Raw genomic sequence first — 144,179 nt, 5'->3', positions numbered from 1 at the left:
ATTAGGGAAAACTTTCTCAAAATTTGATAATGGTCATTATAATCTCATTTCAAAGTACAATAGTAGTCTAAAATCGCTGATTGCTAATAGTATTGCTTATCCCGAGTTTTATGGTGATGTTTTAAAGAAAATTCGTAAAATTGAAATGTGTCCAGCAGGTAGTTGGGCAGATAGACTTAATGAACTACTTGGATTTTATTTAAACCATGGATATAAATGGCAATATATTGAAGAGCACTTGCCTTCTAGTTTTTGAAGATGAATACCTGAAACAAAATATAGGGTTGAATATGGCATCCTTTCATAACTAAGCTTTCAGTCCTTTGTTTTTATTGAAGATTTTGCTTATTCATGTTATCTTTAAAACCGTATTTGGCTGACTCTGAGTGTTTTGGCATGTGACTTCATTTTCTTCAAATATTTTACATTTTCAAATCATTTGAAAGGAAAGATTAGCGAATTCATGTCGCTTTTAATTTTTATAATGTTTTCCTTATTTGTTCCCAGTTTTAGTACAATGATGCTTTTTATTATGAAACTCTATGATCACACAGTTTTAAACCTTTTTTATAAGGCAGACTGTGTGGGATGTTTACAATTTCAAACAATGACTGCATCGTATCTTTGAAAAGATTTTGCATTAGGTGCTCTGAATTGTATCCCTTCGTTTGCAGATAGAGTTGGGATCTTTAATCATAGAAGTACTTGGGGTTTACCTATACGTATATTATTATTATTTGTTTTATTGATAAGTTTCCTCAAGTTAATGCATACTTTGATAAGATTTACCTTTTGCGTTTTATCTTTATTAAGGATTGTTGGGATTATAGTGAGGTTTGTGCACATAAACTGGTTTAAACCCCCAGTAAATTTACCTATATATATATAGTATGTATGCACTGTGCTGTTTGTGGAGTTTTGTTATGTTATTCTATGTTTCTTGTTTGTGATTTTGTGTTCTAAGTCTTTGGCGTTTGTCCAGTGCCACTAAACCGGGTTTATGTTAAAACTTTTTGCTACTGAGCTTGTTTCTGTAGCTTTTTGCATAACTATTGTACACTGGTGGACAATGCTAGAATATCCCTTTGTCTCCGAACCCAGGTTTTGGGTCTAGTTATGCTTCTTTGTAAGAATCCGGCCAAATTTTAAACCCGCTTACCAGCTTGCTGCCCCTTCCTATGAGATCAACTGTGTTCTATGATAAGATCGAGTTTGTGCATTCAAGGTATTACTATACACCGAAAAAGGCTATCTGTCGATATACCCTATACCCCTTAAATGACGTATGTTGAGAACACCCTCTCCAGAGATCAACCTATTCCCCAAGGAGCCTGTCCGTATAACTGACCTATTGGTCACCCAGTGGAAATGAGTTGTGCGGTCGGGTAGCCCTTTGAATCACATAACCTATGCAAGAAACCTATTTATTATATGTTATAACTTGTTTCCCATCACGTTTATTTTGCTGTATGACACATGTTTTAAAACTAATATAACAGTATCACTCCACATATTTGTTAACAATTTAATCCAATTCAGTAGGACATCTACAGCTTGTTAATGACTAACGTCAGGGTGATATTATCATTAAATGCACCGAAGTGTATCAAAGACAGAATTATAATACCCATGCTTAATATTGACGCCATGTTATCACGCGTAATTGACGTATTCAAATTTCCGTGCAACACAAGCAAATCTTTCAGCAGTGTAACGCCGCATTTCAGCATCGCCGCATAAACGTGTTTTTTTTTTCTTTTATGCGGTAATTTTCAACGCATAAACGTTTATGCTGCGACGCTTAACGCAAGAAGCAGAAATTGCTTATATGGGGCGCAACTGTGCCTTTTGCGACATAAAGAGGATTAACTTAACCATTTATTATAAAGCTAAAAAATATTTCAACAAAAACCATGGTGATGACGTTGTTGTTGATGATGATGATGATGATGGTTGTGGGGATGGTGATGGTGGTTGTGATTGTGGTGATGATGATGGTGGTTGTGATGATGTTGTTGATTATAGTGATGATTAAGATTAGGGCGTTGCATATTAATTTATTTAAAGAAAATATGGTAAAAGTTGGCAGACAAGTTGAGCCAAAATGGAAGTTGAAAATAAACCCTTGGAGTGTTCAAATGACTAGTGCATAATAACACAATCAATGAAAGAAAGAAGTCCATGATGACCCTATTATCAGTTTGAAATGACGTTGAAAGTATGTAGTTATTAAAGTTAGCGGCCTAGCGGCCCAGCAGCGTGAAGTTAGCGGCCTAGCGTCCTAGCGGCCAGCGGCCTGGCGGCCTAAAATGCTATCCTATTTCAAAGCATGTATACATGCATTTTCTTATAAAACAAAGAAAAATTAACTGATTTTTTAAGCACACACTATCATTCTGAGGCGATTATCAACATTTTTTTTCAAAAAGTCGAACAAGCAGTCAGCTTTTCAAAGCATGTGAACATGCCTCTCCTTCTAATTTTTTTTTTATATATTTTCTGTTCTTATGCCCAAATTATCACTCTTAAGCAATTATAAACATTTTTTTCAAAAAAAGTCGATCGAGCACCTCAGCGGCCTAGCGGCGTGAAGTAAGCGGCCTGGCGGCCTAGCGGCCTAGCGGCCTAGCGGCCTAAAATGGTTTCCTATTTCAAAGTATGTATACATGCGTTTTCTTCCAAAACAATGATAAATCTATGGTTTAACAATTTTGCTAAATGCAAAAAATGAAAATGCTGATATTCGCTATAATTGACTTTTTAGGCAGCTTGGTCGAGTTTTGGGCGAAATGCAGACATTCGCTAAAGGATGGTGGTCTGTGAATAGAAACCATAAAAAAATTTAAGAAGAAAAGGCATGTATAAATGGTTTATAATAGAAACCATTTTTAGGCCGCCAGGCCGCTAATTTCACGCCGCTGGGCCGCTAGGCCGCTGAACTGCTTGATCGACTATTTTGAAGAAAAAAAGAAGATAGTTGCTTAAGAGTGATAATTTGTGCATAAAAACAGTAAATTTATCATTGTTTTAGAAGAACAGGCATGTTTACTGCTTTGAAATAGCTGACTGCTTTCTCGACGTTTTTGAAAATATAATGTTGATCATAGCTTCAATGTGTTAATTTGTGCATAAAAACAGTTAATATGTCATTGTTTTAGAAGAACAGGCATGTATACATGTTTGAAATAGGATTCAATTTTAGGCCGATAGGCCGCCAACTTCACGCCGCTAGGCCGTCAGGCCGCTAGGCCGCTAACTTTAAGCCGTTAGGCCGCTAACTTCACGCCGCTAGGTCGCTAGGCCGCTTTCTTCACGTACATGTTGAAAGTGCGCATTGTCAAGGGTACATGTCCGTCAGTCTGACAATAAGGCGAGAATATATTTTACGTCATACGACGATTCAGTTTTCTGATTGTCCCAAATGACGGTGTTGTGCTTTGTCGTAACATTTATTCCAGCCTTAAGTAGGGTTAAACTTCATTTCAAACGTTTTCGCAGAAAGATCAATTGTTTTGGTTCACATTTAAACCGATCTTACCAAATCTTTGTCAGAATATACGTCTCTAAAAGTCTTGTTCAAAGCTTGGTCTAGTGGACACAAAAAAACTAAGACCGATCTTGATGAAACTTTATCAACCACTATTGTACTAGTATGTGTTTTAATTGCTTTTTATGCGGCGAAAGTGTGCCTTTTTGCCACATAAAAAAATCCCTTTTTATGCGTTGAAAATCACCGCATAAACGAAAAAAAAAACACGTTTATGCGGCGACGCTGTTATGCGGCGTTACAGAGCAGTACATAATGCTAATAGGCGATTTAAAGGAAAAGCGCGCAGTTATCAAACTTTGTGCTTTGCTTAAGAAAATAAAACCACCGGAAACAATGCAGATGTTAGAGGATGTCGAGTTCAAACGGATCTCAAATCCACATATGCATATCCGACTTAAGGCAAGGGTCAGCATTTATGAATTTGTTTAGCGTAATGTGTAGACATCCATTTGCTGTAACACAGCAGGGTCCATTTACTATAATATTCAAATTGCGAGTCTCTGTAAAGGTTCATGTTATTTTGCCACGTCGGGTTTTATTGTAGCTGCTTTTGTTTGCATACACTTGTGCTATAAACCCTATACTTGAACTTTAAAATAATAAAATCTCCATCATTCTGAAGGTTCTCTAATGGATTTTGTTTCGCTTATAAATCCAAACCGCGTCACACGTGAATTCTAGAAAAAATCATTTTTGGAAACATTTATTTCTTTTAATAAATAGACATTCTAACCTAATGGAATTTCTTTTTTACGCTAAAGTTACATTTAGTTTCCATTTGCGAATTGATTGCTTTTGTATTTCTCGGGTCCTGTGTTCAGGTTTTTGAAAGAGAGAAATACTTCGGTGCGAGATGCCTATATATATTCTCCAGGCAAAAACAAGTAGGACGGCAAGTTCACAAAACACAACTATAGTTATCACGCTGACAAATATATAGTTATCACGCTAAAATTAAAGTATACTAGTAAAACAATGGTTTGGGTGGGAGACATGTCTAATTCTTTATAACGCTTTATAGATATCACGCTTTACTCGTGTAAGACATGTCCACGAATCAAACCATAGCAATACAAGAATACTAAATAATGACAGGGTAAATATTGTTGAATTTTCTCAACTTTGTTGTTTATTGACATTTGAGCCATATATTGTTAGAAAGTTATGGTGGCTCTAGAACAGGAGTTTATGTCGTATTGACAGATGTGTCATCTGATTCGTAATTTGCCTTTTATTTCTCTTAACATCTCCTGATATTTTAATAAATGGTGTCAACAATTTACCCGGGGTGAGAATACTGCCGTACATTCATGTTTATATGAACTGAACATTTCTAAGGGTCTTACCTTATTTATAACTGAAGGTATAGTGTCACCGGAAAACATTGTTTATTTATGGTTTTCTTGCCAATGTTTACCAGTCTCTCCTTAATCTATTAATTACATGTGCCTAGTTCATTTGCTGGGTTTAGGTATTCCTCGAAACTGAATGGACTTTGAAGAAGAAACGTATTGAAACGTATTGGCGGTAAGATATTATAGTAGGAAAAGAAAGAAATGTGCAATTTTATCCATACCGTTTGTGAACAGGACGCAAATATACTCTATAATCATATACCATACAATCAAAGGAGTACGTAGGATACAACGAAAAATACATTATTGGTAATATTTCTGTCAACTTACAAACATTATAAGCGTGTTATTTCAAATATTCGTTTGCATTGTATAAATTAGGGCTTGTTTTGAACTTTCTACAACATATTATTTTTATTACAAATCTACCATTGGTAAATCAAAATGTCATTTCTTCAGTGACATTTCTGGTTACATTCTACATTTTGGCTTGATAATGAATTATACATATACTGATAAGATAAGTCGATCAACAAAACGGTATTTTATTATTTGAGAGATGTTGTTTCTTATTTGTTTGCCATACCCACAGAACAGTTTCATTACCTTTTCGCTAGGTTATTACTAGTATATTGTATTTTGTTGCACGGAAATGCCAGTTCCTTATCAATGTGCAAAATATTCAGAGACACAAGGTCATCGTTGAGGTGGCTCTACAATTTGAAGAAAAGACTAGGTCATTCTTCAAAATGTAAAAAGTCATTTCGAGGAATACGCATTTAATGTAGTTGTAAATAGATCAGTCATTCAAAATGTTCAAATGTATGTGACGTTCACACTTCCACAACGTTTGATTGAATATGCATTGTTGACATTTTAGAAGATCATTGAACAGATGACACATTAACATAAAATGTCAATCGCCCTCGATAGTTTAGGCCGTGTTGTTAAACCCTAGAATGCATTCTCTATATCTCTATTTATATTTTTATGTCTACTCTTTTCCGTTGCATGACAAGAGCTTCGGAAGTATGATAAAAAACTATTTTATTTTAGAGACGCTTTTACTTGTCTTTGCAGACTTCGTAATACACCCCCCCCCCTTAGTCTTGTATTGAACAATGTCAAAGACATGGGATATTTCAGCACCACCATCTATCCAGGCATATCTAAATATATAGCATGTGTTGCCCAAGTTGTTATATTAGCCTCATATAAACATTTTAGCATTTATTAGCATTGCTTTTGGTATCTGTTGATTTCCATTCTGGTACGTTCACGCTAGTACTGCGCTGATTTGCTCATGTAAAATGCAAAACGCTAACATCGCTTCTATTAAGATATGTTTACAGAACTGAATAAGAACATTTCCGATAATTTTGGATGAGAACAAACCCCACAGTTCCGCGGAAAATACCAGATATGTTGCAATATAGCATCAATAATTTGAATGCTTCTCTGTGAGTTAAATAACCAAATCGGTTTGCATTCTAAGTATATTCAAACTTGCTTGTTGAGTCTGCCAGCCAAGACCATCTTGTGTTCTGGTCCATGAGAGTGTGGGTGTAAAGAACTTTTCATGATATTTGTAATAAAACACTTGCTTTATTTTAACATTATTATATTAGAATAAAGTTCTTTGTACCGTATATCTGCATGTTTGTCGGGATTTCCGAACACTGAAGAAGAGTACGGAATTTTGCAAAACATAAGCTTTTATTATCTGCGAGAAACACTCACGATGGTATCTACAAGAAATATTTCTCTGCTGACAAAATAGTTCGCGATTGACTTGCAACATGCTATGTTTGCACCCTTTTAACTTTCATGTAGTTTGTTGAATATTTTTATATATGTTACATTCCTATGATTATGTAGTCTTGCAGATGCTTCTGGTGTGACTTTTGAAATTTAAGTGTTTATAAATTGGATAAACAATGTTGTCACTTATTTAAGTAATTGCTACATCGGTCCATTTGTCATGTCACTATATGTATTCCATTGTGACGCGAATATGTTCTATAGCAAGGAGAAATGTAAATCAAATTTATTTGAAAGAATAATATCACTGCATTGGTCAGTGTCATGAAAGTCAAAAATACACTCAACTGTTTGATTGTTATTTATGTTAGCCTCGGCTTGCGTTCATCAGCTCACCGTCCATTCAATATTGCAATGGTAACTAATGAGATAGGATGGGATTGTATCGAAGCCAAAGTTTGACTTTTCTTTTTCTTAGTACAGTTCTTTTTTGTACAGCCCGGCTAATGTCTAAAACGCCTATGCACTTGGCAAGATTAACGAAAGCCGAAAATGTTGTCCTATATTTTTTTTGCTGCCTGGTATATCGCTTATAAGTACAGTAATGTGCGAAGGGCGTTTTGGTTCTTATTGCAGCGTGCGATCCCGCAATGTTAGAGGGAATTGAAAGACATTTATCAAGATAATGACAGAAATGAACATACAATAATACCTGGGCTGTACTCAATAAACACCTTAGATTTAACTTGGAATTAAAAGTGAAATATGGCTGTTTTAATCGCTAATATATAAACGAAACCCCTGCCGATTCACATGTTTATCCTCAAAGTATAACGAAAACAAAGCGATATAAAACATTTATCGAGAACACGATAAAATCGACCTTGCCGACTGAAAGCAGCGTTATGCAGTTGAACGATATATCCGTCCTTCGGTGTCCTGAAATTGAATTTCTTTATAACCAATTGGCCCTACATTTTGCTGTATGTAATATATTTTTGCAATACATTTCACTGTCTCGATAGGAAATTCCATTATCCAAGTTCTTACACGATTCCATGACCGCTAATGCAGATGGAGTTGACAGAAATTGTATGTTGTCAAACAAATGAATCGGGCTTCTTGCTTAATCAAGCGAAATGCCAATAGTGATTATTTGAAAAAGAATGAATGTCTAGTTAACTTGATATGTGTGCGCATGCTTACATTATATCAACTACGTTACTCACCGTAACCGCCAAGTTAGTTAGAACCATAGTCATTTTGTACCCTCTAATTTTCAGCAATTTTGTAACCTACGGTTGGTCACTTTGTGCCATATCGATCGGTCAAGGGATAGTTCGGACAATGTGCAGTTTCAAGGCAAATAGTATAATTGAGCTTGCACAGGAATGTACCTCTTTATTTGATCTGCATATGTACAAACTTCGAACAGAAGGCTTAAACCTAACATTAATTTTCTATATTTTTATTATATACCGCATCATAAAACTTGTCAGACGGTGATGAATTGGATATTTATCAAACCGATCAGCTTGAATACAACATGAATCAAAACGGTACAGACAGAAGTTTGCGAAAGTTTTTACATACTTTACCGATGCAAGTAAAATGACACCGGCAAATCAGATGGCAGGAATGTAATGAAGTATGTAAGAATAGTAAAAACTGTCAACACTGACATTATAATAGATGAAGCCAACAATAGAGACAATGATTATTTCTGACCAATTACCCAGATATTTGAGTCAATAATAACGTGTATTGGTCTGGTAAAAAGAGTTTTAACGTATTGTTAAAGGATGCAAATGGGCCTTGGTTTGCAATAAAGCTTTTAAACTATCCTTGAAGATCGACAAGTGAGATATCAGACTCTGAGGAAGAATTATGTTTTATTTCTCCTGCATTCCCAGAACAGCATACAATTGTTCGATTTCTTACGATTGTAAAAACCATACCGATCTCTTTTGAATTTCACCTACAGAAACTTCCAATGGAAATTCTAATGACGTTGTCAGGGTTAGATATATACCTATTTAGATAATATGCAAATTTATTCGGCCCATTAATTATCTAAGAGATATCATTCTGCTCGAATTCACTCATTCTGGGCCACTGGACGGTAGCTTCCATGTTTACCTCAGTTTAATCTCTAAGTTATTCAAAAGAGGCAACACAAGACACATCGTTTGTCAAAGTAGAACATTAAATTTATTTCTTATGTCAACCGTCTCCGTGGCCAAGTGGTTAAGCGTCCGCCTACGGAGCGGGAGGTCGTGGGTTCGATCCCTGGCCGCGTCATACCAAAAGACGTTAAAAATTGGTACAAGTAGCTCCCTTGCCTGGCGCTCGGCATTAAAAGGGTAGTGCTTGGAAAAGTGGTGTACTCAGTACTGGTTTAACCCAGAAAAGTTGTACCCCGTGTATCGGTGCTTTACACCGAGCACGTAAAAGAACCAAGGGGTCTCTTCGAAAAAGAGCTAGGGTATCGCACCCGGACTTCCTTGTGTCCCACCACAGTCTCTTCAGCAAATACAAAGGACCCCGTTTGAAATAAGTGCTTGCACTTTCACGAGTTATCCTTGACCGCAAGGTCTAAAGCAATACATACATACATTAAATCAACGATTTCGGTGTTATTAATACATACCATCATAAGTGAATAAAAGTAAATTCCACCAGCATGGTTCTCAGGCAATTTAATATATACTTTAATTTGTTACGGCAAGGAATGCTCCAACTTGCTATTGTGCGTGCAGATATATTGAATAATAATAATAATACGGAACTTTCTGTCAAATGGTAAGCGGATTGGGACAACATTGATATACTTAAATTTGTAATATTAGTCTGTAGGATATCAATATGAGCATGTCCCCTGGGCCCATTAGTAAACCTTTTAGAGCTTAAGGTGATATGGGTAATCTGTACGTCTGGGTATGTCTGGCTTCCTGCGTAATTTGACACATAGCTATGCTTATACCACTTAAAACAAATAAAGCACGAGTGTTGCATACATGGTCACTTATATGACAGACAGTCAGGAAAAACCTGACGAATTGATATACATAATAAGATTTTATTAGTACTTCAATCCGCCTGAGACGGATTTTAATCAACATTGTTTACACGAATTGCTTGCTGAAGATAATGACACACAATGTACAATAACTACAAATGTTATATGAATGCAAGCCAACGTTTTTCATGAACATGGATGCCAATTTCATAAGATTACTATTCTGGAAATGTTAGTGAAAACACTTCATTAATAAATTTACGCCAAAGTGGCCATGTTATCTAGGTTATTGCCATTTTTAGGTCGGTGAGCGCAGAAGCATGAGGGGTCTGACTGTTTACGTTACAGTGTCTATCACTTTAATTGGCTGGAAGGTCATTATTACGAGGTAGTATATTCACTGTCTATTTTTTGAGTAGGGCTTCTTTTCTTTTCTTTGAATGTATACATTCCATACATAACAAGAGTATATTGATACTTTAATTTTGAAATATGATAATCCGATTGAGTATATCATTACATTTTCTTATTGTAATGCATAAAACAATTTATTTTATTTGCTATCCAATGTCACAATACGAAGAAACAACTTATCATTATTTTAGTAATTCAGTATTCCTTTAATAACCCGGAAGACTGATTTCGTCTTGTCTGAAATCCTCACTGAAAATACTAATTCTGTGATGCTATACTGAGGAAATCTGTCAGGTAACACCCAAATTTTGTACGATCTTCAGTACTTCGCAGTGGCCGTCTTGAACATTAAACGTACTGGAGCAGAAGGCATCCAGGAAGTCCGGTTCAGTGTTACATATTTGCAGACAAGTTTAATATTGTCTTACGTAAATACGCATAGTTAATATTTATTTTCAAATAATATTCCGCATCTTTTAATTTGAAAGCGAGGTGACTGAAAACATTGATGTTAATGGTAAAACAATAAGGAACATTTACATACAAGCAATGGCGAATAAGCTATTCAATAATCCAAAATATATGTCATTTTACCCATCGGTTACTACTAAAACAGTCTGACTTGGTATATCAGCGCGGGATCAAGACGAATTTAGTTTAAGTACTGTCCTTCAGAGCCGTTATATGATAACCCAGGGCTTTATTTGCAGATTGCAATAAACTTGCCCCACAAGAGTCAGATATCAGACAGAATAATGAAGCGATCTTTTATACTTGGTGCTTTTGGACGTGAGAGGAACAGACACAAATGTTAATTATTTCTGGGCTTAGAATATAGTTAACTGTCTGGTGCGCATTACTGTGACAAATAACATTTCGTAAGTTGGTGACATTTGTAATGCACCATCATGCCCTAAGGCCACATCGTTTCCTGTCAACAATCTCTTATCAGAAAGGAAACGACGAGATATTGAGGCGAAATAACAATTTGATGATTAACCTGTTTTCAGGGTCGATATTCGCTTAATATTAATCCTACCAAAATATACTTTATTGTATATAAGAAATAGTTCGCAATGGGTTATAAAAAATAGTATTATCATTATTATTATTATTATTATTATTATTATTATTATTATTATTATTATTATTATTATTGTTATTATTATGATTATTATTATGATTATTATTATTATTATTATTATTATTATTATTATTATTATTATTATTATTATTATTATTATTTTTATTATTATTATAATTCTGTGTACATTATACGAAAAAATACCATATATGAGTTCAACATACTATCATCTGGTCATTGTTATGTCATGTATGTCCAACTCTATGCACGATTAATGCAATTCTATGTAACATGAAAATAAATATAGTTTTGTTGAAAGTCAATTATTAAGAAATATAACACACCACTGAGGGTCATCTGACATTATAAGGACCGGCCAGTCAACCCTTGAAAGTAGATCCTTTCACCTTTTGGGGCTGACTGACCGGTCCTTAAAATACCACATGGCCGAAGTGGTGTGTTATTTGTCTCATATTATACCAAAAATGTTTTTGAAACAATTTCCTTAGCGCTTTTAAAGTGTTTTATAAGTGATGCAAATAATGTTTACTTGCGCCTTTCACCTTTATAAAATCACAAGCCACACTCAACAGCTTTATGATGCCCCGGTCAATATTATACTTTACCTGCCACACATATTATATGGAATTCAGTGATATACGGACTGATCGATGTTATATACTCAAAGAAGGGACTCATTTATGTAAGGTATACTATTTCTCAGTATTATTATGTACTTGCAATATTATATCGTGGTTATAGCCAGACGGAAAACAAAATAATGACGTCATGTCTGATAAATCGTAAAACTAATTCTCAACGATTAAGCACGCGAGGTACTTATTGATAGTCGATAGGCGTTTCATTGACAGAAGATATAGGTTATACTCTTAACGTTAGACTGCATGGTCAGTGATTATGGAAGAAAACTTTCCTTTTCTTGATGTTTCTAAATGACATAGAAACTATTTTGAAGCATTTAAGTTCAGATGGGATTGATGTCGATATGTTTAAGCTATTCCATATCTTATATGCTGATGAAAATGTTATATTTGCAAACTTAGCAAATGAGCTGCAGTTAGGATTAGATGCTCTGCTTGAATATTGCAACAAATGAAAATTAGTTGTAAATAAAGATAAAACAAATATGAGGATATTTAGTAACGCAGGGAGATTGAGAAATGTACCTGGGTCATTTACTCAATATGTTCTAGCATTCTGTAAAATAAGAGGGCTTTATCGAACTTAGCAAAAAACCCAATTTGACCCATGTCCTGCCGTCTTTAAAAATGTGTGACGAATTCGTACGAACAATATTTCTACAAATATTTTATCCTTTTTTGACATGTGCCGTAATATTCATAAAAACAATGACATGTATTTACTTGTGGTTATCGTTTCCTAGTTTAAATACACGGAAAGTAACTTGATCTTACATTTTCCATACTTAAGCGTATTGAAATGTCGAGCAAAATAGTCAAAATGCTTAATAAATTTGTCAAAGGTCTGGAATGTTAAGTCAAAATTTCCAGTCAATAAATCGAAAATGTTACATACATGTTTCAGTTTTATAAATCTGCACTAAAACGCTTCCGTAGTTAATAGCATTACTGCTGAGTAGTGACTTATGCATGGTTTTCCTGTCAACAAAGATAATTCAACGTTTGAATATACAAACTAATAAAACGTTTAAAAACGTTTATGACATATTTTCCTTACAGTTAACGGCGTGTTGCCCTACACTGGAACTTATCTCAAACGTTTAAAATCGTCTATTTTCAAATATTCAGTTATGAAAAGGCCTGTGTACAACTGTTTCCTTTAATTGGTGTTGTTTCCTCGTTTATATAGACAACTGCATCAATATCAACACACACACACTTTACTACCTTATTGTTTAGACTTCATCAGTCTATGGCCTAGAAGATGTTTTTTATTGTAGGCAATTTGACTATAATATTTAATACCTATCAATTCTTCACTGGCAATCCCAATGATAAAAAGAAAAATGTGTTGGTACTATGCGACTACAGTTGTTCTCAGTGAAGCGTCAGAATGAAAATGAAAATATACGATCTATGTTTCTCTATTATCAGCACAGTGAGGATATGTGGTAATCCAGATCATCACTTAAAGGAGAATGTAACAGCCATTCAATCTTAACAAGCTACACATAGACGATAAATGTATGAAAGCCGGCGTTCTAAAATCAAGAACGATCAAAACAGTGATATTTGTTTTTCTAAGGTTTAATAATCTTCTATTAAAGTTGTCCTTTCCAATATCTTGATTCTCCTATTTGTATACAAACGATCACGTAAACGCAAGAAATATCCGCAGTAATCCGTTTAAAAATATTTTAAGGACCATCAGAGTGAATGAAACAGTCAGATACATGGAAATCTGGTTGATATACCTTCACACTGTTTAAATAGAACTGAGTTCATTAACTGAATTGATAATCAATCGGGCACATATACTACTGGCGTTTGCAGTTGTGGCGTTTGCATTTGTGATCATGTGGCTTTTTGTTCATCACCCGTGTTAACGTGCCCGATGCATACCAGTAATGCTAGGAAGACAATGCTCATGGGTTTAACCAGGGCTGAATATATTTAATAAAAAAGCGTATGTTGTAGTTGTTTCTTTTTTGAGATGCTCCGAATGGTCATTGACTTTAATAAACGTAAAGTATTATTTGAGCGCGGGGCGACAGAGTCACTGGTTCCTGTTTGTCTAGTCGTATACTTTAGTTAAGACCACATGAATCTAAGATATTTATTACACATTTTATGTTGCACTGTTGATTTGTTTCCTTCCATATATATATATACACACACAATTCAAATGTCTAAGCCAACAATTAAATTCTAAATGAGGGAAGCGAAACATACGTCTTTATAACTTGAGCGTTTTTCAATGACACGATTACGTTTGGGAGTGTCGTCAATGTCAACGCCATTCTCCTATTATTCACAGGAGGATTCTGGATTTTATGATGGCTATGTTCTCAATTTACAGTTATTTACGCTGTATGAAGTATTTCCTTGTGGTGTTTGTGTTATATGTGACACTTTTAATTGCATATAAACAATCCACAATTCGAACAAATATGTTTTGCAAATAAAGCATACGTTATTGTGACGCAACTGTCATTTTGATTCTTTCTCTTAATGCATTGAACAATTTTCGCAGACCAGGAACTCATCTTTTCTTTTATAAGTTCTGTACCTTGTATTTCTTAAACAAACACTTCTCAAAAACTTAAAACATGCTGGATATCCAATCCACTCCAACATAATTAATTTTCGTCCATACTGGAATTATCCAACAAAGTAAATAAGTAATCTTTAGCCGAATGACCAATTATTTCTTTATAACAATCTAAGGGCATATGTAGGCATCATTGCAAAGGTCTAAATTGTAGTATTTTCTATATTAATCAGTTCTATGATACTCCAGTGTTAGTCAATCAAGGGAAAACGCAAAGTTAACTATTAATTAATTGTAAATTTCTTCATAATGAAGAAATAAACGAGGCTAACGAGGTAACGCATTTGCACGATCATTAAACACTTTTAGTAGAAACTCCGTATAATAAATCATAGTAACTTGTACCTCGACCCACCCTTGTTTGTGTGTATGACAAAGCGGAATTATTAAGCCCATCTCACTTTCATACGGACTAACGGTACATTTTGATTAACCTCTCTATAATGCATTGTTTGACGAGTACACAGGCTCTTTAAATCTAACTTGAAAAATTTAGGGGCCCTTCCAGTTTTAAGGAGTCCTGAGAAATTGCAATAAAATTTTACAACACGTCAATTTTTCAATATATTGTGTTCATTATCATTCAGGTAACAATCCATAGCATGTATAAAATGCTTACATGACTTCTTTTCAAGTTCTGTCAAGTCTTTCAGACGAATTAAGATCAAGCAAAATCATTTACTTCCTGTGTTAAAGAATAATGGTCCGTTCCTTGGTCTGTACCGTGATCTCTATTTCTGGAGTATCTAACTCACTATCTTCAGTAAGTTAAAGATTCTCATCTGTGGCTGTGTACTATAGAAAAAAAACAAGTTCACATACGTATTAAATGGAGTGAATCCATGGTTATAATTGATTATCCAAGTCTAGTAGTATTCATAATGAATTACAATACACCGGGAAAACAATTGTTACAAGTTAAGCTGCTTTCAACATTGAAATGACCAACATCTGTGTTGAAATATGACAAATACATTTAGTTCATCCATGTTATTTTGGTTTTCCGCATCCTCAGCTCTGGTTTACCACAAGCGGACAACAGGGTCGAACTGGTGGTGATACTAGATACAAGCGAGGTAGGTCTGACAAGTTTTTGCCTTATAGACGAGACCGCTAGTCTGTCTTGATCGTCGTAATGCAACGTTTGTTTCTTCGACATAACGAGGTATTGTTTGTTTGAATAGTTTGACCGTCAGTTGAATTCGATATTTGCTATTAGATGATAACGGTTACTAGATGAAATAGGTTATAGAATGACCGGGTAGCATTTACCCATAGTCTAGTTTTACACTTGAGCTTTAACGAATTGGTGATTAAACGAATCTGCTTATGGCGTCTAGATAATAGAAATCTGTAAAACAAAATATTCGGAACATTAAGAAGTCCGTCGAAATGCTGAATTACATTTTAAGTCCAAAGGCTGTCTCGGATTGTTGGACCCCGTCATATTTAAATCAGTACATTATACTTTGACAGAGGAATCTACACTTTCGAGGCTACTGTCATACTAAGTAATTTGCACCTTAGTACACTTAATATCAAAGGTTGCTTGATTAAACCATGCAGACGTCGGAGTCATTTCAATTTTGCGAGCCTTTTATGAGATTTGCTTACCAACAATGTTCAGGGGGAACCAGATTAAAAAGGACTCGGCGAAGCATATTCAATGCTCAAAATTATATACTATAAGGAACAACCAATTCAGTTTCCTTGAATTCGGCCGGGCATTTGGAAAATACAGGAGTCAATAGTAAATTCGTTTTCCAATAGTTCACAAGAGTCGCTGACCGCCAATGCAAATGAAAATGACATACAATGTATGCTGTCAAAATCTTTGCCTAATCTGCCGCTTTTCCAAGGTGTGCGTGAATTAACATTGGTCCAACTCTAACCTACCATAACCTTTGTGCAGTAATCTAGTTACGTAGTAAATTGAATTTATTCAATTCAGTATATAGTTGACTCTGTTTTCTGAATGAACCTAATGAAGCAAATTATTTTTGTTTGGAGAGCGCTTTTAAAAAATCCGGTATTCCCAAAAACATGTCTTTTTACGCTACGAAATGTGTTCAACATGCACAAATCCTTATATCGAATACACTTTAGTTTATACATAGTTTTTATAGTTTATATATATATATTTATATAACATATACAACACATATGCCATAATAATATATTGGCCTACCATTTGAAGACGTTGAATCAATTAAAACCAAATTTGAAGTACATGCGCAATATTGGGGTTATGAACAGTACGAGAATATATAATATTCGCAACTCGTGGTGCTCTGGCACGAACAGTTTCTCGTTCGGTGTTTTTAGTTGTTATTTATTATATTCAAAATCGTAATGCATTTACATGAAATGTGTAAAATATCCATTGGTGCTGAAAATTGCCTTCATGTATTTGCTTAACGATTAGCTGATTATTTCAACCCTATTGACACGAAAGCAAAGAAACAATTCTACACACTGCCAAGAGGACCAAGATGTTTACACAATTGTGATAATTTCGTGGATCGTAGATTTTGCCATGATTTTACAAGGTCGTGTTAAAGCAAAATGAATATGACTCCATCTCTAAAATGTCTGTTTGATGTGTAACATATATCTTCTGCCTTTTTATCCTGCATATAGCATTCGCTTCGAAAATTGGCACATTAAGATGGAGAGACACACTCTAGAAACTGTTTAATAGTTTGCAATATCATGTTCTGTTAAACACGTAAAACTACGTAATAGTGCAGTGGTTTTGCTCTTCTTCCCAAAACAATATCAACAAATGGATTGAAAATAAACTTGGCCCTTGACGTTTAAGCCTTTCGAATAACCGAACAAAATATCATATAATATATTATAGGGAATGAATCCATGTTACCTTGTGATAATAATTGAAAATATATGATTTTCAATAAATGTACATTTACGTAGAAATGGTGGCAAACACAATAGAAATTATATAGAAATTATCTCTTTTTTAGCAGGTACCACCGAATTTATTCACCAGACCAGTAGCATTGATAGAAAAGGTCGGTCATTCTTCACAAATGTTCTTCCTTGCCCAAAATTATTTGTCTATCATGGACCACTGTTATCAATACCAGTAGTTTGCTTGATATTTAAGGGTAAGTTTCAGTATCCACACCTATTCACAACGCCGTACTGCCGTGGTGATTAGTATTTTCACAATAGCCGTGCAACTGTCGTGTTTGCATCAAAAGGTCATTGCTGCCTTCATAATGTGTGCTATCAACTTGAAAAGGTCCGACCACGCCTGTTCCAGTTCCGGAGTCCACTCGTCGTCCAAAACAGGCTGAATCGCCAGGATAAACTGCGGTCCGATCAACTGAAATGCCAAAAGAGTTCGACTTAGTGCAAACATTAAATCCATATTAGATCACGGGCAACATAATTTAAATGAAGATAAGTTACACAAACAAACTGCATATGTTAATGTGGTTTTAATATACCATAGTATAGATACATAATATACTTGTATAGTAATATTTGGTAATATTAATGACGATTAAAAAAATGCTTTCAGTTCATGACTTTTAATTTCGTAGTTTTTCAGGGAAATGATAACAGAAGAATGTTGGAAATGGTTTACTGTTATCTCTGTTTATCCTATTATGATATATGCACAAAATCTAGTTTGTTTTACAATGAAGAACTCTCATTAAATACATCATTAAATTATATTATATGGTCTACGCACAAGTTTCTGTAGTTGCCCAATATCATTCGAAATTAAATGAAAATATTTTCCCTCCACATTCTTTCTACCTGCTTCCAGTCGCAGACATTTTTACTTGAATTTAAGCGACTTACGTCCATATAGTCGACCTTTGCCGTGTACATCACGTGTCTTGAGCCGAGTTCCTGGAGGATTTTTACGACTTTATCTGACTCGTATATACAGCTCAGGCACTTGTCCACAGTACCCATCACCCGCATGGCATGGGAGCGAAGCTGGTTACTCTGGCTGAGGTCCTCCGGACTCATACCTCTAAATGGCGCAAAAACGTCCTGTACGTCCGGATGACTTGCAAACAGTCTATTAAACAAAGCAAACAATTCATTCAAAAGAAAATTTCATTTACGATCAAATGATGCGAAATGAGGTATCGGTCGTTTGTGTAGAACAGTCGTTATATTGTAATTTATTGCATTAACGAATCTATATTTATATATTTACAGAGTCTGGGATGACATTTTATTCCCCAAACTTTTTTTCAATCATTCATTGCTGCAGTTTTGTTTTGTTCGTGTATTTAAATGTTTTTGACTAGCGTCATTTAATGACAAATTCAGTTGAACTGATGCTCATTAAGTTCGTACAAATGAATCAAATTAACTTGTATATGTCAATTAACTAGGTTAATGTAAAGGCCTTTACAGGCTACTGATGTGTATTTGCGAACATTAGACCCGAAAAACATACATTTAACAGCAAATGGAGTTTGATAGCTAATCGGTAGCCACCTCTATTGCTTTATTTGTTATTTTCAACTATATACTTCAACAGATACTAAAGAACCTGATATTACTTGCATACGCGAATATCTGAATACAGGTCATCGTTAAATACATCGCGAATGAAATGGATATCCAATTTTGCTAGTTATAGAAATAAGTGTTATGTTATCACTTAAGTTACTGTTATGTTGCATTTGTTCTTTCATTTTATATACATGTAGCAAAAGAGTTTGCATCCCCTTTAATAATAATGCATAAAAGCGTATTGGTATAATTTGTTAACAAAAGTTTTGTTTAAGGATTTTTGCAAAACATATTATTGATAAAAGTACATGGTTTGGGTATGGATCGATTCTTAGATGTTCTGTTTTGCAGTAAAGACAGTTACCTCTGAGCCAAATCAATATTTGTACCCTTGGTTGGCGTTTGAAGCAAAACTATTAAAACAATATATAAATCCAAGCTAAATTTAGGTTAATTAACTACTTGTATCATTTTAAACAAAGCAATATTAACGGAAATGACGTCAGCATGTGACCTTCTATGTCCCGACGTCATATCCTTATCCAGAGCCTACTCAGATAAATTTTCGTAATATTGATATTAAACCGTTTCGTGACAACACCTCTATTAGTGTTATAAACTCATTATTACTCAATCTGAATTAATAAATAGTAAAAAAGAATCTGCATTTTGTCTTAAAATGTAACCACGTGATCTGCATATATGTTACACGTGGTTCTCATCACAAATTTCACTTCAAAGTAGGTCTATGCAAAAATTAAAATATTGATTTCAAAATTTTCTAAAGGAACAAAGGTTTTTCAGTCAAAAGATAATTGAAATTTTACATTAAATGCACACTTCAAAAACTATAAACATTGACATTTTAATGTACATGTAATGTTATTTAATGTGACATCGTGTATCTGTCTGTTTTAATCTGTTTGGTCTTTATCCTTGTAACTCTAAAAGAATCATCGTGAATTATTGGGACAATGAGTTGTCCACGTAGTTTCCATTGCATTATAAAGTATAATCTCATTAAATATATATTTTAAATATATAACATACTCTGTTTAGTTTTATTCTTAACATTTTTGCTATGCAAACTAATGTTACATAAAATATTTTCTCGCATATTATGCTTTTCTGTAGTGATGACAGTGAATGTCAGACTTCTTATGTCATTTTGACATAATGTTGGCATCGGTGTCATACTTGCATGGATGCATTAATACTGTATTACATAAAGCCTTCATTCTTATCATCGTGGTTAAAATTTGGGCTACCGGACTTATCACCATAGTTTCCATTGTTATTGAAATATTTAGTAATATATTAAAAGAATGTATGTTTCGGTTACTTGATGGATAAAATATAAATTATTCTTCATAGTCATTTTTTATTCGCGGAAGGGATTGCAAAGAATATTGTTCTCTGTTAAAAAACCTTAAACGTTATTTATTGTGTTGCGGAGTGGTACAAACAACACCATACATAATACAAATAACTATATCGTATTTTAACGAATTCAATTTGATTTCATATTTCATCTGTAATATAGTAAAGACCGCCTTTTTACATATAATTTGGTTCAGGTCACTGAGTTTATCGAATTCATTGACCGATCATTACCATTATATATTAAACAATTATACAACCCCACCCACCTACAAAAACAACCTTTGTAAATAAATTATTTATCATTTGCCTTAACCTTGCTACCTCTCCATCATGTTCTTAAAATAGATTAAACGCACATAAAAGCGGTCTTTATGGACATAAATTTAATGCTATCATCTATGTTACGTCATTTCAACATGTCCTCAATAAAACCTACATTGTACATTTGAAGGAAACCGTTTTTGGATGGCATTAACGGAAAGGTTAATTAGGTTTTATTTATAGAAAACGATCCTTATCGATCCGTATCTTTGATTCGTCCATGCATTGTTCTTTAAGATGTGTTTTTGTTCTGGGTATTTGAAGGAAAACGGTTTTTGGTCCGTTTGCATCAATTTTATTTTACTTATGGTAAACGATATTTATGGATTCACTCATGCATTATTCTTCTAGATTTGTGTTTTTTTCTGATTTTCGTCTCAATTTTAAGCATCTTCTTTAATACGCTAACTCTACACCATGATATATGTGAGGCGGAGATGAACTGAAATTTTAGCCAGCGATCAGTTTGAGTACCATGTACATCAAACAACCTTGTAAAGGGGGGAAATAAATCAACTGTTTATTAAATGCTTAATGAATACAAATGAATCGAATCAGTATACACACATACTTGCGACGGTATATATAACTGTTTACCGATGCAAATAAAATGACATAATATTTCAAGTGTGCCATGGAGTGGGTTAGAATTGTAATTAATGGTCAAGATGTATTGGTCGCTTTACATTGTTAGCAATCAAACGAAAGCTTGATAGTGAACTAGATAAAGCAAACACTGGGAACAGTGATTAATTCCAATCAATCACAAGAAGTTTCGAGTCAATAAAAGTGTTTAATTGTCTTATAAATAGAGACTTTACGTGTTGTTAACGGATAGATATGGACCTTGCTTTGCGAAAAACCTTTTCAACTATCTTTGTAGATCGAAAAGTCAGATATCAGGTACAATAATAAAGCATTCTGTTGTAGCTTTGCTACAATGCCAGGGAATCCGACTCTTATGGTAATTTCTTACATTTGAAACATGCTAAATCTTTTCAATGAAAAATTCTAATTACATGTATGTTATAATGTAAAGAGATATATTTGTATTACTATGAAATTAAAGATATCAAGTTCTTCCGAAGAAAGTATTTTGCCCAGTAGTTTCTATTGTATTATATACCTCATTCATCACGTATAAACGATTATGTAAGAAAATCTCCAAACCCGTTCGCATTCAAAGGACACCCTGGATGGGACGCAGTCATTACACGTGCAATTTCATCTCTTAGATTTAAATAAGTGGCAATACAACAACCATCAATTTATTACTTTAACTATATCAATTCAAGGAATTTAAGACTTTGGATTGGTCTAGAGTTAAAGGAGAAGATAATATCATAATTGAGACAAAGATTTTTTGAAACCGCACGTTTCTTTAAAAGTTGAGATATACATTTTGTTTGAGTTCAATATAATTTGTTAGGCCAAGGAATGCTCCAAATCAATAGTGTGCCTGAAACTATATTGCATAACCATGTAAAGACACTTCCGTCACATCGTAAGTGAATTCGAGCAAATATTATCACAGAATCGTTTTACAATAATTAGTATTGCTAATCAGTAAAGGGCAATGTTAGCACTTGACATTAAACCCATTAGCAAATCTGATGACATTGGATCATTCTTCGTCACTGATATTTAAAGCGTACCGTGATTTGGCACATTTGTATAGTAAAAAGTAAAGTAAAGTAAAATGTTTGTTTATTATAGTGTCACCCCTCTTAGTTAAGGGCCAGCCCGTTGGGCTTATGAGACACCTACATTCGTGAACATTTTTACCCCGATTCCTATCCCAAATGCCAGGCGCCTGGCAGGAAGGCAATCGGTACCCCTTGATTTAACTAGCTGCTGGGTCGGCAACCGGCCATGTCAGAACAATCTCCTTGTGAGACTCGAACCTTCGACCTCCCGCTCCGTATACGGACGCCTTAACCACAAGGCCACGGAGACGGTTTGTGTATATTTATATGAAAAACTACAGAAACAAGCACAGTAGCCTAAAGTGTGAGTATGAGTATATATAAGTTACTTGAATTTATAGTTTGCGTTCGCATACATGGCACCAAATATGAAAAGCAGTCACAAGAAAGTCATTTTTTAACAAATTCATAATAGAATATAAAATGTTAAAGGGATTGTACACCAGACTTTCAGTTTTTTTTCTGTAACGAATCTCAGGACAAATATTAAACAAAATGTTATACTCTTTGATATTAAAATATAGAAAAATACCAAAATGAAAAATAAAATCGAGTCGGAGACCGGGTTTGAACCGGTATTGCCAAAAATTGTAGTTCAGTGTTGTATCCACTGTGCTACGAAGGCTTACCCTAATCGGTTGGAATATTTAAGGTATATACCTAACTTGGTAATATCATGTGATAACATGGACTAGCCAATCACGCATAAGGAATGAATTCTACGTATACATATCTAGTTATCTTTTTTGATGGAAAAATACGAAAAAACTACGAAAAATATATTAATTGTAAACTATGTGGAACTTCAGTTAGTAAGTTTAAACGCATTGTACACATCGATACCAAGTTAATGTCTGTTTTCGACAACTTTTTTTCGCTATTTTATCATACGGAGTATAGCCCCTTTAATAGTTTATGCCGCCTCGGACGGTTTGTTTTATCAGCAACAACAGTGAGAATCATCTTCTTTACAGAACAGCAGCAACATATTTGACTAAATAAACCTTTCTTTTCATAATGCAAATAATATTGTCATAACAATACGGCAATGATATGTACAAGCAAGTATGCCATAAACACACTTTGCATGCATGTACTTGCTCTACAAGGAAAATTGGCAATGTTTGTGTTAATTCTATTCTAATCTAATAATTTCATGAATATAATGATGCCAACTTGGTAGGATAACTACTATACATTGTGAATTATAGTCTACGTACTTCATAAATATATTGATGCCTAGTTGGTCCATGTCATCTTTAACAATTGTCCACGACTTGGTCACCAGGTCTTTTTGACAGTCGGTAAACTCAGGAAGGGTCGGGATCTGGCTATTCCCGTTAGTGTCTCCATCCCCTGTGTTGGTAGGCAGGTACTTTTTACGTGCTTGTGTATTGACGGTCTTATTCTTCCGAAGGGCTTCTTTTCTTTTCTTTGAATATATACATCCCATGCTTTACAAGCGTTTTGTAAAGTTTAACTTTGACTTTAAAATGTCATTATCCGTATAATCATACGATTATAATATTGTATTGTAATGCGTAAGAGCATGTTATTTAAGATGCTATCCAATATTAATACAATGAAAAGAAAAACACCTCCTCACTACTTCGGTTTTTCTACATTAAGTGCACCCTCCGAAAGACTGATTCCAACTTGTTCGAAAACCGCACTGAATCTAAACAACCTGGCATTTTTTTCTCGCGTAGGTAATCGCAACGATCTGCCCACTGTTATGTGTTCAGAACGAGTTTTGTTAAGTCATAAATAAGAAGGAACTTGGTAATACCGCACGATAAGAATCAACCAATGCACTATATGCCATTTATTGGATTCTTTTGTGATGGACAATGTGAAGCGGTATTTTCATTATAAACAGAATTTTCGTTTCCAAATATGCTCGAAACAACAACAGCAATGGCTGTTTGTTTGCTATTCTATCTTTAAGATGGGGGCTTCTTAACCTTCCCCGTTAATGCTCACTTATGAAATAATATTGAGCCCAAAAGACGCCCATTAGAACATAGCTGAATTGGTACAATGTGGCAATGTTTGTTTTTTATTTTATTTTTGCAAAGATCGTTTGATTTGAAATAAAACTGCAAAAGCATTTCCAGTAAATAGACCTTCAATTTATCAAAAATCGGTTTCCAGTCTGTGGTCTTTCGGTTGATTACAGAACATCCGTGTTTCATCGTGTAAATAAAATAGTACTGAGGACTTGTTTCTTCAATAGAACATATTCGTCCACGGGTTATATATATTCCTAAGTTCAAACGCTGAGAAAATATTTATTTAAAAACGATATTCAGCATTTCCTTGGATATAAATACACGGTAACTTGAAACATTGGCGTTGTTCGGCATACACGACATATCAAAATGCATACATGTTGGGATTAATATGCTGTTTATAGATCGAAGATACACGTCATTTTACTCATAAAACGAAACAGAACGAACTTATTATAATTACTATCCTCAGAGTCATCTAACGATACATAAGGTGTTACGTTTCACGTTTGTAATAACCTTGTCCGACAACAGTCAGATATCAGACATAATAATGAGGCGATCTTTCATACTTGCTGCTTTTGAACACCAGAGAAACAGACACGAATGTTAATTTTTTCTGGGCTTAGACAATATTTCACTGTCTGATGCGCAAGAGACCGGTGATAAATAACTTTTGTTTAGCTGGTAACATTTTTAATGCACCATTCTCCACAAAACTCGCAGCGTTCCGTATTTACTTTATTTAATTCAAGAAAACCTTACGGTAATTCTTTTTCACTAATTATGTTCATATAACGACCCGACTGTAACCACACAAAGTTTCTCATATTACGTCAAAATTCTGTGGGAAACATTTAATCATTTCATAGTTGATACGTTAATTCACTTTTAAAAGTAAATTGGAAACGCTAACAACAATACATTGAACACATAAACTAACACTTTCCAACAAGTTGATAAAAGTTCACACTACAAACAATAACTATAAACAATAATGCTACATGTTTCAATCTATATATACAAGGATTTGCGATTTGAAAAATCAAGTTTCTTTGGAAAGAGAAGTATTTTTAAAAACTTTCACCAGTGTTTAAACAATTCCAAAATATTTGATTTAGTTGAATAATTATACTACGATCCAAGTCAACCTTCTGTGGGATTAATTCTGAAAGTATTGATGGATTTAAATAGAACACTTAAAGTGTGTTCAATATTTCATGTGGATTTAGTGATGTTAACATTTAAAACTTCAGTATTTGTTTATACATTTTATGAACATTTGGACATATTTCTTACCCTAGGTATTTAAACATTTACACAACGTAATTACAACTAATTGTGAAAAAACTGTTCAAGGTTGGGGACGCCAGCTTTCAAATATCCATCCTCGATGTTTGTTCAAAAAGTGACTGCGGTATTCGATTCTCGCATATCTTCCATGTACTGGTATGACCTGGTATGAGAGCAAAATAGAAGGAATGCTTCTGAGCACAAATGGCTCATAAATGACAGCAAGTTTTATCGAGATCAACTAAGTGGAGCCGCGTATTAACATTTCCTATATCAGTGGGGATGCCAGTGAGAAATTTTCGGCAGAAATAACAAAGACCTTTTGGCTACACTCAAAACTCTAGGTCATAGACTGATCTTGTGTAAAATTAAGAAATTGAATAAAACGGTTAAAATGACTCTGTTTAAATGACTAAAATACACAAGTTAGGAAGAGAGTTGCACAACCAAGTATTTTTTTATACCTGAACATTTGAAAGTGAATTATAATCAGCTTTGAGATGCGGTTCAAGAATAAGAAGTCGTTTTTATGTATAAGAATGTTTTGTATATATAAGCCATTACACTCATTGAGGATAATCATCCTTGGTTTATTCAATAAAAATCTCGTTTCTGTACAATAATCAAAACGAGAGACACCCATCTTCTATTCTAGTCCATAAATACACAACAATAATCCAGTTTAAAGCATTGATGCTTTTGAAAAAAGTATATGCATATCAATCGTATTCAATTTCTTTTATCAAAACGAGAGCGTGATAATGTTTTATACATTATAATAAAATAATAATAAATGACCTATTGGTGTTTATCTGCTAGTAGCTGGTTGCTACATTATCTACACGATCATAAGTATGGCTTACAACATTACTGCCCATGTGTTAAAGCTAAACGTTAGATAACCAGGAGTAATATTGAAATTATAACGAATGGGCGGAGGGCACGTAGTGAATTCATAATAATAAAGCATATTATTTTATGATTGGCTATCTGCAATACTATTGGCTGCAAATGTAGGTTATTTCTAACATTTATTTTATACCGACGATGCAATTTAATAACGTTTCACCAACACATTTCCTACTTTACTTATTAGTGTTACAATTCTCGTATGGAATACAATCAATATCTACAATGTCAATGTCGCTTGATTAAACAAAATCCCGAAATCATTAATATTTGAAAGCACATACCCTTTCCTAGCGGGCAGAGACTTTGTGGAATCTGTCTATCATCATTGTTTGGAAGATACCAATATAAAAACTACTTACTGAAGCCTAATTGTGTCCAAGAATAAATTTTGAAGTACCACTCATATGCTGTAATTCTGCCCACGGCAGGCGTTTGACAGTAAAAGAGGCTTTTCTTTTGAAACTTCAGGGGCTAGGCAAAAGTCAATTCTTTACTGTGATAGTGTTGAATACACACATACCAAAACAAAAGCAAGTAAAACGGACAAGTAAAAAAACAACAACAAAACACGCACCATAGCACACAAAAAGAAAAAAAGGAAAGGATCTGAATTCTGATTGTTTTGAATTTTGGTTCTCTAAAAATAAAATAATCATCAATATTCTAAAACGACGACGGTTCCAATTACCAATGACGATATTATGTTTGATTCATTTTAGATTTGTGTATTTTGCCCGTTGTTTTTTTTACCTTGATCATTGTGCCTTTAATATTCATCTTGCACAGTTGTACTGCTACTGAGCTCGTCCCTGTGGTTACCATTGTTTATCTTTTTTGATATTCAAAATGGTAATTAACCAGGTGTAATAAAGATACAACTCACAATCTATTGGCAAATATCTGAATTATATGATTTGCTCTTACAATAATTATCAACAGAAATATAAATGAGAGAATGCAATATTTAAATCAAAATATGCTGCTATGGAGTATAATGAGTAGAGATTGAGATGGTAAAATGACATTCATTTAACGCTGCAGGTACGATATTTTTGCCCCCATTTTACACTGAATTTCTCCCCAATCATTTAAGATCACTGTGCTAATGTTGAATTATAGAACCCCTCTTTTGCAAACCTTACATGAAATGTAAGCGAAACATGTAATCTTAACTTTGAATGGATGGCTGATATTCTTATTCAAACAATTATCCAAGTATTCCTGCTAAATATTATTAATCAGGCAAAAAAGCTGTTTGGAATCATTGCTTTCAAATAAATGGGATTTCAGTTGAGAGTAAGACACTTCTAGGCGAAATGAAATGTCATTTGAATTCATGAAACCGCCTTTTATTTGTTATGCATGAGTTGTTATTTTCTTGACATGAATGATTATATCTTTGAACAAATGGTTTTACATCTGTGGAATTTTGCAAAACATCATCTGTAAGTATCCGGTCGGAACAGATAAAGCTGAAAAACATGATAATATCTGCACGAATTATTGCCTTGCTGACAAACGAACTCGAGTTTGCCTGGCATCATCTTATGTTAACATCCTATCAACTTTAAGTAAAGTTATTTTTATAGCTACTTGGTACCATTCCAAACGCATATGTTAGGTTGCAGATTCGCACATACCTTGTCCTTTTAGTTTAATGACTTCTTTTTTGACATACCAGTCATACAGTGAAAGCTACAGGGACAAGCAGAATTTACTAAACCTTAAGAAAAAGTAGTTTTTATGCCAACTTAACTTTATACTAAAATATATTAAAACTAAACAATGCATACTAAATATATATTACGAGCAATATCTTAACCCAATGTTAAGCAATTTTCAAACAAAAGATCGTCTTCAGTGTGTATCGTATGAAATTTGGTTCATACTGTTGTTGTTTTTCTAAAGTAGCAATAATGAAATTTTCATACGTCCGTAGTGAAAAGTTAAATCTTCAGGGACCTAATAGATATTGTGCAAAACGTGTTTTAAAGTGCGCTCTCACAGATTGACCGTTTTGACATGTTTTAACTTTAGCGTAAATATCCCGAAACTAGTTATATATGAATGCCGACAAAAGATCAGATGGCAAATTGTGCAAAACGTGTTTTAAAGTGCGCTCTCACAGATTGACCGTTTTGACATTTTTTTTAACTTTTGCGTAAATATCCCGAAACTAGTTATATATGAATGCCGACAAAAGATCAGATGGCAGTTTTTTAAATTTATGTTCGAAAATATATTGTATGGCTAACATCGTTACAAACTGTTTCAAAAAATGTTTTTTCGGCTGTTTTCTAAACAATTGAATTTGTTCTATTGTTATTCTATTTATTCTATCGTATTACTCAATTGAAGGCGTTTGTGTGAAAATCAGCTAAGACAAAAATAAAAGAAAGGTAAAAAAAAACTGTCTATATGTTAAACATAAGCTTTAAGGTGATGAAAAGCATGTTTTAGATTCAGACATATCTTATTAAATGAATTGATCACTCAGTTTCTTAGAGTATGGCTATATGATCTTTTGTGACTGAAACTCTATAACACGACATAAAATGAAATTTTGAGAATCAATACAATTATAACAATATGAAAATAAAGTACAAAAAGAATAATGCTGCACCTGTCATCAAATGAATTCCCTTTATTACCAATATTTATTAATCAAAAGTGAACAACTCACGTGTTGCGCCCATCGATTTTTTCAGGTTTGATTAATTTAAGCAATTCAAGGGTCAATACTACGAGATGAATGAGTCGACATAGCGTTTCTTTCGTACTTCGTCGATAAATCACGTAAATAAACATGGTGCCCAAGTCAAACCTGCAGCCATCGTAAATTAATCCAGCGGTGTGTAGCAAATAATTGGTCACGGACCTGTCGGCGAACAACATTTTCAGAATCTAACAATGATCCGGACGGCTTCTTTGTTAAGCATATAATAAAAGTACATTGTCAAAAACACAGTTCGATAATTAATTGAAAAACACTTACAACATATATCAATCAATAGAAACTGTGAAACCCAATACAATTCCCTCAACCGAAGATTTAGTACAAATTATTACCGTGTTTATTTCAAAAGCGGTCGCTTTGTGAGAAAAGAAAATGACGAAATAAGTACAGAATTGTAACATTTTTGAAATTTAGATGAACGATGATTGGATATATCTAAATGATATATGTATGACAATAACAATTAAAAACAACAGTTAAGTTGATCATGAATAGTTTAGTGCAATTATGATAACATCTCTTGCCAAATCACAATCACAATAGCCTTGAATTATTGTCCTGTTGTTTGATTTGATTTTGTAAATACCATTATTTTTGCTGGACTGATCATTACTCTATCCCCTTTTCAATGCTTTTGCTTCACTTTTTTGCTAAACGCGTAACACATTCGTTATTGAAAAAATGCCTTTGCTTTTAACAAATAGACGATCTACACTAATGGAATCCCTTCATAACACAATATTTGGATTTACTTCTCATTTGCGACTCTATTGTTTTTGTATTGTTTGAACATTTATCGTTATTAATCTATGGAAACTTCAGGGACGAATCCTGTAGTCATAGTTTTCCCAATTACAGTTTTACTCACAAAGATATAGGAATACTCAGCACAAGAGACACAACGCTACAAGACAATTCACATTACACATCTTTCCAATTATTGTCATTGGTAATTATTGGGGTTAACCATGTGTCTGGTTTGTTATTCTTTGTTGTTGTATTCTATGTCTTTGGCGTTTACCCGGTGCCATTAAATGGTTCTTATCTGAAAACTTTCGGCTACTGAGCTTGTTTCTGCATACGTAGTGTTTTCATATAAATATTAATTTCTTAGAAGGATCAAGGAAAACAAAGTAGTGACTAGTAGTGACTTGCTTTAACATTTAAAAAAATAAGTGTAAAATAAACAAGTAAACTTTATGAATCACTCCAAGACCAATATGAACTGTCGACTCAATTGATTTAAATAGACTACAAATATTTAATATTGTTGAACTGATTTGGCGCAATTCTAATGTACCTACGTGACTTAATTAATCAGTAATTCATGTACAATAAAAACTACACAGACTATTCCAGTACATTTAATTCAAACCATTTTTAGAGGCAGAGGGTAAGGGGTCAAACGACATTGAAGAAGACACACAAACATAACAAATCCACAACAGACCCCGAACGTCATTTAATGTCAATTGGAGCTCATTCCTTGCCCAGATTGTGTAGATCAATATAGATCTTCCATTCGTCAGTTCAATTTTCGTCTCTATTAAGAAAAAAGGACTAATGAGGAAAACATCATCGCTAATACTAATATACAATTACGTAATTCACTTCACTTTAAATTAAAGAGACAATAAATTTAACAAATAAATAATTTGATTAGCAATATATTCATTCTGATATTCATTCTTAGGAATTTCTAAAATAGAATCTAACAAGTTCTCGTAGGACGGAAAATAACAGAATTTTTTTTGAAAAATTACATTACATTACATGACATTATTAATTTACCTACAATCTAGGTTTTGTGAACGAGAATGCAAAACGTTGCAGCATATTTTATTTATAATTAAATAGTTTGCTTCTAATTCAACAATGCTTTCTTGATATATGTCCTCGACCAATTTGGGCCATAGTAAGAAAATCACATTTTCAAGCAAGTAAGTCTTGCCCTTTGATTGAATCATTACGCTTGATTAAATAATATTTGGCCGTACACACTCTATGATATTTCCATTTTACAAACGGCAAGTGACTCGAGCTAGATCCGCTTTCCTACATTAGAAGCAATCTGTTTGTAAAGGACTCACTGAAACCTAACACAATGCAGGAAATTACATACAGCGAAAACCACTCCGTTAGCCTAGTTATGAGTGCTGACATTTGGTAACAAAAAGATATTGGTATTTCCCATAACGGCAGATGTATTCGAAAAATATATGAATATTTAGATATCGTCAATATCTATATAACAAAAATAAATGGACTCGTACAAATAAGCTCAAAAGCCAGCAACTTACTGTAATAGTTTTTAATGCACGCAGATCAAAAAGCAAATAATAAATAAAATGAAAAGCAAAATGATCGCACGACACCCCAGAAAGAAAAGAGTGAATGCCTATAGTACTAACGGCTTGGATATGCAATAAGATACCATTTGCTTTCATGAAACGCAATGCTTAAAAATTTCGAATGAACTGCTTCGACCCGCAATATAAACTATATGTGGACTTTGCTATTGTTATCATGCCGCAACAGACTTGGCTTAACAAAGTCGTGGCTTCGCAAAAGAAATTGCTACGACTCAAGTTTGACCCGCAACAAATTATCATTGTGCTATTTTAACGATGCTTTTGTGCCATTCCACTGTATTTGTTAAAGGCGTGGTACATGTTTAAATCGGTTTACAAAAAATGTGAACAATGCTGGTCAACCATAATTAATGTTGCTCAGTCAGTAATTGTTATATATCAATTTGGGGGTTTAATAAAAACCGTGATGTACATTCAAGTTCAGTTTATTTACATCGAATATAGTGTACTAGCAGCTACAGAAATACCTAGACAAAAGCCCCGACAATGCATTTAACCATAGCCTATTAAGTTAGAACGGCTGTGCTTAAACAAGGTTTACAACAGTTATAAATTAATAACTAGAGAAACATGAAGTTAATGTATTTGTAAAATGCACTTTTATGTACATGCCGAAATCAAACGATGTAAATCGTAAGGAGTGCTAAAACTAAGATAATAAAAGTTGGAACCCTTCTGCAAATGTTGATATTTGCTCAATATCGTCTTTGAAGACCAAAATTTTCATGTTTTTTGCTGTGTAAATGGTTTATTTATTTTATCACCTGATAGAATGAATATATGCTCAAGAGTATAAAATATGGCCAATATCGTTCGAAGTCCTAAATAGAATTTTAGGCATACAGAAATTCGCATGATATACAAATTTCGCAATGGCGCTGTGCGCGCTAAATTTAGATTACATTTGCATTATATTTTCCGTCTTGTTGCATTTCGTAATTGCATTTTGTATCATACCGGAGGTTAAAAAGTCAAAAAGGTGAGGAGAAGCCATTTGGATTACATTCTTAATGAGTTTTTGCCAAGTGTCCACGGCACAACTAGCTTACAACGTGTCGCATGCAAACTGAAAGTTATTGTGTGCATTACAATTAAGCTTGCAGATGACCCGACAAGTCGCATCCTGGGAAATACATTGAGTTCGTGGCTTTGATAGATTGACACCTACCACGATTGTCGATGAACAGTCCAGCTCAATCAGAGACTGCTATTTTAATTAAACTGTTGATATACTGTATGCTGAAGTAACACTCGTTCGCACTTATGAATTCCTGCAGTTAAATTTGAAAATTATGATAACATAATTATGAATACTTCAACTTGTTTGTAATTTGTAGCTTACTTGAATTACTGATGCTTAATTTAACTCTTCCGTAATATTAAGCTTGGTTTTTAACACGTTTAAAAACAACTGGTAACTTCATTACACATACTATGGAACAAAAGGAATCACTGTCCGTTGAATTTATTTGTATATCTGTACAGATAACCAGACTGCAGTTTATTTTTATAAAATCATAACACACATTCAGGTCATAGATGACGCCGTTTTTAATCGAGGCGTTTTCGCGACGTTATTGTCTATTGCTTTAGTTTTGGGAACTTGCTTTGCTTACATTCGCGATTCCATAACTTCTATCGCCTTGCATTTTCACGCGCTTATGATCCTCTGTTACGGCTTTAGGTCGATATTGTCAAAGGGTAAAGTAGAGCTAATTTTGTCATGACAAAACAAAAAGAACAACCATACAACAGTCAAAGATTTCACGTGTGCTTTTGTGTCACGGATATGAGGGAAAGTTACTAACATATTTGAGTCGATCCGTATTTAAGTCTAAGCACGATTGACGGAAACGGTTGACGTTTATTCAATTTCTATACGAAATGAGTTTATATTTCCACGTATTAATTAAAGCATATGACTCCGATACAAACAATATGGAAAACAAGTGTAAACGTTTTGATGTGTAACGCAAAAGTATCATAACTTACAATTGAGTTTGAACGCTCATCAGGGAGACGTTTAACCAAGAGTCCTACTGATGCGTCATCTTTTCGACATCGCCTTGTCGATCAAACAGACAAAAACAACAATTTAGCATTAAGTTTCTACTACTCGTCTTATCAGATTATCAGATTGTCAGAAAAAGTAGAAATGCTGAAGTTTGGAGTCGATGAACATCGCACAATTGTCTACTGTTTGACCCGTGATCAAGAATGCAGAATTGAACGTTTAACTGAATTATTTCGGCTTGTCGCACATGGAAATTACAAGGACAACTGGAACAATTGAAATATTTAGTCGAGTATATTAGCGCAGTTGTCATTCTGTCGAGTTTATGGCTTGGTACGAAAACTTACCATTTAGAGCCCTAATTTCGATTTGTCGCGAACCAGAGATCTTTACAGATCTTGACAATATATCTAAGACATTAAGCTTTTGACAGCAATATATAACCATTAACTAACATGTTCTGTTTAAATTACAACTGTGTTAATGAATTATGAAAACAACGAAATCAATGTGAAAAAAGTATTTTTATCTAGTTTCGAGGTTCAATATATTTAGCAAGCATAATTCATACAGCCTTTTCAACATGTGTATGTGCATCTAGAAGGTGAGCAAATTTTATTAAATAATAGTTTACCATTTACATTTTTTCGAAAATGTCTTTAAACAAAAGGAGTTTTTTTGTAAGTAAATAGTAAAAACTACCCAATAAAGCTCTTTGTAGCTTTGAGATGATTTAAAGAAAGGTATTCGATTTTTGTCACCAAAAATGAATTTTATTCAGTTATTTTCTTTATTTTCTCTTACTTGAAAATATATAGTCGAGAACCTCCATCACATTGTTGATTGGGTAGTCATGAGCATTTTGACACAAAAACATAGCTGTGTTGTCGACAGTTTTCAAAAATGCAAATGCATTTTGATCCAAAATCTGATCAAATCTTCTTTCGTCAAATTTGGTCAACTCCTACTTACGCTTAATCACGTAGCAAGGGATGTATGTTTTACTCATGATTGTTCATAAAAAACAATAAAACATGAAGTTTGGAGACCTATTCATGTTTGGCTTCCCCAAAACAATTTTGCACTGTGTAAATCACAAACACAATTGGCGAAAAATCATTTAAATGTAATAGTGACCTGCCAAACGATTCATCTCACTTCAATGATAAATATACGAATTCTAATCTGTAAGTTGTCATAGATATAGTTGGTATTACACCCTGTTTTACACACGGTTGTCTATTGGATCTACTTTATATTGCACTGTGGTGCCTGCTTTCATCAATCAGATTTCACATAAATGAACTACTCCCTATCAAAGCATAACCTGTGCAGTCCTTTTTCCTTAACCAATAAACAATCCACAGTTTATTGTATGCACTGCTGTTGCACCCGGTCAATAAACAGGGGGTGCATATTATGGGATAAGCAAGCCAGACATGTTTTTGGATTCTACCACGGCGTCTAAAGAAGCGAGTGTTTATGCTGTCCTACTTTGGTATTTAGGTATTGTGTCCTCTTTGATCTGATATATATTCGCAAGCTGCTTTAAACAAGTTATCTTATCATGAACATATGGACAAGATTAATATGGTTCGGAAAACCATAAACATAATCATAATGATAAACAATATGATACCGAATAAAATGTAATGAAGAAAGTCATACTTCATTACACAAAAGAGTCCGACAATAATTAAAAACGGGATTGTTACAATACAGTAAAATGGGTAATACAGTGTTTAATGCTACTAAAACATAATTGGAACAAATAAAAAACATTTTACCAAATTCTGTGAACTTTTATATTCTAAACTGTTTACTACAATCAACAAAGATAATTTTAATTTTCATTTATATTTGCCGTTAATTACTATTACATATGGACACATTCATTGACTGTTGCAATCCCTTTAAACTTGAGATAATTATCGATTAAATTGTATTCTGTATTCCAAAGAAAGAAACCTTTTTTGCCCATCGACTATCTGCTTTGGCAACCCATGCAAGGTGAACGTACACTTTTTATTATGTCATAAAGAGACAGGACTGTTCACCAAAGATACTCTTTGTTAATACAATGCCATCTACAGGAACAATTCCTGCAGCCGACAGATCATTTATTTATCTCATTTAAAGACACAAAGGTTGACATTCAACGTGACATACACAAAGTCCCAAGACAACAAAAAGAGACTTTGATCAACATTTGTTGTATCACAAACAAGACGTTAGCAACACTGGATCTAAGAACGTATTAACCTTTTGGTAAACTGATTTGGAAGTACGAGTCGTGGCTTCATTCTAATGATCGATGGTGAAGAAAAAACTTTAATAACAGTATAAACAGGTATAATATTGATCCAGAATAAAAAGCGCTCACCGACATATCCGCGCCACATGTGAAGCTATACTCGATCATCAATGAGAAAACAACAACATAACAACTGATAGGTAAAGTAATTTATTTTTTACTACAAATTTCGACACACTTTTTGTACGTTTGATAAAAAACAGTTATTAACCATAGGTGTTTAATGCTATTAACCTTAAGATAATTCAATAATTGATTGATATACATTTATATTAAGCAATTTATTAAAATATGTATTTTGTTTCGCTGAAAGTTTTATAATTACAGATACAATTTTTCAAAATGATCGGTATTAGATATAAATAACATTGTATCTCTATAATTTAAAATTATTTTAGTTACTTAACTAAATGTGTTGGCTGTATTTATCAAGTATAGAAGGCAACGTTCGCTCGCTCGTCTTTAACCAGTACCGACTATGATTCCGAAACCCGAAACTCTATCAACCAAAAGCCTTTATGCAGAGAATCTACCGAAACCCTCTTAAATATATGACTTGTCAAGGCGACAGTGGTTCTGTCACGAATTCCATCCATTGGGGAAACCCTTCCGTATACACTGCAACGATTAAAATCCTCGACAAACAACCCGAGAAAAATGTTTGATTCCAAGGCCATATCGACCCGCGAATGGCATAAGATATTAAGCAGTAATAAAGGTTCTTCCACGTCCTCAAGTCTCACATAACTCAATTTGTTGAATGAAATTGGCGATAGTCTTTTTTGTATAAATTTCATATAAATTCCAGTATGTCTGTAGTAAATTTGCTTTTCCCCGATTTCCCAAGATTCTATGACCGCTAATGCAAATGGAATTGACATTAATTGTATGTTGTCAAACACAAAAGAATCAGACATCTTGCCTAATCAGCCGATATGCCAATAGTGATTATTTGGAAACGTAGATCACGCCAAGGTAACGGAAACGATGTGCGTATACTTACATTAGAACAACAACCTTACTCCACATAGACTTTTAGCAAAAACTGTTAAGTGAGCAATCAAATTTAGGCAAGTGAATGAATAATGGACCCCGTGTCTGAATTAGCCAAATGAGGCAGATTCATTTAGTTAGAAAAGTTCTTGCAAGAAACGTCATTATACGACAGAAATCGTTAAGCATGTTACAGTCGGCCAGGATTACAATATCGGTTCCATACGCTTAATTGGTTGGTTGGATAGTCCAGCAGGCGGTTGTATTGGCGATCTGTTCCTTTGTTTAATAGGGAATGTTTGAGCAGTTCACAGTATCACCGTGAAGATACTGGTTCCAAAATTTGTATTCAGTGCGAATTAGTTTTATTTGTTAAAAGTGCCGAATGTAGAATGGTTTTAGAATATATGCATTCAACATTGGCTGGGCGAATACGTTGTCGAAACTTGGTTATTACTTATATATAAAGTATGTACAACGATAACTAATAAACATCAACTTATAAACTTCCTTCTGTTGGCAATGCCGAGAATATAGACACCTCTTTGCTGATTTACATCTGCTTTTCCATTTTCCAAAGTCTTTGAAAATTTCTTACATTTTTCGAATCATGATCTTTCCCACACTTAACTTGCTGAAATATAAATTGTGGTATAATATTGGTCTTTGGGTGTGGAAAGTCCTGGGTTCAAAAAACAAGCACGTCATACCAAAACACGGTAACATATTTGGTACCAGTAGCCCCCTTGCATGGCACAAGGCATTAATAGGGTACTATTGGGATAAAAAGTGAACCAAATGTGAGAGAATGCGCTTAAAACCAGTTAAACACTGTTAGGTCGTGTTCTAATGTTTCCGAGTTTGCTTGACCTTCCCAAGGGTGGTAACCCAATCATTTATTCATAAAGCTATTTTGATGTACGTGTGGCCTGTTTGTTATACTTGTACGTTTTGCGTCTCTGGGTCAGTGTGCTTCAGCCCTTGAATTACACGTGTGGTATTGCTTCTATAAGCTAACATACAGTCTCAACTATTGGAATGAAGCCGAGATAAGTTTTCAGTTGCCGATTAATTGCTTTTGTAATTCTCGATTCTTTTGTATTATGTATCTCGATTCAAAAAGAGAAAATAATCACTGATGTTTCTGGAACAAAAACTGTTTTCATTATTAATCACATGACAGTTATGAACTCTGTCGACTTCAACAGTGAAATTCAGCTTAGCATGTGAAAGTGTTTAATATTGTTGAACTTATGTGTTTTATTCCTTCTTAGATCTAGTACAAGGAAGATTGAAAGTACTCCCTTGAAACAAGTGAGCAAATGATTCTAGTCAAACAAGAATACTTATTGTTGTTATTGAAATCTAATAATCTTTTTGATTTAAATTCCAGTGCTGGACCTTTCATGCAGGCGGTTTTTACACTGGTGGACAAGGCAAGAATAGCCCTTTGTCTCCGAGCCCAGGTTGCGGGTATAGTAATGTCCCTTTGTAAGAGTCCGGCCAACTTTGACCCCGCGTACCGACTTGCTGCGACCCATTTATCCCTGCATCGGGACTGCCAACCGTCTTATAACATTCCGAATGAGCTCAAAAAAAACGATAGAAGGTGTGTTTGGTTTTCCCCTGCCTGTGAGATCAACTGTGTTTAATAATAAGGTCGCGATTACTGGGTACTAGTTAACACTGTTGAGGCTAAATTAGTCGATATACCCGATACCCCTGATATGAAGTATCTGGAGAACACCCTCTCACTGTATGGAAACGGCCAAAAAGGCTCAAGCTGCTTCTGCTAGCGGATGATTTGACCAACGATGCAGTTGCGCAATTTCGAATAAGATCAAGGTAAATCGAATGTACTCGTTTACAATGTTGCGGTAAGTCTACTTCACAAACGATTAAGAGTAAGATAAATCGTTCTTATCTCCCAGTTCGTTATCAGGCGTTCTGAACATTTCCAAGTAGTTTTTCTAAAGCTTGCTTTGCTCAAGGTTTACGAAAATGTAACTTCAGCCCAAGAAATCACCATTCCCGCTGCGATCCATACCCGGGATCACGCTGTGGTCACATGATCCAAATTCTACCATTTTTGAACATGCGTTTGCTTCGTTCCTCAAAAAGGATCTATTCCGTCTGTGCTTTGTATTGTGATAATGCGTCCGTGCTGGACAATAAGGTGTATGCATGTAAACTGTCGCGATTGTATGTTTTTTCGGCGGTGTCCACACTTAGCTATAATACTCAGTTACGGAGACATTCCTGGCGTGTAGCAGTCGTCGGGCGGCTTTGTCTCTACCAATCACATACAAAAGGGGTGAGGGGCTAAACTCCACTTTGACAGCTGGATTGGGGTTAACAAAAAATGACGTTAATATGTTGTTACCGTGCGTAAACTTCGTCTCAATTTCAACAACTGGCAACGGGAGTGAGTCTTAATCGGCTTCGACATCTTGGAGAGGGTGGCAAATAATGTCACATGTAGCAGCCATTTGTCAGCTTTGTCTCCGAAAATAACTGACAGTGCTGAAACTTTCAAAGCGTGGGTCGGGTAGCAAACATTGTAAGGTACACACAATTTTTGAAAAGCTTTACTTTGTCACAGGCAATGCTACTCCGGGGCCACTCATAGCAAACATCCAATTCAACTGGAAACTCTACATCTTGTTAATGACTAACATCCGGGTGATGTTATCATTTAAAGCATATCAAAAACAGCATTATACTGTCCATGCTTAATATAGATAACATGTTATGACGCGTAATTGACATATTTCAGTGCAACACAGGCAAATCTTTGAGCAGTACATAATGCTAATGTGCGATTTCATGGAGAAGCACACAGTTATCAAATTAAGCGCTTCGCTTAAGAAAATAACACCAACGAAAACAATGCAGATGTTAGAGGATGTCGAGTTCAAACTTTGCCACATCGGGTTTCATTGGAGCTGATTTCGTTTGCATACACTTGTGCTATAAACACTAGACTTGAATTTTAAATACACAAAAACTCTTTGATTCTGAAGAATCTCTAATGGATTTTGCTTCGCTTATAATTCCAAACCGCGTAACACGTGAATTCTAGTTTTATTTTTGTTTGAAAACGTATTCCTTTTAACAAAAAGACATTCTTACTAATGGAATCTCTTCATTACGCTTAAGTTACATTTAGTTTCCATTTGCGATTTGATTGATTTTGTATTTCTCGGATCTTGTGTTCAGGTTTTTATAAGAGAGACACTCTTTGGATGCGAGATACAATGATAGACTAAATTCTTAGGCAAAAGGAGGTAGGACGGCAAGTTAACATACATACAACCATAGCTTGCAGGTTGATATCAAACTAAACGATTCATGCAGTGTTAATATTATATCTTTTATCATTGACTTTTTTAAAACATTCTCTTAAAAGAATAAGACGAAAAGCAGCACGACATGTCTCCGATTTAAAACTTAGCTTTATTAGTATATTTAATAATGACGACGGAGCAAAAACTGTTTAACTTTTTCTGTTCATAGAGACGTTAAAGCCAGATATTGTCAGGAAATGATTGGGGGATTTTTAAACTCGCAATTAATAATTAAAAAATTAGTTCTCTTTCACATCTGCTTACAACTTAACACATGTTGTCAACAATTTATCCGGGTTCATATATACCGCCGTCCATTCATGTGTATAATTATTGAGCATTTCTAAGAGCCTTTATTTATAACTCACGGTATGGTGTCGTCATATCTAGTAAAAACAATGTTAATTTATGGTTGGTTTACCTTGCCTATGCTAACCGGTGTTTCATAAACCTTTTTATGGCATATCCTTAGTGTATTTGCTTAAGATTTCATCGAACCTGAATGAGCTTTGAAAGTAGAAGCGTATTGAATAAAGGTGGCTTATCAAGATTCGATTATGATTACAAACTACTATCAAAGGTTGTAAAGCTGGTCTTGAGCAAAGGACCTTTCGGGAGAAGATTGCAGAACAACAAACAGTTATTGACAAACTTCAGAAAACAATAACAGGTAAGATATGTTGAAAATAAATGCAAACGGACACATATAAACGTTTACAAATGATTTGATTAAAAACCAAATCTTCGTGCAATATTGAATTACCAGAGCGTGCAGTATTGTCTACTCTCAATTACATTGCCTTTGACAGAAATGTTTGTGTTTTAGGCTCTAAGTCAATATAAGTCGAAACGGCTTACACTCGGTGGGAGAAATGTACATGTCCTGGTAACGGCACAGAGACTATTTATCTGGACTTGTTGCAGGGTCACACGAAACTCATCAAGGTGCAGCTGCCAACTACCTGTGCTTAACACAGCAATCATCTTGGAAAGTACAATGACGAAGAACAAGGTGGCGGACTTGTCTATTGGGCTGAATACGAGTTTGATCCTCGAAGCCGGTCATATTTCTTTAGTCGAGAAATAACTGATTGGGATCCGCCATGCGCTGTCTGTCGAACTAAACGGACAACCGTAATTATGATTCCTGGCATTCGACAATGCCTCGATGGCTGGACAATGGAATACCACGGCTATTTAATCAGTGGGAGTTACGATCATCCTGCAGCTACTGAGTTTGTTTGTCTAGATGTCGACCCGGAAGTTGTTTCTGCCGGAACATCTAATAATGACGGCAAGCTATTCTATCTTACGGAAATCCGATGCGGTTCCTGCTCGCTGTGTCCGCCTTATGCGAATGGACGAGATCTTTCCTGTGTTGTGTGCTCCAAATGAATTGCTTTAAATTCAACCGTTCAAGGCCGAGTCTTGTATAGTATATATATACATAGTATATAACATTGAAACGTGGTCATGGTATATGTCCAGTTTTCACAACATTTTTACTGGGCCTTTGTTACGGAATGGATTTTTCTAAAACACTTATTTGTTGGAAACTTATTGTGTGTGACGTACTATTTACTTCTCATAAATTGACCAATTGTGATCTATAATAGCCATAAAGGATTACATTTGTTTTGTTTCATGCAATCTCCTGTCGTATAAAGAATGTTATATTATCTTAAATATTATAATATAATATATTTTATATATGACTTCTATTGCTGTTTTTCCATATGATTTCGAGAAATATTGCATTTAAACGTACATCAATTATGAGTTCATCTTAGATCTCTTCTTAAACACAATTGAAGAATTCATGGCGTTCTATGGAGCATGACTCCTCCAACTCATTCATAAATTAGTTTTAAACAAATCAAAACAAAAACTGTAACAAATGTTAATAATCAATTTGGAAATTTCTGCGCAATGTTTTTAATAAGATATTTATTCACAAATAACCATTTACTTGTTTACTTTATTCGGGATTGTCGGGATAAGAGTGAGGTTGTGCACACAAACTAGTTTTAAACCCCCAGTAAATTGACATTTAACTGACCGTTCCAAGGTGGTTACAATTCGTTATAGACACCTCTACTTTTATATATTATATATGTAGTGTGTTGTTTGTGGATTTATTTTTTATTTTTTTTCATGTTTCTGGTATGTGATTGTTAGTTTTTGTGTTCTATGTCATTGGCATTGACACTGAGCCATTAAACGGGGAAATGTTTTAACTTTCGACGGACGGACTTGTTTTGTTACTTTTTCATATAAATATTGAATCGCGTAACATGTAGTTAATGGACACTCGCGTTATAAATGAAGCCATTTTTTGCTATGGTTATATTTAACAAGGTTGTTTTAACCGTAAGGTTGACTCGATCTGAACTTTGTATTTACTGACACAAGTAACAAATGCGGACGCATATCTATTAGAGAACTAGTTCTGAATGGCTACATTCTTGCATAGCAAACACGATAGACGTGGCAACTTAAACTTAAATCTTATTTAATCCTTATATATGTTATGGTTGCATGCGATGAAGCTTATTTTATGCGAGTAAGAAAACGGACACTGTGCTATGATTGAATATGAAGATCCCCTTCCATTTACTCAATATATATTCAAAGCCATTTTTACCAGTGAGCACTTATGGCGTCAAGCAGTCTTGTGAACGCATAGTGGGGTTAACAGATACTTTTTCCCCTTATTGTCTACGTGATATAATTATATTGATGAAATTAAATGCATATCCAACCATATAAAATACAAATAAACTTTACATCGAAACGAAACAGAACAGTGCATATACGTGTTACTCATTATTGTTTAAGATTTCATTTGGCATTTAAAGCATTAAGACAAGAGATATATTACTAGGTGTTGGCGTTTATACAAGTGCATTTAATCTCCCTTTTATTTTGGGACCGTTCGTTTTTGTTTTTATTCAAGTTAATACCGTCCGACGATGTTCTGGATGAGCAACAATGAAAGCAGTCTCTGGCTAAGATGCGGCGGTACCATCTTCTTTCTTTAGTTTCCATTATTTTATGGTATAGAATATCGAGGTCTTATGGAATATCACCTGCCTTCCGAATGTATTCTTATTGTTCTATAGATAGTTTGGTATAGTTAACCTTTTTCGGTTAGGTTTGAAAAGTAGTGTTTTAAATATAGTACTCTTTGAAGTGATTGACCAACATTAGATTCATTAACTGTTTGATTATCTTTGGCAGTGGATATCAAGTATCAAGTATTGTTAAAAGCACTCCTGTAGAATTTCGGTTTTTTTCAATGGAGGGTGTATATTGACAGCACATGGATCAACACAGCATTCACATTGAACGTTTCTCCGATTTCAAGTTGCTTTGTCTGACCGCCTGATAAAAAGATCGATTTTATTTCCGTTTGTTAGACGTTGTATATCGTTGTATAAAATCAACCCACTAACCATTGTATGAATGAAATTAAGAACACGAGGTGGCTTTACATTTCAACAAAATAGGCTAGGTAGTTTACAAACAGCTTTGGGTGTTTCTTTCACAATTCTCTTTAGAATGTATGTAATGATCGCAACTATTTACAGTATAATTTAAAGGTTTTACTATAAACAATTTAGAAAAATGTCGTTTAGTGAAGACAGGACCTAAACTATTATCTTTTTCTACAGATAATTAGTAATTGTTTTGTTACTTATTAATTGATAATGAGTCAATGAGATCGTGTTCCAGTAAACCCGGGTTTCATTAGCCAGTCAAAGGCGGTAATCTCATCATTTATTGGTAAAGATATGTTGATGCGGTTGTGGTCTGTTTGAGGTGTTTGTAAGTGTGTATATGATGTTTGCACGCTTGTGTCTCTAGTTCAGTGCCGTTTTGGATCTTACCTTGTGCCTCTAAATAGGGTGTGTATTGGAATTATTGACAGCATGGCTAGTCCCTTAAGTTTTTATTGTATCACCGTTAGCGCCATTTGAACAGTTCAGGTCACCTAAATTAAAAATCGAACCATTATCTAATTCTAAGGTGGTCTTATCAAGAACAAATTCATCATTTTTTTCGTTCGCATTTGTATAAAAATATCACTTCTTTGTCAGATTTGTTACATGACATTTTATGTTTACAGTATATGTATGCATTGTACACAGAAAATCAGATAAACCCTTTAAAGAATTACACTTTAGAGTGTCTAATTATTCTGAATGCATTATTATTTGTTATTAAGTATGGGAGATAACTACTACTTTGAAAAGAGCGCTCTTCATGCCGAGTAATTGATCATGTTTAAGTGGTTGTTTTTGGTATTTGTACGTGTATAATACGTAATGCTGTCGCTTTAATCAAACGTTTACTGTTGTGACAACAGAATATTAGTGTGTCAAAAGTATGAATTCGAAAGGCAAACAACTCAAGACAAACAATTACTAATTAATAAGATGACAAAAAGAAAACGAAAGAAGACTACAGATATCTCGGTATTCATAAATTTAAAGAGAACACGGAGGAAATAAACCTGACAGATAAATGTTTTGGTTACGCTGTAATGTTCACCGTTAAGTAAACAGGAAAGGAAATTGCTCGATTGTGAAATAAGAGATTTCACTTCGGTGTGTTTCCGATCCGAATTTATTTACATTAGAGAGATTTTCATGTAAATAAGAATGGTGGGTAAGGGGGTGTAAATGTGGGAAAAATTAATTAGTTTTAATGGGAAACCTGAAAAGAAAAAGTTTCTGCTGGATGGACTCCTTGCCAAATGATGCATTCATGTGCATGATCATATTTGACACCAGTCGGAACAGGCTGCATCACATTGACGAGAAATGTCGTCAATTTAAAGGGGCTCGCTCATGTTTTTGACCAAATATTAGTTTTACGGATAATGCATCTAAAAACACTGGTATCAACTTTTTACTATATCATATCAAAATTGCAGAAAAACATTGAATTAAATTTAAAAAATGTTAGTGGGGAGCGAACTCACGCCGGTAGAGTCAGGAAAAATCACAATATATATGCAAAAAGCTACAGAAACATGCTCAGTAGCAAAATGTTTAAACATAAACCCGGTTTAGTGGCAATGGACAAACGCCAAAGACATAGAACACAAATTCACAAAAAAGAAACATAAAACAGCACACAACTCTACAATCAGCACAGTGCATAAATACTATATATATATATATATATATATATATATATATATATATATATATATATATATATATATATATATATATATATATAATTGGTATGTTTATCAAGAATTGTTAGGTACCGCCTTGAAACGGTCAGATAAATGTAAATTTTACCGACGACCGATGATTGGCCACACTTTATTTCGTAATAAAGGAAAAGACGTGCATTTCACAAACCATGAGCGAGTCCCATTAAGGAATCGTCGATGTATTTGCTGTTTTCAAACCTATGATGTATTGTCGAAGGTTTTGATAAAATATGAAAGAAAACGCCATCAAAGATATGGTGCGATAGTCATCTCCGTAGAACCAGTAAGTATTTGAATGACTTACCTCAGTATACATATGGTATCCTCGTCATCTGGAGGTTCTACCAGGGAAATTTATCCCATGCGAAAGAAAAAAAAACGGTCCATGTGACAACACAAGAAAAGAAATCCTCAGCCATCTGAAGCTGGATTCTTCTAGGGCATTTAACGAATTGATCGTTCGTTTTCTATGGCATTAATTTGTTCAAATGAAATTGGGTACGACCAATTAAAATCATAGTACTAATGTGTACTAAAGCCATTGAGAGAGGATCGACTGAAAACCATCAGACGTAGGCGTGAGGGTTTTGCATGAAACATTGGCGTATTGCTTCAAGTTATGCCATTGCCTGTTTCATTTGACTGCTATTAAAAGGTTTAAAATGTTTTTTAATAGCATAAACTATCTGGTTAGCAGTTTCTATAGCCCGTTAAACCATTTTAATTCAGAAGTCCGTATTGAAAAAATCTATGTCAATGATCAGACTGCAGTTTTGCGATTCGTAAACCATTATAAGTTTATAACATGTGTAAGCAGGTGTTAATGTATACACCAGCTTCAGCGTTCTGTATATTTATTGTCTATAATAGTTATTGCACACAACTGAAACAGAACTATCACTTCAATTAGTGTAATCTTTAAATGACACTAAGAGTGAACTTACGACCGTTAATATTTCACAAATACTATTAAACGATACACGGAATTACTCTGATGACGTTGAAAACTATAAAATAATCATAATAATCGACGTGTGCAGTTTGTGATATTAATAAGATACACGGCAAACAGAAATTTAGGTCATACAAAAATCGTCCTATCTGCGCGCGTTAGAAAAAGTACTGTACACTATTTTTGGAGATTTGAGGTCTATATAGTAAACTTTTCTCTCTTTGTGCCAAAATATGTCTCACATTAAATGGTTTCAAACACGTACGTCAAAGCTCTGTTCTATTGTAAATATCATACAAACGATACACGATACATTGACTCACTTTTTGTTAACCCGTAGTATATGTCCACCGTACAATAATGATTTTTGGTAATCCTACTTTTCATCATCAGATTGGTCCACCATTGTTATATGTGTAAACTACTTAAATTATTTTTTATATCTTCACCTGAAACACTTTTTGAGACTAAGTAATAGGAACAACGAATAAGAAAACAGACATTCAAGCCCAATTGCAGAAACAGTAAATAAAGAGTACTCCAAGATGTTTCTTATGATAATATTCAGCACAGCCTTACGCAGCAAGCGCTCAGAACTCATTTTCAGCACATCGCTTATCCTGCAGGACAAAGCGTCACCCCACAAAAGTAAAATTGTAAAGGAGCTACTGGAGGGATACGGCTGGGAGGTGCTTGATCATCTTCCGTACTCGCCAGATCTTTCAGTCCCTGATTTCGATATGTTTCCAAAATTGAAAGAACCACTTCGAGGAATCCGTTATGATAGTTTAGATGAACTAGAGTGTGCCGTGAACGGGGTTGTCCGACGAATCAACTTCAGTTGCCTAGCAACCGGTATCCTGGCGTTACCAATGTGATGTAATTATAAACAAGTAAGTTTACTGTTTATCTAATATAAAAAATGTGAGGTATAGCTCAGTCATGTTTTACCCTCGTATCTACAAATTATGATTAACGTCAAAAATTACGCTCCTTATATATTAGTTACCTTTTCATAAACGTGTTTCGATTATATCGACAATGTATTTCTTAATGACTGCAAGTGCCTTCTTCAAAGCACAGTGCAGACATTCACCAGTTTTTATAGTAAATACATATTGGTGAATTATTTGTCTACATACACTAGAATATTTCGTAGCCGCGTGATTTGATGTAGAAATAAAAAAAAATGTCATTCAATTTTGTAGTGATAATACTTTTTTCGAGTAAATGGCAATTTTCAGTCTGGGAAATCACTTTTAACACAACTTCCAAGTACCCTCGTAAAAATAGAGCGAACTATTATGTGGTCGAAGGTACCAACAGTCTTCAGTTTCGCATCAAAATAGCTTTACTGATAACTGATGGAATTACCGCTATGGAGCGGTCGGTGATACACCAGTTTACTACAACATTAGTATACTGGGGGATTAAACTAGTTTGATTAGACATAAACTCTACTTACAAACAAAGAATTAAAGCGGGGCAACCGTGTTAGGTCTTAAAAATACGATGAAGTCATTCAAGTACAACAGTCTAACTTTACCATTATTACAAATTTTAAAGAAGACTTGAAGAGCTGGAAATGGACTGCAATTTATCAATTTGATGGGAAAAGTAACAGAGCCACAGAGAGTAATGGACAGACTTGTGTACACAAAAGTGTAAGGTTCATCTCAACCTGAGCGTAGGGTGTTTTGCGGAAACGAGGTTTACCGAGTTTCCGCAGAACACCATGCGCGAGGGTTGGGATGAATCTATCTTACAAAAGCGGCTGAGGAAGATGCTTTTTCTTCCACCTCAGCTAATCAAAATAAAGTAAAAATGTATTTTTACGCTGGAATCTTTAGTGCTTAGTGAAAATAAATGCGTATGTATATGTAATAATTCGTAGTTGTCATGGATATGCGCGAAGTGATTCAGATAATGTTAATAGTCAAATCGTCCTTTAAATAGCTCTGCGGTGTATGCAGCAATACATTCTACAATATATTATTTTTTGAATGGAGCCTGAAAAAAATACGGTACCATTTGAAGCGAGAAATGAATAATTACGATTCTAAATATTGCCGAAAGACAAGGTGTCCATGATGCTACAGACGTGTGCAAAAAGGAATTTACAGCATGGTCAATTTTTTGGATCTCCTGTTTCGAAAATCATATTCCCATTTACCATAAAGGTTACTCTATTTTTGTGCGCACTTTAATGAATAAATCATATGTATGTAACTATCGTCTTTGAATGGTCAGGGAGTATCAGGATACTATTATCAAGCTATAAAGTAAATTGTAAATAAAACTTGTTGTTGCCCGTACAGCAGTTAGGAAGAAATGGCCACCGCTTAATAAAACCTAATGTCACTTTCCCGTGCTAAGCAACGCCCCATTTCAACTTACCAAAGCAGTTTTGATCATGCTATTACGGTGTAACGCGAAAAGCTATATTTGTTCACACCAGGTCAAGCTGGTCAAGCCATATGTCTAAAAATGTACACTCTCGCGCAACATCGTGCCAACGAGAGTGACTTAGTATAAGCTATCATAGCTTCCTTCACAGTCGTTGTAAAATATATAATGTTTAAAGTAAAAACGTACGCCCTATATTAGCTGAGGCATAGTTATTACTTTGGGTGTAAAACAAGGTAACGGGATCGATTTGTATATTCCCGTGTTTTGTGATAAAAGAATACACACTGCTTCCAATACATGCATCTGCGACGTTTAATGAACGCCTACGGGAAAACTCTTTAAAAAACGTGTAAGCTACGTGTTCAAACATCGGCCATCAGCGATCTAAAGGAGCAGATAAAAAGTAAGTTGTATTTTTTGCTTTCACACTAATATCACGCAAGGCTCCCACTACGAAACAAGTATTAAACATCTAATTCAACATCATAAAGCATTACATTTTCTATAAAGTGATTCAAACGTGTACAAAAAGGATATGTTTAATAATGTTTTTCGTTGTTGATATCGGTATACAATGTTTAGCATATAACCGCAAAAATATCCAATAGTCATGAAAAAATGGCAAAATAAACAGTTATAAACATGTCACTATAAACATTTTAGTTTCGGTACAGTTATTAAGACATATTAATACGTTTAAACATGTTACGGAGCGTGTTAAAAACTGAAATCATCTGTTTAAACCTGAATTTATAAAGCATGCATTATATTATTATTTCAATTACATTGCATTTGACCGTCATGTTTGATTTTTAGAAGCTCAATCAACAGAAGATGGTTCAGCTTATACTAGGTGGGGTAAATCTTCATGTCCTGGTAACGGCACAGAGACTATATATACTGAACTTGTTGCGGGGGCACACTATACACACAAAGGTGGAGCTGCCAACTACCTGTGTTTAACACAGCAACCATCTTGGAACAAGTATAACGACGAAGAACAAGCCGGCGGACTTGTCTACGGCGCTGAATACGAAATTAATTTTCGAAGCCGACAGCATTTCTTTGGTCGTGAAATAACTGATGAGGATCCACCCTGTGCTGTTTGCCGAACTGAACGGCCAACCGTAATAATGATTCCTGGCAGTCGACAATGCCTCGATGGCTGGACAATGGAATACCATGGCTACTTAAGCAGTGGGTTTTACGGTCATGATGCAGCTTCCGAATATGTGTGTCTAGATGTCGATCCGGAAGCAATTTTGGGCGGAACATCTGATAATGATGGCAAGCTGTTCTACCTGACGGAAGTCCGATGCGGTGCCTCCTCGCTTTGTCCGCCTTATGTGAACGGTCGAGAGCTTACGTGTGTTGTGTGCTCCAAATAAAAAAAATGTTTTGAAATCATTCAGTCAAGACCGTGTTAGTAATCAACATTGATAGTGTTTTGGGTTTACAAAAGAGTATTAGACCAAGCTATTAAGTATTTGTTGTTGATCCTTTAATAGTATTAAAGGTCATATTTATCCATTTCTATTTGTAAAAACGAATGTTAATGTTTTAATTGTAATACAAATGATCTCCTATGACCCGCTTCCTCCCATCTAAGGCCAACTGAACATATTCAATATTGGTCCTAGCCACCCTATGTTTTTTTTTTCAAATGTAAGGAAAGACAATCGTGTGGACACTTAGTTGTTGGAAAGTTATTGCGAGTGACGTCCTATTTACTTCTCATTGATTAACCAATTGTGATCTATAATAATCATAAAGGATTACATATATTTCGTTTATTCAATATGTCGTATAAAGAATGTTATATTATTTTTATTATATGCCAGGGGCGGGCCCATGACTTTTTAAATGGGGGGGGGGCACAACTTATTATAAACATATTAAACTTTTTTTTAATGCATTATTTTAATCATATAATGACATGGAATTAACATTTTTCTTCACTGTCTATGATGTTTGGCATAACAAATGAATTAAAAATATAGCATTAACCTTTCAAAAAACAACAAAGATATGTAGCCGGTTTGGGGAATCGAAACAGGGCCGACGGATTAACAGGTTATGTCGTTAACCAGTCGTTCACCTGGGACACACATATATGCAGTAGAATCTAAATGCTATATAAACCTACAGTATATTGATTGCACTCAACGCTACTCTAGGTACCTCTCGGATGTCATTGTTATTTAAGTTAACTGAAGTAAAAACAACTTGACAACAAATTCAAAGGGTTCCAAAAAAATGTTATGTATTAATTTACAAAGGCTCTAGCATAATTCCGAGAACTAGACGATAATAAAGGCTGAAATGAAAAGTTTCAAGGCGGCAACGTTTTGAATTTTAAACTTTTGTGAAATGCACGTCATGCACACACATATCTTGTTGGCACACAATGACATTATTAAAAGCAATGACGAACATATAATGTGCACATGTTAACAATTTAAAACAACTTATATTTCTGGTATATGATATATTCCGAAAATAGTTAACTTATGTGTATAACTGCAGCCATATTTGTCTACTTTTCATCAGCTGTCTGTGTAAAATGCGGCGCCGATTTTTTTTATCGAATGTTCGGGCTCCGATGTCATTTTCAAGAGACTTTTTCGTTTCGTATACTATATTATACTCGATAATCAGGTTCAATTGTTTACTTGCTCAAATGCTTATACATGTATAAAAATTTAATTGTGACAAAACAACTTATTTGTACAGTTAAATCAATAAAGATGTGCCCCCAAAAACATAACTTGCCGGCCCGCTGGGGGGGCACGGGCCCTCTTTCCCCTCCCCCCGGTAGGTCCGCCACTGTATGCCTATCACATTCCTTTTTAATATCCAACAGTGAAAATACAGCACGCCGTATTGAAAAATCCGTATCACCATACTATCGTTTTCGGAATCCGTATCATGCCAGTACCGTGTGTAATCTCGGAACTACTTTCGCGTTGCTAAAAATAGCGCGACCAAAAAAACAGGTAAATTTTTTAAATATATTAAATCATCTAACTTTATTCTTGCGTCAGAAGCATGTAAATATTCAGGAACATGGTTCTCATGTTCTCCAAAGAACCAGGAGGATAAGCACGATGCAGTAAACATTTCCAATCTATCTAGACAGCTACTTCAGTTAACTAGTTGTTTACCATTTCGAAGTTCATAAATTGTTGCATTATCATAAAAATATGAGCAGCTCGCCAATACAAAGAAGAAGGCGAATTCGCGTCATCGATAGAAATAGCGATTGGCTCACGAACTTCCTTCAATTCTGCATGTTATGATCGTCAAAATATCCAACGAATATTTACTTTGTTAAAAATGGCCGCTTTACCTCTACGTATATCCATTAGAGAACCAGTTCTGAATGGTTGCATGCGATGAAGCTTATTCCATGCAAGTAAGAACACGGACACTGCACTATGATCGAATATGATGATTCTCTTCCATTTACTCAATATGAAATCAACGCCTTTTATACCAGTGATTTAATATATTAGCGCAGAGTGGGGTTAACAGGTTCTTTTTTTCCCTTATTGTCCACGTGATATAATTATATTGATTAAATGTAAAATATATACGAATGAACTATACATTGAAACAAAACAGAACAGTGCATATACGTGTTACTCATTGTTGTTATAGATTTCTTTTGGCATTTAAAGCATAAACACACGAGATATTTCGGTAGGTAAGACAAGAGATATATTACTAGGTGTTGACGTTAACACAAGTGTATTTATTATCCTTGTTATTTTGCGACGAATCGCTTTTGTTTTTATTCATGTTAATACCGTCCGACGGTGTTCTGGATGAGCAACAATGAAAGCAGTCTCTGGCTAAGATGCGGCGGTAAAATCGAGGTCTTATGGAATATCACCTGCCTTCCGAATGTATTTTTATTGTTCAATATATAGTTTGGTATAATTAACCCTTTTCGGTTAGGTTTGAAAAGTAATTGTGTTTTAAATATAGTACTCTTTGCAGAGATTGACTAACATTAGATTTTTGAACTGTCTGATTATCTTTAGCAGGGGATATCAATTATCGAAGTTGCTTGTTAAAATCATTCCTGTAGAAATTCGGTTTTTTTAATCACTGATGGGGAATGGACACCGGATATAGCTCAAAAATTGATAAATCGATAAGCGTTTGATTTTGACACATGGAAGTTTTCTATCATTTCTTTGTATTTTATGGTTATATATTTATTAAATTCGAAGAGTTCCGAATAACTTGACCATGTGCAATATACGACTATGATGGAAATGTGTCTCCTCTTTTGTATAATAGCCCAATTCTCGCCAAAAGTTGCATGATCGCTCACAAATGTTCATTTATGTGGTACAATTTCAAACATAAAAAAAACAAATTGAAAATCAAAATAAAAACTGAATCGAGCGATTTCTTCGTAATACCATTATCTAGTAATGTGTAAGATATCAATACGATATGTTTTGTTGTTACGGAGATATTCATACCTTTTGATGCCCTGGCGGTGTACTGGGGATATATGAAGCAAATAAATAACTGTAAGGGGGATAACTATTAAGAGGACTGGGGATAGTAACGATATATTTAGAATAAAGAGACTGTGATAATGATTACGGCCATTTCCCTATACGCGAGCTCGAGGGAAATTGTTCGATGTTGTCCAAATCGAGGGATGACAGCAAAAAAATGTTGCTGTTTTCTTTGTATCTGTATGCACTTAAAACTGTTTCATTCATACAGATTAGTTAACCATGATGTGTTTTTCACAAGCATCAACGTTCGAGTCGCAAATATCTAAATATTTGAAATATGCCAGTAATCTGATTTATTGAGGAACACAAAACATATGGCCGTATAATTTATGTGGTGTTTGCTATTCATATATATAGTATTGTTTTGTAAATCAAGTAGGTGCGTTTTTGCACACAGAAAGTCTTCAGTAGGAAATGAGATATTGTGATTAAATTTAGAACACGTAAAGCTTTTTTCTAAGCTTGGATCGATGTTGCTATTACTAAGAACAGAATAATGGTCTCTGCTCGTTCACTTCAGTGAGAAAGAATGTATTGTGACCAACCCTGATAATTAAGCAGCTTGTATATATATACGTTCATTTAGGAGAGCATGGATCAAACTCATCGTTAACTAAAGTTTGCTAAATAATTTCTTTTCAAATTGTACTCCCACTTTTTGCAAATTATTTGACATGTTATCACCAGGCCACATTTGAAACTATCCTCAATACATAATACGGCTATCCCCAGTACAGTACTGTGAACATTTCTAAGGGCATATCTTTAACAGTTTAAAAGTTACATTTCCAGTTCTAACAATACAAATAGTCGAGCTTATGCTTGTATAATCCTTCGATTTAGATTTTTTATTTATTCGATATATTTCCTAAAAATAACAATACTTGTCGAAATTCTGTAAGTTTCGAGGTGATCATATCAGATTTGAAGAAACATTTTCCGAGGTCTGCTAAATCGGAATCACTTTAAAGTATACCATAGGCCAAATTTGGCATTCAGCTATTAGTTCAAACACTTGTTTAATTTGTGGATACGGTAGATATGCATAAGCACAGCAAGATCTTACCTCTGGTAAAGAAAAACAACTGCATAATTGTCTGTTTACTTATCAATTTTTGAGCTATATCCGGTGTCCGTTCCCACACAGTGGTAATGTAGGATGTATATTTACAGAACAATTGGATCGACACAGCATTCACTGAGCTAGGAGAAAAACATTAAACGTTTCTCCAATTTCTAGTTGCTTTTTCTGACCGCCTGATAAAAAAGAACAATTTTATTTCTGTTTGTTAGACACTATCTATCGTTCTATAAAATCAACCCACTTACCATTGTACGAACAAAATTAAGGACACCAGATGGCTTTGTATTTAACTGAAATAGGCTAGGTCGTTTACAAACAGCTTTGAGTGTTCCTTTAACAGTCCTGTGGAGAATTTATGTCATGATCGCAACTATTTACAGTGTATTTTAAACGTTTAACAATAAACTATAGTATAATAATGTCATTAAGTCAAGAGATTATTAATTGATAATAAGTCAATGAGATCGTGTTCCAGTAAACTCGGGTTTCACTAGCCAGTCAAAGGCGGTAATCCCATGACTTATTGGTAAAGATATGTTGATGCGATGTTGTGGTCTGTTCAAGGTGTTTGTATGTGATGTTTGCACGTTTGTGTCTCTAGTTCAGGGTCGTTTTAGATCTTGCCTTGCACCTCGGGGTGTGTATTTGAATTGTCGACAACATGGCTAGTTTTAATTGTATCGTCATTAGCGCCATTACCTTTAACAGTTTGGGTAACTTGAAATAAAGAATTGAACCATTTTCTAATTCTAAGGTGGTCTTATCAAGAAAAAATCATCATTCATTCGCATTTGTAATAAAGATTTTATAATTTTATATCTCTTATTTTGTTAGATTTGTTCCATGACATTTTATTTTTACAGTATATGTATGCATTGTAACTACACAGAAATTTAGATAAACCCTTCAAAGAAGGAGATTTATATACATTCGGAGGAGAAAGACGAACGATACTACTGTAAAACTAGCTTTTCGTATTATTATATTTTTCAGATATTTAGAATACGTGTCTAATTATTCTGAATGCATTGCATTATATTGCGTAAGTATGGGAGATAACTACTCCTTTGAAAAGAGCGCTCTTTATGCCGAGTTAGTTATCATGTTTAAGTCGTTGTTTTGGTATTAAGCAACCAATCTAACAACAGTACGTGTATAATACGTAATGCTATCGTTTTAATCAAACGTTTACTGATGTTACAATAGAATATTTGTGTGTCAAAAAAGTATTAATTTGGAACGTAAACAAGACAAACAATTACTGCATTAGAGAGATTTTCATGTAAATAAGAATGTTAAGGGGGTGTAAATGTGAGGATAATTAATAAGTTTTAATGAGAAATCTTAATATACAAAGTTTCGGCTGGATGGACTCCTTACCAAATGATGCATGCATGTGCATGCTCAGGTAGCTCATACCTGGCACCAGTCGAAAACAGGCTGCATCATTTTGAACGGGAAACGTCGTGAATTTAAAGGGGCTCGCTCATGTTGTTACCAAATATTATTTGTCACAGTGATGCATCTAAACCACTTGTATCATTATTTTACTATTTTTTATCTAACTTGCAGAAAAAACATACAATAAAGTATAAAAAATGTTGGTTGGGAGCGAACCCATGCCGGTAGAGTCAGGAAAAAACATAAACCGACATCTTATCCATTAGGCCATGAAACTTTCTACAACAGGACATGGATATTTTGATCTTTTATTACCTTTTTTGACATTGATAACAACACGTAATAATGTCAAGCAACCAATCACGCAACAATGAAATCACTCATTGCCGTTAATAACCCGATTGAAATTGTGGTCTTCGAAAGAAGATGAGCCAATATCAACATTTGCTGAAGTGTCCCAGCTGCCAATATCTTATTTTTAACACTCTGAATGATTTGCCACACTTTATTTCGTAATAAAAGAAAAGAAGTGCATTTCACAAACCATGAGCGAGTCCCTTTAAGGAATCGTCGATGTATTTGCTGTTTTCAAACCTATGATGTATTGTCGAAGGTTTTGATAAAATATTAAAGAAAATGCCATGAAAGATATGGTTCGATAGTCATCTCCGTAGAACCAGTTAATTGTTGAATGACTTACGGCAGTATACATATGGTATCCTCGTCATCTGGCGGTTCTCAAAGGGGAATTTATTCCATGCGAAAGAAAACAAAATCCGGGTCCATGTGACAACATAAGCAAATAAATCCTCGGGCCATCTGAAGCTGGATTCTTCCTGGGAATGTGACGAGTGGAATCGTTCGTTTTTTATGGCATAAATTTTTTCAAATGAAATTGGGTACGACCAAATAAAGGAATCGTACTAAAGTGTTCTAAAGCCATTGGGTGAGAATCGGCTTAAAACCATCAAACGTAGGCGTAAGTATTTTGCATAAAACATTGGCGGATTGGTACAAGTTATGCAATTGCCTGATTCATTTGACTGCTATTTAAAAGCAAAGGTTCAAAATGTTTTTTATACCATAAATTATTTGGTTAGCAATTTCTATAGCCCGTTGAACCATCTTAATTAATTTAGGTCCGTATTGACAAATCTATGTCAAATATCAGACTGCAGTTTTGCGATTCGTAAACCATTTCAAGTTGATAACTTGTGTAAGCAGATGTTTATGTACACAGCAGCTACAGCTTTCGGTAAATTATATTGTGTATAATAATTATTGCATACAGTGGAAAAGAACTATTCCTTCCCTTTTTGTAATCTTTCAATGACACTAAGTTTGTTAATACATACTTAAACTTACACTTGTGAATATTCCACACATTCTATTAAACGATACACCCAATTCCTCTGATGACGTTCATTACAATTAAATAATCATAATGATCGGGCTAGAGCGGCTGGTGATATAAAAAATATACACGTCGAACGATGATTTAGGTCATATAAAAACGTCTTGCCTGCGCGCGTTAGAAAAGAACTGTACATTATAACTGAAGAATCGAGATCTATTGCAGAAACTATTCTCTCTTTGTGCCAAAACATGTCTCACATGAAATGTTTTCAAACTACGAGGGTACGTACGTCAAACGTGTTTTTATGTTTTATGGTTAATATCATACAAACGATACACGATACATTGAATCACTTTTTTGTTAACCAGTAGCATATGTCCACCGTACAATAACGATTTTTGGTAATCCTACTTTTCATCGACAGAGTGGTCTGCCTTTGGTATATGTGTAAGCTACTTAAAAAGTATTGTTATTATATCTTCGAATGAAACACTTTTTAAGACTAAGTAATAGGAACAACGAATGAGAAAACAGGCATTCAAGCCTAATTTCAGAAACAGTAAATAAAGAGTACTCTAAGATATTTCTTAGGATAACATTCAGCCCAGCATTACGCAGCAAGCGCTCAGAACACATTTACAGTACCCTCATAAAATAGAGCGAAATATTATGTGGTCGGAGGTACCAACAGTCTTCAGTTTCGCATCAAAATAGGTTTACTGACAACTGATGGAATTACCGCCAAGGAGCGGTCAGTGCAACACCAGTTTGCTACAACATTAGTATACTGGGGGCTTAAACCAGTTTGTTTGGATATAAACTCTACCTACAAACAAAGAATCAACACAGAGCAACCGTGTTAGGTCTTAAAGGTACGATGAAGTCATTCAAGTACAGCAGTCTGACTTTACAATAAGTACAAATTTTGAAGAGCTGAAAATGGAATATTATTCATGATTTTTATAGGAAAAGTAACAGAGCCACAGACAGTAATGGACAAACTTAAAAATATTATAACAGGTAATATAAACAGTTATTGGTTTGGTAAATTGCAATCGCCCTCAATAAAACAAAGTGGCATAGGAGACTATAAGTATATTCCATGGCCGAGTGTGTAAGGTTCATCCCAACCTGATTTTAGTGTGTTTTGCGGAAATGCGGTTTAACGAGTTTCGGCAGAACACTCTGCGCGAGGGTTGGGATAAATCTTCCTTACAAAAGCGGCTGCGGAATATGCTTTTTCTTCCAACCCAGCTAATCAAAATAAAGTAAAAATGTATTTTTTCGCTGGACTCTTTAGTGCGTAGTAAAAATTGATGCGTATAGATATGAAAGAATTCGTAGTTGCCATGGATATTCGCGAAGTGATTGAGATTATGTTATTAGTCAAATCGTCCTTTAAATAGTTATGCGGTGTGTGCAGCATTGTTTCTTGAATGGAGCATGAAAAAAATACGGTGCCGTTTGAAGCGAGAAATAAATAATTACGGTTCTAAATATTGCCAAAAGACAAGGTTTCCATGATGCTACAGACGACAGTCTTCAACAAGGGAGGTAATCGTGTGATGACAATTAAACAGGAGTTCCATACGGGTACTTGTGTTCTTCTTTGCCCGTGTACAAAATAAGAATTTCTAGCATGGTCAATATTTTGGATCTCCTGTTTCGAACATCATATTCCCATTTACCTTTACGGTAACTCTATTTTAAAAACGTACGCCCTATATGAGCTGAAGCATTGTTATTAATATGCCGCAAACTAGATTATGGGATCGATCTGTATATTCCCGTGTTTTGTGATTAAAGAATACACACTGCTTCCAATACATGCATCTGCGAGGTTTAATGAACTTCTACGGGAAAACTCTTTAAAAAGAACGTGTAAAAGGCGTGTCCAAGCCCAACAGTTAGAATCATGTCAGTATAAAAACTATTTAAGGTACAGTTATTTGAAAAAGGACATATAAATACGTATTAACATGGAGCGTGATATTATTTTCTTTTTAAAAATCGTCAAATCTTTTTCTTAACCTGAATTTCTAGAGCATGCATTATTTTCTGTTTTCAATAACATTGAATTTGACCGCCATGTTTGTGTTTTAGAATCTAAATCAACAGAAGATGGTTCAACTTATACTAGGTGGGGAAAATCTTCATTTCCTGGTAATGGCACAGAGACTATATATACTGGACTTGTTGCGGGATCACACTATACTCAAAAAGGTACATCGGTCAACTACCTGTGTTTAACACAGCAACCATCGTAGACAATGACGAAGAACAAGGTGGCGCAATTATCTACGGAGCTGAATACGAGTTTGACCATCACAGCCGGTCATATTTCTTTGGTCGAGAAATAACTGATCAGGATCCACCCTGTGCTGTTTGCCGAACTGAACGGCCAACCGTAATAATGATTCCTGGCAGTCGACAATGCCTCGATGGCTGGACAATGGAATACAACGGCTATTTAAGCAGTAGGTATTACGATCATCCTGCAGCTACCGAGTTTGTTTGTCTAGATGTCGACCCGGAAGTTATTTCTGGCGGAACTTCTAATAATGACAGCAAGCTTTTTTACCTAACGGAACTCCGATGCCTTTCCTCCTCGCTTTGTCCGCCATATGTGAATGGTCGAGAGCTTTCGTGTGTTGTGTGCTCCAAATGAATTGCTTTAAAATCAACCGTTCAAGACTGAGTTAGTATATAAACTTGAAACATGGTCATGGTATATGTCCAGTTTTTACAACAGTATTTAATGTGTTGGAAATTTATTAAATAGTAAAAGTTATATAAATTGTATGTGACGTCCTATGTACAGCTCATGGATTGACCAATTGTGATCTATAATAAGAGTTAAGGATTACATGTTTTGTTTTATTCAACCTCCTGTCGTATAAAGAATGTTATATTATTTTGAATTTTGTAAATAACCTATATTGCTCTATTTCGATATGATTTTGAGAAATTTTGCATTAAAACGTACATCAATTATGATTTCTGTAAGATCTGTTCATAAACACATTTTAAGATCCATGCCATCCAAGGAAACATGACTCATCCAACTCATACATCAATTATTTAAAAACATCCAAAAAAATGTTAATCATCCTCAGCACCCCAGCGTATCATAACCTATACGATACCCTGGGCTCGGGAAACTTCGTAAATCTTAAATATTCATTAGCAGTTTCCGACCAATGAAGTAGCCGATAACAAAAAGGAAAGAATCACCTTTGTGAATAGTTATCGGCATTTTCAACAATATCCTGCCCAAAACGATTTGTAAGCCGTGATCTCATTGGATTATTTCGAACCGAGATTACATCCGTAACATCCCGGCCATTTCCCCATCGCATGAGGTGTTTCTCATGCGACCTATCAAGCGGCTGTATTTCACCTGATAAATTATTCATGAGTACGATATTTTTACAGCTGATTTGCCCAGGGTATCATATAGGTTATGATACGCTGAGGTGCCGAGGATGATGTTACTAAGCAATTTGGAATTTCTGCGCAATGTTTGTAATAAGATAATAATTAACAAATTAAATAACCATTTACGTTTTTACTTTACTCGGGATTTTTGGATTCCTTGTGATTGTTTGTTTTTGTGTTCTATGTCATCGGTGTTGACCCTGTGCAATTAAACGAGGTTTATGTTTAAACTTTCGACTACTGAATTGTTCATATACATATTGAATCGCGTAACGTGTAGTTGATGAACATTCGCGTTATAAAAGAATCCACGTTGGCTTTGATGATATTAAACAAGGTTGCTTTTAACCGCGAGTTTGAATCGACCTGAAGGTTGTATTTACTGACACAAGTAACAAATGCGAGCGTGTATCCTTTATAGAACTAGTTCTGAATGGCTACATTCTTGCATAGTGAAAAGGATAGACGTGGCACTAACTTAACTTAAACTTAAATCCTATTTAATACTAATATAGGTTATGGTTGCATGCGATGAAGCTTATTTCATGCAAGTAGGAATACATGACTGCACTCTGATCGAATATGAAGATTCCCTTCCATGTACTCAATATGTATTCAAAGCCTTTATTACCAGTGATCTAATATTATTGCGCATAGTGGGGTTGACAGGCTCTTTTTTTCCTTATTGTCCACGTGATATAATTATATTGATAAAATTAAATGGATATCCAACCATTTATAAATACGAATGAACTATATATCGAAACGAAACAGAACACAGCATGTACATGTTTGTTACGCATTGTAAGATTTATATCTATTTTGGCATTTAAAGCATTAAGACACGATATAAATTAGAAGGTGTTGAGATTCCTCGTTTATACAAGTGCATTTATTCTCCTCGTCCGTTTGCGATGGTTCGGTTTTGTTTGTATTAATGTTAAAACGATCCGACGGTGTTCTGGATGAGCGAGAATAAAAGCAGTCTCTGGCTAAGATGCGACGGTTCCATCTTCTTTCTTCAGTTTCCATTTAAGGAATGAGTTGCGGGCTTGATGTCATTATCGGGGTATGAACGCAATTGGGCTGGTCAATGTGTGTGGAGTCCGAAGTCCAATGTTTGATTAACATTGAGTCATGAACTGTCTGAATCTCTGTGTTGGGGGATATCAAGTATCGAAGTTGCTTGTTAAAAGAAATCCTGGAGATATTCGGCTTTTTTCGATGGAGGGTGTATATTTTATTCAGTTTCTAGTTGCTTTGTCTGACCGCCCGATAAAGAACGATTTTATTTCCGTTTGTTAGACATTGTCTATTGTTGCTTAAAATCAACCTACTAACCATTGTAGGAAAAAAGACACGAGATAGCTATATATTTCACTTAATAGGCTAGGGTGTTTTTCGTAAGAAACATAATTGTTCTCAAGCTTACAAACAGCTTTGATTGCTTTGTAACAATTCTCTCTAGCATATATGTAGTTATTGCAATTATTTACAGTATAATTGAAACGTGTTACTACGAACTATAATAGAATAATGTCATTTGGTCAAAAGAGGATCTAAACTATTTAGCAAAAACTGTCTATTTTCAACAGATAATTATTAATTGTCTAGTTACTCTAAAACTATAGCGCACATATTTTAATCATGCTTTCGTCATATTAAATATCAGTTTTGTTTTGAAACCTTTCCTTGTCTTTCAACAGGGTCTATATGTACATTGTCGACAACAAGACTTATCCATGAAATGTTTATTTCTTCATCGTTAGCGCCCTCTTCTTGCCGGGTTACCTAAATAAATTCGAACATCATTTATTTTCATTTGTATCAGATGTTATAGTTGAATATCTCTTTTTATGTAAGATTCGTTACTAGACATTTTATGTCTAGAGTATACATGCATTGTTACTACACAGAAATTCAGATAAAGCCTTAAAAGTAGCGTAACTATATGCCTTTGAAAGAGAAAATCGAACGATGCAAAACTAGTTCTCGAATATCGTTTGTTTTTCAGATATCCAGAGAGTCAAATTTAATTAAATTCATTATTTTGTGTAACTATGGGAGATACTTCTACTTTGCAAAGAGCGCTCTTCATGCCGGGTGATTTATCATGTTTAAGTCGATGTAATTGTATCGAAACAAATGACCTTACAAATATTCCTGTATAATACGTAATGTTTTTGTTTAAATCATACGTTTTCCGATGTGGCAATGGAATATTAGTAAGTCAAATTAATATTAATCCGGAAAGTAAACAACCCTAAACAAACACTTATTAATTGGTAAGTTAACTAAATGTTTGAAGACGTGATGGATATGAGTTTACTAAGCCTATATTTACGACGGATCCTTGTATCAAAAGCGGCCTCGGTATAATGTTGATAGTGATAATGTTGCTAATTACGTCCTGGGTAGATGCTCTTAACCTCGAAACCATTAAATTAGCAGCATATATGAGGCCTTAAAGCAATTAATTGTGGCCAGGTCTGTTGTGACAACGGCGATTGACGTCTCACCTTATAAGGATGGTGTGATAGTTTCTCTAAAGAACAAGTCTATTTATTTCAAGAACGCGCGTGGCATACCCCTGATGGACGAAGTACTCTACCCGAAGGAAAGACGGCAAATACGAAACGAAAACGAAAACAATACAGATATCTCGGTATTCATAGTTTAAAGAGAACACTGGGGGTGGGGCGGAAAAACTGACTTTCGGCTTACGCTAAAAAAATGTTCACCGTTGAATAAACAGGAAAGGCAATTGTAAGATCGTCAAACAATGGGATTCCACTTCGGTGTGTTTCTGATCGGAATTTGCTTCACATAAGTTTTCGTGTGCAAAGTCTTCATTCGAAGCAAAATGATGCCATCCAACGTAGCATTTATGACGCAATTTATCACATGGTATATACACACTGTTAGATAAACATTGTTTTTCGCAATTGAAAATTGTGGTAATCAAAGACGATATTTAAGCAATTATCAACAGTTGCTGAAGGTTTCTACCTTTCAATATCTTGATTTTAACAAAGAAGTGTATTTCACAAACCGTGAGCAATTCCCTATGATGTATTGTCCAAGGTTTTGATCAAAAATGAAAGAAATGGTGCGATTGTCATCTCCGTAGAGCCACGTTAGTTTTGAACGACTTACAGCTGTATACATTTAGTATCCTTTGTTATTTGTCGGTTCTCCGAGGGGAATTCATTCCATGCGAAAGAAAATTTCATGGTCCATGTGACTACACAAGCAGAAAAAAATCGGCCTTCTTAATCTGGACTTTTCAGGGGAATTGGACTATTGGAATCGTTCGTTTTCTATGGCATTCATTTGTTGGAATGCAATTCGGCACGACCAATTAAAAGCATCGTACTAAAGTGTACTAAAGCCATTGGGTGGGGATCGACTGAAAACCATCAGATATAGGCTTTAGTATTTTGCATGAACTATGATGGGTGCTGCTTTACTAAGATTGGGTCAAGCTATGCAATTGCCTGTTTCATTTGCCTGTTATCAAAAAAAGGAAAGGTTCAAAACGTATAAGTTATAACTGTGTAAATATATGTTTGTGTACATACCATAACCTCCTAATCAAACGTGTAACAATGTTATGGTCTCTAAGTGCACATGCACAAGCTCGTGATTAAACGCTTAACACTGTTAATGTCTCTTAATTCGCAAGCTCAAGATCAAACGTATAACACTGTTCATGTCTCTTAGTGCACAAGCTCAACCTCGTGATCAAACGTATAACTCTTTAATCGTCTCTTAGTGAACAAGCTCAACCTCGTGATCAAAGTAGTAATGCTGTTAACGTCTCTTAGTGGCCAAGCTCCAGATCATACGTATGACGCTGTAATCGTCTCTTAGTGCACAATCTCAATCTCGTGATCAAACTAATAACATTGTTAAAGTCTATTAGAGCCCAAGCTCCAGATCAAACGTATGACACTGTTAACTTCTGTTTATGCTCAAGCTCGTGAAGAAACGTATTACAATGTTAACGTCTCATAGTGCTCAAGGTCGTGATCAAACCTATAACATTGTGAACGTCTCTTAATGCTTAAGCTCGTGAACAAACGTGTAACGCTGTAAACGTATTTTAGTGCACAAGCTCGTGATCAAACGTATTACACTGATTACGCCTCTTAGTGCACAAGCTCGTGATCAAACGTATAACACTGTTAACGTCTCTTAGTGCATAAGCTCAAGCTTGTGATCAAAGTATAACACTGTTAACGTCTCTTTGTGAACAAGCTCATCCTCGTGATCAAATGTGTAACACTGTTAACGTTTGTTAGTGCACAAGCTCGTGATCAAACGTATAACACTATTAACGTCTCCTAGTTCACAAGCTCGAGACCTAACATATAACACTGTTAACTTCATCTTGTCCGATTGATGGGCAAACGGCCCGCAGATTTGGTATAGAGGATGGGCATGACCAGCAAATGGCCCTTATTGATTCAAAGACCAGAATGTCAATGATCACGGCTGAGGTGACGTTGAACACAAAAAGCTTTTATAACTTGTGTAACCTTGTGCCTAAGGTTCTTATAGTTGGTCGAGAGGTTGGTCATTACATGTATATTACTATGGTAGAACCATATTGATTTTAAAATAAACGAATCAAAACTCAAGAAAACCAGTTGTTCCACATGCATTTCAATTCAAAACTGGTATATTTTTTAAAAGGTACAATAATTAGTAATTTAACTGCTTTCTTTACAGTTGCATGAAATTGACTATTGTAGTATTATTCAAAAAATGATTTTATATCAGATGTACACCACCTCATTGAAGTATTTTCTTATAGTGTTGTTGTTGTTATTATTGTTCTTGTTATTGTTGTTGTTGTTGTTGTTGTTGATTTGCCAAATGTATTTTTCCTATGAATGCCGTGTTTTGAGCTTTTGAATATCTTTAGGAAGAACCACTTGATAAGTCAACGTATGGACTATGAACGACTGTGTTCGAAGCATATTATATCTAGACCAACTCACAGATTATAACCTATGTCACTTCTGTTCTGAATACATAAAGACGATTTGACAACTTTTCTGGGATTGTAGAATCGCACAAGAGTTTGAATCTTTTCCTTTCTACGGACATACATATGTGTCTTAACTTGGGGACCATAAGTTTTTGCAATTTACGAAAATCCAATTTTAGACATTAGACCAATTAATTTCCTGGTTGTGTTGAAATACCCCATATTCTGCATGAAGTTCAGATATATTACTCTTACGTCTGCAACTTTTGTAACGCACGAAGGCTAACGATATAAAATTGAAAATGAAAGTGCCTTCATTAATGACAAGTTAAAAGTTCATGAACAAAAAGACATATGTTAAAAGAAGATGAAAACAAACCCTTCTTTTTCTGTTCTATGTATTATGTGATTTAGTTATAATGACTATATATCACCGTTGAGATTTTATAGTATATATAATATTGTTGTATATTATGAATTTCCGTGTGACAACAAAGTTCTACGCTTTATATAGTTACCGAACTGTCATTTGGTTATTCATATAGATTTTGCACACATCCGTTAAAGGGTAAATTACATATATTGAATGTTTGACCTTTTCTGTGAGTTTTTGTTTTTGCATTTATAGAATATATTTTCAATTTATTATCAATATAACATATTCATTGCTGCCAGGATGATGTAATCATGATTGTAATTGGAATTTTAAATAACCAACTCTTTTATCAACATTCAGAACTGATAAATAACTATACATATCATCCTCAAACTTTGAAGGAGTATTGCTAATAACATTTAATTGCCCCACATATATTGAATGCCAGATGACTTAATGATTGCCAAAAGACGAATGGGTTAAACATATTTCACAAACCTCTTAAGTCTTCAATGTTTCGCAACATGTGCCCTTCTTAGTGCCTCAATAAGGAAGAATAATATTTGTTTCACATCTTCACCTGACAATAAACTGAATTATTTGCAACTTGTTTACCACCGGTAAAACTATTCACAGTCCACAACAAAAGCATCGCTTTAAAACAAGGCATGCTTGGTTGAGATGAACTTTTGAAAGGCCAATCCCAAGGAAATCTAAATTTCTATTTGCGTGTCCAAGTGTTTTAAACTTATTCAAAAATAGTACTTTCATGTTGTTCACAATTTGTCATTACTTTTGTTTCCTTCTTCCTAATAATACAGGATATGTTTGTAAACAGTATTCTGAACCTATCCTTATAAGGAAATATTACAAAAGAGGATGTGTGTGAAATGTATAAAAACGGCCGTTCCTGTCGCACTAGTAGACATAAACATGGCATTCCTTACCTGGATAACTCTGATATTGGCAACGCTACCACCCGCCCTGTGCGCGGAGATCGGACCTTCGTTTGACAAGTTCGAGTACGAGTTTGGCGTGCTGAAAAAGCTTGAGCAACTTGAAAGAGAGACGAAGCGTTTACTTGAGGAAAACAACCTTCAAACATCGGCCATCAGCGATCTAAAGGAGCAAATAAAAAGTTAGTTTATTTGTTGCTTTCACACTTATATCACGTAATGCTAACACTACGAAACAAGTGTTAAACATCGGATTAAATTTCATAAATTATTAAATTTCCTATAAAGTGATTTAAACCTGTGTTTCATAAGTTCATATATTTCATTGTTGATATCGGTATACAATGTTTAGCATATAACCGCAAAATATTCAATCGCCATGAAATTTGGCCCAACAGTTAGAATCATGTCAGTATAAAAAATATTTTAGGTACAGTTATTTGAAAAAGGACATATAAATACGTATTCACATGAAGGGTGATATTATTTTCTTTTTAAAAATCGTCAAATCTTTGTCTAAACCTGAATTTCTAGAGAATGCAGTATTTTCCTTTCTCAATATCATTGAATTTGACCGCCATGTTTGTATTTTAGAATCTAAATCAACAGAAGATGGTTCAACTTATACTAGGTTGGGGTAAATCTTCATGTGCTGGTAACGGCACAGAGACTATATATTCTGGGCTTGTTGCGGGGTCACACTATCAACACACAGGTGCAGCTGCCAATTACCTGTGCCTAACACAGCAACCATCGTGGAACAAGTATGACGACGAAGAACAAGATGGCGGACTTGTTTACGGAGCTGAATACGAGTTTGATCTTCGCAGTCGGCCATATTTCTTTGGTCGTGAAATAACTGATGAGGATCCACCCTGTGCTGTTTGCCGAACTGAACGGCCAACCGTAATAATGATTCCTGGCAGTCGACAATGCCTCGATGGCTGGACAATGGAATACCATGGTTACTTAAGCAGTGGGAGGAACGGTCATAATGCAGCTACCGAGTTTGTTTGTCTAGATGTCGACCCGGAAGTTATTACTGGCGGAGCATCTAGTAATAATGGCAAGCTGTTCTACCTGACGGAAGTCCGATGCGGTGCCTCCTCGCTTTGTCCGCCTTATGTGAATGGTCGAGAGCTTTCGTGTGTTGTGTGCTCTAAATGAATTGCTTTAAAATCAACCGTTCAAGACCGAGTTAGTATATAACATTGATATGTGGTCTTGTTATAAGTCCAGTTTTTACAACATTATATCTGTGCCTGTGTAACGGAACGGAATTTTCTATAACACTTAGTTGTTTGAAAATTATTGCATATTAAAAATTATATAAATTGTATGTGACGTCCAGCTCGTACAGCTCATGGGTTGACCAATTGTGATCTATAGTAAAAGTAAATGATTACATATATATGTTTTGTTTTATTCAATCCCCTGTTGTATAAAGAAATTATATTTTTTTAGATATTGTAAATGACCTACCTAATGATCGCAAGCTGTTCTACCTGACCGAAGTCCGATGCTGTGCCTCCTCGCTTTGTCCGCCTTATGTGAACGGTCGAGAGCTTTTATGTGTTGTGTGCTCCAAATAAAACAATGTCTTGACATCATCCAGGCAAGACCGTGTTAGTAATCAACCAAGACCAAGCTATTTAGTATTTGCTGTTGATCCTGTTGATGCGAACTAAAGTTTGTTCAAAGCCAAATATTAGTTTTACAGCTGTTAATTTTAACCAAAACGGAACAACATTTTTTATTTGTAAGCATTTATTACTGGCCATTTTTGTTTGCGTGTGAGGAGTAGAAAGGTATAATAGCAGTTTAAGTTATATATCCTCTCTCTCTGAAATAGGCGTCAACTAAAACAGTTTATCATATGCCTTTTAATTCCGTTTCCCTATCCAAAAGTTAAAATACAGAACAGAACAGAACAGATAATTTATTAAGACTTGTACAAAGTACATCATCTTCTTAACCATATACATATAATAATTGAACACATGGTGAGAACACAGGTAATACAATAATGAGTAAATTAGAATACAGATGTATGGACATATTCAAATTAGGTGAGGATGAACAAAAATTAAAACAAAAAAATGAATCATTGTTATAATTCAATATTAAGAGTTGTTCGTCTTATACATAACGCTTCTTAGACAAATAAAGATAGTTTTATAAGTTCTTGTCTATTTGTTGAATACAGCACTACGTATTGAACAAGTCCGCACCAAACGCTAAAGTCGTTTTCAATAACCCGAATTAGCATAGTAGCCTGTGTTGAATGCTACCTTTTACACACGTGTTTTACACTTTTATCTACTATTCAGTTTTAGGCAATTTCTATATTCCCTAAAGAGTTTATTTCGAACGTATTCGATTGCTGATTTGAGTTTATATTTCAAAACAATGCACTAAATAATTAATGCGTCATTTTCGGATTTAAAATTCCGAAAAATTGCATTTTCTTTGGTTTAAGTAGTGCGTCTAACGTAAAGATTATCAAAGAATACAAACAATAAAAGCAACATTTCGATATGATGCTCTTCTGACTACCTGTATAACGTCGTGTTCGGTCTACAACATATATCGCTTCTACTCTTAGCGCATTGCTGTTGACGACATAAATGCGCCCCTGTCCAGTGCGTTAAGGATTTGGTCCGTTGTTGTAGAGATGTATGTTTCCTTTGATAACGTATTAAAAGTCCATGTTATTCGTTCTTTGAATTTGAATATGTAAAATGTTTTAATTGTAATACAAACGATCTCCTGTGACCCGCTTCCTCCCATCTAGGACCAACATATTCAATATTGGTCCTAGCCTGCCTATGGTTATTTTCAAATGTAAGGAAAGATCATCGTGTTGACAACAAAGGAACAGGAGCGTAGTCAGAAACTTAATCCTTTTACTCAGACCAAGAATGCGATTATATGAATTGTGTAGTATTTTCACCAATGTAACAAAACTCAATTTTCTCAAAAGCCGTATCTCTGCCCTCTTGGATGGGATGTATATTAAGTTATTATTTACAGTGTCCTATTTAGAGTTTATCTAAATGTTCGTTTCCTCTGTCTGACCTCCCGCCGAAGAACGGTTTCATTTCCGTGTGTATTCTCATTGTCTAACGTCAAAGCAGCCCTCGTATCATTGTAAGGCATATTCAGAGACAAGAAGGAATTTTAAGGAATATACTAGGTTGTTTTCATATCACACACAAAAAATCGAACTGTTTTGAGTAAACAGTTCATTTTGACAAGTACGCACTCATTTGCACTTTTACGAACCAAACTAGCAAATGGTCAAGACATAGTCCATCGTGGACAACCACTGGACGTTCTTTCGTTACTCTCATACATATCGTGGGAAAATCGACTGTAGAAATCTCGTTCATATGAAAATGTATGAGGCATGGGAGACAATTTGTTTTCCAATGAAATCGCATGTTACGCTAAAATACTCGACAATTACCCTGTATTATCAGTTGTCTCAGCAGGCGAATGGTCTAAGTAAATGGTTTTAATTATTTAGTCATCTGGCAGTACCGAGTTGCTCCAGCTTTCGCCATAATACTTTTGTTTTCTACGGGAAAACAGAAAACATTATTATAAGTGTCTGTGCATATTAGGGAGTCAGAACTTTCCTTTCTTAACTAATCAAACTGCCTCATTACTTATTTATTATTACGAGATTTTCTTAGCTACAAAACGAACCATAGTGCAGTAGTGTATTGTGGGTATCCGACGAAGGACATAGACATTCTATTCAAGATCAACAGATTAATATTCGTAATATATCACAAAATGAAATCCAGGCTTAGCCTAAACAAGTAAAAATTAGTGATGTTGGATTTGTTATGTGTGTGTAAACGGAGGCTCCATAACATAATAAATATTGATTCATTTAAATTTATAATACTCATTCATGTTAATTATTTCTTTCACAGGAACAAGTCGAGGGGTTAAAGCGAAAAGGTTCTATCTGCTTCTTTATTGAATGTCACTTAGAACCTAATCGCTTTCATCCCTCGAAGTGGATCCATGGCTTATACCTGATGATCAAACCACGCAGTGGTTGAGAAGTTTCTCGCCAAGCTTTTCCACTTTTTATCAAGATATGCTTGTTTTAGGGAACATTTGTCAGTCCCATGTCTCTCTTACGCTCGCACAAATGTAAAAAGTAGCGTACAAATTGCCAGTGCGTCAGGCTCCGGAGTATAAATAGCTTCAGTGTTTTATATGAACGAAAGCGAAACGGTGCCTGAAGACAAATACCAGCAATTATCAGCAACGCTAGCAGTATTTATAGGTTGCACATGGATGCGGCGTCAGTAATACCGGTACCATGTTCAAGAGAAATCTACCCACAACAACATCTCTTTGCACTACTGCTTTCAATAAACTCAACTACATTTAAGAACAAGTCATTGCATTTCATTTTATTGTGGTTGATATTTTGGATGTAAATATTAAGGTAGTTGTTAAAGTATTGTTTGCTATCTTTCGAGTGCAAGTATTCTGGAATATCATTTACGGTACTACTTTACATTTTATTTCATGCATATCGGTAAAAGAATGAAAAAGATATTGGTGAATTATAACTTGACCATTTCACTCTGGCTGAAGTGAAATGATAACATTTGATCATTTTCACTTTGCAGACAACTCGGGACTACTTAGTCCATCTTTAATACGATTTGCTTTCCTTGACTTGACAAAGTACACGTACATAACAAGTGGTATATCGTAGTGTCAAATTATTTAAAAAGAATTTATGACAAATCTCGGCTGAATAAGTCTCTCACCTTTTGACTAAAGATATGAACGCAAAGCACACATCCATGTCATTTCCTTAGCGCCGTGCCAGCTAGTTAAAAGGATGGAATTATGACCAGGAGCAGTAATGCCATCCGACGAGAAAGAGAAAATTAAATTCGAAGTAATTGTTAGATAACAAAAAGATGACATCGTAGTTTCCCCTTACAGCGTTGAAACGATGGTCATGCTTATTACATACGTCCCGTGCGCGTAGAACCGGGTGGACATGGGAGAATACGGACTTCTTATCTCTTCGTTATTTGTATGTCGTCCTGCGGATATGATGAAAGAAAATAACGTCAAGGAACCTGATAACAGCACATGTACAGACATGCAGTTTCTCCAGTAAATTTCCCGGCATTCTGCTCCGGTTTAGCTTGCCGTCATAGGGTTTGAACGTTTGGAACAGGTACACTTTGTATCTGAAATAGTTCCAATGGTACTTACATACGCAAATGGACCCTAGCCAATGAGTATGATGAATTTGGGAAGAAGAAAATGCACAAGTGTATATCAAAGTGCGTAGCTGGAGTCAAGATAATACCATTGTATGCTTATTGTTTCAATACCGATGCAAAGGACAAGCACTTTAAACTTCTTGTTTAAACTATGAGACATAAACATGTACCAGTTTTCATGAAAATACAGATTCGTGCTCCTTTATCAAGTTTCTTTCAACTATTATAATACATAAATAGGCAAAATATGCTCAACGAAAGCAAACTTTTCTTAAGACCTAGAGTAAAAGTTATTTTTAGAGCATCCGCTTGCATACAACATTTGCCACATTATGCCACTATCCACTGAAATGACGCTGACCATGACTGCTACTTGTTTTGTTGGCAATCTTATTTTTCTAAATCGTGTTAATAATGCTAGTTTTTTATCCTTCTATTATGCTCCTAGTTTTGCGAATATTTATAGATTAATATTATTTTTTATCAAGAGAAACAGTAATAGTCCTGCCATTATTCGCTCAAAAAACACACTCTAAGGTATTAAATACATCACATTTCTCTGATGACGTGGATTTATTATAATGAAAAAATAAGTATGGTTGGGATGCTGCTAATGCTGCTTTTGATGTCATATACAAGATGCCAACAGCGGATACATAGAAAGAGGTTTTTTTTTCTAATTTGCGCACGGTAGAATGGTACATACCAAATTCCAAAACTCATAAACCCATGTGCCAAGAACATGTCTGAGAATGTTTTCTCTGGAGCTTGAACGAACTTTTACTAGTCACAGATTTCCTGGAATAAACGTTTGCGAAAATAAGCAGTGAATCTTAAAAGCGGGATTTGAACTTATTGTGAAGTTGAGATTCAGGAAGCAAAGATGATATTCGTCTGGATGATTGTTGCCCAGTTTGTTCTATCGGGAGCGGACACTGAGCCACTGTGTTTATCAAGATTCGATTATGATTATAAACTATTATCAAAACTTGTAGAGCTGGAAACTGGCCAAAAGAGACTTCATGAAACAATTACGGAACAACAGACAGTAATCAACGAACTTCAAACAACAATAACAGGTGCGTTTTGTGCACAGTAAATGTGCTTATTAAAGGCTCCACCTTAAACCAAAAGTAGGTCGGAAAGATAAACAAAATATTGTTTTAATAATAATGTTTTATTTATATTCCCGAAACAATAAATGTACACGTGAAACAAATACATCGGTTTAATGATGTTGCACATAGTTTTAAGATAAAGTTTTGACGTTGGTTCAAAGGTAAAAAGAGAACTGGGTTAGATAACCCGCTCATTTACCTAATTCAGATATATTGAATTCATCGAAATGTTTGTATTTCCCAGGCTCTAGATCAAAAGAAGTTGGGTCTGTTTATACACGTTGGGGTAAATCTTCATGCCCTGGAAACGGCACAGAGACTATATATGCTGGACTTGTTGCGGGGTCACACTATCAACACAAAGGTGCAGCTGCTAACTACCTGTGTTTAACACAGCAGCCATCTTGGAACAAGTATAACGATAAAGAACAAGCCGGCGGACTTGTCTACGGGGCTGAATACGAGTTTGATTTTCGAAGCCGACAGCAATTCTTTGGTCGAGAAATAACTAATGAGGATCCACCCTGTGCTGTTTGCCGAACTGAACGGCCAACCGTCATAATGATTCCTGGCAGTCGACAATGCCTCGATGGCTGGACCATGGAATACCACGGTTACTTAAGCAGTGGGCATTACGGTCATGATGCAGCTTCCGAATATGTGTGTCTAGATGTCGATCCGGAAGTAATTTTGGGCGGAACATCTAATAATGATGGCAAGCTTTTCTACTTAACGGAAGTGCGATGCGGTTCCTCATCGCTTTGCCCTCCTTATGTGAATGGTCGAGAGCTTTCGTGCGTCGTGTGCTCCAAATAGAATGTATTGAATCAACCGTTCAAGACGAGCTAATATCCAACATGTATGAAAAAGCAATATTTGAAAAAACAGTACTGTATCAATAGTATTTTGTATTTACGTACTGTTGATTCTGGAGAATTCAATCATTACAAATTTACTGTGCTTTTAGTGTCAAATGGCCATTGTTTCTCCACTTTGGTTATGGAGGTTTTGTTAAGGAGTACTTTAATGCCCTACTAAATTATCATTAAGTAGTGTTTGAGAATGTATCTGGCCTTTAAAGCACCAGCTATGCATGCCCTTTTCTTTGTCCTGGTATCATAGCATGTTGACAAATTGTCTGTGTCTTGTTTATTATTGGCTTATTGTAATTTGAGTGGATTCAAAGAAATATAGCTCTACCGGTTATGCTTTGACAGATCGATATTCATTGATCAGAGATCGACGATAACCAAGGTTTGAACTAGGCCTTTGAGTGATTTTGTTTGATTATGTTTCCATTTGTACAAATAATGTCGTATGCGTGATTTCTGCAATCTAGAAACGTGACAGTAATAAGCATCTGACTTTCGGTTAGGTACGCAATTGTAATCACAAAACAGGTGTTGTAGCACTATATTTTTATGAAAAACAAAATCCACATGAATCTTATTCATTTTTAATTCCAATTCAAACAAGTTATTGGGAAATATCAATCCTCAATATGCGAGTTAAGTTTCAAAATCAAAATGTATAGAAAAGATTCCGATATATATTAACAGATACGTGCTCACTATTCGATATCGGTTCAAAATACAACAGTTTAATAGATTTTACTTATTTTCTGTTATGCAAATCCATGGATTTGTGCGAGAAGTGCCTCACAACCCGGGCATCTAACGGAATTATAATGTCAAAATATTTGCTCCAGTTTTAATCGATAGATTTCTACAAGAAGTGGCGTGCTGATATTATCAATGGTGCGAAACTTAAAAGTATATACTTGCATATGCATAGTACGTTTTGTATGGCTGAATATCTATATATGTCATGTAACAAAAACAACAGAAATTACCTTACTCAATTGCGTGTATCAGCGCATTGGTTACGTATCAAAACTGGTAGGTACGGATATAATAGACTGCCAAGAATTGAAACAGTATGTTTATTTTGCCATAACAGAAAATTGAGGATGAATATTATTTTGATGTAGATGTAGTTGTTTCGATACCTCCGATCAAATTGTATTAAAAAGTATTCTTTATGTAAAACCTATCATGTTAAAATTTACTCAACTAATTAGTAGTAATAGCAAACCGACTAATGTAAATTTATGTTAATTCTCGGTAAAGGCAAATAATAGAAGAAACTTATTAATCAATGTTATTGTTTAAGTTGTTGATCGTATATAATCACTGCTGTAACCATTTGCCACCTGCAATACCATAATATATCTAATTAATTAGCTGTACAGTTTATTATTATTATTATTATTATTATTATTATTATTATTATTATTATTATTGTTGTTGTTGTTGTTGTTGTTGTTGTTGTTGTTGTTGTTGTTGTTGTTATTCACAATATTGCTACACGTGACCATTCTCCATATTTCGTAAGCTATACTTGAATTGTTTCTGATATTGGCTACCTTGTCACGATGCAAACATGCATGATTATTGTGTAAACTTGTATATATTTGTTTGATGAAATGCTTTGTTGTATATGTCCGAATGAACTTCTGTTCTGCTCTGTTCTATTACTTAATATCGCTGTTACCCCTTTTGAACGGGCAGGTCAAACGTAAGACCTCGACCATTACACATGTCCAAATAGTTATCAAAATGAATAAAATTATGGCGATAATCTAACATCATTACCAATATTAAAACGACGGACGATTATTGACGACCATAGGGCTTCTACTACAAAAACAACAAAGCATTATAGCATGTAAGTCTACCACAAGTTTGTATAAGTGGTTGTGGAAGGCAAAATATTAAACCTGGTCATTTTTTAATTTAAATAATAGGTACACTTTTTCAAATAGTAAAACATAAATCCGTTTTAAGACTGTTTGGCGTAAAAAAGAGTTTAGCAAAATTTACGAAAGAATCAGAAATTATCACAGATTTGTTATGATTTCGTTCGCTTTATAACGGAATAGAATAACGACAATATAAATGTTTTCGTGTGCCAGAATGTTGCAGACTACCTTTTCATCATATTTGGCTTCTTGATTATATCCCGAAATAAAATAGTAAAATAATAGTGACTTATTCATTTCCTGTAAAATGAAAATATCTTTATTTAAATAGAAGCAAAAACCACAAAACCACAAGTCATTGATGATTGCAGTCGAACATTTTTGTTATAAAATGCAAATTATTTGTAAGCCAAACTCTTTAGCTATCAACACTTTCATAATTATGTATAAAAGGACGCGTGTTATTCTTGCTGCGTATTTAACTTAAAGAGATGTAACATTGACATTTTGAAGAATATGTTTTGGTCTTTTGGTCTTTTGATTCTTGGTGTTGCACATTTTAAAGCAGCACTCTCACATATTATAATTTTTGACATTGTTTTATTCCTGTCTCAGAAGCAGATGATTCTGGTATCAATTTCTTTAGTTTAGTTATATGAGATAACTCACAATAGAGCACATCTCAATTGTTTGGGAAACTGCCGAAAAAATATTTTTTCTTAAAACGTTAGTAACGCTTTAAACCATAAAATATCAATTTTGGAACGTATATATGAAAAACGTCTTGTTCCACATTTTAGACATTTACACAAACAAATAACTCAAGCGAAGACCTACCTGCACAACTGCACATCAATATTCATTCAACAGTTACAATGTTTCCTAATTTTGTCATCATTAAAACGCAATTAAACTGGTAAAACTGACCCTAACCCATAGTCCTTGTGAAAGTTGAGAGCACACCAACTCACTATATAGTATTTCCGTGCACTTTAAAGGCACTATTTATTGATTCGTATAGCTATTGTACAAGTAAATTAACTCATTCTGCAAAATTTGAAATAATGTTAGAGCAACCAATATGCTCAGCTTTAATGGAGACAAGGCACCCCTATGTAAACGTTTGTCGTGCACAGTCAAACGTTAATGTATTTCAGATCAAATGGAACATTTTGGTATACGGACATTTACAATCGAAACTTACACATCCCTTCGGTCTCTACATTGAATATATTACGATCCCTACCCATTCGGACTCTTCTTCCCCTTCACTGAATATTTAGTTTTAATTAAAAATGCGTTTTATTGGTTTCAGACAAATGTGTGTTAGAAAAAGTATGGCTTTATTTATTTTCGAAACGAAAGACCTTTGTATCGGCGACTTTATGATTTTACTTCTAGAGTCGATAAGGTAACTGACCGAAATGTTATTGATTTTAGTACCAATATATGTATACGAGAAAAAGTTTACCATGAACAGTAATATATGTCTGTTGAATGAATGTTGAATTAATATAATGAATTGTCCGGGTTTTATGGTAAAAGAGTATTCTGTCGGAGACTATATTATTTTTATCAATATGATTTGGACTTGTTTTCGTATTTGAATATCATTATTAAAAGTATTGATTCGGTTTCGCAAAAGTGCTTCTATGAATGACAGTTTGGCTTTTTCCCTACCCATCAACAGCGGACAGTTATACAAGCGATTAGTGTGGTATTAACCTGTTTTACTGTTAACTATGTATTAACCGTGCGCATGCTGTGATTGGGTGTCTGCACAAGAGGATGGTGGTGCCACTAAACTTTAAGCTAAATGCTTGTCTTAACTACACTCCGCTCCGACATCATCACATACATTCTGCCAAAGCAGTGTCCGCAGATTGGTGGCCCTGAAGACCATGTTCTGATATTTATTACGGAGATACATATATACTTCGAAGAACAATAACACTGAAGGCACCATACACAACGCATGAGAGGCATGTACCTAAAGAGGAGTTGTTATGAAAGCACATCGTCCGAGTGCAACTTTTAATAAACTCCACTATACGAAAATCTACACCTGATTAGTGATTTTATGTTAGTTTGAAAAATGATATCAATATTACGAATTCTTTGTTTAGATCAGAACGAAAATATCGAAAATCAGATGATTATTGTTGATTAATGCTATAATTGCGCTCTAAACTGAAAGATATGATGTAGTCTAAACTCTGTTTTAAAAACAGTACTTGGGGATTCGTTTTGTAATTTTTAAAAAAAGTTGGTAAGTTGTGGTGAACTTAGGTGATTATCTATAGCTATTGGCACGGTCAATATGATGAAACACGAGCCGGTGGATGTGTGATGAACATGGAATACATTTAGCCTACTAAACAGTCATTGTGGGGCTAAACAAGGCTAATTGGGGTGTGAAATTGGAATATATCTAGCCTATGCAACGGTAAGTGTGATGCAGAACAAGCTCGGTGTAGGTGTGGCGAACTTCAGTTATCTCTGCCGTATGCAACAGTCAATGTGATGTAGAGCAGGGTTGGTTGAGGTGTGATTAACTTGTCATGAAATACTTTTAGCCTATTGGACAGTCAATGTGGGCAAAATAAGGTTGGTCTAGATGTGATGACCAGGAAATATATCAAGCCTGATGCAGAACAAGCTTGGTTGAACTGTGAAGAATTTCGAGTTTCTCTAGCCTTTGAGACAGTCAATGTGATGCAAAACCAGCTAAATTGAGGTCCGATAAACTGGGAATATCTCAAGACTGTTGACCAGCCAATTTGAAGCGGAACCAATTGCTCGAGGTGTGACGAACTGGGAATATATCTAGCTTATGGAACAGGCATTGTGATGCAGAACAATCTTGGTTGAGGCGTGCTGAACTTGTAATTTCTCTTGCCTATGGAACAGTTAGCGTTAGAAAAGAACTGTACATTATAACTGAAGATTCGAGATCTATTGCAGAAACTATTCTCTCCCTGTGCCAAAACATGTCTCACATGAAATGTATTCAAACTACGAGGGTACGTACATCAAACATGTTTTATGTTTTATGGTAAATATCATACAAACGATACACAATACATTGAATCACTTTTTTGTTAACCAGTAGCATATGTCCACCGTACAATAACGATTTTTGGTAATCCTACTTTTCATCGACAGAGTGGTCTGCCTTTTGTTTATGTGTAAGCTACTTAAAAAGTATTGTAATTATATCTTCGACTGAAACTCGTTTTGAGACTAAGTAATAGGAACAATGAATAAGAAAACAGACATTCAAGCTTAATTTCAGAAAAAGTAAATAAATAGTACTCCAAGATGTTTCTTAGGATACTATTCAGCACAGCATTACGCCGCAAGCGCTCAGAACTCCTTTACAGCATATCGCTATTTTTTGCAGGACAAAGCGTCACCTCACAAAAGTAAAATTGTAAAGAAGGGATACGGCTGGGAGGTGCTTGATCATCTTCCGTACTCGCCAGATCTTTCAGTCCCTGATTTCGATATGTTTCCAAAATTGAAAGAACCACTTCGAGGAATCCGTTATGATAGTTTAGATGAACTAGAGTGGGCCGTTTTAAAGAAGACTTGAAGAGCTGGAAATGGACTGCAATTTATCAATTTGATGGGAAAAGTAACGGAGCCACAGACAGTAATGGACAAACTTCAAAATATAATAACAGGTAATATTTACCCGAATGTTGACAATATGTACTGTCACACTGGAAGCCATGCAATATTTATTTTATTATACCGAACACAGTCACATTTATATACATATATATATAGAGAGAGAGAGGGCTTTTTTACCATTACACAACTATTAAGTTTAATCAATTCATTCTGTAATTATTGTTTGTTTGCATTAGCTGTCATTTTGCTGCAAATGTCGTTTAGAAATAATGCAAACACCGAAAGTGACCAGATTTACAACACATTTTAATAAGCGCTTACCACCTCAGACTTGGGAAACCAAAACATGTATATTTTTAGACGCGCGTGCTATGTGACAGTATCATATCAACTGGTCAAAACCGTACTGTCAGTGTGTGGCAGAACGAAAATACCCATGATGGATATATGATAATTTAACATGGGCAGGTCACGTGAGGTATAATAAAAACAGTTTTTGGTTTAGTTAATTGCAATCGCCCTCAATAAAACAAAGTGGCATAGGAGACAAACGGATCCTGTTTCGAACATCATAATTTATTCACATTTACCTTTAAGGTAATTCTATTTTGGTGCACACTTAAATAAATAAACGATATGTATACATGTATCTATCGTCTTTGAATAGTCAAGGAGTATCAGGATACTATTATCTAGCTTTAAAGTAAATTGTAAATCAAACTTCTTGTTGCCCGTACAGCAGTTTGGTAGAAATTGCCAACGCTTAATAAAACCTGCTAAATTATGTCACTTTCCCGCGCTAAACAACACCCCCTACCAACTGACCAAACCAGTTTTGATCATGCTATTACGGTGTTACGCGAAAAGCTATATTTGTTCACACCTGGTTAAGCCATGAATCTAAAAACGTACGCCCTATTTTAGCTCAGGCATAGTTAGTAATGTGTGTGTAAAACTAGGTAATGAGATCGATCTGTATATTCCCGTGTTTTGTGATAAAATAAAACACACTGCTTCCAATACGTGCATCTGCGACGTTGAAGGAACGCCTATGGGATTTTTTTTTAAAAAACATAGCTCCTAGAAGGCACCGTACCCTGCATCACTGCCATTAATACCATCTTGACCAACACAAAATTATCAAAACTTGCAAGACTTTTCATGCCCCATGCAAAGGATGCCATGTAAAATACGTATAACGCTGTCAACGTCTCCTAGTTCACCAGCATGTGGTCAAACGTATTACACTGTTAACGCTTCTTAATGTACAACCACAAGCTCGTGATCAAACGTGTAACACTGCTGACGTCTCTTAGAGTACAAGCTCAAGCTCGTGATCACACGTGTAACGCTGTAGACCTCTCTTAGTGCACAAGCTCCTGATAAAACGTATAACACTGTTAAAATCTCTTAGTGCACAAGCTCAATCTCGTGGTCAAACATGTAACACCGTTGACATCTCTTAGTTTAAAAGCTCGTGATCAAACATGTCACACTGATAAAGTCTCTTAGTTCAAAAGCTCGTGATTAAATGATAATACTGTTAACGTCTCTTAGTGCACAAGCTCGTGACCAATCGTATAACACAGTTAACGTCTCTTAGATTATAAGCTCGTGATCAAACGTGTAACATTGTTAACGTCTCTTAATTCATAAGCTCGTGATCAAACGTGTAACACTGTTAATGTCTCTTAATTCATAAGCTCGTGATCAAACGTGTAACACTGTTAACGTGTCTTAGTGCACAAACTCGTGATCAAACGTATAACACTGTTTACGTCTCTTAGTTCACAAATTCGTGATCAAACGTATAACACTGTTAACTTCTCTTAGCGAACAAGCTCGTGAACAAACGTGTAACACTGTTAACGTCTCTTTGTGCTCAAGCTCGTGACTAAACGTGTAACACTGTTAACGTCTCTTAGTGCACAAGCACGTGATCAAACGTGTAACACTGTTAACGTCTCTTAGTGCACAAGCTCGTGATCAAACGTGTAACACTGTTAACGTCTCTTAGTGCATAACCTCGTGGTCAAACGTGTAACACAGTTGACGTCTCATAGTGCACAACCTCGTGGTCAAACGTGTAACACTGTTAACGTCTCTTAGTGCACAACCTCGTGATCAAACGTGTAACATTGTTAACGTCTCTTAGTTCACAAACTAAAGCTCGTAATCAAACGTTTAACACTGTTGACATCTCCTAATACACAAGCTCAAGCTCGTGACCAAACGTATAACACTGCTAACTACACCTTGTCCATTGATAACTTGGGCAAACGACCCTCAGACTTGGTAGAGAGGATGGGCATTATCAACATATGACCCTTATTGATTCAAAGACCAGAAGGTCAATGATCACGGTTGAGGTGACGTTGAACACAAAAAGCTTTGATAACTTGTGTAACCTTGGGCCTTTGATCCTTATAGTTGGTCGAGAGGTTGGTCATATTATGTGTATTCCCTTTGTAGAACCCTATTGATTTTAAAATCAGCGGATCAAAACTCAAGAATACCAGATGGACCACGTGCACAACCTCTTGCCAAAGCACCTACCTCAGAACTGAAATTAAAATAGGTTTAAATGTCGGCCGGTTGGTTTCGGAATACTCCCCCTAGAAACATAATAGTTCGAAATACTGCATTTTGAGCGTATTCAACTTATTCTTTTCTCCAAAATTGACACTGAAATGAAATTTGGGTGATTTAGAGGAGGCGCGCGCCGGGTGAAGCTCCCTGAATCCTCTAGCGTAAAGTACTTAATCACTGCAAATAAGAACCGTTCCATACAAATGTATATACATACTATAACCGACAACCAAATACTTGTATCAATACCATATCAAAAACTCTAACCTATGTCACTTTTGTTCTGTATAAATAGCGACGATTCGACAACTGTTCTGGGATTGTAGAATCGCACAAGACTTTGAATCTTTTTTCTTTCTACGGCATTCATATATGTCTTAACTTGAAGACTTTAACTTTTTGCAATTCACGAAATTGAATTTTAGTTATCCAAATAATTATTTCCTGGTTGTGTTGAAATACCCAATATTCTGCATGAAGTTCAGATATATTACTCTCACGTCTGAAGCTTTTGTAACGCACGAAGGCTAACGATATAAAATTGAAAATGAAAGTGCCTTCATTAATGACAAGTTAGAAGTTCATGAACAAAAAGACATATGTTAAAAGAAGAAAAAAAACCCTTCTTTTTTCTGTTTCTATGTATAATGTGATTTAGTAATAATGACGATATATCACCGTTGAGATTTTATCGTATATCTATTATTGTTGTGTATTATGCAATTTCGTGTGACAACAAAGTTCTACGCTTTATATAGTTACCGAACTGTCATTTGGTTATTCATATAGACTTTGCACACATCCGTAAAAGCGTATATTACATATATTGAAGGTTTGACCTTTTTTGTGAGTTTTTTTTGCATTGATAGAATATATTTTCAACTTTTGTTATCAATTTAACATATTTATTGCTGCCAAAAGGATGCATACATTATTTGTATTGAAATTATAACTATCCAACTCCTATATCAACATTTTGAACTGTTAAATGACTATACATATCATCCTCAAACCTTAAAGGAAAATTGGCCCACATATATTAAATGCGAGATAAACACGTTTCACAAGCCTCTCAAGTCTTCAATGTTTCGCAACATGTGCCCTTCCTAGTGCCTCAAGAAGGAAACATAATACTTTGTTTCACATCTTCACCTGACAATAAACTGAATTATTTGCAACGTGTTTACCACCGGTAAAACTATTCACAGTCGACAACAAAAGCATCGCTTTAAACAAAGCAGGCTTAGTAGAGATGAACTTTTGAAAGTCTAATATCAAGGAAATCTAAATTTCTTTTTGCGTTTAAGTATTTTCATGTTGTTTACAATTTGTCATTGCATTTGTTTCCCTCTTTCCAATACCAGAAGACATACTTGTACACAACATTCTAAACCTATTCTTATATGGAAATATTACAGAAAAAGGTGTGTGTAAAATGTATAAAAACGGCCGTTCCTGTCGCACAAGTAGATATTAACATGGCATTCCTTACCTGGATAACTCTGGGATTGGCAACGCTACCGCCCGCCCTGTGCGCGGAGATCGGACCTTCGTTTGACAAGTTCGAGTACGAGTTTGGCGTGCTGAAAAAGCTTGAGCAACTTGAAAGAGAGACGAAGCGTTTACTTGAGGAAAACAACCTTCAAACATCGGCCATCAGTGATCTAAAGGAGCAGATAAAAAGTTAGTTTATTTGTTGCTTTCACACTAATATCACGCAAGGCTAACTACGAAACAAGTATTAAACATCGGATTAAATTTCATAAATTATTACATTTCCTATAAAGTGATTTAAACCTGTGTTTCATAAATTTCATATATTTCGTTGTTGATATCGGTATACAATGTTTAGCATATAGCCGCAAAACTATTCAATCGTCATGAAAAAATATGCATGTATACTTAACACATAGCCCAACAGTTAGAATCATGTCAGTATAAAAAATAATCTAGATACAGTTATTTGAAAAAGGACATATAAATACGTATTAACATGGAGCATGATATTATTTTCTTTTTAAAAATCGTTAAATCTTTGTCTAAACCTGACTTTCTAGAGCATGCATTATTTTCCTTTTTCAATAACATTGAATTTGACCGCCATGTTTGTGTTTTAGAATCTAAATCAATAGAAGATGGTTCAACTTATACTAGGTGGGAAGTTCTTCATTTCCTGGTAACGGCACAGAGACTATATATACTTGACTTGTTGCGGGGTCACACTATAAACACACAGGTGGAGCTGCCAACTACCTGTGTTTAACACAGCAACCATCTTGGAACAAGTATAACGACGAAGAACAAGCCGGCGGACTTGTCTACGGAGCTGAATACGAGTTTTACCATCGAAGTCGACAACATTTCTGTGGTCGAGAATTACTTGATGAGGATCCGCCATGCGCTGTTTGTCGAACTGAACGGCCTACCATCATAATGATTCCTGGCAGTCGACATTGTCTCGATGGCTGGACTATGGAATACCATGGTTACTTAAGCAGTGGGAGTTACGATCATACTGTAGCTACCGAATATGTGTGTCTAGATGTTGATCCGGAAGCAGTTTTGGGCGGAAAATCTGGTAATGATGCCAAGCTGTTCTACCTGACGGAAGTCCGATGCGGTGCCTCCTCACTTTGTCCGCCTTATGTGAATGGTCGAGAGCTTACGTGTGTAGTGTGCTCCAAATAAATTGTTTTGAAATCATACAGTCCAGTCCGTCTTCGTAATCAACATTGATAGAGTGTTTTTGGTTTGCAAAAGAGTATTAGACCAAGCCTATAAGTATTTGTTGTTGATCCTATAATAGTATTAAAGACCCTACTTATCATTTCCATTTGTTCGAAACCGATGTTGAATTTATTGATATATGTTGTTGGTTTATATTGTTGTAGCATTTCATTTTTAATGACAGATGATTTATGACGTTCAGTAAGCCAAAATAAAAGGCATCCATGTAATTGATCTATGCTAACTAAAGTTTGTTCTAAAGCAAAACTTAGGTTTACAATTGTTAATATTAACTATATTTACAACATTGCTTTTTTAAGCGTTTATTACTGATCATATTTGTTGGCGTGTAGTGGAGTAGAAAGGTACCATTACAGTCTAAGTTATATTTCCTCTGTCTACAATAGGCGTTAAATAAAACAGTTTATCATATGCCTATTTATTCTGTTTCCCTATTGAAGAGTAACATCCGCACCAAACGCTGCAGTCGTTTTCCATACCCGAATAAGCATAGAACCTTGTGTTGTATGCTACCTTTTACACGTGTTTCTTTACTTTTCTATCTACTTTTCAGTAACCAAAACACATTATTCTTTTCTGACAACGTTTGTTTCGTTATTAAGTATGTTTATCTATTAGAAGAACAACAATGTCAGAAATTTCTTGGTATTTATTAAATTTCACCAATGTAACAAAACTCAATTTTCTCATAAGCCGTTACTCTGCCCTTTTGGAATGGGACGTATATTAAGTTATTATTTACAGTTTGTTTTTAGAGTTTATCTAAATGTTAATTGTTTCTTCTGTCTGACCACCGATTAAAGAATGGTTTCATTTCCGTGTGTATTCTCATTGTCTTCTGTCGAAGCAGCCCTCGTATCATTATAAGGACTATTCAGAGACATGAAGGACTTTTAAGGAATATATTAGGTTGTTTTCATATCACACAAAAAATCGAACTGTTTTGAGATAACAATATTTATGCAAAAAAGCTACAGAAACAAGCTCAGTAGCAAAAAGTTTAAACATAAACCCGGTTAAGTGGCACTGGGCAAACGCCAAAGACATAGATCACAGAATCACAAACAAGAAACATAGAAGAACAGCACAAAACTCCACAAACAGCACAGTGCATACATACTATATTTATAAAAATAGGTATGTTTTTCAAGAATTGTTAGGTACTGCCTTGGAACGGTCAATAAAATGTAAATATACTGGGGGTTTAAACCAGTTTATGTGCACAAGCCTCACTCTTATCCCAACAATCCTTAATAAAGATAAAACGCAAAAGGTAAATCTTATCAAAGTATGCATTAACTTGAGGAAACTTATCAATAAAACAAATAATGATAAACGTATAGGTAAACCCCAAGTACTTCTATGATTAGAGATCCCAAGTCTATCTGCAGACGGAGAATTGAATTCATTTTGACTGACAATTACGCACTCAGTTGCACTTTAACAAACCGTGGGGAAAATCGACTGAAGAAATCTCGTTCATATGAAAATGTATGGGACATGGGAGACAACTCTTTTTCCAACGAAAATGCATATTAAGCTTAAATAGTCGTCAATTACCCTGTATTGTCAGTTTTCTCAAAAGGGGAATGGTCTAAGTGAATTACTTTAATTATTTAGTGATCAGGCAGTACCGATCTGCCCCAGCTTTTGCAATAATACTTTTGTTTTCTACGGTCCGTGCATATGTGGAAGTCAGATTTTCGGAGAGCTTTCCTTGTGAAACGAATTAAACTGCCTCATTAATTATTCGTTATTAAGAGATTTTCCTAGCTAAAAAAACGAAGCATAGCGCAGTAGGGAAGTGTGGGTATCCGACTATGGACAGTCACATATACATTCTATTCAAGATAAATAAATTATAATTTATCACAAATTAAAATTCAGACTACCTAAACAAGTAGGAATTAATGATGTTGGATTTGTCATGTGTGTGTAATCGAAGGCCCCATAATATAATAAAAAATATTTGATTCATTTAAATTTATAATATTCATTCATGTTCATTATTTCTTTCACAAGCACACATAGAGCAAGGTTAAAAGTTAAAAGTTAAAAATTAACGTAAAAATGCCACTTTGTCAGGCTCTGGTGTATTAGTAACTTCATTGTTTTATATGAACGAAGGCGAAACGCTGCCTGGAAGACAGATACCAGCAATTATCATCCGCAACGCTAGTAGTATTTGTGTGGTGCACATTGATGCGGTGTCAGTGATACCGGTAGTATGTTCAAGAGAAAGCTATCCACAATAACATTTGTTTTGCACTACTGATTTCAATAAACTCAACAACATTAAACTTACAGTCATTGCATTTAATCTGATTGTGGTTGATACCATGGATGTAATCGTAATAAGGTAGTTGTGAAAGTATTGTTTGCTATCTTTCGAGTGCAAGAATTCAAGAATATCATTGTCGGTACTATTTTACATATATTGCATGCATAATTATCGGTAAAAGAATGAAAAACATATTGGTGAAATATAACTTGACAATTACTCTCTGGCTCGAGTGAAATGATATCATTCGATCATTTTAATTTGCAGACAACTCGGGGCTACTTTTTCCAACTTTATACGATTTGTTTCCATTGACTTTAGAAAGTACATGTATGTAACAAGCAAAGTATTCATGTTTGCTGTCGTATGTTGTGCAGTTATAGACACATTGGCCGAATCGCATAGAATTGTCGATATCAAATTGTGCAATACCTTTAATAAAACAATCATTTTTGCGATTGATAATAACTATTAAAAAACTATGTATGAACTATTTCATTGAACATCTGTTACAATTAAACCGCTTGGTAGCTATGGGTTGGATATTTACTTGGCAACACCTGCTAGTTATAGAGTTGTATATCATTTCTACCTACACACATTACCGCGTACGTGTATGCACAAGCAATTTGAATTTGACTAATTTCCTTGAACTGTTTATCTTTATCAGTTCATCAATTCAGTTTTCTTTTTAAAAAATAATGCTCGGAAAAGGCTTGTCCACAAAAGGCTTATAGAATAATTCAGATCGGCCATATAAACGTGAACAATTATAGCAGATTAAAAAACCAAGGCCAAGGTGATTTCCGATATATTGTCGAGAAAACATCCGAAGTCTGCGCTCCATTCTTCGCTAAAGCATTTTCGGTCACATCCTCGACGCTCCCTCTGGGCTTTTCGTAAGCCTTAATTCTAACAGAAACGTGACATTCGAGCTTAATGTATATGAAACTAATTCGCTATTTCAACAACAAAACACTCTTTGGCTACACAGCATGAACCCCCTCACCACCCACCCCCGCCCAAAACTAAAAAATACCGTAAGATACAGAGTCTGAGAGCGACAGTGAATAGATATACACTACGAAAACACTAAACACAAAATGCCATTGATTTTACGCATACACACTATCATAACACCATATTTGTTAATTAAAATCTGTTGAAATTATTCTTGAATGTTCAAAAAATGCCACATGCTCCAGTGTCATTCAGTTGAATTTCTACGTGATATATTTTTTTTTATATCCGAAATGCTTTTGATTGAATACTTGTTTTGTATCTGAATAAATGTTAAAAATCATAGGTTTCGTTGATGGTAGTAGAGTTTTATTGCAACAGCCATTTCGATATTGGGTGGAACTATTTTTAGTGTATTGACTGCTCACGCGAGTAGAAGTAACAATAGCACAGCGGTTATGCCGCAAGTACTTCCCATCGCAAAGAGGCTACGGAAAGGATCTGTCGTCAAACCAAACTTACTCCAGCGGGGAAATATATTGGTAAAAAAACGATAAATACATGAAATAAAAAGAAACTTTGTTGAATTCAGCGTTACATCGTAATTTATTTCACTCGTGGTCACAGAAAAATAATATGTTCACAGAATTCAACAAATATCCCCCATTCCCTTTCCTAAAAATAAAGGAAAACCCTTTTCAAATAATAACAAAATAATACGGGTTCACCAGTCATCAAACAGACAAATATTGTAGTGTCGAATTATTTAAAAAGAATTTATGACAAGTCTCGGCTGAATAGGTTCCTCACCTTTTGACTAAAGTTATGAACGCAAAGCACACATCCGTGTCGTTTCCTTAGCGCCGTGCCAGCTAGTTAAAGGGATGGAATTATGACCAGGAGCAGTAATGCCATCCGACGAGAAAGAGAAAATTAAATTCGAAGTAATTGTTAGATAACAAAGAGATGACATCGTAGTTTCCCCTTACAGCGTTGAAACGATGGACATGCTTATTACCTACGTCCCGTGCGCGTAGAACCGGGTGGACATGCGGAGAATACGGACTTCTTATCTCCTCGTTATTTGTATGTCGTCCTGTAGACATGATGAAAAAAAAATAACATAGAGAAATAGTCCTGCCATTATTCGCTCAAAAAGAAAGACTCTAAGGTATTAAATACATCACATTTCGCTGATGATGTAGATTTATTATAATGAAACAATAAGTATGGCTGGGCTGCTGCTGCTGCTTTTGATGTCATATACCAGATGCCAACAACGGATACATAGAAAGTGGGTTTTTTTAATTTGCGCACGGTAGAATGGTACAGATGGAGTATGTCTGAACTAATCATTCACATTTCCAAAACTCATAAACCCATGTGCCAAGAACATGTCTAGGAATGTTTTCTCTGGGGCTTGTACAAACTTTTATTAGTCCAGGTTTCCTGGAATAAACGTTTGCGAAAATAAGTAGTAGATCCTAAAAGCGTGATTTGAACTTATTGTGAAGTTGAGATTCAGGAAGCAAAGATGATATTCGTCTGGATTATGGTTGCCCAGTTTGCCCTATCGGGAGCGGACACTGAGCCACTGTGTTTATCAAGATTCGATTATGATTATAAACTATTATCAAAACTTGTAGAGCTGGAAACTGGACAAAAGAGACTTCATGAAACAATTACGGAACAACAGACGGTAATCAACGAACTTCAAACAATAATTACAGGTACGTTATGTGCACAGTTAATGTGCTTATTAAAGGCTCCGCCTTATACAAAAAGTAGGTCGGAAAGGTAAACAAAGTCTTGTTTTAATAAAAATGTATAATTTATATTTCCGAAACAATAAATGTGCAAGTGAAACAAATACATTGATTTAATCATGTTTCAGTTAACATAGTTTTAAGATATAGTTTTGACGTTGGCTCAAAGGTAAAAAGAGAACTGGGTTAGATAGCGCGCTCGGTTACCTAATTCAGATACATTGAATTCATCGAAATGTTTGTATTTCCCAGGCTCTAAATCAAAAGAAGTTGGGTCTGTTTATACACGTTGGGGAAAATCTTCATGCCCTTGTAACGGCACAGAGACTATATATGCTGGACTTGTTGCGGGGTCACACTATTCCCACAGAGGTGCAGCTGCTAACTACCTGTGTTTAACACAGCAACCCTCTTGGAATAAGTATGACGACAAAGAACAAGATGGCGGACTTGTTCACGGGGCTGAATACGAGTTTGATCTTCGAAGCCGAAAGCATTTCTTTGGTCGTGAAATAACTGATGAGGATCCTCCCTGTGCTGTTTGCCGAACTGAACGGCCAACCGTAATAATGATTCCTGGCAGTCGACAATGTCTCGATGGCTGGACCATGGAATACCACGGTTACTTAAGCACTGGGCATTACGATCATGATGCAGCTTCCGAATATGTGTGTCTAGATGTCGATCCGGAAGCAATTTTGGGAGGAACATCTAATAATGATGGCAAGCTTTTCTACTTTACGGAAGTGCGATGCGGTTCCTCATCGCTTTGCCCTCCTTATGTGAATGGTCGAGAGCTTTCGTGCGTCGTGTGCTCCAAATAGAATGTATTGAATCAACCGTTCAAGACGAGCTAATATCCAACATGTATGAAAAAGCAATAGTTGAAAAAACAGTACTGTATCAATAGTATTTTGTATTTACGTACTGTTGATTCTGGAGAATTCAATCATTACAAATTTACTGTGCTTTTAGTGTCAAATGGCCATTGTTTCTCCACTTTGGTTATGGAGGTTTTGTTAAGGAGTACTTTAATGCCCTACTAAATTATCATTAAGTAGTGTTTGAGAATGTATCTGGCCTTTAAAGCACCAGCTATGCATGCCCTTTTCTTTGTCCTGGTATCATAGCATGTTGACAAATTGTCTGTGTCTTGTTTATTATTGGCTTATTGTAATTTGAGTGGATTCAAAGAAATATAGCTCTACCGGTTATGCTTTGACAGATCAATATTCATTGATCAAAGATCGACGATAACCAAGGTTTGAACTAGGCCTTTGAGTGATTTTGTTTGATTATGTTTCTATTTGTACAAATAATGTCGTATGCGTGATTTCTGCAATCTAGAAACGTGACAGTTATAAGCATCTGACTTTCAATAAAGTACGCAATTGAAACCACAAGGACAAGCGTAGTAGCCTTAAATGTGACCACTGTCCTGTTAAATGAAAAAACATGCACTATATTTTCATGAATAGCAAAATCCAGATGAATCTGATTCATTTTTAATACCAATTTAAACACGTAATCGGGAAATATCAATCCTCAATTATGAGAGTTCAGTTTCGGGGGTTTCAAAATCAAAATGCATAGAAAAGATTCCTATAAAAACATACATTAACAGATACGTGCTCACTATTCGATATTGGTTAAAAGTACAACAGTTTAATAGTTTTTATTTATTTCTTTTGTAACGTAAATCCATGGATTTATGCGAGGAGGGCCTCACAACTTGGGCATCTAACGGAATTATTATGTCAAAATATTTGCTCCAGTTTTAGTTGATAGATTTCTTAGTGGCGTGCTGATATTATCAACGGTGCGAAACTTAATATTATTTACTTGTATATGCATAGTACGTTTTGCAGGCTGAATATCTAAATATTTTATGTAACAAAAACAACAGAAATTACCTTACTCAATTGCGTGTATCAGCGCACTGGTTACGTATCGAAACGTAGGGTCGGATATAAATGTATTAAAAAGTATTCTTTATGTAAAACCTATCATGTTAAAATTTACTCAACTAATTAGTAGAAATAGCAAACCGACTAATGTACATTTATGTTAATTCTTGGTACAGGCAAATAATAGAAGACACTTATTAATCAATGTTATTGTTTTTTAAGTTTTGATCAAATATATTCACTGTTGTAACCATTTACCACCCGCATTTCCATAATATATCTAATTAACTAGCTGTACAGTTTATTATTATTATTATTATTATTATTATTATTATTATTATTATTATTATTATTATTATTATTATTTTTGTTATTCACAATACTTGAATTGTTATTATATTGGCTACTGCTTTTCTGTAATGTTTTGTTGAATAAGTCCGAATAAACTTCTGATCTGCCTTGTTCTATCAATTAATCTCGCTGTTACCTCTTTTGAATGGGCCGGTCAAACGTATGACCTCGACCACCACATATGTCCCAATAATTATCAAAATGAACAAAATGAAGGCGATAATCTAACATCATTACCAATATTAAAAAGACGGACGATTATTGACGACCATAGCGCCTCTACTACAAAAACAACTACGAATTATAGCATGTAAGAGTCTACCACAAGGTTGTATAAGTGGTTCTGGAAGGCAAAATATTAAAACTGGTCATTTTTTAATTTAGAGAAGAGGTAGACTTTTTCAAAGAGTAATACATACATCCTTTGTAAGACTGTTTGGTGTAATAAGGAGTGCAAAATTTACGAAGGAATCAGAGATTTGTAATGATTTCGTTCGCCTTATAACGGAATAGAATTACGACAATATAAATGTGTTTGTGGGTCAGAATGTTGCAGACTATCCTTAACATCATGTTTGGCTTCGCGATGATATCCGTAGATAAAATAGTAAAATATTAGTGACTTTATTCATTTCTAAAAATATCTGTATTTAAATAGAAGCAATCACCACAAAGCTACAAGACATTGTTGATTGCTGTCAAACATGTTTGTGCTAAAATGAAAATATTTTTAAGCCAAAATCTTTCGTTCTAAACACATATGTATAAAAGGACGCGTGTTATTCTTGCTGTATATACAACTTTAAAGAGATATACCATTGAACTTTTAAAGAGTTTATATTTTGGTCTTTTGGTCTTTCGATCCTTGGTGTTGCACATTTTAAAGCTGCACTCTCGCAGATTAACAGTTTTGATATTATTTTTAAATCCTGTCTCAGAATCAGCTGATTCTGTTATCAATTTCTTTATTTTGGCCATATGACTTAATTCACAATAGAGCACATCTCAATTGTTTGGGCACCTGCCAGATTTTTTTTTCTTAAAACGTTAGTAACGCTTTAAACCATAAAATATCAATTCTCGGACGTATATATGAAAAAATGTCTTGTTTCACAGTGTAGACATTTAAACAAACAAATAACTCAAGCAAAAAAAAAAAAAGTTCACAAAATGGTCAATTTGTAAGAATGCAGCAATCTGGAGAATTAATGAAATCATTCTGCAGTAAAATTAGTATCAATGTTATAAAACAAAAATAAGTAATCACGTTATAAAAGATAAACGCTTAGTTATGTTTATTTTATTTACATTTATATACATGTATAATTATTAAACATAAAAGTATTTGCAACTGAAGTCTACCTGCACAACTGCACATCAACATGCAACAGTTACAATGTTTCCTAATTTTGTCGTCATTAAAACGCAATTAAACTGGTAAAACTGATCCTAACCCATAGTCCTTGTGAAAGTTGACAGCACACCAATGCACTATGTAGTACTTCCGCGCACTTTAAATACACTATTCATTGATTTGTATAGCTATTGTACAAATGAATTAATTCATTCTGCAGAATTTGAAATAATGTTATAGCAACCAATATGCCCAGCTTTAATGAAGACAAAGCACCACTATGCAAACGTTTGTCGTGCAGAGTCAAACGTTTTATGTATTTCAGATCAAATGAAACATTTTGGTATAAGGACATTTACAATCTTACACGATCCCTTCGGTCTTTTCATTGAATATATTTTGATCTCCTTACAAATGCGTTTTATTGGTTTCAGACAAATGTGTGTTAGGAAAAATGTTGCTTTATTTATTTTCGAAACGAAAGACCTATGTATTGGCGACAATTATGATTTTACTTCTAGAGTCGATAAGGTAACTGAGCGAAATGTAATTGATTTTAGTACCATTATATGTATAATGACCAATAGTTAACGTTTACCATGAACAGTAATATATGTCTGTTGAATGAATGTTGAATTAATATAATGAATTGTCTTGGTTTTATGTTAAAAGATTTTTCTGTCGGAGACTAGTTTATTTTTCATCAATATGGTTTGGACTTGTTTTTGTATTTGAATATCATTATTAAAAGTATTGATTCGGTTTCGCAAACGTGCTTCTATGAATGGCAATGTGGCTTTTTCCCTACCAATCAACAGCGGACAGTTATACAAGCGATTAGAGTGGTATTAACCTGTTTTACTGTCAACTATGTATAAAACGTGCGCATGCTGTGATTGTGTGTCTGCACGAGAGGATGGTGGTGCCATTAAACTTTTAGCTTAATGCTTGCCTTAACTACACTCCGCTCCGACATAATCACATACATTCTGCCAAAGCAGTGTACGCAGATTGGTGACCCTGAAGACCTAGTTCTGATATTTATACGGAGATACATATATACTTCGAAGAACAATAGTACTGAAGGCACCATACACAACGCATGAGAGGCATGTACCTAAAGAGGAGTTGTTATGAAAGCACATCGTCCGAGTGCAACTTTTAATAAACTCCACTTTACGCAAATCTACACCTGATTGGTGATTTTATGTTAGTTTGAAATTACCACTCGTACAAGGATGTGTGATAAAATAGACATGTGACCTGCAACTTGTACAATCATGTTTTACAAAGTTTGTTTTCAACAGTTTTTTAACAATGTGCTAAAATATGATATCAATATTGCGAATTCTTTGTTTATATTAGAACGAAAATATCGAAAATAAGATGATTATTGTTGATTAATGCTATAATTGCGCTCTAAACTGAAAGATATGATGTAGTCTTAACTCTGTTTTAAAAACAGTACTTGGGGATTCGTTTTGTAATTTTAAAAAAAAGTTGGTAAGTTGTGGTGAACTGAGGTGATTATCTATAGCTATTGGCACGGTCAATATGATGAAACACGAGCCGGTGGATGTGTGATGAACATGGAATATATTTAGCCTACTAAACAGTCATTGTGGGGCTAAACAAGGCTGATTGGGGTGTGAAATTGGAATATATCTAGCCTATGCAACAGTAAGTGTGATGCAGAACAAGCTCGGTGTAGGTGTGGCGAACTTCAGTTATCTCTGCCGTATGCAACAGTCAATGTGATGTAGAGCAGGGTTGGTTGAGGTGTGATTAACTTGAAATACTTCTAGCCTATAGGACAGTCAATGTGGGCAAAATATGGTTGGTCTAGATGTGATGAGCAGGAAATATATCAAGCCTGATGCAGAACAAGCTTGGTTGAACTGTGAAGAATTTTGAGTTTCTCTAGCCTTTGAGACAGTCAATGTGATGCAAAACCAGCGAAGTTGAGGTCCGATAAATTTGGAATATCTCAAGACTGTTGACCAGTCAATTTGAAGCGGAACCAATTGCTCGAGGTGTGACGAACTGGGAATATATCTAGCTTATGGAACAGGCATTGTGATGCAGAACAATCTTGGTTGAGGTGTGCTGAACTTGTAATATCTCTTGCCTATCGAACAGTCATTGTGGTGCAGAACAGGGGTGGTCCTGGTGTGGTGAACTGGGAATATATATTTTATATGGAACAGTCAATGTAAATTGAAAAGGGCTTCGTCGAGGTGTGATGAAGTGGATATATCTCTAGCATAAAATGTTACAGTGATGCACAACTAGCTAAGTTTGGGTGTGATGAACAGCCTGTTCAAATATTCTGAATATAAGATCTTATATTTTATACATGTAAGCATAAGGTTGATTATAAAAAGCATTTTTACTATAAGCAACAAAGACCATTGTTCAATTTAACCTTTCTATGTGATTTATAGATATTAATATGTTTAGTGGTGTACACAAATACGCGAAAAAGTGCTCTCATTTATTTATTTGTTTGATGCAACAAAAAAAAATTGGCCAGTTGTTTCAAATACAACGTCACTCTACGTAAGCCAATTTGTATTGTCAATGGTTTTTCTTTCTGATTGTTAAAAGAAACAAACGTCCCTTTCCTGTTCTATTATTTTTTTACGATGTGAGTGATTAATAATGACGATATATAACCCCTGTGATTTTATCGGTTACCTATTATTGTTGAATATTATGCATTTCCGTATGACAACAAAATTCTACGCTATATAATGTTACCGATCAGTCATTTGTTTATTCATAAAGACTCTGCACAAATCCGTAAAAGGATATATTAAATATATTTTTTTTTACATCTTCTGTGCCTTTGCATTATAAAACTATTTTAATTTATGCCAAAACATGAGAACAAATACCAATATTCTTAACTTTGTATTATCCATTGCATTTATACATAGGGAATATTATGGAAGTCGGTTGTTCCGTCACAACACCACGGATCAACCGACTAACATAATTTTCCTTTTATTGTATACCTTCAAAGTATTCCTGAATAAAAACAGAAAACTATGCTAACCTTTTTTATTTCATCGAGCTAACAAACAACTCGAAAACATAGAACCAAGTACACATGTTCAATACAAAATATGAATGGCGTATGAATATAAATAATTCACGTGACTCTTTGTGACCTCACTTATGAATTGACTAAAACGAAAGGAAACGTCCGCCATTTTGAAACAATTAACGGTTGAACTGTTGAACTGGTAAATGTTAGTTAAATTCATGGAACTAATAATATTAAGGGCACTAACTCACTGTAATTATCGATTACAGAAATCTGTCTACGTTTGTTTTTTTTTGTGGCGATCTGTCTTAGAGGTTAACAGTGATGTTACAGTTGAGTAGCTGAGCAGTTTGAAGGATTTTTCACGAGAAAGTGTAAGTGGAAATTACTTCGGACATGTGGTTTGCGATATTTGATTGCATTGGGGCGGCGATGTCAATAGATCGAGCCGGTACTGCCAACGACGAGGTTTGTCTGGCAATATTTGTATTTTTTATTAGATTGTTACAACTGAACAATAATACCATTTTAACGATTTATTCATTTTGAGTAAACCAGGTCAATCTAAAAATAGAATCGGAATGGCGAAAATTAATGAACATGTACGATCGGAAAAAGTAATCCGGGTCTAGTGTGTAATACGGAAACAGAAAGCTGCAGTGAGTAATACGGGATTTTTTGTCCGATCATTTGTATTTTTCAGTTCAAAAATACAGTATTTTGTCAAAATATTAATATGTATATAATAAAAAATATGTAATTTTAACTAACAAACTACTAAATCAACATTTAGAAATAAACAATTCCTCGGTGGTCGTGACAACGAATATTGTGCAGTTTAATAACACCGCGTTTGTAATACTGCCTCCCAGTTATTTTAAGCGACTTTTTTTTCCTTAGAACCGATGAAAAACCTGTTGGTTTATGGTGGTCTGGCCAATAACAAGTGGTATTGGCAAAGGAGTTATTGATTTCTATCCAAGTCTCTGGGTTGCGTGTGAATAATTTTGAAATCCAACTGATCATTGCTAGGAGATGATGAATGGTCAGATGGATGTCAAAACGAACACAAATAAAGGCTGTCGCTGACTGAGACACGTCAGTTATACCTTATTTTTGTTTTTTTACATTACCTAATTGTATATGATGTAGAATAATAAATACAATAAAACGAATTATTCTCCTCTGTATTTGTGTTTTGTATTTTGATTTTCTTGCGTCTGAAACTAGATCTCCAGCGGAGTTATACGCCTAGTTTTGTTAATGTTTTAGTAAAGACAAGTTGGTCGGTTGTACAAGACCGTGTTTGAATAGTCATCATGATGTGATTGTTAACAGCAGACCCAATTCAACTTTATTTGTTAATTACTGTCGCTTAATACTATTGCGATCATTTTGCTCAAAAATTTCCAAGTTGCCATCAGCATCTGTAATACATTATATTTAGTTTTGTTTAAATCATTACTGATCTAGGATATCTTTGAATTCTTATACTCAATTGAAGGTCATACACTTTCGTCGTTTTAAAGAAAATATAATAGATTCAATTATGATCCATGTACATTTTGTTGTAAATTACACGACACTGTACGGAAAAGCAGGTTTCAAAAAACGGTTTAAACTTTATTTAAAAATGAGATCCAACCGAAAATATCAATTAAGTATCAATTAATATGGAAATGGAGATAAAATAAAGAAAAAACATATTTTCATTTATCATTGTTAATTGACAATCACGAATGTCCTATGAAATGCTAATGTCAAAGGGCATCACATAAATTACGGTTTCAACACCATAATTTAATATCAATATTTATGCGAAAAGCTACAGAAACAAGCTCAGTAGCAAAAAAATAAACATAAACCCGGGGTAATGGCACTGGGTAAATGCCAAAGACATAGAACATAAAATCACAAACAAGACGCAAGGAAGAACAGCACAAAACTCCACAAGCAGCACAGTGCATACATACTATATATAAAAAACTAGGTATGTTTATCAATGCTATTTCCATAACAAAACCATTGTACAGAAAACACGTTGTGAATTATAATTGTTATATTATAGAATTACCATGTTACAATAAATGTCTTTGGTCTATTACCATTTTTGTAAACATTAACAATATGAATGATAAATAATAACTTGGTATGTAACGGTTGACAATGCAATTTATCTGGAGGCGCACAACACACGGTTGCGTCCCTTTTCTTCTTCCAAAATGGCTTCTTTGTAAAGCACAGAAAGTCGGCAGTGTACACTATAAAATTATGCATACTAGTTTATTAAGAATGCTGAAGCCAGTGTTTTCAAAAAAAATCTGCATACACAGATTATAACGGTTTACGATTAAATATGACAAAATCGCAAAACTACTGTCTGATATTAAACAGATCGGTCAACACGGACTTGATAAAATAACATGTTTCAGCGGGCTATGCAAAACTGCTGACCAATGAATCCCTAGCTGGGACCTGCCAGTATTGTAATCTATGAATGACGCTTAGTTTGTAAACAAAACTTGTAAAACAAGCTTATATTATTCAAGTGGCAATGAATATACACCTAATTCCTAGAATGACAACGATAGCAATAAAACAATTATAATTGTCGGGCAACTGTTGTTTATGATATAAAAAAATACACTTCAAACGGAAATTTAGGTTACTCAAAAATCTTATTCTGAGTCGTTTCCAAACACTAATTTCTCCCGGTGCCAAAACATGTCTTACTTGAAATGTTTCCAAACTACGAGGGTTCTTCAAAAAGATCTGTTTTATGGTAAATATCATACAAACAACAAACGATACACGAAACCGCTCTGTTGTAAGCACATATTACATGCCCCGTTTACAACAATGCATAATTGTAACAATAGTTGCCGTTGTCTAATAATAGCGTCAGAGAGGTCTGCCTTTCGTATATGTTTGAAACACTGATAACATTTGCGTCAAATGCCATATCTTATTTGTAATATATATTCTCTCCCAACACACTTCTTTGAGACTATATTATTTAAAGGGACATACAATTAAAGATTGACACGACGTTGAGCACAATTTCTTATTTTTATTCTAAAAATAAAACCCCATCTTATTTGCATGTTAATGAAAAGAGTCCAGTGACAGAACAATTCCCTTCTGAATCTATTTTTGTACTCAAAATAGTAAATATACTCCGTTCTGAAATACCTCTCCAATAAGCAATATCACACACCATTCATCATCCATCTTATACGATTTCCTTCACAACTGCATTATAATTTATAGTAAAAGGCATTTCGTCGCATATTGCATCCATATACATCGTTAATACTTCGTAGATCTGATATTTAAGAATCTAAGTATATCTACACAGTTTGAATAAGATCATCAATAAAGTTACATTTGTATAAGTCAACTTTCCTTATACGTGCTTTATGAAATTTTTTATTTTTATTTTATGACTGCGAGCGCTTACTTTATAACACAATTCAAAATTTGGCTAGTGTATATGAGAAAAAAGATACTGGTCAATTCTTGATAAACATAAACCTGAACATTCCGTTCCGTAGCATTTGATATTGAATATTGAAATAAAATCAATTCTGAAGTATCTATAAAATGTTATTATAAAAAGCAAATTTGATATGGATTTATAACATAACTTTTTGAAGTTCCCTCATGAATAATAGCTACAGTTATCAGTTTTGGAAAAGTCATTTGGTCTGATATGTAGTGTGCATTTATCACTGCAGGCTTGAGACTTTATTGTGGAGATATTGTTAGGGCTGCGAAGATGATATTTGTCTGTTTTGTGGTCGCTCAGTTTGCGCTGTTGGTAGCGGATAGTGAGCCATTGTGTTTATCTAGATTCGACTATGATTACAAAGTATTATCAAAACTTGTAGAGCTGGAAACTGCGCAAAACAGAGCTCTGGAAAAAATTACGGAACAGCAGACTGTAATTGACAAACAAAACAAAATGCTGGAAAGCATTACAGAGCAACAAACGTTTATAGATAAACTTCAACATACAACAGAAGGTAGGCTATGTAAACTGTAAAGTGTGTATGTATGGCTACACTTAAAAATGGGAAGCAAATCAGTTCTGGTTTAAACAATGCATAAAACAAACCGCAAAATGAAAAGGGAAAACGCAACTTTCCCTTTTCAGCATGGTAACATTTTTATTCAACAGAAACCCTTTGTAATGTCCTCAAAGCATTTCTGTAGGATTAGAAATATCTTTGGGAATATTACCAAACACTTCATAGTATAGTATTGAAGAGTTATAGTGTGGTTTTCAACATTTCTAGTAATATTCCCAAAAGTATCCATAGTATGCCAGGTTTTCTGGGAATATTACCAATTTGATCTTGAAAATTTGGTAACATTACCAAAACATTTTGAAAATATTTCCAAACACTTTGTAGTATAGTATTGAAAGTTGTGGTGGGGGTTTCAACATTTGTGGGAACATTCCCAAAATAATCCATACTATGCCGAGAGAGTTTCTAAAATATTCTTCAACTATAAAAAGTCACAAATATTTGGTAATATTCCCCCAAAAAATGATGAACATTTTCTGCTAGGATTCTGAATATAATGTCCAGGTTTTCTGGGAATATTACCAATTTGATCTTGAAAATTTGGTAACATTACCAAAACATTTTGAAAATATTTCCAAACACTTTGTAGACTAGTATTGAAAGTTGTGGTGGGGGTTTTAACATTTGTGGGAACATTCCCAAAATAATCCATACTATGCCGAGAGATTTTCTAAAATATTCTTCAACTATGAAAAGTCACAAATATTTGGTAATATTCCCCCAAAAAATGATGAACATTTTCTGCTAGGAATCTGAATATAATGTCCAGGTTTTCTGGGAATATTACCAATTTGATCTTGAAAATTTGGTAACATTACCAAAACATTTTGAAAATATTTCCAAACACTTTGTAGACTAGTATTGAAAGTTGTGGTGGGGGTTTTAACATTTGTGGGAACATTCCCAAAATAATCCATACTATGCCGAGAGATTTTCTAAAATATTCTTCAACTATGAAAAGTCACAAATATTTGGTAATATTCCCCCAAAAAATGATGAACATTTTCTGCTAGGAATCTGAATATAATGTCCAGGTTTTCTGGGAATATTACCAATTTGATCTTGAAATTTTGGTAACATTACCAAAACATTTTGAAAATAATTCCAAACACTTTGTAGACTAGTATTGAAAGTTGTGGTGGGGGTTTCAACATTTGTGGGAACATTCCCAAAATAATTAATACTATGCCGAGAGATTTTCTAAAATATTCTTCGACTATGAAAAGTCACAAATATTTGGTAATATTCCCAAAATAAGTGATGAACATTTTCTGCTAGGATTCTGAGTATAATGTTCAGGTTTTCCGGGAATATTTCCAATTTGATCTTGAAAGTTGGTAACATTACCAAAACATTTTGAAAATATTTCCAAATACTTTGTAATATAGTATTGAAGAGTTATGGTGTGGTTTTCAACATTTCTGGTAATATTCCCAAAAGTATCCATAGTATGTTGAGAGGTTTTCTAAAAACTAATAAAAACTAGGGGTTGTCACAAATATTTGGTATTTTTCTGAATTATGAACATTTTCGGCTAACATTTTAAAATTCGTCTTGGAAATAATGTCCAGGTCTTCTGGGAATATTACCAAAGTTAATCTTGAAATTTCTGGTAACATTACCAAAACCTTTCGGGAATATTATCAAACATTTCAAAGTATAGTATTTAAAGTTATATTGGGGGTTTTAACATTTTTGGGAACATTCCCAAAACTATCGATATTATGCGAGAGATTTTAAAAATATTCTTCAACTATGAAAAGTCACAAATATTTGGTAATATTCCAAAAATAAATGATGAACATTTTCTGCTAGGATTCTGAATAAAATGTCCAGGTTTTCTGGGAATATTACCAATTTGATCGTGATATTTGGTAACATTACCAAAATTATTTGAGAATATTACCAGATGAACTGAAACAGACTAATTCAACAAAAAGCCTTTGAAAACTCCACAAATAGTTTCTGTAGGACCAAACAGTTCATAGTATAGTATTGAAAACTGGGGCTTTTCAACATTTTTGAGAACATTCCCAAAATAATCCATATTATGCCGAGAGATTTTCTATATCATGTTTAAACTAGGAATAGTCACAAATATTTGGTAATATTCCCAAAATGAATTACGAACATTTTCCGTTATCGTTCTCAAATTCATCCTGAATACAATTATATTATCTTGAAATATTTGGTAACATTACCAAAACTTTTTTGGGCATATCAAAAGATGAATTGAAATAAAATAATCCAAAAGAAAAAGCTCCACGTGGGCTGCTGTAGGACATGAATTATTCTGGGAATATTACCAAAATCTTTATTGTATAGTATTGAAATTAACAGCAGGTTTTTCAGCATGTTTGTAATATTCCCAGAATAATCTAAAGTATGACTAAAATTGTTCTAAACATTTCTAAAACATGCAATATTCGCAAATGTTTGGTAATATTTCCAATAAAAATATAAACATTTTATAACAAGAGATGTTTGTCAAACATTAATCCCCCCCTCCCTGAGCGCCATGTTGTCAGGATTATTTGAACAATCGAAATACGCATGGACTGAAATGACAGCTGATTGGTCATTGCCATTGGATGACTTTAAGGCAGTTTAAAGATTATGACCATTCAAAGTGTGAGGATAGAAGACATAGTGTTCAATCGTGTTCAGATGATAACATATATTTGCAGATAAAATGTGTCCTCTTAGAAGGGAATAAGTAAATACGACAACATTTTAATGGCGAATATGAGTTATGACCATGACGTTTGACTCTAATAAGTGTTGATTGATAGAACGACATAGATTACATTTTCCTGGTTATTTAAACCTACCAGAATGTTATTTCAGTATTAGGTATGTCAATTTTACAATGTGGCAATAATTATTTTAAATACAAGTGTGGACTTTCGCATATTATGATTTAAAAAAAAACACAGAAAAGAACAGAACAGACGTTTATAAGTCATATACATCAGAACATCGTCTAAACACATACACTTAGGTTTTTGATATCAAATGCTTGAACATGGTTAGTGCTATGGTTAAAGACACAAATATGTTGACGTAAAGGCAGCAGTATCAGAGGATGAACTAAATTAATAATAATAATAATTATTAGGAATAGCATTACGAATACATACTGATTCTTAAACATAATCGCAGAGCTTAACCAGCTCACATTTATTGACAGAGTTAAATATATTTCTGGGAATATTACCAACTAAATCTTGAAAGGTTTGGTAACATAACCAAAACAATTCGGGGATGTTACCAAATGAAGTGAAATACAAATATGATTATTTGACAAACATACAAACGGCCAACAGACAAATAGAACTTAAGATGCAAAACTAGACATGCTGGTTTTACGACTCTTGCTAATTTACTGCCGGAGATACGTGTGACAAAATGTTTTGTGACAGCTGGATGAACCGACGAACAGACAGACAAGTGAAATCTATTTGCCTCTCAGACTGGGGCATTTAAATGAATAGCACTATTGAACATTTTTCGGTTATATCACATATACAGTTTTAAACAATTTATTCACAACGTGAATGACAAACAACTAAGTGTATGTTATGAAAGTTACATTTAAAGTATGCATAAATAAAAAAAGTCATCGAGAACATGATTAACATAGTTGGTGAATGTTCCATCAGTAAACATGGAGCAGGTTCAATACTTTTTTATTGTTCTATGTTTCTTTCCATATCATTAAAATAAAACTAAAGTATCTGCTTAAAGTTATCTATTCAACAAAAAAAAAATACTTCTATCATTCGTTCTCGTCATTTACAAGACATTTTCTTGATCGGAATACTTTATAGTATATGCTAAACAACCTATAGCAAACATTTAAAAGTGGATTTATATTTCCTACAAGGATGTCACTATATCAGACTCTGAGTCAGCTTATGCTGGACACAAATGTTGTTGTAAGAAGGGGTATTTCATACAAACAAATTATGAAGACAAAATTGAAAAAAAAAATATAATAAACACAGAGTAGATGAGCCAAAGCATGATGACCTTCGAACTGTTATCAAGTGACAATAAAGGGTATAAATGTAATGAATACCAAAGACGGCACTTTCTCAAATATGTCAGGCTTTATGCACAGAGGAGTGGATAAATAAAAAAAACTCCATCACAGAAATCACAGGAAGAACTTTAATAATGAGTTATGTAGGGTAAGAGCTTAGCATACTGGAATGGCTCGAGAGAGACCAAGACTAGATTCCCGACTTCGCCATTGACCGATTCTCTGTGTTCACAAAATGAAACTTGAATTAGTAACTTACTAAAATAAAATAGGCTTTAAGGCAAAGCAAAAGTAAATAAAAAATAACTCAATCATAAAATGTACAAAAATTTACAAAATGTAAACACAATGTAAGCTTACTGAAATACAAAAACAAGCTTTAAAAGATATGTACAGGCACACTGTTATCTGATATTTATGATCATACCAAATATATGAGGTTTTAGATGTCTAAAGCTTGTTTGGAACAATACGAAGCTACGGACTGATTTATAAGTTGAATCTGAATTTCCGATAATTGTATTACGTTGTCTTTCTTACATCCTTCGAATTTTGCAATTAAATATCGACGATTAATTTTCATTTTGTCCAAGGGATTCAAAATCACGCTCTGTTTATTTTTTTACGTTGAGAGAACTTGTTAGTTTTCCGACTGGCTGACGGGCAAAGGTCATCATGTTTCCGTCCATTTCTCCAATATACACACTCTGGTTTGTATATTCCACAACTGCCACCTGAAGACGAACCAAACATATAAGTATTTCCTAGATTTTATAGATGTGGTGTATTCTTAAAATTACAGTGTATACTACATATTGCCATTACAGCCAAAATGCAATTAATGATCATTTTAAGTTCAGTATATTTGTTATATAATGTCTTATACTTTAATAGACAAATGGCTTTGTTATATAATGTTTCATACTTTAATAGACAAATGGCTTTATATATCTGTATTTATACTTGAACATACCGTCATATTTTCTGCTATTTCGGCTAAAGTTTCAGTTTCTGCTGTCTGAAAATATATTTTTGAATCCTGCTGTACTAAAATAAAATTAACTTTATGAAAAGCATATAACAAACAGGTGGGGAAACCATTATAAAAATATGCTGGACGGAGGTGGGATTCGAATCCGCAACAGCGTGATTTTAAAGTATATGGTCTAACCACAGGACCGGGGCTCTAAAGCAATTGCAAAAGTATACTTTGCTCTTAAGTATGTATGAAATTTTTTTGCACTATTTCTTGGGTTGCCAAATTTATGAATATGACTGAGTATTATATTGCATATTGTTATTATTTTGCATACAACATGAATGTGATATGCAATACATGTATGCCACTTGCCAAGTTTTCATTTGAATACTGGTAGGAAAGTTTCAGTTCATTACTAAAATCATTTATTATGCTCAGTTATAATTGTTACATAAAATAAGATTTTGCCAGTTATCTTTGGTAAAGAAATCATGGAAAATAAACATTAATAATTTAGCATGTATAAGTTGTTTTTCTTAAATTCAATTATAATTTTCATACAATCTTTACAACTACTGAACTATAACTTTAACTTAATTTTGCGGTTGGCAATTTCTGTTTTTTAGTTGGAAGTGTTTAGCTAATTCGATTACGTATCAACGTTATTATTAGTATCCTACATGGCCGAGAGCGGAAGATAGGTTCATTACCAACCTGTGCGTCGGGTGTTTTGTGGAAACGAGGTTTACTCGAGGTTTACTGAGTTTTCACAGAACACCCTGAGCGAGTGTTGGGGCGAACCTTTCTTATACGGGCGGCTATGGTATATGCTTTTTCTCCTATCTCAGTTTAACAAAATGAGGTAAAAATGTATTTTTCACTGGAACTCTTTATGACAATAAAAAAGTACAGTTGAACACCGTTAATTGAAAATCGTAGGGACCCAAAAAAAAATTCGGGATAACGATATTTCGGATTAACAATTTTCATAAAATTGACAGCGTTCGCGAATAATAGATGACGTGAAATACTAAGTCGTGAAGATTGCAGTTTCGGTTACACGTTACCAATATGATACATTCGGTTTGAGTGATATTTCGTATACAAATATATTTGTTGATTTATTATGTACTAAATGACAAATAATTCGGTTTTTTTTTTACTTCTTTATTAAAACATTAAACGTTTAAAACAAATTGACAGCACATGTATGCATTCGGAACATAGTACGGATTATTCGGTAGCGGGTTAAGTGAGCAATGCGTATTTTCGATTGATATTCATGTTGTGTTAACCAGAAATTATATACACGCTACATCACCTAAATGAATTGCTAATTTTCTGACATCGATGATTGTAAAATACGCGTGCTCAATTTCATTCTTTAACAAGCGCTAATTGTGCTCCATTGTCTCTAAGCCCATGCCCTGGTGTAATTGAAGTATGGTGTGAAAAACTATGACATGATAAGGTTCGAAATAAGAAGTGATAAATAGGTGTGAAATACCAAATCGGGCCGGTAATTTTTACTTGGGAATAGCGATTAATTCGGACTAGCGATTTCGGATTAAAGATTAAAAATTTAGTTAAACAAAGTAGGAGTAAAATCGGGACCAAAAAAATAAATAGCGATCAATTCGGATAAACGGTGTTCGGAATAGCAGTGTTCAACTGTATTTCATACGGGTCTTTGTTTTACCTTTGCCCGAGGGCAAGATACTAATTTCCTGCATGGCCAAATTTTTGGATCTACTTATCTGAGGTAGGAGAAAAGTATGTCTATCAAATATTATCAGTCATATGTAATAAATGAATTCAGCCTAGTTTTTAGTTGTATTTCTTCAGACAAACAAACCTTATCGAATCTGGCATTGTTTGCTGATGTAACCGTTTCCTGCAAAAGCTGTTTCTTTGCAGAAACCCGAGATTCCTGCAAATGGTATAATACAAATATACAAATTTATTTGGGTCAAGGAAAAAGACAGAGCTTAAAATTGAAGCTTCTTTTCACTAACAGTAGTCCCAAAAGACATACTAAGAGATCTATCTTTGTAATATTTGTATCATTCTACCATAAATTTATGTCAGTTGTAGTAATATGTTGTTAAAAAAATGGGAACAGAATCTAGAATCGAGATACACAATGGTCTTTATATCATTATTTCAAAGCAAAATATCGTTTACATGATCCTTCTGCATAAATATGCATTGGTGAATTTGGCTGTTTTTTAATGAAAAACAAGCAGTGCTCCAAAACTCAGTTTTTCTTACAAAATTAATATTGAATAAAAGATGTGAATATAAAATCAAACTTTTATTTCTCGTAAAATGTTGAAATTCATATGGATTTTCACCCATTGCAGGAATTTGAAAATACAATTACAAGGCTCAGACAGCAAGCAGACATATTTCATCTATATACTTAACATTTCTTTTACATTACAACTAATTTCTTAATCCGGTCAAAGATCTTAAGTGTTAACTTGACCTTCACGTTTTGATGTTGTAAATATGGTTGTCATCTAATCACATGTGCTGAAGGTTTGATGGAAAGAAATGAAGATATAATGAAGATTTTTCAGTTAATCTACCAAAGACTGTTTAAAATAGATCGTCAAAATATGAAATTACATAGTTATAGCCATCATAAAGAGTCTGTTATGAACGATGGACAGTCTTATAGGTTGACGGACTGATTATTTTAAAAAAGGCGACATGAAGATATCAAAGATCATTAGACTGCAACTGTTATCCTTGTTAATTAAACAATAGCGTCGCTTGTGTGTGCAAAAAAGACAAAAAGGGACAATATTTTACCAAAATGCAAATTAGTAATAAGAACTACATGAGTTATGAATGTCGACCCTTTGGTTTACTATGATTTATAATATACTTGTCAATCATCTTAGCTGTAACTTATGTGATTACTACACATATATCAACTTTAACACGTTTTCAACGAAAGACAACAACATATCCCCATGAAGCTATGATGTAAGCTCATCTTTCTTAAACAGACGAGCTAAAACAAATGCAAGGAATATGGTCATAATAGGTACCCCATTTACTTCTAGGTTGATAAGATGCGGCATTTATGTATGTGGTTAGAGGCTGTGGACTTTGTTATTGAAGTTGAAGCTATAAACATGCACATATACATAATAATCATGAGAAAAAAACGAGCTTCATTGGATATAATTTGTTTCCATGTAAAAAACAGTACGTTTGGTAGGGAAGCCCTTGCCCTTGCTGCTGTCTGTTCTGCCATTTTCACTCTGAGCATTAGACTATCATTCTCTGCATACATTCTGTTTTGGTTTGCCTGAAATATATGTTCATGGCCTCAAAATTTGCCATATTTTTCTAAATCGACATAGGAAATATTGAATAAACATTTAAATAGTACAAAACATAATACTGTCTGAAAATGTGTATAGGCGTATATTCACAGAGAATTCATGTTCATTTTATGAATAATATTTATAGATAAGCATGTGTGCTTTCCTTTTTTATGTTCTTCATAAGGTTGTTCATATATAATGAAATACTTGTTGCAAAATAGAGGGCCTATGCTTATTTATTTACACTACTTTAAAAGTTGAACACCGACAAGGTCTCTTAACAGAAATGGAAATATTACGATACAATAAAAAGACATGTCAATAATTAATCAAAATAGTTTAAAACATTTACCATTTTAAGCATTTAAGATTTAATGGCATATTACCTGCATATCTGCAATCTGTCTGTCTTTATTTACCAGTTTTTCCTTCAAATTCTGAATTTCCCCTTGTAACTGAAAAATAAACAATTACAATTAAACCCTTATACTATTCAACAACATTATAATGTATGGAATTTCACATTTATCTCATGTAGTCTTCACGCGTGTGAAAAGAAATTGCTCGTTATATTTGTATTTACAACTTATTGTGTGTGATTTTCCCAGCAAATTAAAAACATTTAAAACATTACTATATTGGCAATCCGGGTACTATACCTCATTTATTTACCGCGTTTTAGCGATGCACTTCTTTTCGAGGTGATTGATATCGGGATATATGTTGCATCTCGCATCCCTGAAATATAACAAAGTATGGCAACTCGTAGTGATAATCTGGGCACAGGTGTGCCTAAAATATTATCATTCCTTGTAACACCATTTAACAATCCTCAAACCACGGAAATTAATTTAGTTTTATACATCTAAATACAAAGAAATGGATGTTTGACATGGATTCATAGCAAACGCTACAGACGATCCATTTCAAAATCATGAAATATTTAAATAAATTGAAATAGTGATGACTAAAGAACAACTAGACAAATATAACATTAAAAAACTTCAGAAAAGATACCTAGTTGCGCTAATTAAATAAACAGAACAACAACAGGAAGTCCAATTATGTAAAATAATATTGCCAAAAATGCTGCATTACAAATATACGAATTATTTGGTATTTGCCCGGCTTCCATGTGTCACTTTAAAAAGTCGTGATTAGGAAAGTGCAACTGTCACTTTTTTGTAAGTATATGAGACAGAGTCACAAAGCAAACAGAAATGTAAACCACCTTGTGTCGTAATGCACCTGGGACTTAGGCTTAGGTTACTTTTACTATAAAATGTTTTACTAATAAATAGTTAGACGACCTGAAGTAAGTTATACGTTATTAAGCATGGGCGAAGTGAGCATACATTGAACAATTTTACCTTGAAATCTAACCATGTCAAGAACAGGGATCTGCTTTGCCTGAATCCTGGCTTCGTACCGGAAATAAACTGTTCTAACTTGCATTGAATGCTTTCATCATCTTCAAAGGAAACCTATTTTGTGGAAAATTGTGAAAGATATTTATTTTAAACAAGATAAATATAATCATCACAACTAGTGCTTGTGGAAAGTTTTATATGATATTATTATTGTAATTATTATTTTTAAAAAGGCGTTTATAAACTTTGCTAGGAAAATATGCGTGGCAAAATTTAATTGCAAATTGCTCATATCAACTCATATAATACTTGATAAATGTTTAATTATAGCATTGCAATTTGTTGATAGAAAGATGATAATAAAAAACTAATGTTGTTTGAAAAGCCAAACATAAATTATATGTTTTAAATTAGTAAAATGTGTAAGGAATGCAAATGTGGAACTTAGCGAAAATTGTTTGACAAAGGTAATTTTTTCACACTGTTTCATGAAGGCAGAAACTGTTTTAAAACTGTGCATCCGCTTTTACAAAGGGTTAAAGGCAATAACACCATAAGAATCATATCTTTTTTTACAAATAAACAAAAATATAGTAGTATTTACCTTAATGCAACCAATGCTGCCACAATGAACATGCTTGATTACTCTTCCATTGAATTTTTGTTCTTTAGTTTGGAAGATATGACCATCAATACTCCACTTCATTGAACATTCCATTTTACATGCATGCGCTTGCTCAGTGAACTTAGGAATGGAGAGGGCAGTGCGTATGCAAAATAAGACTTTCCCCTGCTAGCCACTGACACTGACGCGATGCAAGTTTGTTCAGCATAATGATGTATAATTAATTATTGTGATTAGTTTGATAAGCATGGCATTGAGGTAATTTAAGATCTAGCACTCTGGTGGCTGGATAGTTAATGCCAAAATTTAATTGCCATCTACGTCCCAGGGGCTTTGTGTCAAAGCTAACTGATTATGGTGCATTGAGTGCCTCGTTTAAGAAATGTTTTACCAATTTATTTCATGGTGTAGTTAACTTGTGTGAAATATAAAGAATTCTTTAAGGGTAACAATGTCTGTTTAACCGTAAACAATCTAAACTTTCTGATATGATGACGTCTTCGAAAAGGTGTATTTGTGAATAACTCATGAGAGTTGAGGTAATCGTGTTTAAATTAAATAAATCAAAACAATCATCAATATTCCAAGTAAAACATATTTTTATCAATTTACTTAAAATTAAATATTGATGCAAATATACTTCAAAATACTTAAATAGCGTTCGTATTCTCTCTCATTGTTCGTAATCAATTAATATATGAAGTTTTATTGAGTCGCTCAAAATTTTATAATTTCACTCACACAAAAATCGAAATGGACAGATTGCCGGGGAGACGGCTATTATTATCTAACCAGTTTTCTATTTTCAGTAATATGTGCTTGTACATTGTTGCCGGCAAGTCAACCAGAACTGGACTTTACAAAGAGACGCATTTTCAATCCTCAGACTGCAACTGAGTAGCATTTATCTGATGGAACGAAGTGAACGATTAAATAATATAGGTGTTTATTATAGGTGTTATTGAGATGGGCAATTCAGTTAGCAAGTCATCCATCCTCCATAAATCCCCCAACTTTGGTCAATCCTGCAGTAAGAACAAACAGCGGTCTGCATAGGACTGTAGTAATTATTTCAACTATCATAACTTTACTGCTATATACCAGCATGGATAATCAAATCAGCCAGCCACTAGTTTACCAGCGTAATAAACTATGATAGAGCAGGTTTGGTGGGAACTGACCCCTACTAACAAATGTTAGACTCTTTCTTGGAAATTGATAACTGTAGTATAAAAGGATGGTTTCTTTTAATGCATGTTAATTTTCTTTCATTATTTTGTCTGCTGTTATCACCGCGTTTTCATTATCGTACTGTTGTGTTTTCATCATCGTACTGTCTTGCTTTTAACATCGTACTGTCGTGTAATCATCATTGCACTATAGTGTTTTCATCATCGTACTATCGCGTTTTTATTGAAGTACAATTGTATTTCCATCATCACTTTCTCAAATATGTCAGGCTTTATGCACAGAGGAGTGGATAAATAAAAAAAACTCCATCACAGAAATCACAGGAAGAACTTTAATAATGAGTTATGTAGGGTAAGAGCTTAGCATACTGGAATGGCTCGAGAGAGACCAAGACTAGATTCCCGACTTCGCCATTGACCGATTCTCTGTGTTCACAAAATGAAACTTGAATTAGTAACTTACTAAAATAAAATAGGCTTTAAGGCAAAGCAAAAGTAAATAAAAAATAACTCAATCATAAAATGTACAAAAATTTACAAAATGTAAACACAATGTAAGCTTACTGAAATACAAAAACAAGCTTTAAAAGATATGTACAGGCACACTGTTATCTGATATTTATGATCATACCAAATATATGAGGTTTTAGATGTCTAAAGCTTGTTTGGAACAATACGAAGCTACGGACTGATTTATAAGTTGAATCTGAATTTCCGATAATTGTATTACGTTGTCTTTCTTACATCCTTCGAATTTTGCAATTAAATATCGACGATTAATTTTCATTTTGTCCAAGGGATTCAAAATCACGCTCTGTTTATTTTTTTACGTTGAGAGAACTTGTTAGTTTTCCGACTGGCTGACGGGCAAAGGTCATCATGTTTCCGTCCATTTCTCCAATATACACACTCTGGTTTGTATATTCCACAACTGCCACCTGAAGACGAACCAAACATATAAGTATTTCCTAGATTTTATAGATGTGGTGTATTCTTAAAATTACAGTGTATACTACATATTGCCATTACAGCCAAAATGCAATTAATGATCATTTTAAGTTCAGTATATTTGTTATATAATGTCTTATACTTTAATAGACAAATGGCTTTGTTATATAATGTTTCATACTTTAATAGACAAATGGCTTTATATATCTGTATTTATACTTGAACATACCGTCATATTTTCTGCTATTTCGGCTAAAGTTTCAGTTTCTGCTGTCTGAAAATATATTTTTGAATCCTGCTGTACTAAAATAAAATTAACTTTATGAAAAGCATATAACAAACAGGTGGGGAAACCATTATAAAAATATGCTGGACGGAGGTGGGATTCGAATCCGCAACAGCGTGATTTTAAAGTATATGGTCTAACCACAGGACCGGGGCTCTAAAGCAATTGCAAAAGTATACTTTGCTCTTAAGTATGTATGAAATTTTTTTGCACTATTTCTTGGGTTGCCAAATTTATGAATATGACTGAGTATTATATTGCATATTGTTATTATTTTGCATACAACATGAATGTGATATGCAATACATGTATGCCACTTGCCAAGTTTTCATTTGAATACTGGTAGGAAAGTTTCAGTTCATTACTAAAATCATTTATTATGCTCAGTTATAATTGTTACATAAAATAAGATTTTGCCAGTTATCTTTGGTAAAGAAATCATGGAAAATAAACATTAATAATTTAGCATGTATAAGTTGTTTTTCTTAAATTCAATTATAATTTTCATACAATCTTTACAACTACTGAACTATAACTTTAACTTAATTTTGCGGTTGGCAATTTCTGTTTTTTAGTTGGAAGTGTTTAGCTAATTCGATTACGTATCAACGTTATTATTAGTATCCTACATGGCCGAGAGCGGAAGATAGGTTCATTACCAACCTGTGCGTCGGGTGTTTTGTGGAAACGAGGTTTACTCGAGGTTTACTGAGTTTTCACAGAACACCCTGAGCGAGTGTTGGGGCGAACCTTTCTTATACGGGCGGCTATGGTATATGCTTTTTCTCCTATCTCAGTTTAACAAAATGAGGTAAAAATGTATTTTTCACTGGAACTCTTTATGACAATAAAAAAGTACAGTTGAACACCGTTAATTGAAAATCGTAGGGACCCAAAAAAAAATTCGGGATAACGATATTTCGGATTAACAATTTTCATAAAATTGACAGCGTTCGCGAATAATAGATGACGTGAAATACTAAGTCGTGAAGATTGCAGTTTCGGTTACACGTTACCAATATGATACATTCGGTTTGAGTGATATTTCGTATACAAATATATTTGTTGATTTATTATGTACTAAATGACAAATAATTCGGGTTTTTTTTACTTCTTTATTAAAACATTAAACGTTTAAAACAAATTGACAGCACATGTATGCATTCGGAACATAGTACGGATTATTCGGTAGCGGGTTAAGTGAGCAATGCGTATTTTCGATTGATATTCATGTTGTGTTAACCAGAAATTATATACACGCTACATCACCTAAATGAATTGCTAATTTTCTGACATCGATGATTGTAAAATACGCGTGCTCAATTTCATTCTTTAACAAGCGCTAATTGTGCTCCATTGTCTCTAAGCCCATGCCCTGGTGTAATTGAAGTATGGTGTGAAAAACTATGACATGATAAGGTTCGAAATAAGAAGTGATAAATAGGTGTGAAATACCAAATCGGGCCGGTAATTTTTACTTGGGAATAGCGATTAATTCGGACTAGCGATTTCGGATTAAAGATTAAAAATTTAGTTAAACAAAGTAGGAGTAAAATCGGGACCAAAAAATAAATAGCGATCAATTCGGATAAACGGTGTTCGGAATAGCAGTGTTCAACTGTATTTCATACGGGTCTTTGTTTTACCTTTGCCCGAGGGCAAGATACTAATTTCCTGCATGGCCAAATTTTTGGATCTACTTATCTGAGGTAGGAGAAAAGTATGTCTATCAAATATTATCAGTCATATGTAATAAATGAATTCAGCCTAGTTTTTAGTTGTATTTCTTCAGACAAACAAACCTTATCGAATCTGGCATTGTTTGCTGATGTAACCGTTTCCTGCAAAAGCTGTTTCTTTGCAGAAACCCGAGATTCCTGCAAATGGTATAATACAAATATACAAATTTATTTGGGTCAAGGAAAAAGACAGAGCTTAAAATTGAAGCTTCTTTTCACTAACAGTAGTCCCAAAAGACATACTAAGAGATCTATCTTTGTAATATTTGTATCATTCTACCATAAATTTATGTCAGTTGTAGTAATATGTTGTTAAAAAAATGGGAACAGAATCTAGAATCGAGATACACAATGGTCTTTATATCATTATTTCAAAGCAAAATATCGTTTACATGATCCTTCTGCATAAATATGCATTGGTGAATTTGGCTGTTTTTTAATGAAAAACAAGCAGTGCTCCAAAACTCAGTTTTTCTTACAAAATTAATATTGAATAAAAGATGTGAATATAAAATCAAACTTTTATTTCTCGTAAAATGTTGAAATTCATATGGATTTTCACCCATTGCAGGAATTTGAAAATACAATTACAAGGCTCAGACAGCAAGCAGACATATTTCATCTATATACTTAACATTTCTTTTACATTACAACTAATTTCTTAATCCGGTCAAAGATCTTAAGTGTTAACTTGACCTTCACGTTTTGATGTTGTAAATATGGTTGTCATCTAATCACATGTGCTGAAGGTTTGATGGAAAGAAATGAAGATATAATGAAGATTTTTCAGTTAATCTACCAAAGACTGTTTAAAATAGATCGTCAAAATATGAAATTACATAGTTATAGCCATCATAAAGAGTCTGTTATGAACGATGGACAGTCTTATAGGTTGACGGACTGATTATTTTAAAAAAGGCGACATGAAGATATCAAAGATCATTAGACTGCAACTGTTATCCTTGTTAATTAAACAATAGCGTCGCTTGTGTGTGCAAAAAAGACAAAAAGGGACAATATTTTACCAAAATGCAAATTAGTAATAAGAACTACATGAGTTATGAAAGTCGACCCTTTGGTTTACTATGATTTATAATATACTTGTCAATCATCTTAGCTGTAACTTATGTGATTACTACACATATATCAACTTTAACACGTTTTCAACGAAAGACAACAACATATCCCCATGAAGCTATGATGTAAGCTCATCTTTCTTAAACAGACGAGCTAAAACAAATGCAAGGAATATGGTCATAATAGGTACCCCATTTACTTCTAGGTTGATAAGATGCGGCATTTATGTATGTGGTTAGAGGCTGTGGACTTTGTTATTGAAGTTGAAGCTATAAACATGCACATATACATAATAATCATGAGAAAAAACGAGCTTCATTGGATATAATTTGTTTCCATGTAAAAAACAGTACGTTTGGTAGGGAAGCCCTTGCCCTTGCTGCTGTCTGTTCTGCCATTTTCACTCTGAGCATTAGACTATCATTCTCTGCATACATTCTGTTTTGGTTTGCCTGAAATATATGTTCATGGCCTCAAAATTTGCCATATTTTTCTAAATCGACATAGGAAATATTGAATAAACATTTAAATAGTACAAAACATAATACTGTCTGAAAATGTGTATAGGCGTATATTCACAGAGAATTCATGTTCATTTTATGAATAATATTTATAGATAAGCATGTGTGCTTTCCTTTTTTATGTTCTTCATAAGGTTGTTCATATATAATGAAATACTTGTTGCAAAATAGAGGGCCTATGCTTATTTATTTACACTACTTTAAAAGTTGAACACCGACAAGGTCTCTTAACAGAAATGGAAATATTACGATACAATAAAAAGACATGTCAATAATTAATCAAAATAGTTTAAAACATTTACCATTTTAAGCATTTAAGATTTAATGGCATATTACCTGCATATCTGCAATCTGTCTGTCTTTATTTACCAGTTTTTCCTTCAAATTCTGAATTTCCCCTTGTAACTGAAAAATAAACAATTACAATTAAACCCTTATACTATTCAACAACATTATAATGTATGGAATTTCACATTTATCTCATGTAGTCTTCACGCGTGTGAAAAGAAATTGCTCGTTATATTTGTATTTACAACTTATTGTGTGTGATTTTCCCAGCAAATTAAAAACATTTAAAACATTACTATATTGGCAATCCGGGTACTATACCTCATTTATTTACCGCGTTTTAGCGATGCACTTCTTTTCGAGGTGATTGATATCGGGATATATGTTGCATCTCGCATCCCTGAAATATAACAAAGTATGGCAACTCGTAGTGATAATCTGGGCACAGGTGTGCCTAAAATATTATCATTCCTTGTAACACCATTTAACAATCCTCAAACCACGGAAATTAATTTAGTTTTATACATCTAAATACAAAGAAATGGATGTTTGACATGGATTCATAGCAAACGCTACAGACGATCCATTTCAAAATCATGAAATATTTAAATAAATTGAAATAGTGATGACTAAAGAACAACTAGACAAATATAACATTAAAAAACTTCAGAAAAGATACCTAGTTGCGCTAATTAAATAAACAGAACAACAACAGGAAGTCCAATTATGTAAAATAATATTGCCAAAAATGCTGCATTACAAATATACGAATTATTTGGTATTTGCCCGGCTTCCATGTGTCACTTTAAAAAGTCGTGATTAGGAAAGTGCAACTGTCACTTTTTTGTAAGTATATGAGACAGAGTCACAAAGCAAACAGAAATGTAAACCACCTTGTGTCGTAATGCACCTGGGACTTAGGCTTAGGTTACTTTTACTATAAAAATGTTTTACTAATAAATAGTTAGACGACCTGAAGTAAGTTATACGTTATTAAGCATGGGCGAAGTGAGCATACATTGAACAATTTTACCTTGAAATCTAACCATGTCAAGAACAGGGATCTGCTTTGCCTGAATCCTGGCTTCGTACCGGAAATAAACTGTTCTAACTTGCATTGAATGCTTTCATCATCTTCAAAGGAAACCTATTTTGTGGAAAATTGTGAAAGATATTTATTTTAAACAAGATAAATATAATCATCACAACTAGTGCTTGTGGAAAGTTTTATATGATATTATTATTGTAATTATTATTTTTAAAAAGGCGTTTATAAACTTTGCTAGGAAAATATGCGTGGCAAAATTTAATTGCAAATTGCTCATATCAACTCATATAATACTTGATAAATGTTTAATTATAGCATTGCAATTTGTTGATAGAAAGATGATAATAAAAAACTAATGTTGTTTGAAAAGCCAAACATAAATTATATGTTTTAAATTAGTAAAATGTGTAAGGAATGCAAATGTGGAACTTAGCGAAAATTGTTTGACAAAGGTAATTTTTTCACACTGTTTCATGAAGGCAGAAACTGTTTTAAAACTGTGCATCCGCTTTTACAAAGGGTTAAAGGCAATAACACCATAAGAATCATATCTTTTTTTACAAATAAACAAAAATATAGTAGTATTTACCTTAATGCAACCAATGCTGCCACAATGAACATGCTTGATTACTCTTCCATTGAATTTTTGTTCTTTAGTTTGGAAGATATGACCATCAATACTCCACTTCATTGAACATTCCATTTTACATGCATGCGCTTGCTCAGTGAACTTATGAATGGAGAGGGCAGTGCGTATGCAAAATAAGACTTTCCCCTGCTAGCCACTGACACTGACGCGATGCAAGTTTGTTCAGCATAATGATGTATAATTAATTATTGTGATTAGTTTGATAAGCATGGCATTGAGGTAATTTAAGATCTAGCACTCTGGTGGCTGGATAGTTAATGCCAAAATTTAATTGCCATCTACGTCCCAGGGGCTTTGTGTCAAAGCTAACTGATTATGGTGCATTGAGTGCCTCGTTTAAGAAATGTTTTACCAATTTATTTCATGGTGTAGTTAACTTGTGTGAAATATAAAGAATTCTTTAAGGGTAACAATGTCTGTTTAACCGTAAACAATCTAAACTTTCTGATATGATGACGTCTTCGAAAAGGTGTATTTGTGAATAACTCATGAGAGTTGAGGTAATCGTGTTTAAATTAAATAAATCAAAACAATCATCAATATTCCAAGTAAAACATATTTTTATCAATTTACTTAAAATTAAATATTGATGCAAATATACTTCAAAATACTTAAATAGCGTTCGTATTCTCTCTCATTGTTCGTAATCAATTAATATATGAAGTTTTATTGAGTCGCTCAAAATTTTATAATTTCACTCACACAAAAATCGAAATGGACAGATTGCCGGGGAGACGGCTATTATTATCTAACCAGTTTTCTATTTTCAGTAATATGTGCTTGTACATTGTTGCCGGCAAGTCAACCAGAACTGGACTTTACAAAGAGACGCATTTTCAATCCTCAGACTGCAACTGAGTAGCATTTATCTGATGGAACGAAGTGAACGATTAAATAATATAGGTGTTTATTATAGGTGTTATTGAGATGGGCAATTCAGTTAGCAAGTCATCCATCCTCCATAAATCCCCCAACTTTGGTCAATCCTGCAGTAAGAACAAACAGCGGTCTGCATAGGACTGTAGTAATTATTTCAACTATCATAACTTTACTGCTATATACCAGCATGGATAATCAAATCAGCCAGCCACTAGTTTACCAGCGTAATAAACTATGATAGAGCAGGTTTGGTGGGAACTGACCCCTACTAACAAATGTTAGACTCTTTCTTGGAAATTGATAACTGTAGTATAAAAGGATGGTTTCTTTTAATGCATGTTAATTTTCTTTCATTATTTTGTCTGCTGTTATCACCGCGTTTTCATTATCGTACTGTTGTGTTTTCATCATCGTACTGTCTTGCTTTTAACATCGTACTGTCGTGTAATCATCATTGCACTATAGTGTTTTCATCATCGTACTATCGCGTTTTTATTGAAGTACAATTGTATTTCCATCATCGCACTGTCATGAAGTCATCATCGTATTGTCGTGTTATAATCATCGTTCTATTGTCTTCCGGTGCGCATGAGCATAGAAGATTTCCCCTCCAAGTGCTAACATGTTGGTTTCAGGGGTGCGTGTCTTTGAAATATATCTTCAACCGAAGATCATCATCATCATCATCATCATCATCATCATCATCATCACCAACATCAACATCAACAACAACAACAACTACGCATTATAACCTCGTTAGCACCATTCACGTCATCATTGCATCATGATTTGCATAAATGTCGTTGTTGCCTAATTGCTACTATAAATATCATTATCTAAGTTGTGGTCATCACATAATCATTGTTGTAATCATTGTTGTCATGTTGCGTCGTGATATGATTATCATTATCTTAGTTGTCGTCATCGTCGTCGCATTGTGATTTGTATTATTGTAAAAATTGTCGTCAATGTGGCATTATCGTAACTATCATAATCAACATTCTCATAATCACAATACGCATAATCATCATCATCATCATCATCATCATCATCATCATCATCATCATCATCATCATCATCATCATGTTGCACATTTGCACTTACTTTACATAGCATTCAATGTACCCAAAATAATAGTTCAGTTATCATAGATTTGATGTTCAATAATCATCATATTTACACCAAGTTTGCTACGGAGGGTCGGTTTCCCGGAAAAAGACTTTTATGTTGTGCTTGTGGAATATTATTTCAGATGTTTTTGTTCTAAAAATACAACGTATAAGACTGACATATTCGGGTTTCTATGGTTGCCTTGGTTCTCAAACACGTTAAATGCCGAATGGAATAGTTGTATTACAGAATAGCAGCATGAGCAAGCAAATAGTCAGAATAGAGATCGCAAGAGTAGTAATAGTAGTGGAAGTTGTAGTAATAGAAGTGGTTGTGGTGCTGGTGATGTTTGTAGTAGCAAGTAGAATTAATAGTAGTTAGAGGTAGTAGTAGGTGATGATGATGGTGGTAGTGGTAGTAGTAGTAGTAGTAGTAGTAGTAGTAGTAGTAGTGGTAGTGGTAGTGGTAGTAGTAGTAGTAGTAGTAGTAGTAGTTGTTGTTGTTGTTGTTGTTGTTGTTGTTGTTGTTGTAGTAGTAACAGTATCAGTAGCAGTAGCAGCAGCAACAGCAACAGCAGCAGCACCAGGTAGTAGTAGTAGTAGTAGTAGTAGTAGTAGTAGTAGTAGTAGTAGTAGTAGTAATAGTAGTAGTAGCAGTAGCAGTTCCAATAGCAGGAAGTGTTGTAGAAGTATTATTATTCATAAAAAGACAGGTGCTTTTATAAAGTAAATATGACGTTACGTCATTTTACTTCAGACTGTGCCATTTGCTTTAGGGCTGTTCTATCATTAGTTTTTTCAAACGACCGATGAGTTTACGAGACGTTTCTTATACATCTGTATTATTTTCATCAAGTTTGAGGCAATTATGATTGGAGATTTACAATGATGGTGATCGTATCCGATATTTTTTCACATGAAGGGCAAATTATTTTATGTGCATGCGCACCGTAAGGCGATAGTATAATGGTAAAAACATGACAGAACGATGGTGAAAACGTGACAGTACGATTATTAAAACAAGACAGTCAATGATGTAAATCCCACATACCCATGATGGAAACATGACAGTAAGAAAGTAAAAACATGACAGTACAATGACAAAAACATAACAGTACGATGACAAAAAAGGCAACAGTGCCATGCTGAAAACATGACAGTACTATGGTGAAAACATGACAGTACGGTGGTGAAAACATGACATTTCCATGGAGGAAACATGACAGTACGATTGTGAAAACATGACATTACCATGACAAAAACTGACAGTACGTTAGTGAAAACATGACAGTACGATGGCAAGAAGGCAACAGTACCATGGTGAAAACATGGCATTACGATAATGAAAACAAGACAGTACGATGTCATAAACATGACATAACCGTGATGAAAACTTGACAGTACGTTGGTGAAAACCTGACAGTAAGATGGCGTAAACATGACGGTACGATGATGAAAACAATGACAGTACGATGGTGAAAACTTGACAGTATAGTGGTGAAAAACTCGACAGTACGATGGTGAAAACATGACGGTATGATGATGAAAACAATGATAGTACGATGGTGAAAACTTGACAGTATAGTGGTGAAAACGCGACAGTACGATAGTGAAATCATGACGGTACTATGATGAAAACAATGATAGTACGATAGCGAAAATATGACATTACAATGGTAAAAACGCGACAGTACTATGGTGAAAAAAAGACAGAATGATGGTGAAAATGCGCAGCCCCATGATGAAGAAAATACATTACGATGGTGAAACATAAAAGCAGGATGGTGAAAACATGACAGTACAATTGTGAAAACATGACAGTAAAATGGTGAAAAGGCGACAGTATGCTGGTGAAAAAAGACAGTACGATGGCGAAAAGGCGACAGTCCTATGTAGAAAACATGACAGTATGATAAAATTTGACAGTACTATGGTGGAAACATGACAGTACGATGGTGAAAACATGACAGTACCATGATGGAAACATGATAGTAAAATTGTGAAAACATGTAATTACCATGACAAAAACCTGACAGTGCGTTAGTGAAAACATGACGATGGCATAAACATGACATAACCATGGTGAAAACATGACAGAACGTTGGTGAAAACATGACAGTACGATGGCGAAAACATGACGGTACGATGATGAAAACAATGACAGTACGATGGTGAAAACCTGACAGTATAGTGGTGAAAACGTGACAGTACGATGGTGAAAACATGACGGTACGATGGTGAAAACAAAGACAGTACGATAGCAAAAAAATACATTACAATGGTAAAAACGCGACAGTACTATGGTGAAAACAAGACAGAATGATGACGAAAAGGCGCAGTCCCATGATGAAGAAAATACATTACGATGGTGAAACATAAAAGCAGGATGGTGAAAACATGACAGTACAATTGTGAAAACATGACAGTAAAATGGTGAAACGGAGACAGTATGATGGTGAAAAAAGGCAGTACGATGGCGAAAAGGCGACAGTCCTATGTAGAAAACATGACAGTACGATAAAACATGACAGTACGATGGTGAAAACATGACAGTACGATGGTGAAAACATGACAGTACCATGATGAAAACACGACAGTACAATTGTGAAAACATGTTATTACCATGACAAAAACCTGACAGTGCGTTAGTGAAAACATGACAGTAAGATGGCACAAAAGGTAACAGTACCATGGGAAAAACATGGCATTACGATAGTGAAAATATGACAATACGATGGCATAAACATGACATAACCATGGTGAAAACATATAAGAACGTTGGTGAAAACATGACAGTACGATGGCGAAAACATGACGGTACGATGATGAAAACAATGACAGTACGATGGTGAAAACTTGACAGTATAGTGGTGAAAACGCGACAGTACGATGGTGAAAACATGACGGTACGATGATGAAAACAATGATAGTACGATAGCGAAAATATGACATTACAATGGTAAAAACGCGACAGTACTATGGTGAAAACAAGACAGAATGATGGTGAAAAGGCGCAGCCCCATGATGAAGAAAATACATTACGATGGTGAAACATAAAAGCAGGATGGTGAAAACATGACAGTACAATTGTGAAAACATGACAGTAAAATGGTGAAAAGGCGACAGTATGCTGGTGAAAAAAGACAGTACGATGGCGAAAAGGCGACAGTCCTATGTAGAAAACATGACAGTACGATAAAATTTGACAGTACTATGGTGAAAACATGACAGTACGATGGTGAAAACATGACAGTACCATGATGGAAACATGACAGTAAAATTGTGAAAACATGTAATTACCATGACAAAAACATGACAGTGCGTTAGTGAAAACATGACAGTAAGATGGCAAAAAAGGTAACAGTACCATGGTGAAAACATGGCATTACGATAGTGAAAATATGGCAGTACGATGGCATAAACATGACATAACCATGGCGAAAACATATAAGAACGTTGGTGAAAACATGACAGTACGATGGCGAAAACATGACGGTACGATGATTAAAACAATGACAGTACGATGGTGAAAACTTGACAGTATAGTGGTGAAAACGTGATAGTACGATGGTGAAAACATGACGGTACGATGGTGAAAACAATGACAGTACGATAGCGAAAAAAATTACATTACAATGGTAAAAACGCGACAGTACTATGGTGAAAACAAGACAGAATAATGGCGAAAAGGCGCAGTCCCATGATGAAGAAAATACATTACGATGGTGAAACATAAAAGCAGGATGGTTAAAACATGACAGTACAATTGTGAAAACATGACAGTAAAATGGTGAAAACGCGACAGTACGATGGTGAAAACATGACGGTACGATGATTAAAAAAAAATTGCAGTACGATGGCGAAAATATGACATTACAATGGTAAAAACGTGACAGTACTATGGTGAAAACAAGACAGAATGATTGCGAAAAGGCGACAGTCCCATGATGAAAAAAAATACATTACGATGGTGAAACATAAAAGCAGGATGGTGAAAACCTGACAGTATGATGGTGTAAACATGACAGTAAAATGATGAAAAGGCGACAGTATGATGGTGAAAACAAGACAGTACGATGACGAAAAGGCGACAGTCCCATGTAGAAAACATGACAGTACGAAGGTGAAAACATGAGAGTAAAATGGTAAATATGCGACAATACAATGGTTAACACAAGACAGTACGATGGCGAAAAGAAGACAGTCCCATGCTGAAAACATGACAGAACGAAGGTGAAAACATGACAGTACGATGGTGAAAACATGATAGTACGTTGATAAAAACAAGGCAGTATAATGGTGAAAACAAGACTGTACGATGGCGAAAAGGTGACAGTCTCATGCTGAAAGCATGGCAGTACGAAGGTGAAAACATGACAGTACGATGGTGAAAACAAAATAGTACCTTGATGAAAACAAGACAGTATAATGGTGAAAACAAGACAGTACAATGGTGAAAACAAGACAGTATAATGGCGAAAAGGCGACAGTCCCATGGTGAAAACATGACATTACAAGGTGAAAACATGATAGTGCGTTGGTGAAACATGACAGTACGATGGCAAAAAGGCGACAGTCCCATGATGACAGTACGATGTTGAAAATGTGACAGTACGAAGGTGAAAACATGATAGTATGATGGTCAAAACGCGACAGTACGATGGTGAAAAGAGGACAGTACGATGTTCAAAAAATAACAGTACGATGATGAAAACGCAACAATAAGAAGTTCTTAAAGTGTAAATATGATGCTAAAAAAGAAATGAATATCAAAAAACAATGTGTTGCATTGTTTTCTTAATCTGATTGGATTCACCTTAAACATATATAATAAAATTCTGAAACGAAAACTTGTAATTTTATGCTGCTGATTATATATAGTTTACTTACGGTTACAAAATAATAATAATGCATAGATTGTACCTAAAACATACGTTTGCTGCATTCAATATTACGGAGGTAACGTTCATTTACATAGACACTGCATACTTGTATATCAACGTAATGCACCAGTCAATTGTAACCACGCCCCAACCCCACCCCCCTCTTCCCAGGTCCGTGGATTAGCGGGGACTTTGACTTTTGGTCCAGCCATGATCCCAGTCCTTCGGGGAAAAACTACTGGTAAAATCCTCGCAAAATTCCCCAGCACCCAAGTAAAGACTATTCCTGACTACTTTTGGCGCAAAGACAAAACCACCTCATTCACCCGGCACTACCGGACTACCTGAAAGGTAAAAATACGGCCCATTTCCCCGGCTATCCCGCCGGATATGTGGGAGGAGGGCGTGGTTACAAATTGACTGGTGAAAAAGCTTATACACTTTCTTAACATCTTAATCTTTCAGTATGTTCCTAGATTTTTCCAACGAAAAATGAGAATCGTTAAATTAACCATGGTAAAGGCACTCGCCGCATTTAATCAAAATGTAATATTATTATGATAAGTAAAACCAATGCTTGAAACATAAACAAATGTACCTGTCACTCTAGTGAATTGTTATATTGATTTTACGGTGATGCAAATGTAATACGTATGTATTATTATATTAAGGCATACGCAATCTTATTGTTTGCAACAGATTACTAAGATTATCTATGTTACTTGCGTCATCATGAGATCACATTGAAGACTTATACATGAAGTCATTAATCAAACATCTTTTCTTGTGCAAGAGTTCTTATACACGTTAACATTGTTTCATCTACTTTAAACGCTGGTCCCTATGCTAATTTTGTACAATATTGAAATAATATTGTCAGCGGCCTCCCGGGGAGCCAATTTATTATCTTGATAATGAATGGAAAACAACAGTTTCTTTAAGATATATATTTCTTCGATCATACTTATTGAAGTATTTTATAAAAGTTGTTTATCTGCCAAGCTTTATTCTTACAGAAGAAGATTTGCAATGGAGCAAATCTAAAATGTTAACTGTTAGATAGTCAGTTAAGTTACGGTGTTTCTTTAGACGTCGTATAGACGCCTATTTCATGTGACTATAATATCGATTTTATTTCGGACTTTAATATTATAATTGGAACAATCGTGTAGTTTAAAAAATAGTACATGTATGTAATTAAAGTTGGTATGGCACTTTGTTTTATTGCAAAAGTCACAATTTTATTATGTCTCTATTCTGTTTGCACTTAACCAAACATTTTTCGGCAAAAAAATAAAAGTCATGTTCTTACATATTTTCGTGTCAATATTTTAAACATCGTTGTTCGTTGCAATGTGACGTACCATTGCTAAAGTTGAATGCTCCTTGGACGTGATAATACTTATAATAATATTAATCATCATCATAAGCATAATCATTAAATTATTATTGTTATCATTATTATTTCCATCGTTATCAGCAGATTCGTAATAGTTCTTGTCTTCAATATCATGTTCATTTTGTCATCACCGTTGTCATAATCCTTTTGATTGTTGTCGCAACCATTGACGACGTGGTCGTCTTTGTATTTATGTTTATCGTATATTCATGTCTATATGAATATAACAATGTCAAGATTAAGGTTATGTGTCTGGAACTCTACATTTTAACATCCATATAAAAAAGGACACGTACAGACAGAAGAAACAAATGCACGGACATATGGACAGATGGACGAACAAACACGCACGCATACGTATAACGTCGTGCATTATCAAGTTACTATTAATGACCTTCAATGATTAATGCTTTATGATATTGAGCTGTACATAAAGTAATTATAAAATATTGTGTTGCACATCAAAACGCGTTCGTATAGCAATTATAATAATGATGTTAATACTTCCATTAGTTGTGTCTGTGATAAGTTACACGTGAAACATACACATATATCAATATCAATAATCATGCTTTTAGTCTGAAACTATGAAAAGGAGCATACACCACAAATTGACGCGATCAGACGAATGAAAACAGTTTTATCCTGTTATTGTTTCGATTTAAAATCGACTTCTTTTTTGAAATTACAGACGGAAGGATTGAGTTCTCAATCAAATTCAAGTTCTAACATGTACAATATATATTGTTTGATATTTACTTAGGTAGCGCCCATTCTAACAGTACCAGTATCAATGCTGTTGAATAAAGTGAAACCAAGTGCATATATAGAGGAAGAGGAGTATAATGTACACGTATTGTTAAATAAAATTGTAGATGGTGCTTTTTAACTAAGTAGGGCTGATTCAATATAGGGCATAACGAGTTCTGGTTATACACAGCTATAAACCGCTCGGGACTCGAACCCTCAACCCCCTGCTTGCAAGTCAGGTGCTCAACCACTATGAGGTATATGAGGTTGGTATACATCTGTAAGGGCAATCAACTAATCAACAAATCGATCCGGTGACCCAAAACTATACAAATGCGCATTCATATTAACAATAACCTGTGTTAAATTATACTGATAATAAAATATGTTACCTTTGACCATTCATATACATTTGACATTATGCAGTTGCAATGCGATCTGTATGAGACAAGAAATGGGAAAAAGGTTTTTGTTATCCATGCTTATTAGTCATTTGTTTCAGCTTTAGTCACTGTACTGTCAGCTTAGTCAAAAGCTAACATTATTATGATTGAATGTGTTGCCAGATATATATATTTTCAGTCCAGAGCCTATTTTCATAAGTTTGGACTAGATTGACGCTAAAATCAGTCAATAGTAAAACCTTTGTTTTATTTGACCAGTTAAAACTCTCAGTAACACCAGCATGATGTCAGATATCACCCTTGTAATTGCAAAGCCCATTAGTGTCAAGATCAGATCAATGTTTGTCTTGAAATCCGCAACAGTTGTTCAAGTGGCCTATAATTGCTCATCAGCAGGTCATAAAACGAAGCTTCAAGATTGAAGGAAAATGTCTAGAAATTAAGAAATTTGCGGAGGGATATAATTAACCAATAAGCAACAATCCAGAATGTGATTTATCAATATGACTATTAAAATAAAAGTGATTTTGACTGAACTGTTTAGGATACACAACTTTGATAGTCTCCTTAAATTTTGTTGAACTTTATCAGTTAATTGAAACTAATTCCCACAATATTTAGCTGAATTCAATAATGGATTATCTCGGAATATCTTTAGAAAACATTTCTTTGGAAGATGTTATTGATGAAGAAACCAACACATTAGGAATATCCCTTGAGGAAATGGAAACCTCTTTAAATGCTCAGGTACTTTACATGTTTTACTCAAATATTCTTATATAAATAACTCTACTTATGTAAAGCAGTTAACCTTTATGTCGTAAAGGCAGATTAAAAGCAATGTTTGTATTGAATACACCATGGAATTTATCTTTATGCTCAATTTAGATTAACATTATATTTTATAATGCTACGTAATTCCATTTACTAATGTAACGATATTTGATCAAACTGTATTAAGTACATGAATATGTATGATGTATGATTAACACAGTTAATGGTTTTTTAAGACTATTATAATTATTATAATATTTGACCTTTCAGGATTTGTCAAAGCATATCTTTGAGTTTGATGATGAATTTATCTTCAGCCTATAGGTAAACTGTTATTTTTTTGTTATTTAATAAATGTATACTGCCAGTGACGTTTATAGTTTGTTTGAGTGATTTATACTCTTAATGTGTGTGTATTTAGATCAACAATTGTGTTTACATTTTATACACAACTCAATGTCTGCCTACCTCTTCTGATTTCTTTATCAGATGGATGTCAAAAGTTGTATTGTTTCGGAGTATTCATTACCTGTTGTTATCTGTAGAAATCGAAAGGTCATACAGGCTTTTACAAACTTTTATTTGTATGCAATAGAACGGAACGGGTGTATTTTAGCTATAATGGGATTATTTCAACTTTAAAATATTTAATTGTTTACTGCGCAATTTACTTTCACTTTTGGTTTTAAGTGTCTGCAGTATGATTGTTGTTTAAGGGTCATTGCTTTTGAACTTTAATAAACACAATAAACAAATCAGTTACACTGACGTTCTCAGACTCGTCAGTTTTATTTATTTAAGTAAATCGAAGTTTCAAAACTTACAAAAGAACTATTTCAGTATAAATTTAAGCACATTTCGGCTTTTCATATTCTAGCGCAGAAGTATGTTTTTGCAATTTGTATTTACTTTACGCATGCGATTTTCTTTGGTTAATCATATACATTAGTATCGGCGCAAAGGCGCTATTTTATTATATGCGCATGGAATTCATGTTAATGGAATGCGCATTATATTATTGTGATCTTTTGTTCATTAATGCTCTATAGAGTTTTTATAATTCACCCAATACCGTGATTCAGAGGCATACTTGAAATTAAGAAATGGCTGAGTGTTTGATAATCAGAACTTTGAACGATTTTTTCCTGTTTTTCCTGCATTATACCCGGCTAATTCGGTGCCAGACTATTAATGGTCGTTGGTTTGAATCCCGGTAGGAAAATACGACTTTGATTTATACGGTCCCATAATAAAGGCGGTTGGCCTACTTGTTTATGACCGGGGACTCAGTCATTGAGAGGGATAATTGATATAATCGATGGACATTTTCAGTTCAATCGATGTAAAATAGAAAAAAGAAATACTTAGTATCATGAAGCTTTTGTAGTGAAATTCAAAAACACATGATTCAGAAATATTTAGCTCGTATTTATTAAACAAGTATTGTATTCTTGAAAGGGCAATACGAGGAGTATTCTCCCACGTTACAAGCATAACAAGGTGCAGTTATTTATGTTATGCTGTTGAAATGTTTTCCTATTGCCCTCTCAGGAATGCAATATTTTTTTTAAAATGTAATTAAATGTGATTCTTCAATTCACAACGTGTATTACATTTACATTCATTAAATGTTATTTGCATGCATTTACTAAACGTATAATGGTATAATAGTTTCAATAATTATGTATATATGCGCATTTATGAAACCATCATGTTGTTACTATTTATTTAGTTATACATTTTTTATAACTGATGTGACTCTTTAAAGGATGTAGGAGCTAATGTTTGCACAATCAAAGTATTCCAGAGATTGACTTTTACAAGTTACACAATAACAAAATGATGAACATTTATTATCGGCCTCATGTGTCTAATACATACGGTGTAACATAACTGCCGTCAGATAATCTGTTAACTTGTGCGAGTTGTTCGTGTTAACCACTTAATTATGCGATAATTATCAAGCTATCTAGTTAATAGAAACTGTTCTCTGTAAGATAAATATCACAATACTAAAAACTGGCTTCAAAGTGCTCGGAACTGCCACCTTTTTCCCTTTTAGCTGCATAAACAGGTTATCTAGTTATGATTAGCGAATTCCACTTAATTAGGAACATAATTACCGGCAGATAACATTCGTGTTACCACATATTTATAAATGCATTTTGGCCTTTAGCTTCAACTGGTTATCTAGTAAGTGTTAATGGTTAACAAGATACGATTCATGTTACCAGTTATTGTTTTGATTATTCCATGGATCATTTTCAATGTGCCCGTATCAAGCAGTCCTACAGTTTATGCCAGGTTTCTGTATTTTGGTCCATTTTCGAAGCCTCACTTCACAGCTAGGTGTTTATTATGCATGTAATTGAGATAATCAATTTCTGTCAGCAGGGGCCCATTAACCACTCTTCCCTGGTCAGTTTTGGGGTCAGAAGGATATTTATTAGAGAACATCTTCATTACGATTTCTGCACTAAAATTCACGATGACTATAGAAAAGCAATTTATATCATTTACTTTAAACTATTTATGAAAATGAAAAAAACAACATAATCATTGATTCCATAGCAAAGAAATGAAACATTAAAGTAAATAAAAAAATATATTCAGTCTTATCGTTTGATTTAATTTCGAACGGAATAACTTTATACATGGGATTTTTATTTATACTTTTCATTAAGATAACGTCAGCTGTCTACTTACTACAAAAGTATCAATATCAACCCTATTATACCCAATGAAATGTACAATTGAATGAAATGAATATTTATTTATGTATTACACGTATATCTAACAGTGTCAATAATGCAGCTATAATGAAGTTTGTTATATATGGTTATATTTAAAAAATATGTTTTTCGCAATTTTCACAACAAATGAAAATTAATACTTTCTTTTGCTGCATTTTTGGAACAAGAAAAGAATACTGCAAACTTGATACAGTGCTATTTTTCACTTTAGGATGATTACGCGTAATTCAACCGTATTAAATCATAGCAACATTATCCAATTGCTAACAGTCTCATAATTATAAAGTCTAAAGTTTGTAAACTCTGAAGTCATCACTTGGATTGAGGTTCGTATGTTTTCCTGTGAAATACTTTTTTGATTAAATTATAATAACTCTGGTTTTACTAAGTGCAGTGGGAAACGAAACCCGAGATGCAAAACGTCCTTACCTAAATAACGCCCGAGGTTTCTGGACTTTAGGTAATATAATCGTTAAGTAACATAAGTTGGCATATTACCTACAGACGGAATCACAGACAGACGGACGACCAAGGGCAAATCTATATGCCCCCCCCCCCATTTTATGGGGACATAAGATTTAATATTAAAAGAAATGTAATATTTTAACCATTTGCCAAAAAATAAGGTCATATATTGATGTACTTAGATATTCTTATTACTTATAACACAGCTTACAACTTATTTTTTTAATCTGAGCACTATATTACCTTGATGTTGAAACTGAACTTTCATAGGTTTCTATTGATACATTGACATTGTGGTCTTTGCTAAAATGCATTTCAAAAAAACATCATTGCCCACTTTTCATGTGAATTATATAAGCCCTCTTTATGTTTGTGTATCTTCGTTTATGTAATTTTCTAGAAAATTCATTTCCTAAAATATAGCTTTTGAAACAGCGATTAAAATCTTCTTAACTGACACAGTTAAATCAACGTTTGTTTTCTTTGTAAGATTTCTCTTCTTAATTTGCATTGTTGTGTGAGAACATTTTTCATTAGAAGAGTGATTAAACATTATACACAATGCATGGAAGCTTTCCATATTATATATATATATATATATATATATATATATCTCATTTACTATTTTGTCTTTGCTTTTGGAATTATCATAAAACATTGCTACCTTATTTCAAAATATACATAATACTTGTTTCAAAGCAGGTTAATATCATCATATGAGAAATGATCACAACAAAGCAATACTGTATTTTAAACCACTATATCCGGACTTTTGATATCATACCAGTATATTTGAACGTTATATGACTCATTTTATTTTAATATAATATTTAAAATTATCCAACTTTTTCTGATCGTTTGCACTCCTACATGCACAGTTGATGTAAATTTTTAATCACAGCAGTCACTGAACTTTTATTACATATTTCTGTAATACAATGTATGTAGAGCATTTTTCCAGAAATATATATTTTCTCCATATTATTTTCTCTTTGCGAAAAAGAAAATATATGTATATTAAAGCATCTTATAATAGGGTAATAACTTATTAGTAGTGCGTTTTGATTAGAGAGATGGAATTCGACTCAAGTCGCACGAGGCGCTTACTGACTGAAATCAATATCTTAAAACATCAACAACAGTTGAATAAGACATTCCGGATCAACATGTTATTAATATATATATCAATGGTTTAATTCACTTAAAAGATACATGATTTCGTAATAAATGTTACATTCATGACAAACTTGTTTTATGACGTCATTTTAACATTGCACAATGATACTTGATGGGCGTCAGTATAGTGGATTTTGGACTACCGTATATAATAATAATAATAATAATAATAATAATAATAATAATAACTATGATATACAAAATTTATACAAAAGCATTCGATAATAATATTATTTTGTTGAAATACCAAGAAAAACCTCCTAACATAAAATGGCCCAAATCTCAAGACAAGAACAGCTATTACTCTCAAATTAGTCAGGCAAACAGCTCCCAGCAGGGAAAGGGTCAAGTGGTCAGTTTAAAGTTATATTAGATAAGTTTCACTGATAAGCCCGAGCATCAGCTTGATGCTCAGTAGCGGCATTAACTTAGGAATGCAAGTGTTCATAACCTCGTGTATAGTGGTAAATAGGTTTATAAATATATGCCTTTGTGCGGTTAAACTGAAAACTAATTTTCTACAAGGGTTAGAATTTTAATATTTTAGTAAGTACCATTGGCATGTAGATTGCCGATATCCTAAGGTAGTTGGCGAAAAATAAAAATACGCTTGTGCCATTAAACTAAGTCCATTGCGCTCTACAATTCAGAGAAATTGCCTCCCATTTACTCCTCATTTTGAGAAAAAGGCTAATCAGTCCATGAAATCACCATGAAATTGTACCAGTCAATTAATTACCACTTAGTGGGCCATCCTGCTGGGCTGTTGAATGTGTGTATTCCCAGATGATCTTTGTTTTGACTGATACTGCAGTGTTAAGCTTGTGGTGAGTTATTGCATGTATCAAAATGATCTTAAGAATGGGGTAAATATTTGCATACATAGAGGATTGGCCTACACTAATTGATAAATTAAAAGTTAAAACTGAAATCACAATGTTTTCTTTACAGTTCTTGAAAATGATAAAGGGACATCTAAGTCATTTTTTCGTATGATTTCTATATCAGCCTTACTGGCGATAGCTTGTGTTTGGTCTTCAATTTTGTCATTGGTCGTATTTAAAATGAGTTGACTTGGGCGTGTGGGGATATTCATGACATTTAGTGATAGCTCTTATTATTAAAAATATATAATATCCCACAAATAAAGATCATTCTAAACTGTTTATGTAAGTATAATGGTATACAACAAAATTAATTCTTCAACTTAAAAGTTCAAGTTAACTGAATCAAATGAAATTTAATGAACGACAAAAAAAGTTAAAAATAAGATGTACAGCTCGTTTGAAACATATGCATTGGAATTGAATACCAGCTGGGCAGTCAGGAGTATTTATAAGACTGTGGCTTATATGTTGCTTCAGATCATTATCACAGAAATGTTGATAAGCAGTGACCCTGTGTAACCTTTATTAGAATGATAAGTATGGAAGTCACAAACTCTTGACATTATATTTAATTTTGCACATGAAGAAGTAAAACTGGAAAAAAGTCATGATACAATACTAAAATGACGGTTTAATTCAGGAGTCCGATGAACCATTGGCTGGTGTTAGTCCAGAGGAACCCACACAGCCACTTCATACATCAACACCAAAGAAACCCATACATGTATGTATTCAACTGCCTGCAAATATGGGAAAATTTGCTGCAGAAGACTATCCTTTTTACAATTAAGTTACCCCATAAAGTCATGTATTATTTTTTTAAATAATAAAGAACAATAAACAAATAGATCATATTTATTCACCGTGTTAAATTTTAATTGCTTAAAAAAACAGTTCATAGATATGTTATCAATTATAATTATTTTTCAGACAAGTAAAACAGGAAAAGGCAGACCAGTTCATATTTATGCACCGTGTTAAATTTTAATTGCTTGTAAAAAAGTTCATAGATAATGTTTGATCAATTATAATTATTTTTCAGACAAGTAAAACAGGAAAAGGCAGACCAGTTCGGAGGTTATTAAAGCTTAAGAAAACAGGGGAATTGCAACGTCTACAGCCATGTAGGAGATGATGTTTTCATAGCAATGTATCCCAGAACCAGATCATCAGGGCTAGAGAAAAAGTATAGACGAAGGATTTCAACTGTAGAGTTGACTGGATGTTGGAAAAATTTGAAGAATCCCCGAATTGTTTTGGTTATGTTACCAAACCTTTCAAGATTTAGTTGGTAATATTCCCATAAATATATTTAACTCTGTCAATAAATGTGAGCTGGTTAAACTCTGCGATTATGTTAAAGAATCAGTATGTATTCGTAATGTTATTCCTAATAATAATAATTATTATTATTATTAATTTAGTTCATCCTCTGATACTGCTGCCTTTACGTCAACATATTTGTGTCTTTAACCATAGCACTAACCATGTACAAGCATTTGATATCAAAAACCTAAGTGTATGTGTTTAGACGATGTTCTGATGTATATGACTTATAAACGTCTGTTCTGTTCTTTTCTGTGTTTTTTTTAATCATAATTTGCGAAAGTCCATACTTGTATTTAAAATAATTATTGTCAAATTGTAAAATTGCAAGAGACATACCTGTAATACTGAAATAACATTCTGGTAGGTTTAAACAACCAGGAATATGTAATCTATGTCGTTCTATCAATCAACACTTATTAGAGTCAAACGTCATGGTCATAACTCATATTCGCCATTAAAATGTTGTCGTATTTACTTATTCCCTTCTAAGAGGACACATTTTATCTCAAATATCTGTTATCATCTGAACACAATTGAACACTATGTCTACTATCCTCACACTTTGAATGGTCATAATCTTTAAACTGCCTTAAAGTCATCCAATGGCAATGACCAATCAGCTGTCATTTAAGTCCATGCATATTTCGATTGTTCAAATAATCCTGACAACATGGCGCTCAGGGGGTGGTGGGATTAATGTTTGACAAACATCTCTTGTTATAAAATGTTTATATTATTATTGGAAATATTACCAAACATTTGCGAATATTGCATGTCTTAGAAATGTTTAGAACAATTTTAGTCATACTATAGATTATTCTGGGAATATTACAAACATGCTGAAAAACCTGCCGTTAATTTTAATACTATGCAATGAAGATTTTGGTAATATTCCCAGAATGTTTCATGTCCTACAGCAGCCCACGTGGAGCTTTTTCTTTTGGATTATTTTATTTCAATTCATCTTTTGATATGCCCAAAAATGTTTTGGTAATGTTACCAAATATTTCAAGATAATATAATTGTATTCAGGATGAATTTGAGAACGATAACGGAAAATGTTCGTAATTCATTTTGGGAATATTACCAAATATTTGTGACTATTCCTAGTTTAAGAATGATATAGAAAATTTCTCGGCATAAAATGGATTATTTTGGGAATGTTCTCAAAAATGTTGAAAAGCCCCAGTTTTCAATACTATACTATGAACTGTTTGGTCCTACAGAAACTATTTGTGGAGTTTTCAAAGGCTTTTTGTTGAATAAGTTTGTTTCAGTTCATCTGGTAATATTCTCAAATAATTTTGGTAATGTTACCAAATATCACGATCAAATTGGTAATATTCCCAGAAAACCTGGGCATTTTATTCAGAATCCTAGAAGAAAATGTTCATCATTTATGTTGGGAATATTACCAAATATGTGTGACTTTTCATAGTTGAAGAATATTTTTAAAATCTCTGGGCATAATATCGATAGTTTTGGGAATGTTCCCAAAAATGTTAACCCCCCACTATAACTTTAAATACTATACTATGAAATGTTTGGTAATATTCCCGAAAGGTTTTGGTAATGTTACCAGAAATTTCAAGATTAACTTTGGTAATATTCCCAGAAAACCTGGACGTTATTTCCAAGACGAATTTTAGAATGTTAGCCGAAATTGTTCATAATTCAGAAAAATTACAAAATATTTGTGACAACCCCTAGTTTTTATTAATTTTTAGAAAACCTCTCAACATACTATGGATACTTTTGGAAATATTACCAGAAATGTTAAAAATACACCATAACTCTTCAATACTATATTACAAAGTGTTTGGAAATATTTTCAAAATGTTTTGGTAATGTTACCAAATTTTCAAGATCAAATTGGTAATATTCCCGGAAAACCTGGACATTATATTCAGAATCCTAGCAGAAAATGTTCATCACTTATTTTGGGAATATTACCAAATATTTGTGACTTTTCATAGTTGAAGAATATTTTAGAAAATCTCTCGGCATAGTATGGATTATTTTGGGAATGTTCCCACAAATGTTGAAACCCACACCATAACTCTTCAATACTATATTACAAAGTGTTTGGAAATATTTTCAAAATGTTTTGGTAATGTTACCAAATTTTCAAGATCAAATTGGTAATATTCCCAGAAAACCTGGATATTAAACTCAGAATCCTAGCAGAAAATGTTTATCATTTTTTGGGGAATATTACCAAATATTTGTGACTTTTCATAGTTGAAGAATATTTTAGAAAATCTCTCGGCATAGTATCGATTATTTTGGGAATGTTCCCACAAATGTTGAAACCCCCACCACAACTTTCAATACTATACTACCAAGTGTTTGGAAATATTTTCAAAATGTTTTGGTAATGTTACCAAATTTTCAAGATCAAATTGGTAATATTCCCAGAAAACCTGGACATTAAATTCAGAATCCTAGCAGAAAATGTTCATCATTTTTTTGGGGAATATTACCAAATATTTGTGACTTTTCATAGTTGAAGAATATTTTAGAAAATCTCTCGGCATAGTATCGATTATTTTGGGAATGTTCCCACAAATGTTGAAACCCCCACCACAACTTTCAATACTATACTACAAAGTGTTTGGAAATATTTTCAAAATGTTTTGGTAATGTTACCAAATTTTCAAGATCAAATTGGTAATATTCCCAGAAAACCTGGCATACTATGGATACTTTTGGGAATATTACCAGAAATGTTGAAAACCACACTATAACTCTAAAATACTATACTATGAAGTGTTTGGTAATATTCCCCAAAATATTTCTAATCCTACAGAAATGCTTTGAGGACATTTCAAAGGGTTTCTGTTGAATAAAAATGTTACCATGCTGAAAAGGGAAAGTTGCGTTTTCCCTTTTCATTTTGCGGTTTGTTATAATATAATTTTAAACAATGTATAATATAATTTTAAGTAACACTAACTTGCAAAAAGCTTACTGAGTTTTAACATGCTTTAGAGCGTAATATATTTTTGACATTTGTTCAAAATCCATCAAATCTTTGTGTCAATTGAATTAATAGAGCGTGCAGTACTTTTCTTATTCAGTTACATTGCCCATGACCGAAATGTTTGTGTTAAAACTTCATTTGTAGAAAATGAAATAGAACAGATATTTTTGCAAACTTGAAACTTTATTATTAAGATGTTTATCAGGCAGTAAAAGATGATAAAGGTCTCGTTTGTGGTTGCCCAGTTTGCGCTGTTTTGGAGCGGAAAGTGAACCAATGTGTTTCAAATCGACTATGAATACAAACTATTATTAAAACTTGTAGAACTGGAAACTGGACAAAAGAGAGTTCTGGAAAGAATTACGGAACAGCAGAATGAAAACGAAAAACAAAAGAAAATGCTGGAAACAATTTCAGAGCAACGAACGATTGTAGATAAACTTCAAAATACAACAGAAGGTAAATTATAAATTGGGTATGTATGGCTACGCTTCAAAATGGGAAGCAAGTCGGTTCTAGTTTAAACAATGTATAATATATATTTAGGTAACACTAACTTGCAAACAGCTAACTGAGTTTCAATATGCTTTAGAGCGATATTTTCAAAACCCTTCAAATCTTTGTGTAAATTGAATTAATAGAGCGTGCAGTATTTTTCTTGTTCAATTACATTGCCCATGTCCAAAATGTTTGTGTTAAGACTCTATTTGTATAAACTGTAATAGAAAATATATTATTGCAAACTTGACACTTTATGGTTGAGATGTAAATCATGCTGTTAAAGATGATAAAAGTCTCTTTTGCGGTTGCTCAGTTTGCAATGTTGGTATCGGAAAGTGAGCCAATGTGTTTCAAATCGACTATGAATACAAACTATTATCAAAACTTGTAGAGCTGGAAACTGGACAAAAGAGAGTTCTTGAAACAATTACGGAACAACAGACAGTAAACGAAAAACAAAAGAAAATACTGGAAACAATGTCGGAGCAACAAATTGTTATCGATAAGCTTCAAAATATAATAAGAGGTAAGCTTTGAACTGTTTATTGTTTAAAGGAACAATTCGAGACGGGAAGCAAGCGGATTCTAGATTAAAACAATAAATATCATTTATTTTTAGTGTAAACATTATATATTTATAACTTTTACTAAGTCCCTCTCGTTGGCACGGTGATGCGCGAGAGTGTGGTCTCGTGTTGTAAAGGAAACCGGAGTACCCGGAGAAAACCCACTTGCTCGGCTTGGTGACCACTAACAAAACTTATATGCGCACAGGCTGGGAATTGAGCCCGGGTCACTCGCCTTGGTGGAAAGCGAGTGCGCTACCTACTGCGCTATCCGGACAACTTACCTAACTTATGTTTGAGTAACAATTGTTTGCAAACATATAACATCATTTAAACATTTTTAAGAGCGTAATATAACTTTGTGCAAATTGAACTCAAGATCCTGCAGTAATATTATTGTCCAATCACATAACCCATGACCGACATCTTTGTGTTTTCAGGCTCTAAATCAACTAATGTTGGAACGACTTACACTCGGTGGGGGAAACCTTCATGTCCTGGTAACGGCACAGAGACTATATATTCTGGACTTGTTGCGGGGTCACACTACACTCATAAAGGTGCAGCTGCTAACTACCTGTGCTTAACACAGCAACCATCGTGGAACAAGTATAACGACAAACAAGAAGCCGGCGGACTTGTCTACGGAGCTGAATACGAGTTTTACCATCGAAGTCGACAACATTTCTTTGGTCGTGAAATAATTGATGAGGACCCGCCATGCGCTGTCTGTCGAACTGAACGGCCTACCGTAATTATGATTCCTGGCAGTCGACATTGTCGCGATGGCTGGACCATGGAATACCACGGTTACTTAAGCAGTGGGAGTTACGGACAACCTGCAGCTACTGAGTTTGTGTGCCTAGATGTTGACCCTGAAGTAATCTCAGGCGGAAGGTCAAATAATAACGGCAAGCTATTCTACCTTACGGAAATCAGATGCGGTTCCTCCTCGATTTGCCCACCTTATGTGAACGGTCGAGAGCTCTCGTGCGTCGTGTGCTCCAAATGAAGTTCTTTGAAATTTTATTATAGTATTATGTGATAAGTGTTTGCAATATCATTTACTGTTATTTAGTTATGGCAGGGACATTGCTTTTAAACCATGGCGTTTGAATTTTACTTGTGTGTGACGCACTAATAAATAATGATTAATTAATGCATTTGAGATTGTCAATAATAATTATCAATAATAAAATACATTTTTGTTTTATTCCATATCCATTTGTATAAAAAAAAATATTAATCGATATAATATGTTGGATCTCTTTTGCTTTACAATTTCCTTTGTAAATTAATCTTGGACCATTTTTAAAACCTGGGCTTCCAAGTGGAGTCAAGAAACCTAACTTAAAGCGATAAGTTTAATGTTAATGACTTTTTCATTGTATTATAATGATTCAGTTGATAATTAAACATCAAGTCATAGATCAGTTGTTGTTCAAACAATAAAACTAAGTATTACTGTAACAGATACGCATATTTGAAACTTCTGCGCATAAAGCATTGTTTTAACAAGGTCGTTATTAATAAATAAATTCGAATGTGTCATATAGTAAACAATTGCATAACAGGAAGCCATTTTTGAAGTGCCGTTTTCGAACAGGGTAATGTGTACAAGCACAAGTTTAACCCGATCATTTTTTACTTAAAATGGTAAATCAAAGCACTGAGAGTGCTCAATGCGGCAATGTCTTTTATAATCGATGTAGTGTTGAATAAAAGCGAAAATAATATTGCTTGGAAACTAAAAACATAACGACTCTTGGTTCAAATGGCAACATCAGAATTTCAAATCTGCGATACTATGTAAACATAGAGTGTGTTAGACACTGAGCCAACCTAGTCGAGACTGTACGTTGTTTAATTTAAAGTTACTTAAACGTGGTCTTCATTTGACAGATGCTATATAATTGCCGAATGTTGTTTATTGATATATTGAAGCCATGCGTTCAGTTGACCATGTTATTCCTTTACACATCAGGGCATGTATACTGCTATGCTCTGTAAGGGTGAAAGGCAAAAAACTGTCCTGTCAGAGAAATAACAGTCCGAGGCACGCAGTGGCGAGGTTGTTTTTTCGCTGTCATAATGGACAGTTTGAGGCGTTTCAATTACTAAATAATTGTAAACATGGCGCTATTGTCAACTTATTGGACACTGTCACACCGTTTAAAAAGATACTAATCGTGCAAATCTCTAAGGCAAAGCAAAATAAAGTTTGCGCTCATTAACGTGTACATATAAATTGTAAATATCTGTTTGGTTATTATTTAAAATAATTGTTTTAGAATACAACCTATGTTAACAGCCAATGAAATTGCATATACGTAACTGTACTAGGCTTATGAGGCTTAATCATTAAGAATTTCCACATTCACGGGTGTTAAAAGATTCGCCCATGTGCACTCATCCGATACACAGTACTTACATTAGATTTTGCGTTGACAATGAGTCAGCCAATGAGGTTGTATTCCAAGTCCAGATGACCTGAGTTAAAATCGTATGATTAAGAACGTCGGTTGTTCCGGACGCCTGCATATTTCTGTTTCCAGCTTTCGACCTCATCAACCCACCAACTTTTTACAGTTAATCCATAAAACTACATGTAATTCAGCTTACAGAAATACGTTCTTCAGTTAAATGGTTAAAGAGGTCTGAATAATCAAACTCCTCTTACCGACATCTATTTCATGAAAATATTCCGTTGAGGCAACACTTGTTTTCCGATTTGCACGTACAATTATCTGGTGTGTCTTTATACAGCTGTCAGTTTAGAATAATAATGGCTAATTAACATCACATTTCAATAAGGAATGCTCTAAATGCGTTATACTTGTCATCGCTGTTTTGCCGTTGATTGTTGAATGAATCAACGGGATGGTCGACTTCGCCATCATTGCGGATAATGTCCTCCAAACTTCCTGTGCGAGCGTTTAAGTCGCCATTTGGGATGATTGTGGCATCACCAATACATTTTTTTATGATATAATGTCTACGCCGCTTTTGACCTCGTCGTAGTTAATAGGCCAGTTTTCCGGAGGAGTTAACAACATTTGTTTCGTAATTAAATATATTTATCTATAAGAAGTACAACAAGGACAGTAAGTTCTTTGCATATTCGTTAAATTCACCAATGTAACAAAAGTCAATTTTTTCTCAAGCCGTAACTCTACCTTTTAGTATTCGATGTATAATAAGTTATTATTTACAGTGACTTGTTTCCTCTGTCTGACATTCTTTCGTTACATTTTATACATACCGTGGGAAAATCGACTGAAAAAATCTCGTCCATATGAAAATGAATGAGGCAAGGGAGACATTTTTTCAATGAAATTGCATGTTACACTTAAACACTCTTCAATAACCCAGTATTGTCAGTTGTCACAGCAGGCGAGTGGTCTAAGTGAATGATTTTAATTATTGAGTGATCAGGTGGTACCGACCTGCACGAGCTTTCGCCATAATACTACTGTTTCATCGAGAAAACATTATTGTGAGTGTCTGTGAGAGTCAGATTTTCGAAGACCCTTCCTTTCGGAACCAATGAAACTGCCTCATTCATTATTTATGGTTACGAGATTTTCCTAGCTACACAACGAAGTAAAGCGCAGTAGAGTATCGTGGCTATCCGACGAAGTACATAGACATTGTATTCAAGATCAACAGATTAATATTCGTATTATATCACAAATTACAATACCGGCTACATAAAGAAGTAGGAATAGTGATGTTTGATTTGTCATGTGTGTGTAAACGGAGGCCCCATTATATAATAAATATTGATTCATGATAAGTTACAATATTGATTCATGTGTATTGTTGTTCCTAGGACATATGAATCCATGGCTTATATCTGATTATCAAACCTCACAGTCGTTATGAAGTTTCCCGCCAAGCTTTTCCACTTTTTATCAAGAAATGCTTGTTCTATGGAACAGTTGTCAGTCCCATGTCGCTCTTATGCTCGCATAGAGTACTAATAGCATGAGCGTCTTATCAGAACGAAGGCGTTGTGCATGCCTGAAAACAATTACGAGGATGTGTTGCATATGGATGCGGCGTCAGTAATACCGGTAGCTGGTACAAGAGATAACTAACCACAACAACACCTTTGTGCACTAATGTTTTCAATTACCTCAAATAAATTAAACTACAAATCATTGTATTTCATCTTATTGTCTGGAATATCATTTTCGGTATAATTTTACATAGTCCATCCTTA

At 34.2% G+C, this 144,179-nt stretch overlaps 8 protein-coding genes across 8 annotated transcripts; 7 read left to right on the top strand and 1 right to left on the bottom strand.

Moving 5' to 3' along the window:
• Positions 1 to 16,852: 16,852 nt before the first annotated feature.
• LOC128210026 (uncharacterized) lies at positions 16,853 to 24,005 on the bottom strand. The gene is made up of 3 exons (XM_052914333.1): positions 23,593 to 24,005; positions 18,291 to 18,516; positions 16,853 to 17,805 (listed from the first exon to the last, which is right to left on the bottom strand). Exons 1-3 carry the CDS (start codon positions 23,823 to 23,825, stop codon positions 17,674 to 17,676), a joined length of 591 nt encoding a protein of 196 aa, XP_052770293.1. The 5' UTR covers positions 23,826 to 24,005; the 3' UTR covers positions 16,853 to 17,673.
• Positions 24,006 to 47,093: 23,088 nt separating this feature from the next.
• LOC128207858 (uncharacterized) lies at positions 47,094 to 50,345 on the top strand. Its single transcript, XM_052911026.1, has 3 exons — positions 47,094 to 47,366; positions 49,312 to 49,360; positions 49,774 to 50,345. The coding sequence occupies exons 1-3, from the start codon at positions 47,094 to 47,096 to the stop codon at positions 50,343 to 50,345; spliced, it is 894 nt and encodes a 297-aa protein (XP_052766986.1).
• Positions 50,346 to 55,630: 5,285 nt separating this feature from the next.
• Positions 55,631 to 60,178, top strand: LOC128207857 (uncharacterized). The gene is made up of 4 exons (XM_052911025.1): positions 55,631 to 55,674; positions 58,145 to 58,212; positions 59,444 to 59,584; positions 59,626 to 60,178. The coding sequence occupies exons 1-4, from the start codon at positions 55,631 to 55,633 to the stop codon at positions 60,006 to 60,008; spliced, it is 636 nt and encodes a 211-aa protein (XP_052766985.1). The 3' UTR covers positions 60,009 to 60,178.
• A 6,849-nt stretch (positions 60,179 to 67,027) lies between these two features.
• LOC128209425 (uncharacterized) lies at positions 67,028 to 68,517 on the top strand. The gene is made up of 2 exons (XM_052913450.1): positions 67,028 to 67,288; positions 67,701 to 68,517. Exon 2 carries the CDS (start codon positions 67,719 to 67,721, stop codon positions 68,271 to 68,273), a length of 555 nt encoding a protein of 184 aa, XP_052769410.1. The 5' UTR covers positions 67,028 to 67,288; positions 67,701 to 67,718; the 3' UTR covers positions 68,274 to 68,517.
• Positions 68,518 to 73,127: 4,610 nt separating this feature from the next.
• On the top strand, positions 73,128 to 76,540 carry LOC128208974 (short-chain collagen C4-like). The gene is made up of 2 exons (XM_052912749.1): positions 73,128 to 73,458; positions 73,742 to 76,540. Exons 1-2 carry the CDS (start codon positions 73,263 to 73,265, stop codon positions 74,311 to 74,313), a joined length of 768 nt encoding a protein of 255 aa, XP_052768709.1. The 5' UTR covers positions 73,128 to 73,262; the 3' UTR covers positions 74,314 to 76,540.
• Positions 76,541 to 83,885: 7,345 nt separating this feature from the next.
• On the top strand, positions 83,886 to 85,326 carry LOC128207385 (uncharacterized). Its single transcript, XM_052910268.1, has 2 exons — positions 83,886 to 84,166; positions 84,601 to 85,326. Exons 1-2 carry the CDS (start codon positions 83,887 to 83,889, stop codon positions 84,744 to 84,746), a joined length of 426 nt encoding a protein of 141 aa, XP_052766228.1. The 5' UTR covers position 83,886; the 3' UTR covers positions 84,747 to 85,326.
• A 4,498-nt stretch (positions 85,327 to 89,824) lies between these two features.
• Positions 89,825 to 92,603, top strand: LOC128207555 (uncharacterized). Its single transcript, XM_052910538.1, has 2 exons — positions 89,825 to 90,202; positions 90,491 to 92,603. The coding sequence occupies exons 1-2, from the start codon at positions 90,007 to 90,009 to the stop codon at positions 91,060 to 91,062; spliced, it is 768 nt and encodes a 255-aa protein (XP_052766498.1). The 5' UTR covers positions 89,825 to 90,006; the 3' UTR covers positions 91,063 to 92,603.
• A 7,988-nt stretch (positions 92,604 to 100,591) lies between these two features.
• Positions 100,592 to 141,382, top strand: LOC128209296 (uncharacterized). Its single transcript, XM_052913274.1, has 4 exons — positions 100,592 to 100,924; positions 139,212 to 139,346; positions 139,780 to 139,914; positions 140,395 to 141,382. Exons 1-4 carry the CDS (start codon positions 100,678 to 100,680, stop codon positions 140,964 to 140,966), a joined length of 1,089 nt encoding a protein of 362 aa, XP_052769234.1. The 5' UTR covers positions 100,592 to 100,677; the 3' UTR covers positions 140,967 to 141,382.
• Positions 141,383 to 144,179: the final 2,797 nt, after the last annotated feature.

Source organism: Mya arenaria, chromosome 11 (assembly GCF_026914265.1).
Source record: "Mya arenaria isolate MELC-2E11 chromosome 11, ASM2691426v1".
Classification (NCBI taxonomy): domain Eukaryota; kingdom Metazoa; phylum Mollusca; class Bivalvia; order Myida; family Myidae; genus Mya; species Mya arenaria.
This window is presented reverse-complemented; position numbering and strand designations above follow the sequence as displayed.

Excerpts from the sequence above, each read along its gene's own strand:
- LOC128210026 (XM_052914333.1), bottom strand. The coding sequence starts at position 23,825 with ATGGGATGTATATATTCAAAGAAAAGAAAAGAAGCCCTTCGGAAGAAT. Across the intron at positions 18,517-23,592 it reads GGCATCAATATATTTATGAA|ACTGTTTGCAAGTCATCCGG; the intron begins GTACGTAGACTA and ends TTTGTTTAATAG. Across the intron at positions 17,806-18,290 it reads CAAAGGTCGACTATATGGAC|TTGATCGGACCGCAGTTTAT; the intron begins GTAAGTCGCTTA and ends TTGGCATTTCAG.
- LOC128207858 (XM_052911026.1), top strand. The coding sequence starts at position 47,094 with ATGTTTCTTATGATAATATTCAGCACAGCCTTACGCAGCAAGCGCTCA. Across the intron at positions 47,367-49,311 it reads TAGAGTGTGCCGTGAACGGG|CTACGTGTTCAAACATCGGC; the intron begins GTTGTCCGACGA and ends AAAACGTGTAAG. Across the intron at positions 49,361-49,773 it reads TCTAAAGGAGCAGATAAAAA|AAGCTCAATCAACAGAAGAT; the intron begins GTAAGTTGTATT and ends TTTGATTTTTAG.
- LOC128207857 (XM_052911025.1), top strand. The coding sequence starts at position 55,631 with ATGGGAGATAACTACTCCTTTGAAAAGAGCGCTCTTTATGCCGA. Across the intron at positions 55,675-58,144 it reads AAGAGCGCTCTTTATGCCGA|TTTGTTTGGATATAAACTCT; the intron begins GTTAGTTATCAT and ends GGCTTAAACCAG. Across the intron at positions 58,213-59,443 it reads AACCGTGTTAGGTCTTAAAG|AATCTAAATCAACAGAAGAT; the intron begins GTACGATGAAGT and ends TTTGTGTTTTAG.
- LOC128209425 (XM_052913450.1), top strand. The coding sequence starts at position 67,719 with ATGGTTCAACTTATACTAGGTTGGGGTAAATCTTCATGTGCTGGTAAC.
- LOC128208974 (XM_052912749.1), top strand. The coding sequence starts at position 73,263 with ATGATATTCGTCTGGATGATTGTTGCCCAGTTTGTTCTATCGGGAGCG. Across the intron at positions 73,459-73,741 it reads ACTTCAAACAACAATAACAG|GCTCTAGATCAAAAGAAGTT; the intron begins GTGCGTTTTGTG and ends TGTATTTCCCAG.
- LOC128207385 (XM_052910268.1), top strand. The coding sequence starts at position 83,887 with ATGGAAATATTACAGAAAAAGGTGTGTGTAAAATGTATAAAAACGGCC. Across the intron at positions 84,167-84,600 it reads TCTAAAGGAGCAGATAAAAA|AATCTAAATCAATAGAAGAT; the intron begins GTTAGTTTATTT and ends TTTGTGTTTTAG.
- LOC128207555 (XM_052910538.1), top strand. The coding sequence starts at position 90,007 with ATGATATTCGTCTGGATTATGGTTGCCCAGTTTGCCCTATCGGGAGCG. Across the intron at positions 90,203-90,490 it reads ACTTCAAACAATAATTACAG|GCTCTAAATCAAAAGAAGTT; the intron begins GTACGTTATGTG and ends TGTATTTCCCAG.
- LOC128209296 (XM_052913274.1), top strand. The coding sequence starts at position 100,678 with ATGATATTTGTCTGTTTTGTGGTCGCTCAGTTTGCGCTGTTGGTAGCG. Across the intron at positions 100,925-139,211 it reads ACTTCAACATACAACAGAAG|AACTGGAAACTGGACAAAAG; the intron begins GTAGGCTATGTA and ends TAAAACTTGTAG. Across the intron at positions 139,347-139,779 it reads ACTTCAAAATACAACAGAAG|AGCTGGAAACTGGACAAAAG; the intron begins GTAAATTATAAA and ends CAAAACTTGTAG.